Source organism: Motacilla alba, chromosome 2, assembly GCF_015832195.1.
Source record: "Motacilla alba alba isolate MOTALB_02 chromosome 2, Motacilla_alba_V1.0_pri, whole genome shotgun sequence".
Classification (NCBI taxonomy): Eukaryota; Metazoa; Chordata; class Aves; order Passeriformes; family Motacillidae; genus Motacilla; species Motacilla alba.
Genome location: NC_052017.1, coordinates 32,220,267 through 32,364,445, shown reverse-complemented (window position 1 = coordinate 32,364,445; position 144,179 = coordinate 32,220,267). Strand labels below are relative to the sequence as shown.

Sequence of the window (144,179 nt, the reverse complement as noted above, 5' to 3'; positions counted from 1 at the left end):
TCACAATTCATTAAGTTTTAGAGTCTGCTGTTCCTGTTTGTAAAAATCGTGAAGAGAAAATGAAATAAGAACCTTCCCTGCTGGTGTGTGAATCAACCTAGAGCTCCTGCAATTGGCGATGGGAAGATGGCCTTCTGCAAAGGCAGTTTTTTTCTGGTATAAGACCAAACTCTCAGCTGCTTGTCACCTCCTCTTGCCTGAGACAATTAGATTTCCAGATGTCGTGGTGTAGATGATCACGTGGAGTACTTCAACTAAGACTTCATCACACATCACTGGGTTAACTGATGCCGATACAATAGCTGATCTGGTCTAATCTTGCTGATTTTGTACCAAAAGAGTGAGTTCTGTTTGCACATCCATCAGACCAGTTTCCAAAGACAAAAGAGACATGAGCAACAGCTCACAATAAGCACCTCTCCCACCATCACAGCTGTCTTTATAGTGAGCACTCATCTGCAGCTAAGAATGCAGATCCATCTGTCATTCTGATCAATGCACACACTGTTTACAGATGTGGCAATGGAAACAATAAGAGGCAGTTCATTTTAAGGCAGTTTATAATCGTGACTACTACAAAGGAAAGCTTACATAGCTTTCCCTGCCTACCATATGTGACTACCTCGAGCCAAGTTATTTGACCCGAGTTCAGAATAAGTACCTACCTGTTGAAATTTCCACTTGAGTACCAATACTGCAGCAAATACATTTTCCCACCAGATTTTAATTTTATTAGCATTTGCTAAACAGATGACAGAGGGAGAGGAGAGTGACCACATGTTATTTCAAGTCTTTAAAATAGCCTTTTCCATACAGCACCCATATTTGTTTTATACCTTACCTGTTTCTTCTAATCCTTCAGCTTTCCAAACTTGTTGAAGAAAATGGTCAAATACGTTTTTCAAATCCACCAAAGACAGTGGCACCCAACCCCACTGTAAAAAGCTCAAGTATAACTTTTCTCCAAGAATAACCAATATGCTACAAAACACTGAAAGAGCTCTGGAGATCACAACATACGCTCAGGTCTTCACAGGTAAGAAATTTTTATTAAATTAATTTAGTTGGGATATCAGTGTGAGACCACAAATTGTTAGCCCCTAAATTACTCAAAGACAGTAATTTTTTTTGTCATTTAGTAACAAAGGACACATAAACGGTAAATTATCTGAGGTTTTTCAGGGGGGTTGTGGATTAGTCCTGATTTTCCTAACCCATAAAAATGTGTGACAATAAGACAGGTCTCTGTTTAGGAAGAGTTCCAATTTATTGCCTTACATAAAAGCAGTCTGCAGATTGACTGGAGAACAAGGTGAAGACACAGAACTAATAAATACAGGATTTACTAAGAATCTCATGCTTCCACCACAAGTAATACTGGCAAGAGCATTATCAGAATCAGCTGGCAGAATTAAGCCTTCTCTTTGACAATACTTAAGCACAGGGCAAAGCTCACTCTAAAGCAGAGGCAAAAGTTCAGAATACTAAATCAGTCCTGACACAGCAGGTTGACAGAATGGATTAATGGCTTCTTTGGGGTTTGCAGAAGGGGAAGTTGCTGTGATTATCTGCTTACTTTTTATCTTACCATTTTAAGTTGGCACCAACACACAACAGAAATTCAAAAGACCTTTGGCCTTGAGCAGTATGTGTAACAGTGTCCATAAAATGAGTTGGCAGATGTCATGTGAATGGAGACAATCAGGACAGTTGGACTGAACTCACCAATTTACTGTCCTTATTGCACTATGTGTTTGATAAGTGACTTATTACTATTGCAGACTACTGCTTCCTTACTAACCACACCAGTTTAAGTTTGGCAAAGTTTGTATGATTTATACTCCTCCATTTGCATGAGTGATTTGCCTTTCTTCCTCCAGGGTGCATCAATAACACTAGCAGATTCTATTTTAATGCCAAGATTTACCCTTAAGGATGTATAAAACTTTATTGAAAAACTCTAGTGTTTGTTGTCTTCAACACTTTTTATATTCTCTGTGACCTGTATAAAAGTGAAAAGATATTATCTGCATTAATGCTACTCATGCAAGCAGAACATAATGTGGTATGTAAGCAGAGCAAATCAACTTGAGAGTTGTGTTTTGCTAATGCATCATTACTTGTGATGGCTTTATATACACAGCTCTGATTGATTGCAACTCTAAGCAATTGTAACTGACTAAGCAATTCTGCAGGTAAAACAGAAGGAACACATTCCTGCTCTGCTGGCTTTATAACACTTTGTCCTAGGGTGACTAAATTAGAACACACTTCCAGATTCAAACTGCATGGACTTACATAAAGCAGGGCAACTAAGTAAGATGCTGTCATTTGCTTAGTTATAGTCCCAAATAGCACTGGATAAGAGCTCCCCAAATTGTCCTGCATTTCTTCTATTGGATTAAAACAAATCCAAGTAAGGAAATCTCTTCTGATTTACATTTTACATTTCCTGATATATTTACAAATTTCTAATAATTGAATCTCTGTATCTGAAATGGAAAAGCTGTCTAACTTTTTTTTTCAGTGTAATGAAGAAAAAAAATTGTTTGCTTTACGATAATGAACACTTCAAAGAACACTTTCAACAGTTTGTCTCTGGAAATGAAAATCCAGACCAGAACCTTACATAATTCAAAACTGAGCAGTTTTATTGCCCTCTGCCTTCCAAAGAGTGATTGGCCGAGGCTTATCCTGGGCCATGCTGATTTACCTGAACAACACTCATCCACTTACAGCCTACATATGTTGAATATCAAACACTGAGAATGTTCAGCACAGTAACTGCTGAAGTTCATTCTCTGGCTAAGGGACTCAAATGTACTTTATGTTTGAACATTCCTTTGGGCTCTGCACCAGCATCTGAAGCCTCAACAACGCAAAAGATTCATGAAGGTTAACAGTATGTGAGCAGTGGATCAAACTGTGGTTGAGAAAGCTAAAAAGTCACATGCAAGTGAGCATCCTAAAAACCACCTGCAACTATTCCTAAAAGAAGTTAAAAACACACTGATTCAAGTCACCATTTACATTATCACTCAGGTGAGAAAACAGATGCTTATAGAAAAAAGAAAAAAGCACAAGACATCTATACCCATTTATATCTTATGCACCAGAGTGGAACAGAATATTTAATTCTCCAAAGCATAAAGAGTGACACTGAGCTCCCTATATGACGGGGCAGTAGTGAAGGTCTGGGCTGTTTCTCTTTAACTGAGTGACCTCTACTGCACCTTTTCAGGGCAGTCAAGATCAATGGTCTGCTAAAATAAGCAGTCCCTGCTAAGAGACATAGATGGCAGTATAAATCCTGCTACAGAAACATTTCTGCTGGTCTGTCACAAGTGATACCTCCTGAAGGGTGCACTGCAAGCTTTTACTTCAAGGTGAACATCCCCATGAATCAATTCTGCAAAAACAGTACTCCTTCAGATGCCTTCACCTGTACTCAGCACTCCCATTGTTGTCACCAGCTACTAAGGCACAATGCTGAGTGAAATAAAAAGAGCAGCCAGCCGAGGTCAGCAGGGCAAAGTGACAGACCAGAAATGGGATGTGAGCCAAGAGCAGGATACTCTGTCTCAGACATGCTACCAGAAAGTTCCTTACCTTGATTCAAGCCCCACAATAAACAAATTCTGAAAATCACTGACATGTTGAAAAAAGAAGCATTGTAGAGGTGGCAGCATTCAGGAAGGCCCAAATTTGAACCCCTTCCAAAATCTGCATGTTCATTTACCTACGAAGACTTCAAGCCCCGATATTTGAATCAACATACAATACTGAAAAACCCAGTTAGCCTAAGTAAGCCAAGCTCACCACTGGCTGTAAAGCATGAAGAAAGTGGAATTTGGTTGCACAGACTTTGCCATCAAGAAACATGTCTGTCTGCATGGAGACCACAGGATGGGCCAAGAGAGAAAACACTGCCTGAATGGATCCCCAGCTGTGAAGTTCCTCAGGTCCAGACAGTGCTGATGCAGCTGCAACATTCCTCCTCTATGACAGCAACACAAAAACATTTGCATGATTCTGTAAAAGGAGAGAGAACAGATTCTCACAGATAACACTACTGAAAGAGACACAAGAACTATGGTTTCGGGGATTTTTTTATTACTTTAACTGACACATTTTTTTAAAATGGAGTAACAAATAAAAAGAACTTCAATACAAATTGTCTGGCCTTTCCCAGGGAACCATAATAAATTCAAACAGTAAAGAGAAGAGCAATTAGAGTAGCCCAGGACATTTGCAGACCATTTGAGAACACTAGAAGAGCTTGAGGCCGTGAAAACATGACTATTCTAGCTAAACACATTAGTGGGATAAACACTGGTTTGGAAAGAGTTGGTTCATTAAAGGCCAAATGGATTAATAAATGAGCATTACAGTCTGACTGGGAATAAACTTAGGGTGGGTATGACAAGATGATTTTTAATATTCACAGCAGGGAGCTTCAGGAATAGCTGAGGATCAGAAGAGGCTGAAAGAAGAAGAAGATCAGAATAGAGGCTGCTTCCATTTATGAAAGGAGCCATGACATAGTTGCCAATAACAGCTGGGGACCAGCATTACTGCCCCAAAAAGGCTCTTTGCAGGCCCTCCCAAACACCAAACTTCCATGTTAAAAGGATCTTCTGCTACTCTGCAGGGGGTCAAATGCCAATAAAGACAGCACTGTCACATACACGGGGACAAACATGATTCTTATGAGCCATGGTGTCTCTGTGCACAGCACATTCCCAAAGTCTCCATGCTCTAAGGCTGACTGGCCTCTCCAAACACACATTCCTATGTCAGACTATTATGGCTTGTGTTTCACACTCTTCTCCCTCCTTTTTCACTCATTGTCTGAGGCAGGAATGTTTCAGAGAACAGGAAAGGCCACAGAGACTGTATTTAAACTGAAGGGGAGTCTGGTAGAGGGAGAATGGGATTTAATAGTACCTCCAGGGATTTGAGGAACCTTTAGGATGAAGGAGGCAAGCTACCAAAAACCTGTAATTGTTATCAATGTCCTCTGTTATTAGGAGTCAGGCCCAAATGTCTGAAAGTGATCAATATAGTAGCCAGAGATTAATAATGAGCATTAACTTGGAGGTTATAAAAAAAATTAATGCCAAGAGACAAGAACAGCCCTGCTGCCATGTTGTGGTCACAGAGCTGTTCTAGATTCCTGAGAAGTGTGAACAAAAATCAACTAAACAAAACAGTCCCCAAATACAATATATTTAAATATCTTGAATATTCTTTGTAAAGATTTTTGAAAATAAGGAAGCAACAAAGGAAACTTTTGTGGAAAGCTATCTCATAATAGAATGCAAAGAATACACTTAAATTGCTATTTTCTGTGTGCTGACAGATTTATGATGCTGCTACACAGATTTCAGGAACATAATATTGGAACAGGTTTTTCGGGAACAGCTCATATTGGTTCAATGCATATCTTAAGAAGCTGCAGCCAAGTGGGGATCAGAGAAGCAGAAACAGCACACAGACATTCATTAGGATTTTTTTTTTTGACTCTTAAATAAAGGAGGGATTATTCAGTCGTTCCCTAGAGAGAAACTGAAGAGGGAGCAAAATACCACTGTGTTTTTCATTGAGAATTTTTTCACTGCATTCTTCTAAGCTGTCCCACCAAGGAATCAGATATATTTCCCCCTCCCTTCAAGCAAATCACCAGAGCTCAGGAGACTGGCAGGATCATACCCTGAATATAAGGCTCAAACAGAACCTTGCTTCCAGCTAGTCCTTATCCACTGAACTTTCCCTCACAAAAAAGAGATACTAGCAAAGAATCATGGCACAAATCCCCTGTAACTTTATCCATGTGTGAGGTCCTCAGGAGGTTAGCCAGGACACAGTGCCCCAGCAGTGCACTATTTTCTGAGCAAGTATTCCGAGTACAAAGGGCTCCAAGGCTACCATAAGGATACAACTAAAATGACATGACAGGAGTCACAGACCTTATTTTCTGTTAGAAGAGGATACTCACTTTCTATCCCACTTTCACATATTTTAGAAACAATGAGACTTCTAGTTGTTGAAACAGAGGTGATTTATGCATTTATTAGGACACGAGGAGAGTACAGGGGAGCATTTAGAGGACTTAGTACAAAAATAACCAAGCAACATAATAACAGTTGAAATTTAAAAGGGAAGTATGAAGAAACTTACTGCAAAGAACTGCTGAAGACAACTCAGCCATAAATGGGTTTTTAGACGGTTGTTACCTCCTGGAGCAATTATTTTAAAATAAATGCAGACCCCTGCCTTTTGCTCTGCCTCTAGTACAATTCAGAACAGCAGACAAGACAGAATATTATGTTATTTGAATATCTTGCATTTAGTTTTGTTCAGCACCCTTCCTAAGTAATAAAAAGTAAACAAGTCTGGGAATATGATGAAGGCAAAAAGATTGCCATCATTTTTAAAAGCCTTAGAGACATGTCCTAACAGCATAAGAAAAACATCTTCCACACTAGCAGTTTGGATTAAGTGTTCTCAGAGCTCTGAAACTCCATGCTTAGGATTATAAACTCATCCTGGGTAGTTTTTTGTGTCTGCAAAACATCCAGCATTCATCACTGTCAGAAACAGCACTAAACCCCTAATCTGGTCTGATAGAACACTTGACACATACCTGAAGCCTGATGTAAAAAGAAGCAGTGAAGTTGGGCTATTAAAATCTGATTCTAAAACTACCAGCTAGGTGATTCCTTGGTGACCAAACTCATGAAAACTTGACACAACAGGCAGCAAAACAAGCATAAGATCCCCAGAGGGAGGAAACCCACCTGTCCACTGACAGGAACACCCCATGTGTTCCACCACCTGCAGAAGTGACTTCCTCTCCAGGAAGAAGACAATCCATGAATGTCTTGTCTTGGGACTTGGTCAGGCTTCACATTCAACAGCTCCTCCTTCTGCTGTACACAGAGGCCTTGTAGCTCTGCAGAGTGCTGGGTTTACACTTCCAAGAAATAAGCCAGCCAAAGCACACCAGTTCCATTTCTGTCAGAGAGTGGAGAGAAATTCGCCAGCTTATGGCCTTATCTCTATTTATGTTATAAAAGGTTTCTCCTTTGAAAATTCTAAAGTGAGCAAAGGTTTTATTTTTAAGATTCTCATGTGACTCTTGGGACCACACTAGCGCTCATATTTCAAGCAAGGTTCTCCTCTCTGGCCTACATCTTAGACACAAGAACTGCCTAGGCTTTAGTAGACTACATTAAATTAACACATCATCATTACATAAGGAGACCCAACCATACAAATCTCCTTACAAAAGGACTCTTAATTTTAAACTTTTCTTGGGGCTAAGTTGATGCTTTGGAGACTAATCTCAGAATGTCTGAATTTAGGCTGTTGCAGAGGTACTTCTCACTCTACAGATTGGATTATTCAGAAGACTACATCCTAGCTGATCATGTAAGTGAGAGGACAGTTATCCTTGGCTCCCACAGATATACAAAGCAAATGTGTTATTTATGTAACTAATTGTCATCCCCTCCAAATAGGATACTACAGAAATTCTTCCAACTGTTTGATTGATTACAAAGAAAAAAAATATGGAAAATGGGGTAGTTTTGACCAACTACTTGCCATCCAAAAGTTGAAATTGAGGCCAATAGAAATTACTGTTATTGTAGCATGTTTTTTGTCAGATGCAATCATACAATGTTCAAGGACATTTATTATACCTCTATTATTTTAAGCTTTCCAGTAAACTGTGGCCGACGCCACAATAGCATGAGACTAACTCTAAAAACATAATGGACTTGATAAAAGAATATCCTTTCATTTCCCTTTCAGTTCTTGAAGCCCTAAAGTTAATTTTGAAGTTCTTTTCCAAAAGAAACAGTTATGGCTTTAAGAAAAGCTGAACTTCTGGAAAATTGCTGGGTCCTGAATCTTTCAAATGTGAATGTCCTTCTTGGTTAACTTAATTAACTTTGTCCGTGAACTAAAAAAGTTCTTTCTTAGTTTTTTTGGGAGTTTTTTCCTAAATTGCTATCTTGAATCACTTCACTTTTTAACTTACTTTCAGTATGGGAACTGGATTATAATGATTCAGAATGATTTTTCTGATAGTAAACCAGAAGTTGATGCAGTCCCATCCCAGGAAAAGTCTTGCATTCAGTCCTTTCTTGCTATTCCATGCTTCAGTGCAAATTACCCCAATTTCATGCACTTATGTTTTATACTCACTACTCCTCTGTACTGATCCGAACAAGATGTCCCTGTTGTGTCACTTGTCTCAAACCATCATCTCATTACAGAGAAGTTGCATCCCACACATCTTATTTTGAGGCCCAAGGTTATTTTTCCGTGAGCCTACAGATAAGAAGGCATCTATCAGTCTGCAGGCAGCTACTGGGGCAAATGCTTGAGCAGGGCAACGCTGTGTCTCCACACAGTGAAGGCAGGTATTGAGTCAATATTCTCAGTTTGAGGTCTGTGTTTGTTTTAAGTGACAAAGAGTGACTCTGAACCCCGGATCTCCTTGTCTACCCAGATCCCCACTGGCCAGATGAATGACAGAGACTTCTACCTACCCCAGTCCGGGGGACACTTTATCATACAATAAATGGCTGCTGAATAAATCTTCATGCCTGAGGCTTAGAACCACAGCATCACAGAATGGTCAAAGTACTTTGCTATTTTCACACCTGTTAAATTCATCAGTAAATTTATCACTCAGTAAGCAATGGCATTATAATGGTTGTGCAATTGATTCAGCTAGCAAAGCTTGGCAAGCTCCCAGCTTCCCACTCTGCTTTCTACTCTGGCTGGATTGGCTGCTGTGTCTCCCTGTGCCTCCTGTAACTTTTTTTTACAGCTCACTTCGATGCTGAGCAGCATTGCCTCACCCTGTGCCTAAGTGGAACCTACAACTGCAATCCTGGCCAGGAAATTCTCATTACTTGGCACTTAAGAGACATTCTAATGTCCCTTAGTGCCAAGTAGTTGCTTTCACAGAACTCACTCCCCAAAAACACAGGAACTGCAGAAAGAATTCCAAGTTCTGCCTTTCTCTGTCAAGATCAATTATTTCAACTGCCACTCTGTATATTGGCTGTAGATAATATTTTTTGTCCCACTCCCAAATAATTGATCTTTATAACACAGGAATGGGACAGTATATAAGCAGTTCTTTTAAATGTGGGAATAGTTTTTTCCTTTTCAATAATGGCAATTAAGGATTGAATGCAGTCCAGATATTCAAGTCAATGTAGCACTTGTCATTAAAAAAAAAAAAATCACAATATTGTCAGAGATGACTGCACAAAGAATAAATACACTGCCACAAGAAATTACTAAAAGCAGTTCTTAAAAGAATTTTTTGGTAAAATGTTACACAAAAGTGGATGTTAGGCCAATATTTAGCTTTGTCTTAAGAAGGAATACAGTCACTGTTAGGAATTGCAGCCTCTCAGAGACTGTCTTTGCAACTGTTTAAAGTAGTAGCTTTAAAATTGGCTTCTCTGTCTTAGACTGTATAAAACACAATAAGCAGTAGAGATTAGAGGCACGCCATTCATCAGACATTTTTTTTCCTTTTGATTCTCTACACTTTTCAACTTTTTTCCCTATCTGTTTGGGTGTACAGATTCCTGTCTTCCCTCAGAATAGCCTGTAAAAGACATAATAAACATAAGGCCAGCAGTATATTCCAAGTGACAGGACTCGTACAATAAAGGTGTAGAAAAGTAACCCTAAACCCCTAAGTTTGCCACTTTCTGAAGGATACTAGCATAAAAAAAACTTTTCAAGCCCACCCTAGAATAACTCTTTCATCTTTATAAACTGGGCTTTGAAAAACCCATGAAGAGATACACCTTTCTCCCAAACAATTCCAAAGGCAAAGACAAAATCAGAAGAAAGAAACAAAAAAACCTCCAGGTTTTCTGAACTGCTTCAATACAATTTAGAAATAATAACAGTGCAAATCAGTCAGTACTGCTTTGTGATGAGGTAAGATTTATGACGTAGGTCATAACTCCAAATCTTTCCTAAAACTAGCTCACACCACAACGACTCCAGCACAAATCACACACTCCCCAGTGCTGGCACAGTTTGCTGATAACCAGCAGCAGCTCAGGGTTGTCCCACTTCCACATGGTAAGGGGATGAAAACAGGCCAAGGTACTCAAGCTGCTCAGGGATGAAGTAATGATTTCCACAGGAAATGAGTTCTAAGTCATTTGTCAAAGACCAAACCAGAAGTTTAGCACAGAGTTGAGAAAAAACTCACATGTTCTCCTGAGTTCCAGTCTAGGTCCATAATGCAGGGCTACCTTTTTTCTTTCATTTGCAGTGTCCCTCTTAAAGAGATCTGGATGCCTCTTTTGACATATTTTGTTTGTTATTGGACTTGATACATTTGGTTTATTTTTCCTTCCTTTGGGACAGAATTACATAGAGTTACACACAGAATTCTGATTGCAAAGTAACAGTGGTAGTTATTGAAGTAGTTCCAGTGTGTAATGGCCTGAGCTAGGAAAAAGTATTCCAGGAGTAACCACAGCAAATAACTGAAAGACTAAAATATGAGCCTTCTAGGCAAACCACACCGAGGCAAATAGTGTAATGAATGTTAATGTGTGTGAAGTATAGAGCACTGAAATTGCACCCTGAGTCATTTTAGTTTACTCCAGCAATTCAAACCCACAAAGCCAGGAAAGTCTTGCCTCTGTCTTCAGTGCTGCCTCTGTAATTCTCACACCACACTCTGCCCTGCACAGGAAGCCAGATGCAGGGTTTCACTTATATTTCACACATATCTGCAGCGTATGTTGCAGATGCCACATTTAGCAGAGAAGGCGAAAATTTCACTGTTAGTCTGTCCTATCACAGAGCATTTCAAAAAGCAAACACTGGGCACCTTAAACTACCCTTTCCTGCACCTTCTACTTTACTTACAGGTCAGTTCCTACTACAGTGTTGCCCTAGATCCACCCTTAGTAATGCCCAAATGGGCTCAAACAGATATGAGAAATCCTCTCCAATTGAGATCCCTCTTTTTGCTGGTGAAAACACATCCCCTAACCTACTGACTTGTTATATCGGAACCTCTGCTTCCAGTAATAATACAGTATGGAAACCCACTAATACTCTGTTTGTATCATTTACACCTTCAGGAAAGAGTATTAGATCATGAGTGCATCCAGTTGTCTTGAATTAAGCTGCAGTTTTCAAGAACAGCTTCATGGAAAAAACTGAGAAAAACATTGCTATAGTGTCCCTCCACATCAGAAGGGTTAGCTATGAAACACAACGTGCAATTCTCAGAATGGAGTGTCCATATTTAAAAGGTAAAATGCAACAGAAGTTAAGAGAGCTACAGATGCCTGAAGTTTGTGTTCTGTGAAGAAAGGGAGAACCTCTAAATAGATGTCAGCAGGCATCAGTCCACAGCAAGTGCTTAAAGAGGCTTAAGAATTTACACTGGTGCAATTTCTTAGAGCAGCTTAAAAGGTGCTTTCAGCTCCCTCCTTCTTTAGAGATAGAAGAGACATGGTTTTATCACGAGTCTTGTGATATTAAGTTACATCTGGCCCTTGGAATCAACTAAGACACAGAAGCATTACTAAATGAAACTCAGTCCTCACAATCATAATAAAAAATCTAAAAACGAGAGTGAAAGGCACCATGAGGATTAAAAACCAAACAGCAAATAAAAGAAACAGAGGATGCCTTTAGTTTTTAAAATAATATTTCTCCCATAATTATGGGAGTCTGACATGATTTGAGATTTGAGTTGGGTAACAACAGCAGAATTCAAGATCCTGATTTAAAGTGGTTCCATTGCACATATTTCCTCACTCTTCATGAAGTACATGAATTTATCTGTATATTGGGAGCAAAACAGTTTTACTGTGGCCAGTGAACTGTCAATAAGATTGCAGCACAAATTGTTAAAAGTTTAAGAATGCATATTTTGTATATACATTGTGATGAAGTGTTGAAAAATGCACAAAACCTGTGTCTTGTGCTCTAGACACCATGAACTTTGGAAGGCAATGCACTGTCTGAACTGGAGAGTGATGGTTTCTGAATGGTCTTGTGAATTATCTACAAAATTCTGCTATCAGAGGAACCCCTGATGTATTTTTACAGTCCTCACTCCTTCCTGCTTCGTGTTGACACTTCACATCTGCCCTGCCCCATGGGCAATGACAAGGGCACACCCATACCAGTTCCAGGACAACATAAAAGCACACACAGAAAATAAATGTTTTTCCTATTGTTATAAATAAGAAGCTTGACTAGGCCAATATTCAAGCAGCAATCAATTTATTAATTAATGTGGTAAAGTATGAGCAAAACAGTGCTGGGTACAGTGGGGGAAGTTTTCCCTCCAGCTGCACACCGATGGTTGGGGCATACAGATATTTATAGGGGTGCACATAAGCTTTTCTCAGCAGTTTCTATTCCAAATTTTTACATCACAATTCTATACACTATTGCGAGTTAGTTTTTCTCAGGATGTACCCCAGAAAGGAGTATCCCCAGATGGTGGGGTCCGACTTCCAAAAGAAGAAAGAGGTCTTCCAGCTGGTGCGGTCCAGACTCCAGATGTAGGCCCACCTTTTAATTGAAAAGACTATAAATCTCATAACAGTGATGTCCAGCTTCCCTTGGTCGAAGTTATCAATCCTTGGGTTGATGTTCATCTTCCTTTCTAAGCTGCTTTTTACTGTTTTGCTAAGGTGTTGAGATAAGCATGTTTCCTTTACATATATTCTAAACTTATATTTTCAAAGCTCCTTACTACAAGCAATATTCTAAAATTATACTTCAAAAGGTTATTATTGCAAAGCTGTTTAATGCTTAGCTACGTGCAAAAAGTTCCTGTCCAGCAGCAACATCCTTAAAGCTTTAATTCAGATGCTATAAAAGTTAATTGCAAACAAAGGATAAGTTCAAAGGCCTTCTTCCATGCTTTACTCCCTCAGTTATTTTTTTGGAATTCATCCTTTAATTGTCCCATGATCAGTTTCCACACATATCACAATCCCAAGCACACACGCTGCCTGTATGTACCTGACACGAAACACAGCTTTGTATCTCACATTATGTCAGACAGTGGAAAATTCTGACAGTTTTAATGTCCATAGTTAAAGCAAACAGTTCAACTCCTTTGAACACTGCACATTATAACGCTGGGATTTTCCCAACAGCTCTTCCTCCTCCTTGCCAAGGAAAGTGAGATGGCAGTCATGTCTGGAATTCAAATTCTGCTTGGAAGGCCACAATGCGTGAATATCGACATGTCCTCTTTGAGCACCACCACACTGCCAGGCTGGCGTTTGGCACACTTCCATCCCTTCAAGTGGCAGTCCCTTCCACAGCTGTCTCGTCTTTGTCCGCGCAGCGTGGCTTTGGCATGCCCCACGGACGGAGGATGCAGCCGCATGCCTGCTCCCCTTCAGCCCGTCGTGGGGCCATGCTGACAAGCGGCCCAGCTGCGTTCTCCAAGGGGATTTCACCTCACTTTGCCTACTGCAACACTTCATTATTCCCTTGGCTGCCCTGGACAAGCTTTTAAAACTCATGGACGCGCTGGTGACGGGTCTGGAGCGCATACCCTGTGAGGAAAAGCTAAAGGAGCTGGGGTTGTTTAGCCCGGAGAAAAGGAGGCTCAGGGGACACCTTATCCTCTCTACAAGTGCCTAAAAGGAGGCTGTAGTCACATGAGGGTCGGCCTCTTCTCCCAGGCAACCAGCGACTGGAGGAGAGGATACAGTCTCAAACTGCACCAGGAAAGGTTCAGATAGGACACGAGGAAGGATTTCTTCCCAGAAAGGGTGATTAGACGATTGAATGGGCTGCGGTGGGAGGTGGCTGAGTCGCTAAGTGACTGGACACGGCACTTAGCGCCACGATCTAAATAACACGGCGGTGTTCATTCCATAGAATGGACTCGGCGACCGGAGGCGTTTTCGCCCTCTCCGACGCTGTAATTCCGTCACCGCGCCCTGCGCTCCCGCTCCCACGGCCGCACCGCCACAGGCCGGCCCCGCCGCCCGGGCGCGCCTCCCGCCGCCTCACCGCCCAGGCCCCGCCCGCCGCCGCGGGCGCGTGCTGAGGGCGCCGCGCGACCCTTGCTTCCACTTGTGCTCTGCGCATGCGCCCGCAAAACCCGCGCCCCGCTACTGCGCGCCTCCTCCGCAGCAGAGTGGCGTCTGACGTCACTCCGCCGCCATTGGAGGGAAGAGGGGCAGGAAGGAAGGAAGTCCGGGGGCCCGCCGGTCGCAACCTACCCCACTAGCCGCCGGCGGCGTGACGTCAGCTCATTGTAACCAATCAGCACTCCGCAGGCCGGCGTTTCATTGGTTGCCACGGCGGAGAGGCGGGCCGCGGGCAGGGGTTGGTTGCGGCGGTGCCGGGTTACATAGGGCGGGTACAGCGTGTCCTTGGGCGCAGACGGAGCGGGAGGAGCTGCAGGGCGGTCACGGTGTCTGAGGGCGCAGCGGGCCAGCCGGGCAGGCAGGTGCGGCTGGGCTTCGGCCGGGGCCCGCGGGGTGGTGACGGCTGGCAGGGACGTGGGGCGAGCGGGCGTCGCTCTCGGCCGTCCTGAGCGCCATTCCCGCCTTCCGGCGCCGCGGCCTGCGGCGGCGGCCGGGGTGCGGCGGAAGGTCACCGGGGGGCCGGGCGGCCCCGCCGCATGCGGGGGCCTGGGCAGAAGCTCAAGGCCGGGCTGGGCGCGGGTAGAGCCGGAGCCGGGCGGTGCGGGCGCCCTTGGGCCCTCCCGGCTCCTCACGCGTGGCTGCCGGCGGGGCCTTTGGGGTCATCCCGGGTCACGGTGACAGCCGGTGCCCGCCGGCCCTCCCCGGTGCGCGGCTGGTGCGCTTTTTTAGGTGCAGAAGAAAAGCTTGCCAGGAGTCCTGTGCTTTTACACGAGGTCGTTCACGACTGGGAAACTCCCGTTACAGACGTACAAGTTGTATTCGTTTTGTTCTTCAGAAATTGTCGCCGTACCCATTAAATGCTGCGGGGCAGTTAGTTTGTCCAAGGGAAGGTTTTTCCTGCCCTTCAAGCGTGTTTATCACCTTGATACCTTTTAGGCAGTCTCGTGGTTTCATACTTACCTTCAAGCCCAGGAGCTGTGGCTTGAGGATAGACAGTGTGCTGGAGAATTGCCAGACTCACGTGCTGCATATGGTGGCTTTGTAAACCTGCAGGACACTTTTCAAAGTTTCAGCTCAATTGGTGACCTTGAGATTGCAATACTGACCTCTGTGTGTGTTCTTGGTCTAGTACTGACCATGGGAGACGTCGAGAAAGGCAAGAAGATCTTTGTCCAGAAATGCTCCCAGTGCCACACGGTTGAAAAGGGAGGCAAGCATAAGACTGGACCCAACTTGAATGGCCTGTTTGGACGCAAGACTGGGCAAGCCGAAGGTTTCTCCTACACGGATGCTAATAAGAACAAAGGTAAACTTAAAGCTGCCCTTAGGGGACAAAAATACTCAGTTCTTGGTGATAATTTAAAAAATCTGCCAAAAATTGAGCCGAGGACAAGAATGTAAGAAGAATGTTTACTATTTTGAATTGATTAACTGGGTTTTTTTTTTTACCTTGTTTTAGGTATCACCTGGGGTGAGGATACTCTGATGGAGTATTTGGAAAATCCAAAGAAGTATATTCCTGGAACAAAGATGATTTTTGCGGGTATTAAGAAGAAGGGCGAGAGAGCAGACTTAATAGCATACCTCAAAGTTGCCACTGCAAAGTAAAAGTTATCTGCTGCCTTATTTATTTCACGAAGGAGATGGCTATGGAAATGTCTGTGATTGGTTTTTAAACTTTCTATTTTTACATGTACTGTGTCTAACCTTAAAATTACCCATCAGATAACTTTGCTCACGGTGGGTCACTGGAGTACACACTTGTTTGGCAGCCATTAACTTAACAAAGACTATGTAATTGGGTTCAGTCATCCTTGATCATAAAAATTAAAAAAAAATTAATAAACATTTCCTGCCTCTTCATTGTTTAAAAGAAGTATGTAAATAATCAAATGAGTAATCATCAGCAGCATAATAGCTTTGACAGCTCAGTTCTTTAACATCAAAAAGCAAGGTCCTTTTTGGCATCTTCTGCCATACATCTTCTGTTACGTTAACAACAAAACAACAAAGGCTATTTAAAAAAATCCCAATCCCAGTGTAATATTTTTCTAAATTTAATCCGTGCTAGGTGTTGCAATATGTATTAATCTATCTAAAGCCTGTAAAAAAAAACCACATTTCATCTGATTTAAGTACTATTTGTGAACTGCCAGTTGTGCCCGGCCACTTGTCTTTTATCTAGGGGAAGCATGTTAACTAATTCATCCAGACTTTGACAGCTGCATGCACCTGTAGAGTATAACTCCCCTTCAGAAACATCTCCAGTTTTGATGTGTTATTGGTGCCCTTTGCTCAGTAAATCTACTGGTAGCAGCCATTCTTAGTGTGAGAGAAAGCATTCTGTTCTGGGAATACGAGTGCTAGTGGCCAAGCTGAGAGTTACTTCATCTTCTTAATTTAGCAGAAACATTCACCTAGAATCCATTGTTACAGGAAGTTTCAGATGAAGGGATGCAGGAATGAATGTGCTGGTAGACTGAAAGACAAAATCAAGCAGTCTTCCTCTGTGCCTGGCTGTAGCCACCATCCTTACTTCTGAAGGTTCTGTTTCGCACATTGTAAAGCAGTACTTTTAATGTTTTATCTGCATTTTTTTTCATACTGAGTTGTTCAGAAGAATGTATTTACTGTGTACCAACAGTAAGGCATAATTTGGAGAAATCAATACTGTAAATTAAAAAAGAATTAAAAGTCTTACTTGCTGTATGTGTATGAAATCAAGTGAAAAACAATGGGAATGCAGAGCAAAGTTGCATGCCCAGATTTACATCATTAGGAAACAAGACAAAAAAAAAACCTCTACATGGAAAAAGGTAAATTCTAAGTGAGTTGGTGGGGGAAGTATAAAAGTGGCAAATTTAGTATTTTGGACCAGAGCCAGCAAAGATCTTTCAGGGATGTGCTGTTTAACAGCATTTTCTGCTGTGCTTCCAGAGTGAGATGGAAAAAAAGTCAAGTAACTGAAACGTTGTAGCTGTGGTGTAGGATGGGGGGCTGCATTTGATTTGTATGGAGTAGTGGAATAATAATGGAATGGCAAAGTGCTTTTCTCAGAGTAAATGAGTGAAAAGAACCACGATTACTAACAGTAGTCTCAGTGATTGCTGTCATATGTGTTGTGATTATTTTTTCTTTCCAGAGTAACCTGCAAACAGCGTTTCTTGCAGTTATGGATACACTATAAAACAACAGCAGTTTTTTTACTAAAATCTTGTTAACAGAAAACTTCAATTTGCAGTAGTTTATTACTGTTCCAATTTCTGTAAGGGATATTTGTCATAGCATTTTTATGGCTATGCAGAACTGAGGCTTTTTCCATGCGAAAATCCTGATAGAAGAGTTGTAGATACAGAATGTAACTGTACCCTGCTCTGCAGTCTTCTGGGATGATGATGGTGAAGAGAGAGAGTTGTGACACTTTGTTCTGTTAGCACCTTTATGAAAGAAGACTGTGACCTCCAAGCTGCTCTTCTTTACAACTCATTTCTTCCCTAGATCAGTTAGGGAAGAGGATTTTTCAGTAAGGTGTGGTAATTTCTGCACAGATGACCATTTGCAACAAGTAAGTTACCCATCATCAGAAAAACTTAAGGAGGAAGCAGCGTTATCCTTTGCCCAGAGTAAGCAGAGGACATGATTTGGCTTGGCTCTTCTATCTGTGTATACAAAGACAAATGTAGCTTCTACATAATGCTGAAGACTGAAAAATTTTGTTCTAGACTCAGCATGCATCCTTGATAACATGTTATGAAAAAGACCCTTCAGACCTTAAAAATTTCATCTTTCTATGTATGTAGCCCTAGACTGCAATGTCTTAAAAGTTTTGTAGGTAAGGAGCAGCCGTTTGCCACTGGAGAAACACAATACTATGGTGTTTTTACTGATGGATCAGCAAAGAATATTGGAAGGAGGTTAGATTATCGCTTGAGTAAGTGTTAATGCAAGGGCTTGCTTGGGTGGGAAGGAGGCATCATGATCAGTTGCATAACCAAGCTTTCATTTCTTAGTTTAAATTACAGAATAGAGGGGTGGAGTTTGCCTTTGTTTTATGAAGTACCAAGTTTAGTGGTTTTCATTCTGATGGTGATACCAGTCTAGACACTTGGTATTTCAGTAGTTCCTTTACCATTACCAATTATGAAATCAAAGCACCGCTGCCAAACATTGCACCATCCTGTAAAAATTCTGCTTGGCTACTAGTTCACAGCTTTGCTTGGGCATGTCTTTGAAACTGATCTTGTGATATTTTCACAAGTAGTAGTTATGCAAATGAATGAAGATAGTTAATGATTGGAAAAAAGATTAAATCCAAAAGCACACCTTTTCATAGTGCGACTTCTAAATAAGTAGGATGCTTACAAAGCTGTAAAACTTATTAGTTGTACATCCAATTGAAATTTAGTGATAGAGAAGTGGTCTTGTTTATTTAGAGTCTTAACAATTCAAGCGTAACCTCTCTACAGCCAGCTTGGGAAAGTTCCATTTGTTGCTGCCTGTACAATTGTAACTAATTGCTTCAGATGCAGATCTTCGTTTTGATAGATTTAGTCTTGTATGGGATTATGTAATGCTTTCCTTTTTTGGTATAAAATATAACATCAGTTTCTAAAAGAAATGTGGTACACTATCCTTCTGTTCACAGGGGAGAACAAAACCAGCTAATAGGTAATAATTAGATATTCTAGTCTGTCACATATATCAAAGCCCATTGAAGTGCACACATTTACCTCTGTAGTAAGCCTTGTCATTTGTCTTTATCCAAAATGCATCCTGAAATCTCATCTAGGGCTAAAGACAAGGGAAGTTTGTTTTACTACATAGAGGATGAGTTGAACCATTTCAAGCTGATGTCCTGAAAACCAGGTTGTTCTGGGAGGCGAGCAGCCCGGAGCTAGCAGTAGGACATGTTAGCAACCCTGGGAAAGAGTATGAAATCCTGCCCCTTCCCAGTGCTGCAATTGCTGAGTCAGGACTCCAGGTAGTTGTCCTTCTTCTCATGATGTAGAGCTTGCATATGAGTACTTGCATGCTTTTTTCCAGGATTGTTCTTGTGATCTGAAGTACAGAAAATGAGATGGTCACCTTTTGAATGATTGCTTTCAGCTTAGAGGTCAGTGTCACAGGAGGTAAAAGAAGCGGGTGATGTTTGCTTCTGTAACACCATTCAGATTCACATCCTCAGTTTCCAGAAGGCTGCAATAACCAACAAACTGAACCTGTGTGCTGGGAAGAAGATGCCCTGTGCCTCTGTTGAAGCTGTCATTATGCAAAAGGAAAGCCAAAAAGAAAATTAGCAAACGAGGAACTAACTATAGCACAGTGTTCAAAACACATACCTGGGAGCAGGGGAGGTGTGTTCCCTCCAGGTTATTTATGCATTTAATTTTAAACAGCCTTGGATAAAAATAAACCTGTCAGTGGAGATCAGAAGTCATTACTCTGCTGGTTTTACATCTCGTTAAAGCTATTCAATGCAGCTTGCTTATGCAATGTAAGCCACTGCTTTTTTCCTTTCAGAATCATCCACTCTCCAGACCCATCTTCCCTTTCCTTTATGTGTTAAAGCATATTTTTTGTGTGGAAGTCTATGCTGTCCCTGTCTTACCCCACTACCAGTCTTCTGGTCATAAGCACTCAAATGAAAAGCAGAAATACCAAGCTGTATTCTCACCCTTACAATAACTCACAGAAATTGACTTCTGATGGCCCCATTCAGTTGTGAGTGTCTGGTGACAATTTCTTTTTAAGATGTCTCATGGTTCTTAAGATACGGGACATTGCCTTTTATTGATGTTTTTTAATTCTAAATTTTTAAGAGCTAACTAAAGCAGGTAGTTTGATTTGGCTTTTACCTGCACTACGCCTCAGGGGTTTTTTTAGTATGAGATACAGCATGATTACATGAGTATTCCCTGATGTATAGTCCTTCCAGATAAGAAGACAGATGCACACACACTGCATTTTAAAAATAGCATGGTTGTCACTTATGTGGCACCAGTACCCTCAATAATCTGGTGCTCTTACCCACCCAGATTTTGTTGCAGGAGTGTTCCTATGTTGACTGTAACCAGCCTTTCCCTGGAAGTCTGTCTCATATTTTTACTTCCACTGTTGATTTTTTTTTTTGTTTGGAGAACAGAGAGGAAAGGAAATCAGACTTCTCCATACCTTGCCATGTTTCCTATAACACTCTGTCATTTTATTTCCAGTTATTTAATCAGTTTATTTGCTATTGATCACAGAATCACTGAATCATTTCAGTTGAAAAAGGCCTCCAATATCATCAAGTCCAACCTGTGACTGACCACCACCTTGCCAGCTGGACCATGGCACTAAGTGCAAACAATGTCCACTTGTTCTTGAACACTTCCAGGAATGGTGACCACCACCTCCCTGAGCAGTCCATCCCAATGCTTAACAACCCTTTCCATGAAGAAATTCATCCTGATGTCCAGCCTGAACCTCCCCTGGAACAGCTTGACGCTGTGTCCTCCTGTCGCTGGTTGCGTGGGAGAAGAGGCTGACCCTCACTTGGCTACAATCTCCTTTCAGGCAGTTGTGGAGAGTGATAAGATCTCCCCTGAGCCTCCTTTTCTCCTGACCCCAGCTCCCTCAGATTTCCTTGCAGGACTTGTTCTCCAGCCCCTTCACCAGCTTTGTTGCCCTTCTCTGGACTTGCTCCAGCACTTCAATGTTTTTCCTGTAGTGAGGGGCCCAGAAGTGGAAACAGGACTTGTGTTGCAGCTTCACCAGTGCCAAGTAGAGGGACAATAATTTCTCTGAATATTAGATATTAGGTCTGTATTCCTTCCAGTGGTATTTTTACAGGAAAGTTACCACATTTTTGATTCCACAGATTTTTGCCATAGCGAATAAATTTTATTCTAATTCTCATGTACAAATTGTCGCTGGTTAGCTTTCCCATCTGGTCTTACTCTTCTGTATTTCACATGTTATTGTTACAATATATACTTTTAATGTCTGAACTGCATGCAGCTTCTTGTACTTTACTACTCAAATGTAGTCTTAATTTATACATCTCTTAACTCTGCAGTGGACTCTAAAATGTACATCTCTAATATGGACTCTAAAGGTAAAGACTTCCCTTGAAGAATCCTTCTGCATTGTTTCAAATTTCTTTTGCTTTAAATTCACTGGAAAAGATTCAGTTTCAACTGGATACCTAAGAAAATATTTTCTTGTGATCCTCAGAAACATGCTTCCAAATAACAACGATGGAAGTGCTGAGAAATGTCTTTAACTGGCTGCACTTGATCAGTTTCTTGCTTGCGCTCAATGAACAGGAGAGGGAGCCAACGTACAAAAAAGCTGCAGAGGAGTTGTATCACACTCTTGAAGGTAGTTTTGGAAAAAACCTCAGTTTGAAAGACAAATTTCGTTTGTACACAAAGCAGTTTTAATGCAAGTGCTCAGCAAGAAACGCTGGAGGTGATTATGCAGCTGAATACAATGATATGTCTGCAATAAATCTGTGGTCTTCTGAAGTCTTAAACCGATTCATGTTTTATATTTCATCAGGCGCGCTCAAGTTTGAAATAGTCTCTATTATATTTCAGCCTATTCAAATGGTAAAAGATTCAGCCGGGAAGCAAAATGTTTCTTTCTAACTGCTCAAAAGAATCTTAAATCGAAGGTGGCAATCTCTAATGCGTATTCTGGCTTTGTTCCTTCTATGGAGCTCACTTTGATGCCATCAGTTGAAGTATGAAGCTTGAAATGGATATACTGGTAATATAGTTTCTCCACTAGCTGTTCGGCAGAAACATTGTGACTTTTGTTAGCAAAAATGCACTTTTAAGTCTGTTTTTAATACTGCTTCATGGATGGTGCTTGGTGATAGTCTCAAATTACCCTGATAATCATGATGTTTTACAATACATGTGTATCTAAACACTAGCATTGATAAGATCCTAGGAAAACTAAGATTTCTAACATTTAGTTAGACTTTTACTTATCAGGGATATTTCTCATGAGGATGTCAATGTTAATTTAACTATCAGTATGGATTTTCTGGCACATGCCTGATCATGAAGCCTTTGCAACTCTTCAAAAAACCATGCTGCCTTTTGTCCTGTCAGCTCCTGGTCAATGTGTATGTTACAAGTTCAGCTTGTTTTGCAGTGCCTAACTCTACCAGGAGCAGTCTGATCAGACATTAAAAATTTAGCTCATATATGCGTTTGCTCTCACTCTGAGTTCTCAGAAAGATGACATCTCTCTCTGTACCAGCATCCAGTGACACATCAGAAAAAACTCCCCGAAGAGAGATGCAATCAAAGGCAGAGCTTTGCAGATAAAAGATACTTCCACATCAGAAAATCTACCAAAAACATAGGGTATCTTCTACAAATGAACTGGATCATAGGATAGAAATCAAGATGACACAAATGAAGAAAAGAAAGGGGACACAAAGTGGAAATTAAACAAGGTTAGTGCAGGGTGACGTGTTATGTTCAACAGGGACAAAGAATACACCTGTGATTTCACCTATTGCAGAATGAAGGGAAAAGCAGTGGAAACCCAGAAGCAACAAAACCCAAACTTGTGTATCTTCAGTTGACTTTTTAGAGGGAGTGGGTGTGTGTGTTCAGTGAGTATCTCTTTGGTTGGATGCATTTAATTTTGCTTCAGCTAATTGAAGTCATCCAGTTGAGGCTACCTGACTCCAGCAGTCTGCACTTCACTTCCACTGGTTTTACTGATATATGTCCCACGTTAGCAAATCAGCCAGCTGAGAAATGGTGTGATGTTTACTCAGTGCACGTATCAAATGATGTTTTGTGTGGCTGTCAGCTCTGATCCTTCAGAAACACCAAAGTCTAATGTCCCCACTTACACAACATGCTTGAGTTACACTGCAATTGATGGCATAGCTTTAAATTTCACTCCAGCTTCAGATCTTACCTGAAGAGTACAGGTTAGTAATCTTTAGTAGAGGCAGTGAGCATGCTGTAGATAAAAAGGTAAAAATAAGGGCTCTAGCGCGGGAGAGAGTAGTCATACAGTAGAATCAGCATGAAAAGGAGCCTTTGTTCCTTAGCCAGAATATATAAAAGATGGGGAGCTTGGCTTAAATTACATTTACATTGCCGATATATTTTATTCTAAATTTAAGGATGATAGTTCTCTGAGCTGCTCTGTGCCAATCCAGAATGCAGTTGAAAGTCAAGTCATTATGAAAGTCTCCAGAAGTGAAGATAAAAAGCCCAGTGAATCCACATCTTCTGCAATGCCATCTGTCTGGCTCTTTGCCTGTCTGGCTCTTTAACAGCAGTTTTCAGTTTCTAGGTAGTGCAGGCTGATGCTCTGACTGATCAGGTTAGCCAAATTTATGTTTTTCTCTCAGAAAATGGTTTCCAATAACTGTTTTTTATCATCTCAAGATTTCAAGAAAACTATTCCTTTGCAAAAGCAGTCAGTTTTATTTTTCTCATACAATCAAGTCAGTGCTGTGTATACAACTGCTGCTATTGCCAGGAAAGCAGGAGAGGGAAAGGTTCCCCTGCTGCCTGAGTGAGCTGGGATAATTCCCTCCCAGGGCTTCACACCATGACCCAAAGACAGCACTGTCCCAGGTTGTGCACCCATGACAGTTTTGTGTCTGGCAGCTGGAGAGTTTTTGCCACAGCTCTAGAAAGCCTTTCTGGGTGCCATGCTCTCTGCTATCTATCATGGCCAAAAAGGTGGGGGATGGAGGGAGATCTAGAAACTGTTGTCAGTTTCTGCACTGTGGTTGCCATTTGGGATGGTGTGCCAAGAGATGCTTTTCCACACAGATTTATCTTAAATCTTGACCTTCCCACTGCCCATTACCAATGATGTCTGCTACCTCTCAGCTGCTCTTGGTGCAGCTTTTTTTCCTGCATGGCTGCAGCAGGAACTTCCAGTAACCAGGTCACAGACACTGGTTTGACTTCTTCAAAAAGGGGGACAATCTCCACTGGTCTTCCAGGTGTGGGGAATTTTCTTTCTCTACTGTGTTAAAATTTCCGAACATCCTTTCTTTCTCATTTTAGGGTTACAGATTTTGTTTTTTACTTTAAAGAGCAGCACAGGATCTTGGAATAACTAAGAACAGAAATCTTTACATTTCTCCAGGCCTTTGGAGCAATCCAGTCACTCACGTGCTTTAACTGAAAGTGTTGGGATCCTCACTTTCTGTAAGGTCGTCTAAGGTTTTTAATTTCTTTTTCCTGGGTGGGTTGTTTGTTTGTTTGTTGTTGTTTGTTTGTTTGTTGTTTGCTTGTTCATTTGTTTTGCAAGAGCTACTAATAGGTTTTAATTTAGAGAGTCTTTGAACTGCCCAGCCTGTACCTTCCTCATGGGAGAAGAATATAATACCACAAACATGAGGGCTTTCCTTTTATTTTCCTATTTGTCTATCTGCTTGAATTTGACCCTGAGGGACTTCAAATACAGGGTAATTATTGGGTAAGTATTTCTTACTGCTTTATCTGCAGATATTCACTTTATTGGTGCGCATCATGGGGTTAATTTTTCTTTATTTATGGACCTAATGTAATACAAGAGCTTGTAACCTCACTGAAAGTAATAGTAAATATAAAGTGTACATTTTATGACAGCACTCGACATGAAAAGGTTTCAGAGGCAGATTTCTTAACTTTCAGTAGCAGAGGTGCTTAATTCTAAGTAAAAGCTTTATAGTAGCACAATGAGAATCTTTAACTTGGATTCTCATATAAAAACAAGCAAATGTTAATGAAATTCTGAAATATTTGATCCTCTGGTGACCCATCCTGTTTTCTTTTGCTGTCTACAGCTATTAAAGACATTTTTCCAGAGAATCAAATATATGGTTGTAGTGATTGCTAAAACATTCAGCCAGCAAATGCTTGGTTTAAGCTATTTTAAGAGACATTCTGAATAAACACTATAACTTGTTCATTTTTCTTTTATTTTTATTTAATTGAAGGCCTTGTCTCTCTCACACACATGTGGAGGGTGGAAGACGAAAGAGGGGCTCATGGGCTCTGACTGCTGTATAGAGCTCTTTCCCATAGCTGTGGATGTAATCCATATGGGTGGGACTTTCCTTTTGTCCTGTGACTGGTTCATGCCTGCAGTTTCTTTCCAGTCACAGAGATGGAGACCTTCTCCCTCTTCATGAAGCTGCCTTTTAAAGCAAGACCTGTTATTTTCTTACCTAAGCCCACCTTTTTCAGTAAATGTAGGTAGAACCAGTCTGAGTTTGTACAGTCTTGTGACTTTCTCTGTTTCTGTTGCAAATTGTAAGTGGTGCAGGGGTTTTAATTTATAAATGGAAGAGTTTTCACTATTCTCGGGAGTGGTATCCACTTACAATTGTAAAGTTATATGCTTTGAACTTTCTAGCTGTGGGAAAATATAAATTTGTCTAAATTTTGCAAGTAGGTGGAATTTTTCAGTCTTGCTAAGCTTTGAAGGAATTACATAGCACTATAAGCATTTTCTAAGTATTTAATAGACTTTGGTGAGTTCAGAAATGCTGGGGCTTGTTTCTTATGCTTTAATGCATATATGAGACTGGGAGCCTGCCAACACATAACTAATTCCAGAAAATGCAAGTGCCAGGAAGTCTACACACCATGTATAAAGCATGCCAGACGTATGAACTTGGCTGTTTATTTCTTGTCAGTCTCGGGGAACCCAAGATCTTAAAACATTGCAGGTGTTCACTATAAATCAGTGTGGATGTGTGTCCCATGTCTGCCTAAAGTTTGGCTGCTACATCCAGATTTCATTAAATAGGATTTAGTCTCCATATCTGCCTTGGTTTTATTTCCCTGCCATCATAACCAAAATGAGAACCTCGTCTGGAGAAATTTCATGTGTATACACCACTTTTTAAGGCATCTCAATAGGGTCTTGCCAGACTAGTGTGCATGTGTATATATATATGCATATATGTATATGTGTATATGTATATATATATATATATATGTATGTATGTATGTATATATATATGTATATATGTATATTTGTAGGTTTGGGCTTTTGTCTTACAGCATTGATTGCTTCTGTGATTGTGTCTTTTCCTGAATTGTTTCTCTGTAGCTTCAAAGTCTGTCTCAGAAAGGCTTAGAGGCCAATAGTGGTATTTCTTGCTTAAATTCCATGTTATGGAAGACATAGAGGAGGCAGCCCAATAATTACACAGAAGTGAATATTTTGCTGCTCTTTCTTTAAATGTCATATAGCAAGAAAAGCTAATTTAATGTCTGAAGCAAAAAATCTGGTTAAAAATACTTCCTATATGTGGAATCCTGGATTTATGTCCTTTATATCCCTAGAGAGATCAACTCTTCATCCTTAATTTATCCAGCATTAAATAGTCCATTCAGGATGAGCTTGTCTACCATGAATGAATGCTGAACTTTCCACCACCCCCCAGCCCATCTCCTTCTGAAAAAATTGTGGTTTCTCCATTCTCTTTGAATGAAGTATTGTCTTTGTTTTGCTCTGCTGTTTGCTCATTGATTACTAAAACAAATATATATATATATGTGTGTGTGTGTGTGTATGTGTGTGTGTGTTCTGTAGTCTTTTGCTGCTTCACAGTTTATAGAGGATAAAGATATAGCAGATAATTTTTAGATAATAAGACATTTAAAGTCTGCAGCATATAAATTGTTTCAATAATGATCACATCAATGCATCAGATTGCATGCAGTGATGGATTTTTTTTTTTAAGTAATGATCCTTAGTAATTCAGAATTCATAAATAGGATGTGGGATAAAGATATGTAGCCCAGGACAATGTTTTCAGCAATCCTGTTTTTGCAGCTCCTTTCCTCCTATTCAGATGCATTTTCTTGATTTGTGTCTGAAGCTCAGGAGGAAAATAATCAGCTTTTGTGGGATTTAGGCATTACAGTGCTTCTCTGTTTCTAAGCACTCAAGTAATAAAGGCTTTGTGAATTATCTCCAGCATACAATATTACTATCTTTCCAAAATGGTCATTGCAGTTGTGTTTAATGGCTACTCTACAACTTTGAAGTAGCTATAAAAATCAAAAAAGATGGCACAACAGCTACAAACTGAAATGCAGGAAGCTCTAGTTCTCACTCCAAGAAAAATATCAAATGCATTAGCAGAACATGACTTCATTAGCAGCATTAAAAGTTATCATTTACGGGAAGGCAAAATCTACTTTGGCAAATATTTCAGTGAATGACAACAGCTTCTTCAATATTTCAAATCAAATGCATTGACAGCTGGTTTAGGGCAGCAGGTCTAAAAGCATTTAAAATTACAGGAGTGTTCCTTAGTATAAAGACTTGTTACTGCACTAATTTTCTTCATTCTAAAAGGACATTTTCTTGAGTGTTAGTGTGTACTAATGATCATATGTAAGTAAAGCCACAGACCTGTCTCCTAGCTAATTATGTTGCCCAGTATGTTTTTAAAATATAGGGGTTTTTGGGAGGGGGGTGGTTCTGGGGGAGTGTTTTGATTTGGGTTTTTTTGCTTGGTTGGTTGGGTTTTGGATAGGGGGGTTTGAGTTTTTTGTGTCACCATAGAAAAGGAAACATATTCTACATTTTGCTACTTTGTGACTTAAGTTTTTGTGACTTAAAAGTTTTGCTTACAGTTGACTCAATATTGGGACTAGGGAGAGTTGTATTTTTTTCCTTCTGCTTCTCCTCCATCTTCACCTCTATACATGAAACCTAAAAATGCTCATAATTCCTTCCTACAGCTCTGGCAGGATTTGTTGATGATCTCTTGTTTCTATGTTGCCTGCAGTGAGTCCTGTCCTAGGCTGCTGCCACTGCCATTGCCATGCTGAGGTTTAGCTTTTGTGACATTATCCTTCTGGGAACAGTAGGATAGATTTCTTGGACTGCTGCAAGCCACCTATCTGAATAAGAATATACCACTCTGCAGTTCAAAGACTGGTATTGTTTCCTGAGCCAGCAAACCAATATTGATAATATTTCTTAGCTGTTTTGACAGTTATTTTCTTTCTCTTCAATCTCATGATTGTTAAAAAGATAACTGCTATAATTTTGATTTAGGGCAGCATCATTCAATGTTTCAGAAAATCAAGATCCATTTTAATTGGGCTTTTAGAATTATCTTTTACTTACAAGAAAAGAAAATCAAAGTGGGTAAAAATGCTGTTGTTTCTCTGAGGATTTCTTGTTTACACATGTAAGGTTTGATTCTCTTCTGTATTATAGTGACACAAATGAGCCATAAATGTTAGGCACAATGTAAATGTATGCGGGTGTAAAGCAGGTGGGAGGAGAAAGAATTTGGGCTTAAGGTGGGCAAAACAGAGAATATTTAGATGCAGGTTAGAGTGCATGGTCTTTAAAGCAGAGAAGGCAAAAGCAGAAAGCCCATGAATCTGAAGTGGACAGGAACCTGAACTCAAATCCTGCAGGGAAGTACAAGATGTAGCTGGATTGATGCCCCTTCCCAGTCCTGCAGCAATTATTTGTTTCCAGATAGGCCTCTTCAGACAGCAAGATGTACAGGTAAGACATTTGACAGACAGAAGGGGAACATAACCGTATCATGCAAGCCTTCCCTGCAGCTCCAGGGACTGGGAAATGAGAGGAAAGGCAGACACGCTGTTCCCATGTCCTGTTTGGTTCTGCCATACTGCAGAGACCAAATGCACTTTGCCATACCTAAGAGTACCCAGGGGGTTTCTGGAAAACAGGAGAGCCTTTCAGCAGCTGCAATGGCTGAGGTGCTGCAGAGCCACCAGGACCTGCCTTTGCTGTGACCAGGCCTGGGAGCAACTGGCATAAAGGAAACTTCTCTCCCAGGAAGTTGGAGAAGTTGGGCAAGTTCTGGAGGGAAGGCATTAGGCACTATGCCAGTTAACAGTGGGAACTGGAAGTGCATGGAATATTCACTTGTTTGCTCACGTCTAAATTTCTACTAATGTTTTCAAGAAAAATGGCCATTAATCAGAAACACATATAATACACAAAAGCTGAATTGTGGAAATGGTCACTACAGACCACCCTGTGGCACTAAAGAACCGCCTGAGCAATACAAGGAGCTGCTTCCTCTGGCCACCTACTGGCACTGGATGCTGTGTCTGTCCTGGCTGCCACTTACTAACAGGAGCTTTGGTGTCCCTGACCCAGCTGCAATGTCACCAAAACAAGCAAAGGTTCCTCGAGTCACTGAAAAATCAACTGCATAACTTTCATTTGGCAAGTGTGTGGAGAGGAAAGAACAACTCATGCAAGTGTTTTTGGTGTGCTCCTTATTCAGCACCTAGATGGAGAAATGCATGGGCACTTATAAAAAAGGATGAAAAATCAGTTGCAGAAAGGAGTAAGGGGAACATGGAAGGGGCTGAGGAGATGGTGAAGAGGCTTTGTGGTAGAAAGAAGGTCCCCAAGATTCCCATTCTTTGGGAAGAAGGGAACAAAAGACTGGAGATAATCAAGGGAAAGGAAAACTGGTGAAGTACACAAAAATTAGGGAGGTAGACACGGTTACATTCATCAGAGAGACAGCACTGAAGGAAAGACAGTCATAGGAAAAGCAGGCAGCTTTAAGAAGGAGCAAAGCAAATGCAACTTAAAAGAATCAAAGAATTTCCATTAAAAGAGTGAGACATGAAGAAGACTACAGAAAGCTTATCCAGACACAAAAGAATGGTGGTGGAGAAAAAGAAGGTAAGAATCAGAGCAGGACTAGGATATTATTGACTCTGTTTTATTGAGTGTTTGGCCCATCAAGCATTCTGCCCTGTAAGTGACTAATAGCTTGCTTCCCTCCCTAGATTCTACTTTCAATACAGCCTACACCATCCTCTTTTTACTTCCTTCTGAAAAGCTGCCTGATCTTGCACTCATACAGCTGTAAGTCCATAAAAATTCCAAAAAAGTAGTCTTACAGCAAAAAGCAATATTACAATAGCGAATCACTGTGCCTCCACAGGCAGCAGCTGCAGGAATGGGGTCTAATTTTCACTCTGATCAGCTCTTCAGCTGAGCATTTTCATATGCCTATGGTCTCATTCTGTGCAATAACTGAGAGGTAACAACTGAAAAATGTGGAGAAGCTTCATATTATTAATTATGTAGTTACTTCATTAGTAAGTAGAATATACATAACAGGACTACATATACACTGAAACAATTATGAATTATTAATTTGAAACCATACTTACCAAAATGCCTAGGCAAACTATGTTCTATTTCATATGGTTTTAAACTTTGTATCTTATTTGTCCATAAAGATATGAATCCTCTAATTTCTTTAATTTGTTCTTGTACAGAAGAAAAAGAACACCCATGATTCCCTTTTCTTTGGAGGAGTTTCAGAGCATAGAATAGCACTGGTAGCACTAAATAGCTCATTTAGCTAAGACTTATTTGCAAACGGATAAAATAATAGCAATTTGTGGAAGCATCTTTCATTGCTGAAATTGATAGTCCTGATAGTGTCATCTTCTGATTAAAGTTGTTTTGGAAATATGGAGTAGGGAAAATTACTACCCAAGTTCTGTTTGTGTTCCTTTTAATAATATTTGCCTACAGTTCAGTAATAACCAAAATGTTGACTATACGTAAATACATAGAAAGTTTCTATCCTCTGATAATAAATAAAAGTCCGGGACCATCTGAAGCACAAGTTTAGTTTCAACTGGAAATGAAGTTTTAAGGAGGTCCTTGTGCCTGACAAGCCAGGAACATTACTTGGTCTTTAACTAGAGTATTTTCATTTCTGATCAGCTTCCTCTATTCTTAAATGTGTGCTTAGGAAAAGGTCTGGTTAAAAGGATGTTTAGCAGTCAAGTAAAAACTCCTTTAGGAAGCAACATTTCTGTGCTCCCAGGTGGCAGCAGAAATGGGGGCTTCTGCTATTCTCTTCCATTCTAAGCCTGCTCATCTTTTCACTCTCAGAAGTAGGTGCACCTGTGCTGTACAATGCAGCACAGTGTACAGATTTTCAGGCTAATTTTTACAGAGCTATCATTGGCAGCAAAAAGAGAAGAGCTGCATTAGCAGAGCACTGCATCAGAGCCAAGTTCTCCAGCTGAGAATCTGCCCTGGATGCCTCCACTCGTTTAGCACTTAGCATCACAGGCAGGCACTGTGTCCAGGCATGGAAACACAGGCAGTGTTTCTGAGGGGGAGAGCACTGACTGCTTCCCCCGCTGATTCACCAGCTCAGCCTGCCTCCTAACAATCTGTGCCTGCAGTCCTGTGGCCTTCCAAAGGACGTGTTCAGTCATGGGTGACGCACAGAGGCCAGGAGACCTTTGCATCTTTGGCCCCTGACCAAACTCCTCCAAGAGAGAAGAGGCAGCGGCTGTCTGGGAACATTGATCTGGGTATTGACTGGTTTCTTTCTCTATTGACTGGTTTCTTTCTCTAGCCTAAGCAGAGCAGGATCTCTCCTTTCTAAGGGAACTGGCTGTGCGAGGTCCTGAAGCAGCAGCATGTGTTAAGTGCCCTCTGTGAATGCCTGGGGAGGCTCTGTAGTCATTATAGCCAGTGTTTCATCCAGCACCAGGAGCAGTGCTATTGATTTTGCTCTGTTCTCTTGTCTTCAAGCTGAGTCAAGGTTCTGTTCTTCTAAAAGCTGTATTAGAAAGTGTCAGCAGAGGATCTGCTGCACCTCCACATGCTGTTCAGGGAGCTCATGGGTTTAGCTAGGCCTGATGTGGTAAGACAGTATATCATCTTTCTGATTGATTGCTGGAAATCTGTTGTTATGCCAGGGTCTGTCTGTCCTGAAAAGGAAGGACTATCATGCCAAGTTTCATACTGAGTGAGTGCAATTCTATAAATCAGCTTTAGTGCTTGGCCTATTAGAACCAGAGGCAAATGAGAGGCCAAATGAGCAATACTGGTATTTAACTATGCATGAGATATGATTCAAGAAGCACAAGGCCTGCTTGTTGGATGTACTGTCAGTGGACTCAGTAATGAAGCTCTTTGCTGGGGAACACTCACTTTCCTTTAGCCAAATGACAAGAAATGCTTTTTGGCATCATATGACTGTGATACTGCAAGTTTTGCAGTGCAGAAATAAACTCGAGAATCAAATTTAACACTGAGCTGATAACTTGCTGATCACAGGCTGTTAGATTTATATTTAGGTAAATCACCTTCCTCTAGACAGCAGCAATTGATGTTTAGACGTAGTGGTATAATGGGCAGTTCAAAAAAAAGAATAATGTCCTCATCCCCATGTCTCATAAACTCATTGTCCAAAACACATGTAGCTCTACTTAACCTTCACCAATGTCCTCTGCAGGACTTACTACAAGTGTTCCAGACATTTGCTGCTTAAAGAATGATCAAAACTATGAGATAAAAATGGTTGTGATTTATTCTTGAAGATGTTTGTTGCAAGATTTGGACCCAGATTCAACCCTCCTTAGGGCAGTTTTGTGCTGCACCCTGGGCAGAGTGCCCTTGAAAAGGGCAGAGCTAGCATTGTGTTTGTGGACTACACTCCAAGGTGTATTAAGCAGCAAAGGTCAAATTCTGCTTGCTCTGTGAACTTTTTTTTAAAAGTCAGAAAAAGCTAAAGGCAAAAAAAGAAAAGTACTTAGTCTGTAAAGAATATGTTGTCTAAAACCTGTGTTGAGATCATGTTTGGTAAACAGTGCATTAACAAGAAATCAATGTGATTCCTCCAGTAAATCTGAAATCAGACCTTATTGTTGAAAAAAGAAAGAAAAGAGGCAATAAGCCATTCTAGCTATGTTTGCACTTCGGTACTGATGCCAGAAGTGCCAAGCTGTCACTCAGAGTCCAGCTTTACAAACATAACTCTACCTTTTACCTTTTGCTGAAGTGCTCTGTTACATAACAGCATTCTCTCTTTTTTTTTTTTTTTTCTGAGAGATGGAATTTTGTCATCCTACATACCTGAAACTCATTTTTCTTCTGCCAGTCTGGCCTGTCTGCATTCTCCTTCCTCCCATCCCATTCTCATTTGTCTTCTTCACCCTTCTCTGTCTCCTTGAGCAGGTATGACCATACACCTCCATGAGAGCTGGATTAGAAAGCTGTTCTTTAAAGAGGCTGAGTGCTAATGCCAGCTCACCAGATTTCACAGGCTGTGGGTTTAACCTAGCTGCAAGGGTGCAAGGATTGCTGCAGCAGCACAAGCCTAAGAGATATGATTATGCTAGACCTGCTCATTCACCTGGCCTCTTTTACCACCAAAGTTTGCCCAGCACTTTCTACACAAATATCTTTTACTTAGAAATCATTATATAGTTACATAAGAGCACTGATAGGACACTTTTGCATGTCTATTAGAGGAGGCCAGCACAGTTGATCTGCAGAGCCTGGGGCCTAATTCTTCAACATGAATGAAGCTGAGATGGAAATATCTTCCCACACTTCAGCTCATGCAGAAGTCAGAATGCAGAAAATCTTTGCTGTGACTGATAGCACAAGTAGACCATAGACAACCCCAAGCTGCAGGAAAGGCATGTTGCAAGATTAGGTAAGCATGTCAAAAGAGTCAAAGACTGATGCAATCTATATGGTTTCTATCAGTGTCAGAGTTTTTGCTTTCCTCATTGGAAAATAAATGCTTTTGTATTTTCTTCAATGGAAGGTTTTAAAACAAGAGTGAAGCAGGTGTGCACGTGTCAGGAATAATCCCCATATTGTCCTTGCTACCAGTGTCCTTGGAAGCTGAGATTGGATTGAGATTTTCCTCCCTTAATTATGTCAGTTTTAATTTTCTGGCTGTTCATAAGAAGCCACTCACCTGGAAGCTGCTGGGGCTGTGTAAAATTAACCTGAGCCATGTCCAGGGTCCAGCAGATGGGTGCTGCTCTGCACAAGATGACGCATTTGGTGCTGACATCCCATCCCATCTTGAATCTGAATGCAGAAGGCTGAAAGCTGGATATGCCCTGGAGATCAGTATGTTCTGCCTTCCTCTGGGTTTATCTTCTTAGGCCTTGCAGAGATGGATTTGCAGGGAGAAATCACGAGGAATGTAATTCTCCTCATCTCTAAGTACTGCAGTGTGTCAGATGGGGAAGTGCCCATGGCAGGGACTGCTTTCTCCCTAAAAGTGTCACCATGACTCTCTTACAACTAACCCCGAGTGGTGAAATACCTTTTGGAAACCCTAACTCCCTCCTTTCCACCCTAAAGGACGTGACAAAGTTTCTTGAACTAAGGCAAATCTGTCCTGACTGGTTTACTGCAGCTAAAACACAAGGTGATTCCTGGGTGGTAAAGGTGGTTTACCCTGGGGTCAGTGTCTTGTGTGCTGTTGGCCCAGAGTGGCTACCTCTGGGCTTTTGCCTAGAAATTTTTATCTCATGGCAAGTCAGGTTAGTGGTTTTGCCCTGGTTTTACCTGTTCTCTGAATTACATTATTCAGCCTCCACTGCTCCCAATAGAGTCATTGGCTGCAATTTTCCCAAGACTAGTTCTGTCCTGTCACTCTAAATGTTCATGTTTCAAATTAAGGTTATGTTTCATGGGGAAAATCAGCAACATCATGGTGAGTCAAGGAGAAGTATGAAGTCAGTTGACATAACTTGAAAAGGGAGAAACCTGCACATTGAGACTTTTTTCTACAAAATGCCTTTGAATCAATTCAGAGCACTCTTTCATCAAGGACTAAATCCCCAAGGACTGAGGACCACTTTAGTCACATTAGGACCACTTTAATCCTAAACGAGGACAGCCATTCGGGGCTTTAATGCATGTTGATTTTCCATGGACAGATAAATTGGCTTAACTTGTTAAAGTGTGTCTCTTTGCTTACAAACTCCAAGTCTCCTTTGTTTTGCACTTCTGCGTGTCCTACAGGAAGGGACTGCTGCGTCACGGCCGCTACCCCACGTGCGCACAATCCTCTTTCCTTCTCTAAGGCACTGACTCATCCCTTCCGGCAACTCTTGACTCTCTTTGCAAAGTTTTGTATGCTGCAAGCTATATAAAGAAACAAATTTTATTCAACTGTATTAGCAAGTAGCCTGGAGGAGTTTTTATTTTGGGAGGGGTGAGAGGGGCTCTGTACAGAAACCAATTTTCCTAAGTCTCCAAACTTTCCAATACTCTTGACTCACGTTCCTGAGTTGTCAGGACTACTTCATGGTTGTGTTTTACTTCTTCATTCACTGTGTTCTTTATTCAGAGCTGATATTCTTTCCAAAATTATTTAAATGATGCTACAATTACCATATTTCACACAGAAATAACAAGTCCATCTATTCTATCACTATAATTAGAGAGTAACATAATGCATTTGAAAATAAATAGTCCAGGCATGAGGTGGTTTTATGGAACAATGCAGAACAAGTGGGTGAACAGGAATGTGGAAATAAAGCCAGGATTTGAGTGGTAAAAATTGGCTCACATCCATTAGCTTTCCAGAGCTACAATAGCTTGAACTCTTGCATTTGGCAATGAGTGGTAAAATTATAAAAATATGTAGTATCAGGAGAAACAAGTCATTTTAAGCTTTCTTTCAGTGAATTTCGGCTGGCAGCAGCACAGCTTCAGAACAAATGATCTAAAGTTAGATTTCTATAGTTGCACTCTTGGCTATAACTCGTGGAGTTACGGCAGAGATGCTGTGTAGAATGGAGGGGGTGTCTCTGCTATAGTTGGAATGACTGATGATATAAGATTAATCCATATTGTAGTGAACTAAATGACCAGGAAATACAACAGCACAGACCAACACTTTATGATTTGTAATTTTATCTCACTGAACAATGGAGAGTAAGGAACATTGAAAAATTTCTTTGATTTTTCTCCCCTTCTTGCTAGCATAGCAGCTTCTTTTCCTGGAGGGATTTTTTTGAACAACAAAAAAAGGCTATATACCTTTAATAAAAATCAGAATACTGGTTTCAAATTCAAGGTGCTGCTAGATGTTGTATTCCCACCCTGCCAGTCATCCCTAACTTCATATCACGAGTCTCCTACACCACAGCTTCTGTTTATAGTTTCTTACAGGCAGATTTCTGGTTTGTGTAGATTGGTTGGTCTCTCTTGGCATCTTTCAGGAGATCATAGCCAGTGCTCAAAAAAGAATGAAGCACCTAAAATCTGCTTCAGCCATCATTTTGTTAGCATTAGGAGGAGAAAATCAGATCTTTGTGGCCCAGCTTTCTGGTGCAGAATCTATGGATAGAAATGTGCATTGAAACAAGACCTTACCTACTTGTTTGTAGCTGCTTAAGGAAGTCAGGTCATTAAATCCAGTTATTCATATCAATCTTTACTTGAGAATTTTGTTTGTCTATTCTATTTTTTCTGTAAGTCAAAATATGACAGCTTAGAAACATCTGATCATAGCTGTGCTATATTTATTAGTCAGGAGTCTTGATAAGATGTGGCTTTACAACTCTCCAAATATATTCTTCCACTCTTTTCAAATGCCTTAACACAGCACATAAATATCATGAATTTGCAAAATATGGAGCATCAAAGTGAAGAATTACATCACACTCTGTCCTACCTTATTTCTCAGGCTAATATAAAATGTCATATGCTTGTGTTATTGAACGGGAAACAAGTTGTTGCTTTTCTTAAAATTTAGGTTGTGGTAAAAGGCTAAACTCCTACTCACTTCCATGGGAAATATCATATATATGAATAAACATCACTGCATTTTCCTCTTCCCTGATGCTAGCTGCAGGGTTTCTGATCTTTCCCACCAATGAGATTGTGTTTGCTGTCCCATGCCTGGTCTGATGGCTGGGGCTGTGACCAGTATGTGGCTTTCAGAGTTGTTGGCTGAGTTTCACACTTATACTACTCCTATCCTGAAATTAGCAAAATTATTTGTGCAGAGCTCTAGTGAGCTGTTACATTGTTTTGCGTGGCTATCTCAGGTTCCCTACAGTGACTGATCCAACACTCCTCTGTATTGCCATCCATCATGCTGAGGCAGACCGCAGGAGTATTGGAGGACCACAATTTGCTCAGAATTGTTAATCCTGATAACAGTTGAGATATCTGTGACCTTTTAGATGACATCTGCAGCTCTGGGAAGGCTGGGTAGGGAGAAGTCAGAATTGAGACTCTGAGAACTTGCACGATGCCTCCCCCTTCAGATGATAGCTGCCAGGACCTGCCATCATCACTTATCTGCAGACAGAAGGACATGAGTAATGCTTTGGATGTCACCCCACACCTCCCCCGCTGCAGAGTGGTGCTGCTGCTGCAGCAGAGCCACAATCCCCCCCTGGAATCCAGGATGGCAGCAGGAATGCAGTCCCACTCACATTTTACATCACTGGGCATAAATGACACTTTGGCCTTGGCCAGAAAGAAATACAGAGCTGAATCTGAGTTTTCTTCCCTAGATTTTTGGTAGTTCTTCTCTTACTTGGAGCAGCACACACCTCCTATTCTTCACCAGGTTCTCACTTCTGTAGGTTCTCACTGCCCGTTGTATAAGGATGCTAAGTGTGCACATTCTTTGTGGGTTTTTTTTTCTTAGAGAGAAAAGTTGGTTTGTATTTTTCACTGGCACATCCTAAGGAAATAAAGTGTGTGTCAAAGAGGGATGGCTGAGCAGTGATCTCTGAGATGTGAAGGTCTGACAGATGACTGGATGGAGCGGGAAAGAGGGAGCAGCAGGGGGAACTCAGGTGAGGTTTCTCTCTGACAGCAGCTTGTTAACCAGTGACTGTGCCCACAGTTCTTCATACCACGTGTTCATTTGTGCTCATTTGTGCTCAGCAGACAGCCCAAAGACTACAAATAAGGGACATAAGTAGATCTTTGGATGCTGTATGAACGGGACAAGGGACTGTAAGAGGAGTTTGAGGTGAGGAGAGTTTAGGAGATACAAAGGCTGGGGACATGCTGATAGCAATACTGCATGAAACGTGGGTGAGAGATGGATTACTAATACATGTTAGGGCTCAGGACACATAACACACATTTGTAGCTTGTTAGACTTAGTTTGCTTTCCTGCTAGTGGAATAAGTTATTTCCCTCTTTAGTCCCAATTGCCGTAGCTTTGTCATTGTATCAGCTCTCCCATCAGCAATGACTAGGAAGGCAGAGAAAAACTTTCACATCAGCTTGAAATTTTTTCATGGCAAAAAAGAGTGTTTCCTAGCCAGGGAACATCTCCTGAATAACCACAGTTAACAGATGGACGAGCCACAGCTCTGAAGTGTGTGTGTGTGCTTGTGTCAGCACTGGTTCTCTCTTTTGGTGCAGCAATCTCTACAAATTAGAGGCAGAAGTCACTACAGAGCCAGCTCATGAAAGTAGAGCTTACCCAAAGTGTAGTGTTCAGCACCTTTTCCTACTCTTGGATTTCTGATGTGTTTAGTGTGGGTGTTCTGCAAACATGGATAGGACTTATCAAGCTGTGACCTTGAAAGAGCTGCTGCTATGCAAGAAACCAGATTCTGCTGTGCAATGCTTGTGAAAAAGTCACTAGCAGTCTACAACAGAGTAATCTGCCACTTCCTTGGTGACTGGAGTTTTTTCACTTGGCAGCATGCCTAGTTCAGAGTTAGTACCAAATAGAGACTAAGTCTTGATCCGTTACCTACTACCAAGAATACCACTTGCAATAGATCTTATCACTGTTCCCTCTGTCAAGGTAATGGTATCACCCTTTTGCAGTTTACTATTATGTTCTTATATGACTTGAACTTTATTGATATCCTAAGGCAAAACACAACAGCGATAATATTTTTGTGAGCCTCCAAGGAAGTAGTGGGATACAAAAAACTGAAAAGACTTGGGGTAATTACTCCCAGATTTCCAGGATCTGTGTTACTCCTCACGTATTTGATTTGATGTAAAGCATTATGGAATTTTGCATAGTGTTGTGCCTTGTCAGGAAACCAATGGCCACTGGAAAACCTGGTGTCAGAGAGCAAACCAGAGGCTTTGCATGGTATTTTTTTCACCAGGATGAAAGATGCTGCAACAGTATTCTTTGTAGGCAGACAATGGGTCCAGTCTGCCAAAAGAAATGGGCCAAAACATAAAAAGATCACAAGTTTACTCTGCAAAAAATAAGACAGCCAGCATGTTTTTATTTTCCTAATCTAGGACTGTGAAGATCTAGCAGTAAAAGTGAAATGGAAATTGCATGCTGAACTGATGACACCATTTTTTTCCTTCCAAGAGTTCTATCACAGTCAGAGCTCTCACTACTTTGTCTTGCTGCCCTCACTAGTAAGTTTCAGAAACTCTCTTAGAAGATAATTGTTTGCAGCTTTTATGATTGCATGACTGGAATGCTGTCAGAAGAAAATGCCTGCCCTGAGCAAGGTATTGAGCAGCCAAAGAAGGTGGCTCTTTGGAATCAAGGAACTAGAGATCTCTGACTTTTCTCAGCTCTGTTTACAAGACTTTGTTCAAAACAGTGGAAAAAAAAAATGCTACATCCACATGGACAGCTTAACATGCCCTGAAAGCAAATATCTGACCTTCAGAAAGAGTTGTCAAGAATTTGTCATGGAGACAGAGGAGACAAGAGAAGCAGATTGCTAATACAAGGCTGGTGCTTATAATCTAGATGAGCTTTAAACACAGGAAGACATAGGATGTCATTGCAAATCTCCAGTGCTTCACTTCACACCACAAAAAGGACTTGGGCTTAGTCACTCAAGAATATTCACTGTTAGATGTGGGCAATTTCTTTGAAAAATAAATGTTGCTATGACTCAGCCATACACCAGTCAATTTTATTGCATTGTAAATCAATTATTGTTATTTTGATTTTTGAAATTGTTCTAAGCTTTCTAATTTTTGTAAAAATCTTTCTTTACACACTTTATGTAAATAAATTATTGTTTTACATTCTTCTAAAAAGAAGGAGAAATTTAATAAACTGTTAGTTTGTCCAGTGTCATTGGGGAGGTGGCACTTTCACCCTCCAATCCACTGTCACTTTTAGTAATCTATAAATATTGAAGTAAAAAATTAAAAATACCCTTTTTACCTTGAAAAAGCTGCATGTCCGTGTCTTGTTATTTTGTGTCCTATAGCAACAAATTATATTCCTGATAATTTAATTTTACTTGCACACATTTTAACAGTTTACAGACTCCTTAATATTGATGAGTTTCTGTTGTGATGCACTAGAAACCCACGGACCCTTCAAGTTTCCAAATTAGGTTTTTAAATTGCATCCAAAAAGGGCCCTTCCCATGCACACATACTTAAAATACCAGCTTTTTTTTTAACCAGACCATTGTCTACTTTTCATGCTGCATTACTTTGGTTCAGGTGCCTACTTTCAAGGTGAAAAGTGTCAGTGTTCCTTTCCTACTGAGAGGTGTGCTTTGGAGTGCTTTTGTACCAGCTGAGAAATCTTTGGAGGAAAACAGTAATTATATGACAATGTTCTTTTTTTGTCTTTTGTATTACAATAGCAAAGAAATGCACAGAAGTCACAAGATCTGACATCATCACTAGCCCTGGAAATTCAGACTGCTTTAAATAAGACAATGTCATGGATGAGACAGAACAAATGACAACCCACCGTTGATCCAGGGACTGAGCATTACTTAAAAACCAACAAGATTATAATTTTTACCCTTTTTAATTATTTCATATACTCAGTCCTACTGTCACCTCGGTGTTATGACCTCTAAGTCTCAACTTCTCCCAGCAGGATCATCACTTTTCAACCAGCAAGGCCATCCCCTGGCATTCACCTACACACAGCCCCCAGGTCTCTAGGATCTTCCTCCACGTTCAGGAACTTCCCTCTAGCCAAGATCTCCACCTTTCTTTTTGCATATCACCTTATTTTTTATTGAGACCACTTCTTATTGGGAATGTGTCATTTTATCACCAGCTCTTCTTTACATAATTCAAGGACCCCATTTTCCCTGGTCTCAGTGGTCTGAAGCACAATGCATATGATCAGCCTTGTCACTGGTGGCTCTGTCTCTTGGCTCTTCATTAACTGTATTAATTGATTCAGAATGTACCACTTCTGTTTACTCCAGGTGTTACCAAAATTTGCTATTAGCCCCGGCCAGTTGCAGTTAGTAGCTGGCTTCTAGGCTGAGCTTGATGGTGGAGAAGTTCAGCTTTAGACATTCTCCCCCATACACATACACCCAAATATCTCTCCCCTGTAGCTTTCACAATTTAAGTCATATTTTTGCCTAATTCAGACAGGACAGAGACTTTCCACCTTGCTCACCCAGTGTTAGCTCGGACTAGGATTAAAGTTCTTGGGACAAATGCTTGAGGGCAAACAGATACTGAAGTGTATTCTGCTGAGGAAACACTGCTGAATCCTAACTGGGTTCTACTGGAAGAAAGAGATTATTAGGAATAACTTGTACATTTCTATCTTCCCTGGCAGTCTGTGAAGGTCAACCTTAGGTTGCCAAACCAGATTCAGCAGCACAATCCTGCAAAGTTAGTCAGCATAATCCTGCAAATTTAGTCATGAGGGAGGCGTTAGGATGAGTTAGACTAGACAATACCAGAGTTAATAAAAACACTGGTAAAAATTGACATCAGCACACACAAAGAGTAGGCAACTGCATTACAAGGCTTTTCAAACTAGCATAAGCTCAGTGCAGTAAGTCCTGGAGTGCATCCTCATCCGTGGAGCTCCTGGGGACATCTCCACACTGTAGGCAGAGTTACCATGCCACCTAGTTAATTCTCCACCAGCTGACTAGGAGGAGACTGTCATTATTTTGGGTTTGGATGGGGTAATATAAACTAAAGCCCACTTGCCTGTATTTCATGCAAGCTAAAAGAGACAAGAATGAATCTGGTGGCTAGGATGATATTATTTTACTGCAAATGTGCTCCATATTTGCAGTACTTCAAGACAGATTTTATTAGAGACACTTCTGCCTTTTTCTTCTTCCGTGTTTCCAGGAACTAATTTCCATTTGCGAAGTTATTTCAGCTGGATCGGATAGCTAAGCTTCACTTCATTTAAAATGGCTGAAAATTATTTAAGTCTCTTCATTGGGAAAAGAGGCCCCAGAGTGTTGGGCATTCACAACAGAAAACTATTTTTAGACTGTTTTCTTAAGGAAGCAATGCCTGCTCAGCCAAGTTGTTTGTTCACCCATCTATCAATTCAGCTCTAATAACTATGAACATCAGACTGATTTCAGGAAGATTCAGCAAATTTGCAACCTTCCTGCAAAATGTATTAAAACCCTGTAGTTAGGCAGGAAAAGCCTATTATTTCCTTCATGATGCAGGAAAAGGAGGCACTCGGGCACTGTTCTTTTGGGTGAGAGCAGACTGACCTGTTCATCTTGTTACTGATTGATTAGGTGCTGAGCTTGAATTCAGCTGCAGCACATCTGGCCTCTTCCCTGCCTGGTAATGAGAGGACCTGGAGTGAGGTGAAACTGTTCTAGGAGAGCTGAGGGACACATAGGTGAACATTGCAAGATGAAAGGAAATCCATGGTTATTGAATCGAGCTTCGTGAGAAACATGTAGAGAAACAAATCTGTAAGACAGGAAAATCCTTTCATTCTGCTGCCCATTTCATACTGTCTTCTCTTTCCCTCTGAAGTTTCTTACTCTGAATTTTTTTTCCTTCCATTTATATTGAGAAATTTCACTGGAGTGATTCAGCTCTTTTCAGCTGCCAGTTTGAAGATGTCTGTCATTGCCATTGAGCCTACATTTGCTGAATAAAAAGACAGTCACCTTTCTGAGCACCTCCTCCCTGAGCTGCTCAGGCTCACAGAAGCTCAAGCAGCACATCCATTCTTTGCCAAACATTTTGTGTCACTTTCCTTTCTTTCATTTTTTGGAGAGCAGATACTGAATATACAAGTCACATTGACACTGGGGAATTTTTATGATGAGAGTTATGATTTGTCATGCTGGTTGTGTCTGTATAATTTTCTTTTAGGTGGGAGAATTCAAGAATTGAAAGCATCAAGATTTTTTGCAAAAAGTGCTTTTCAAATTCAGCCTCAGATATGGAAGTGATAGGGTGGCCACCTGAGGAGGTAAGAGAGGGGAAAAAAGGAAAAAAAAGCAGAAGAATTGTTTGGGTGTGCACTTAAGGTGTGAGTCTGGTGAAGAAACAAAAGAGAAAAGAGTGATGAAATGAGGGAGTGGAAATGCAAAAAGCCACACAAAAAAGCAATGTGGGATGTCTTTGAAAAACACCTTTAAGTTTCAAGGGCTCTGATGCAGCCTGTTGTTAACTGGCAAAGTGAAGACCAAAAGAAGGCTGCATGGTATCATATTGTTTTGTCTATTACCTTTCATTTTCTTCTTAAAAATGTTAATACTTCACTCACTAGTTGACAATTGCTGAACACTCAGCAGATGTCTTGCATGAACTGACAGCATGCATTTGCATCCTGAGCACCACAAATTGATTTGACAGCTAAACTGGACAATTTAAACAAAAAGTGGTTACAATCAAGAGTACAGTCTATCTTCTTGTCAAAAGAAACCCTGGAAAACACTGGTTCATTTGATGCAAATATTCCATTCAGCCTCCGAGAAATACTTTACTTAGAAGAAAAATAGAAGAAAATTTAGTCTAACCCTCCAATTTTATTGTTCCTGCTTCTTCAGTGAGTAAGCATGTAGTGGGAACCCTAACCTCCTGTCTAAAGCATTTTCTGAGAATCAAGCATTTCCTGACAGGAATCAACGTTTTTGTTTTTTGGGGTTTTTTTTTTTTTGTTTTTTTTTTTTTTGTTTTTTTTTTGTTTTTTTTTTTGTGTGTGTGTGTGGGGGAGTACCACTAATTAAACACACTGGATTGGTAGAGACATTAAAGCACTGCATCTTCTTAGGAATAGCTTAATCACTGCCAAGGTCAGGGATTCATTCTTTTCCTTTTTATTCTGCAAGGAAATGAAACAATTCAATCTGCACCCTTTGGCACAACTTATGCTGTGGTAGCCCTGTGGCATTCCCCCATGACATGTGGGCTTCCCTAACAGGAAGGAAAGGGAACTGCTTCTCATGCATCTTTTCCAAGTGCTCCAGTTACTGCTTCACTTTTTTGAATCTGGCCCTTGACATTTTTTGGGTCTTTTCTTGCTGAAACTATTTGGTTAGTCAGCTCATATTTGCAAACAGTCTCGAGATGACAGCAACCACACTGGCAGTTCTACTGGTGCTTTTTTAATGGTCTTCTTGCCAGCTGTGCTCAGGGCTGTCCTTGGAGATTGCAATTCAACCAGAGCCCACTGCACACAAGTATGCCACAATTCACATTTCTTCCAACAAGCCTTATCTTGCACTTTCTGTGTTGGTGTCCTGATTTTGGCTGAGTCAGGGTTAATTTTCTTCCTAGTAGCTGGTGCAATGCTGTGTTTTGGATTAAGGGTGAGCTTAATGTTGACAACACACTGGTGTTTAGTTGTTGCTAAGTAGTGCTTTCTCTAAACCAAGGACTTTTCTGTTTTCCATGCTTTGCCAGTGAGGAGGCACTGGCAAACAAGCTGCGAGGGAGCAGCACAGCCAGGGCAGCTGATCCAAACTGACCAAAGGGATATTCCACACCACAGAACATCATGCTCAGTATATAGACTGGGGGGAGTTGGCTGGGAGGGGTAATCTCTGCTCAGGGATGGGTTGGGCATCATTCAGTGGATGGTGAGTGACTGTAGTGTGCATCACTGGGGTTTTTTCCCCTGAGTTTAATTTTCTCTCTCTCTCTCTCTCTTTGTTACTTCTCTTTTCATGACTATTATCATTAGTACTATTAGTATTATACTTGACTTTATTTCAATTATGAAATCGTTACTATTTTAAACCACAAGTTTTACCCCTTCCCAATTCTCCTCCCTGTCCCACTGGGGTTGGGGAGAGTGTGAGAGGCAGTGTGGTACTTAGTTGCTGCTAGGGTTAAACCATGACAGTTGGTATTTCATTTACAATTATATTGCTTCCAAACGTTTACAGTAGCTTTATTAGATCCATCTGGTATTCTTCATAATCCTCCCAAACTCTGCCAAACCCAAATAATCTGTATCAGAAGCAAATTTTACTACCAGACCATTCATCCTTTCAGGCTCTGAATACTGCACAGAACAGCGGCTCCAGCCAGGGTCCTTGGGGCCTCCTGCTATTAACCTTTTTCCATTTTAAGAGGCAGTAATTTACTCTGTCTCAGATAGTTTTTAACTCATGATATGACTTTACCTTTCACAACTGATTCTCAAGTTCCTTTACAGTCTCTTGGAAAAAAACTGTACTGACAGTGTTTCAAAGCTCTCAATTAATTACATCTCCTCATCCTTCACTAGCCAGTATTTTAATACTGTAATAATGTTTGCATCTTAGGAAATAAATGCTCTTCCTGCCATTAGTCAGTGACTTAATTTTGGCCTATCAAAACCAGTGCATGGGAGGCATATTTGCTCGTTTTTCTCCTCCTATTGTTATGACTATTTGCTTCCAGTCTGTAATAGTCCCCCAGCTGCCTCAGAAATACACCTTTAGTTCTTTGCCTCAAGACTGATTAAAACTCTATAACCTGTGTGATTCCTGAAATCAACACGAGTTCCACTTCAGAGAGTGAATATTGTGTTTTTTCATTTTCTCCTTGCAAAGTAAATGTTTGCCATAACGCATTGTCTTAGCTTTTTGAGATCAGTTTAACAGCCCATTTAATTCAAAGGCCATTTTTCATTTTGTGGAATGGATTTTTTGAATTCAAATGCTTCTTATTTTAGTTCTTTCTAGACATTCTTATGTCACCTGCTCCCAGTTATGTAATGTGATTTATTTCACCTTTCCAAAGATGTTTCCAGGAGCCTTTTGCCTTTATTACTTGAAAAACCAAGAAAACCCTGAATTCCCCACAGGCAGTTATTTCCTGACATTTGATTTTACTAATTACTGTGATATTCATAGAATCTTTAGGCTGGATAAGGCCTTTAAAATCAACCATTAACCCAGCACTGCCAGGTTCACCTCTAAACCATGTCCCAAAGTGGCATATCTACATGTTTTTGAAATCCCTCCAGGAGTGGTGATTCCACCACCTCCCTGGGCAGCCTGTTCCAATGCCTCACTACCCTTCTGGTGAAGAAATTTTTTCTAATGTCCTATCTAAACCTCCCCTGGTTTACACCTTGAGGGTGTTTTCTCTCATTCTATAGTTTGTTACTTAAGAAAAGGGGCTGACCCCCACCTGGCTACACCCCCCTTTCAGGCAGTTGTAGAGAGTGATAAGGTCCCCCTGAAACCTCCTTTTCTCTAGATTAAACTCCCCCAGCTCCCTCAGACCCTCCTCACAGGATTTTGCTCTATGCCCTACCCCAGCTCTGTTGCTCTTCTCTGGACACTCTCCAGCACCTTGGTGTCTTTCTTGTAGAAAGGAGTCCAAAACTGAACACAGGATTTGAAGTGTGATCTCACCAGTGCTGGGTACAGGGGGAAAATAAAATCCCTGCCCTGGTCCTGCTGGCCACACTATTGCTGATCCAGGCCAGGATGCCACTGGTCTTGACCACCTGATGTCAAGGTACACTTGACACTTCCAGCTCTTTTTCTTCTGGGCATTTTCCAGCCACTCTGCCCCCAGCCTGTAGCACTGTCTGTGGTTGCTGTGACCCAAGTGCAGGACTCAGCACTTCACCCTGTTATGTCACACCCTTGGCCTTGGCCCATGGATCCAGCCTATCCTGGTCCCCCTGCAGAGCTTTCCCACCCTCCTGCAGATCAACACTCCTGCCCAGCTTGGTGTTGTCTGCAAACTGACTGAGGGTGCAGTCCATGTCCTCACCCAGGTCATTGATAAACATATTGAACAGGACTGGCCCCAGTACTGAGCCCTGGGGGATGATGAGTGTGCATAAACAGATCTGCGTCTCTGCCAAAAGTTTTCCTTCTTCAGTTATGAATGGAGGACTTGGTCTTTTTAAAGATTGTAGTATACTACTGTTCAGCCTCAGTTCCTTCAAATGTGTACAGACCAATCACCTCAACATTTTTGGTGTAATATTTGCTGAACTTTTCAACAAATTTGTTTTTATTTGACTTTGTTGTTTTGGGGTTTTTACAATTCTATTTAAAATAAGAGTTTATTAAAATAAAAATCTTAACAGCTGGTGAATCTCTATCTATTTGTATTCAAAAATAGATTTTAGAGGTGGCTGACTTAAAAACCTTATACAGATATCTCTTTCCAACACCTCTTATGGAGGCAGAAAAGTGGAAAGTCAACTGCAATCTCTGTCATGGCTGAGACTGGACTTGTGCTAAGTGACTGAGCAGCAACTGAGTGGACTGAAGAACTGGCTATACCTGGGCTGCAGGTGAGTAAACTTTCTTTCATACCTTTTGCTCATGACCTCTGTATTTGTATTTGCCCAAGGTGGAGTGTGTGGGAGGTTTGCTTTTCCTCTATTTTACTTTGTCAGCCAGTTGTGTCAAAGTGTGGCACTAGTGCCATAAATGTTCTTGTTCTTCTATTTCTCAGCAATCACCTTTGAGTTCAATTAAAGGCTCTCATTGCTTTATCCTTGTCAAAACTTTCTTAACCACAGAGGCCCATTCTTAGCACTAAACCCTTAGAAGAACAGCATGGATGAAAGGATGCATTGAGCAATAGCCTGTGTGGCCCATCTTGTCTCAATTATCATGAGGCAATGGGGGGGGGAATACTTGTCTTCCCACGGCTGCCTGGATTCTCATCAATATCTTGAGATGCAAAGGAAAATCACACCACTCAACATTTTGATCCACTAGGTGAGGCATCTGACACAAAACTCATTGAACTTAAAGGATGATTTTTCCATTAATTTCAACAGCTCCAGATATTGTCTGATTCTGCTGCCTGGAACAATAATGTTACTTCAAATAAAGCAGAAAATTTAATTTCTTGGATGTTCTTTCTGCCTGGAACCATTGCTGACTTCTAGCAAATAAAAAAATTAAGTCTGCCTGGACTTATTGACTTGTTTTGTGTGGAGCCAGGGTTATGGTGTCTGGGAAGACGTATTTTTTGTCAAATAAGGTCTATTAGCAGCAGTAAAAGTGGGAAGTAAGCTTACTAGTATGCATCTGAACTGTTTTAAAACTCAGGCCATGACACCAATGGCTGCAGTACAGAAAGAAGAGAGGCTGCTACTGTACCCCAGCAGAGCTCAACCCACCTAGCTCAGTTTTTCCCTCAGCTAACAGTAGCTTGGCAGTCAGACTGAACAGTTTTCCTGATGGAAATCTCCAGATGCAAATGAGCAGTTCATTCACAGCAGAAACAGGCATTCTTTCTACAGTCATCTGGTGAAATTCTGACCCATGGACATGTGTCTAACAGCTGTGACAGTGGATAGTTTTGCTCCATTAAATGTTAATGAGGTGCAGGTCTGGAGGGTTGCGCTTGTTTTAGCTGGGGTACTGCTAATTTTCTTCATAGTAGCCAGACTTGGGCTGTGTTTTGAATTTGTGCTGAACACAGTGATGATAGAGGAGATACGTTTTTGTTATTGCTGAGCAGGGCTTGCACACAGCCAAGGCCCTTTCTGCTTTTTATACTGTAATGCTGGTGAGGGGACTGGGGGTGCATGAGAGGCTGGGAAGAAACACAGACAGGTGACTCTTAACTGTCCAAAGGGATATTCCAGACCATGTGACATTATGTTCAGTATGTAAAATGGGTGGAAGAAGGAAGAAGAGGGGGACATTTGGAGTTTGTCTTCCCAAGTACGTGTTGGGCATGATGGGGCCCCGCTCTCCTGAAGATGGCTGTGAAAGGCACCTGTCTGCCTTGTAAAACAGTGAATTCCTTATTCTGCTTTACTTGTGTGTGCAGCTTTTTCCTTGCCTATTAAACTGTCTCTATCTCACCCCATGAGTCTTCTCATGGCTTTTATCCTTCTGATCTCTGATTCCTGATCTTACTGGTGGGGCAGTGACTGTGTGGGGCTTGGCTGCTGGCTGGGGTTAAACCACAACAGGGTGAGAAGTATCAATAGGCACAAACTGGGTGTAACTATGCCCACTCTGAGAACCAGGAGACTGTGTGATCACTGGAGCAGGAAGGCTCTGGAACAGCTCTTTGGTTGGAGGCCAGAAGCCTAACTTTCAAGTGAGTATGAGGAGAGTTGGTTCTCTGTTCTTCTGTTCTGATGGCAGTCAGGAATAATTGTTTGCTACATAATGTCTGTAAAGCTGGACTTGCACACATTGTCAAGGTCGTGCTTATTACTGCCATTATTGACACTTGCTGAGTATCACATGCACTCAAATGAAGTACTAGCAATTTCAGGGAGTCCACACAATGGAAAACTTTGTTCATGCTGGCAGGAAATGTACCTTGTAGGTCCAATTTACAGGGTTTGAGCAATATAATTTATTTTCCTTTGAAGCTTAATGCAAAGGTATCTATCCCCTGGTCTTCAAGCTAATAACTCAGTGTCTTATCTGTGTTCATGGTCCCAAAAGAATGGAATAACTTGGCATCAGCAGTTTTTGTGCACTAGTGTTTCTGCATTTTTTCCTCTTGTGTGTATTCAAAGGAAAGGAACAGCAAAGCTAATACTAATAAGAGAAACTGGGATCCTACTCTCAGAGCAGAAAGCATGTCAGTCATCAAAGATTAAAGAATCTGTGTGCAGATCCTCTGAGAAAAGAACAGGGACCTAACCTCTGGATTTGAAGTGCTTCATGCTGGGTGCAATACTTGAAGGAGAAAGAAGAACACAAGAGGCATGCCTGGGCCTCACCCAGAGCCCAGAAAGTAAGTAGAAACCTTGGTTGCATAGACAATATATTAAATCTTCCATATGCATCTAGGTGAGACTCTAAAAAGCCAAAGGACCCATGGGTGTGGAGTATCTCTGCTAATCCTTTGTGCCCCACAGGAGGTTTCTGTCTCTGCTGCTCCAGGCAGAATCCCTCAGCAGCAATCTGAATAACCAGACTGCATCAGCAGGGAGGGATAATCCGGCCTGCAGTGCACTGAATTCCAGTGTTGCCCAATGGCTGCATTGCCCTCTGCCAGCTGAACGGCGTCTGGCTGCCAGATTCTGCAGAGACCTGTATCACATGTCTGTAAACATGCTTTCTAAATATGGTAAACCTCCATGTACTCTGATGTTTTTTGCCTTAAGTAATACAAAAAAAATTAGGACTAATATTTTTTTCCATCTGACTGCCTTTCAGATAAATACTAAAATCCCAGAACGCTGGGACAAATGAGTAATAGTCACCAGTGAGGGGGAGGAGGATAAATGTTATAAAACAGCATCTGGTATGTATGAAACCAGCACAAGACTGAGAAATCCAGAATCTCCAATTGTCAGTCTGTTTAACTTCTCTTCTTAAGGGAAAATGCTACTATAAAAAAAATCAGAATAACTTTCTCTTGAAAACCTTGAAGTTTCCTCTCATTTCTGAGGCAGTATTAAGTTACTACTTGAAAAATGTCCTCGTCTGTGTGAAGAAGAAACTCAGTGATTCTTTATTCCCTGTTTCTCTGGAGGTGTCAATGTTAATTTTACTCATCCACCACACAGTGACCACTTGACATTCGAAATTGGCTCTCAAATGCAGTAAGCCCGGAAGCCAGACCAAATGTGAGTGAGCCCGCACAGTTTCCCTGGAGCTAAGTAAAATAGACAAATAAAACTCAAATCAACAGTAATAAAAGTACTTTTAATACTCATGATGAACATTTGGAATTCAGTGATTGCCAAGTACACAGATCCTACTGTAGTAGGTAATGCACAAAACTGCTCACACTCACAAAAGACAGGGTACCTGAGAGTCTGCATTTTTGGCTTTTGGATCTTTTTTGAGCAACACATGTTGCATGCCTTCTCTATTTCTTTGGTGTGCATGGGTGCCTTCTGGGACAGATCAGCAGTGTTGCGGAAAGAGGCTGTGAAGCCATGTCATATTATGTCATGTTATGTATGTCATGTCGTGTTGTGTATATCATGTCATGTTACACAGGTATACACTATACACGGTCATGGCAGACACAGTAAATCTGTGCATCTTTGTAATGTTTGCTGCCTGGTTCATCTATCCAGCTTTCTACATTTTAGACCAGGTCAAACTTCTTTTGACCATTTGGCACAGGAACTCTCTTCCTCAGTGCCCAGCTGGTGGATATTAATTCCTTTTCAGTTTTTCATCTTCCCATTTTGACTTCCTTCTGCCCATCCTGCTTTGCCAACATGGAAAGACTACAAGCCTTCCTGCTGTCTCTCTGCCCTCATCTGAATAAGTAAACAAAAATCAATATAGCAGTTTGTAAGAAGAAAAAAGTAAAGGGTGCTGTGACAGCAGCTCTGCTTTCCCCCACAGCTGTAGAGCTCTTATCACCACACAAATGGTAAGGCACAGTCAAGATTGCTAAAAGTATTGCAAAAATTAATGAATTTTGCAACACATATGATATGCTTTTACCTCAGAGGTATCCAGAAGGGCTCCAAAGGGAATCTAACAAGGCTAATTCTAGCTGGGAAGCCAGACAAGTCATGGAAGACCCAATAACCATGGTCATGTGAAAAGAGGCCTGGGCAGCCCAGGGAGATAAGCATTTAGAAGTACCAGCAAGAAAGATACATGAAAGGTGGTGCCAAGAGCTTCCATAATACCAGCCAGTAAGTGCAACAGGACAACAGCAACGTTTGCCAAAGCACTGTCAGTGGGATAGAGGCTCCTCAGTGGTGACCAAGAATAACAGAGAAGGTACTGGCATAAGGACAGAAATTACATCATGGGGAGTGCTGGTGGAAAGAAGAAAACTCCCAAGGACAGATTTATTTTTGTGCATGAAGAAAGATGTTTCTGAATTTCAAGACAGATAACTCCTGCCCAGGACTGAAGATGTATGTGCATAGTCATCAGAAGAGTTAGACAGATGAATCCAATAACTTTGCAATGTGCACAACTTGTGCTGCTCACACCTCAGACACACAAATACTGATAAATATATCCATCTGCTGTAAATGTAGAAGCTCTTTGCAAAACTTATTTGTCAGTTGTTCAGCTCAAACCACAGGACAAAACTTGTGTTTCATAACGAGCCTTTCTCTTTGTGGTCCATATACATGGAATGGCTCACCCTCTAGACTAAGATTTCTTAAACATGAAACATCATCACTTGTCTTTGAGTTCAATAGGGATGCAATAATAATTTTTACCTAATAATTAAAGGAAAAAAAATCAAGCTGGAAATCAAAAGACAATCCCTTTCATTGCACCACTGGAAACATTATTATGAACTGTCTTTACAAAACCACAGGAAACAGCAAGCTGAAAGAACAGACATTTTGGTAGAGTTTTAATTCAGACCACGTAATTTAATTCTGAATTACAATAGATCAAAGGGAAACTGAATTAAAAAAAATACCTGTTGGATTATGCAGAATGGAGTTCCTCTTCTTAATAGCTCTGAAAAGATTACTGTGTCATGAGGCTCCATCAATCAGAAAACCCAAAGAGCAAGGATAAATTGAAGGTTAAGTGCATGTTGCTGAGGAACACCCTAACCACCTTCCTTTTATGATTATAAACCGGATGAGTTTGTGTTGATGGATCTATTAAGAACAAAAAACCCAGCAATCTATATTCACACAGAGGCTTTCTGCCCATACATTTCCCCCAATGTGTACGACCACAATGTATCTTGCCATCTCAGATAATGAGCTACACTGTTTCTCTCTGTGTTGCTTTTCTAACAGAAAGAATGATCTTGTTCTCAAAAGGCTGGTTATTACTTTATTTCTAAACTTTTCTTCAGCACAAGAAAACAGAACACTCTGATATTTTTTCATTGTTTCTGTGTGACAGAAGGGAAGAACAAAAGGAAAGGCAATGAAGCCCTAAATTCATAAGAAGATCAAACTCCTACCTGATGTAACTCCAGTGAAATAATGTACTACAGCTCATGGATGCACCCAGTCCATGTTTTTTACACAGGAGCAATAGAAGTCCTAAATATTTCAGGAATCTCAAATAGGGCAACATCTATATAGCAGGACTCAAGATGGAGATTTTGGTCTGGAAGAGAATTTTATTTTTGCAGTTTGTGTGTTTTTTATTGCAGGGTCTGGAGATTGTACATCTTCAGGTAGACACATGGTTACTTTCTAAATAGAGAAGTGGTCTGAGTTTGATTTCAATGGAAGTTGGAACGGGCCACACATGCATAGGAAACATGCTGTTGCCTAACAATGTGCTATTACATCATGGGAATGCTAGAAAGGTATACCATCAATATATTCCAGGTGTCTAATTTTTCCTTAACTGAATTGATGCTGCAGGCTGTTTGATGCCTTTAGTTCAAAAATTGTGCTCTTTAGAATGACAGGCGCTGCTAATTTTGTCCTAAAACTGGGATTTATAAAATCAAACTTTAATAAAATCTGAAACCCAAGAAATTGCTAACTTTTATTGTAAAACTCTACTTGCTTGCAAACTGATATATATCCTCTGGCAATGCCTGAACTCCCTTACAGCAGTGACTTGGAGCTACATTAAACAATACCACGAAAACTAAAATCACTTCTGTTGCTTTTCATTGACTTTGATGCTTGAGGCTGACTAAAAAGTCGTTGCTTGAGCTTTCATTTTGTAGGCAGCATCTCCTTAAGCCATCATCAGTCTGTACAGCTGCAGAGGCATCAGGAGCCCTCCCTGCTGTAGCATCACACAGGCCAGCCCTGAAAGCAGCTTTCAGAGTGTTTGGGTCACGCTGCTGCTGATGGTTTGGGAAGCCCACACTGGATACTGTCCTTACTAAAAGTGATATTCTGCAGTCTCTCTCATGCCCTTACAAGACTTTGTTTGAGGTGCTATGTACTACTCTGCTCGGTTATGCTGCCTCAAGTTCCAATCTGTGAATACCATTCCTAACTTTCAGGATGTCACTTAAGCTTGCTCTTCCAAATGCTTTTGCTGTTTTTTAATGCTGTATGAATGGTACAGAAACAGAAAAAGGTTTCTGTTTCCCTCCAGTCGAGAAAAGCACCGAATTCTGAATGGAATTGAGAAGCAGCTGATCAGTTTTGGGCATGTGAGTCTGAGTAAAGAAACCGGGTGGTTCTTCCCGCCCTCCTCCGTTTCCCCTAACTGTGGGTTAAATCACACTTTGTAAGTAAAGACGGTGTGAATGGTGTGCCAGGTCACATCCCGTCTACCTCCTCGCAAGCAGGAACAATTTCTGAAAGATTTAGTACACACATTAAGGGTTCATGGAAGCCGTCCAGCGCGCTTCCAACGGCTTGGATCTAATTAGTCATTCAAGATGTTTATTTTTAAACAAGGTACAGAGAAACACGATAATTTTAGGATGCCGGTTCAGGGAAGGGGTAGCGGGTGAAGGCGGGGAGGGGTGCTTCTCCCACGGAGGAGCTCTTCCCCAGGCGGATGGCGAGGTGGGGAGCGGGAAGCCCTCGCCGTGAGCGGGAAGCGATGCCCGCAGGCTGCTGTGGATGCGGCGATCCCCCGGCAAACCCTCTCCGCCGGCGCTCGCTCGCACTTCGCCCCTGCGGCGCGGGGAGCCGCGCCCTCGGGACCAGGCGGCTCCGGGAGCCATCGCTCCCGAGGCTCCCTCCGGGTGGCTGCAGGATCAGCTCCGCGCCTGCCCTGCCCTGCCGTGCCCGCTGCCCGCCCAGCCCCAGCTGCTTCAGGCGGGCTCGGGGGCTCAGCTGCGGCTTAGCCCAGGGTTCCTGTCCCCGTGTCCCCTCGGGGATCGCTCCCCACCTGTCCGCGGGCGCCGCCCGTGACGTCATGGAAACACCCCTTCTCCTCCTCCTCCTCCTCCTCCCCCTCGCCGGCCGGGCGGCGGCGGGGCGGGGCAGCGCGGGCTCCTCCCGCTGGCCGGCGCGGCCGTCAGTCGAGCGCGGCGGTCCCGCCGCCGGTCCCGCTCGTGGGTGTTCCCTGCCAGCCGGGGCGAGCGCTCACCCGGACCGGCCCTTTATGCTGGCTATCGCTCCTGCCAGCCTCCTTCCTTCCTCGCTCCTGCCTGCGGGGCGCCGCTGCCCGGGGGCTATGGCGGGAGCGCCCGGCCGGCCGTAGGTGTGGAGCTCAGGTGGGTGTCCGCCTTAAGGATGGGATGGGATGGGATGGGATGGGACGGGACGGGACGGGCTGGTGGGGGCGCAGCCCGGCGGGGCTGGCGGCGGGGGCCGCTCCCCTCGCTGGAGCGCTGCGGTGCGAGCCGGGGCTCCGCGGGACGGGGCGGGCCGGGGGCGGCAGCCGGCGAACTCGGCACGCGAGAAAAGTGTCGCTTTGGCGCCCGGCAAGCGCCTTTCACGCCCGACGGGCAGCGAGGGCGCCCGCGGCTGCTGCCGGTGCAGCGCCTTATCCCGCCGAGCTCCTCCAGCCTCCTCCTGCGGCATTCGGGGTCTCCGGTCGCGCTGTCACAGCCCCCGACGCTGTTCAGGAGCGACAGCCAACTTAAGACACCTTCTCTGCTCCGGGAGGGTGCTGCTGAGGGGTTTATTTTCCTGCCGGTGCGCTCCGTGTGGCACCGAGCCGGAGCGAATTCCAGGTGAGCCGGGACGCGCCGGGCAGCCGCTGCCCCGGGGATGGGCTGGAGCAGCTCTCCCCGCGGCTGCAGGCTCTGGGGGATCGCCCGGCAGCCGGCTGGCTGTGAAATCTGTGGAACTTCAGAAATCTTGGGCGTGTTTGCAAAGCCATCGATCTCTGCTCAGTCTGTGGTTCTCTGTGCTCATGTAAAATAAGGAAGAAAAAAATGCCACCATTATTATTATTATTATTATTTCTTGCCTCTATCTTAAATAGGTTAATTAAGTCCATCTTGTTTCTAGGTTGATTTAATTTCCATTTGAGGACCAATTAGGCAATATGAGCTTTTAAATACTCCATTATTTGAAAACTGTTTGGTGTAAAGTACTTCACAGTTCAGTGACAGTCAAGTACTCTTCATTGAGACTGTTTAGTTTTTACTAGGAGGATATCTAGAACAGCTGGAGAAGAGGACATTTAGTAAATGTAAGGTAATTTTCTGCCGTATGTTTTTGTCCTAGGCCTCTAATGATGGTAACTGTGTTTTTCTTTCTCTGTTTTCTTGAGAAGGGACAAAGGGAACAGTTGCTTCATCCCTTGACTTTCATCGATTAATCATAGAGTTCAGAGTGTTTCACTCATAAGAGTTCAGAGTGTTTCACTCTACTTAATTTCAACAGAGCTTGTAAGTCCGGTTTGGGTATTTAAAGCGTGTGTTTTCATGCACATTTTCTGTAAAGCCCTGGGTAGCGACAGTTTTAATTTTCGCGAGCTTTGTTTCTTTATTGTTTAAAATGCTTTTTAAAAGAAATCTTTAAATAATGCTCCCCAGTCTGCACTCCCAATAGATTTAAACTAGTTAATAGAATAATAGATTAACTAGTTTTCCATTGTGGCTCCTATCCATTTTCAAAGCAACAGCATTCACAAGCCTTGATTCTCTTTCTCTTTACTCTTATATTGCCTTCCCCGCACATTGCATTAGGCCCACTTATGTCATGTCTTTTATAATTTTGTATAGGATCTGGGTTTGCCTGCAGGAAAGGTGGGAGGGGGCTTTTAGGTGTTGGAGATGTTCTCTGTGTGTGCACTGAACAGTTGTGGTTGTGCTGAAATTATTAGTGTGTACACCAAGGACAGGAAATGATGGTAAGGCTCTGCTGGAGTCTGCCTGTTGCAACACTCTGTGTGTGGCTAGCTCATTCACTGTTGCAAATGTAAGTATGCTGTATTTTATACAAACCCTTATTTGGGTTTTTTAAGTAGATGTGTGTACATTGTTGTAAAGAATTGGCTTTTGTTCAGACCGCATCTATTATAAACAGATCCGTGTCAGCTTAATTCCCGTGTTTGTTGCATTCTCTAGATCTTGTTACATACTGAGGAGAAAATAGAGTCAAACGTGGCATTTCCCGGACCTAATGGTTTCTAATTGTAAAGCTGAGTCTTTGGTTCCTGCAAATGGTGCTCTTAGCTACCAAATGAGAAAAGCCTGTGTATAGAAAAGTTAATTCATATCTAAAGCACTAATATGTTTTAGATTTAAATTGGATTTGCTGCAAAGTGCATTTCAAAACTGTGCAGTGATGAACGAGGCAGCAGAATGAGTATCTTATTGTGCATGGGGTATTTTAGATGTCAGGAGCAGTGTACTATCTGTATCAGCATATTTTGATCTTGTTAAGTTTAATCTACTTCAGTACAGGTAAGATTTGACCTACCGAATTAGCAGAGTTTTGCTGGTAAAAGGCTATGGTATAGATACTGTGATGCACTGCTACTGAGGTAGCAAAGAAACTTCTAGGAGAATCTAATTGCTTTTTTCTGTATCAAGTTTCAGATAATAGGATGCAGATACACTGAGATCTGACAAACAACTCTCTGGACCGGGACTAATATGTTTCCAAATTTACCCTGCTCTGCTCTTTGAGATGCTGGATTTGCATGTCTGTCTTCTGCATTAGTGGTTATGTTCAAACATTATACTTTGGGGGGCAGACACTGTTTTTAGGCTCCTGCAGCTGTCACTTGTGCAACGTCCTTGAATACTGTGCCTTGAAATACATATTTCATTGCTTAAGTTTGTCATTTTTCTGAAGGACAAGGAGGCTTTGGTTATTGTAACATTCTGTCCTGTTGTGGGTGGGTACTTGTCTTTATTCTACTAACATAAATTGTATCTCTTCCATGTTAATTTCTAATTACCTTAGAGGGAGGTTTTCTGTCTGCCTTCAAGGTTGAGTGATGTGGGTGTTGATGCAAATGACTATAATAGCCTAGGTAAAGTTGTAGTCATGATAGCTAAGAAAAGCACAGCTCTGGGTCTGACCCTGGGTGGCAGGATATCTGTAACTCCTTCTTTCAATCTGTTTTAGCATGTTACTCGTGCAGAGTTCTTGAAGATGTTTGTGGCTTTCACATAGGGTATATGCTCAGAAATAGACTCTACTATATATGAAGTTAGGACATGAATGAACAGCACTGGGGTTTTGGAACTCTGTCAGCATGAAGCTCATGCGCATTGTTGCAAGTCACTTGAAACATTTAAAAATAAAGTTGAGGACAGCCTGAGCTGGGGAAGAAAATGAAAACTTGAACAGATTCTTTCTGATTTTCTGTGTTCAGCTGTTGCAACTGAGATAATTTTTAAATGATCAGAGCTGTTGTGGCTGCTGGGTTTGTTTGTTTGTTTGTTCGGGGGGGTTTTGTTTTGTTTTATTTTTTTCTAAAATACAAATTCAATGGCAAGTCTGGTACCTGCCTTGCTACTAAAAGCAGCGAGGACTCTAGGAATGCTAGCTGAAACTGGGAAATGTACTTGGCCATTGCGGCTCAGCTTCTACTGTCCTGCCTGTCTGGTGTGCCTGACTCAGTGCAAGCTCCTTAGGGTAGAAGTCACGTGTTGGTGTGAGGCACTGAGCGCAGCAGGGCCTAATCCTATTTCAGTGTCTGGGCACTCCATGATGTTAACCATGAAAGTAAAGAAATAGAGTTGAGCTGCTTTCAATCTGGCAGGTGCTGAGCAGTTTTTGCAATGTCTGTTTGCTATTTGCTAATGATTCTCAGTCTTTGAATGCAGGCTATTCTAGACATGCCCCTTGAATTGTGGAAAGTACGTACTGATAAGCAAGACTTGACAGGAATCCCTGTCATGTGCAACAGGAGGAACAAAGAGAGAGAACTGACTTTCACTGTTGTCTAAGCCCTAAGCTTAGGGAGTACATAGAGAGTTGCTATGTGCATCTAGCTCTTAGAGAAATCTCTAAACTAAATAATTGTACATCTGGCTGTGAGACAGACATCCTGACATAAAGATAGTGGCTGTCTAATAGCATCTGGTAAGTCACAGGAGAAAGGCTGCAGATAGGATGTTTTATGTGTCTCTGTTATTTGTCAATATTATAACTGCTTAGACTGAATGTGAAAACTTGTCCTTTGAAGTCATTGAAAAGTATACTAGGCAAGCTCTGCATTCCTTGTGCAGCCATGACGTGTGTGTGGTTTTAGACATCTGTGGTTTTAGATTTGTCATTTTCAAGTCCAGCTGTTAAACTACGAGTACCTGAACCAAACATTTCCTCTCTAGTCTTTAAATCATGGGGTTTGATACCTGAATCATATTTAGTTTGGCAAACACAGCTGCTGCCATGTCAACACTTAAATATTTCCTTCTGAACATTTTCTTTGGCAATTATATTAACAGGAGTGTGCAAACAAATCTCCCTTTCCTCTGCTTTCCAATGTAATGCATAGGCTGAGAATTAATGACATTTTTCTTTTGATTCATATTTACATATTAGCAATTTTTAAATTGAATCTTCAATTCAGAATCTTCAGATTCTGCCTCCATGCTAGTTGAACTTAATCCTGAAAAAAAATCATAGCAAAACCATGGTAGTACCTGGTGCTACAGTTGTCATGCAGCAGATGTGTGTAATTGTTGTACTTAGAACAAAGGCAATAACAATACAAAGCAGTAAAGGTGAGAAATTCATCCTTATTTGTGTTTCTGCATTTACTGTAGTGGTATCTATTGAATTTCAGTAGTGACTTTTTTATTATCATTAGGAAAAAAAAAAGTATTGGACCTTCTGGCCATTCTATGTATCCTTTGATTAATGTTTTCAGGGTAAAAATCTGAAATATTTCCCTCACTGAATGTAGTCATACTCTTCTCCTATACTTTTCTTAGTTGCAGCTAATTCTTTAATTATTGCTAATGATGATACTGCTGAATCTGTTATCACAACTGTAATCTCCTATCTCTTGTGCCAGTCAGGTCACTTTTAGGTCACTTCTCTCTTATCTGATGCCACTTACTCTCGCGATTCTGGAGGCTTTTCCTAGTCATAGTGAACACTTTTTTTACTGTTCCAATTTTAGTCTGTTCCACTTTCATATAGTTGTTGGTGAAAATGAATGAAGCTCCTGGTGTTCATGGTTCTGATAGGGAGCAGCTGCGTGGATATACTCCATTTGCCTCCCATGTACTCTCTGCCCAGAGAGTAGCTGAAACCCCTGGAGAGACAATTTCTGAACAGCCTGGCAATCAGGGAGAGAACCATGTGTGCTGGAGACTTTATCCTTCTCAGTGCACAAGCCCATCTGTGTCACTGTTAATTCTGCTTGGTACAGAAGGTCAAGCCCTGCCCTTCAAGTTTTCATGTGAGCAGGACAGGATATAGGTCTCTGGTACTACTTTCTTCCATCTTGCCAGTCACGTATGTTAAAAACATTTTGTTGCAATATCTCCCTCTTCTCCAAGATAATTGCTTTGTCAGCGTGCCTAGAAAAATAGCCTTGAGGAGGGATAGTTAGTTTATGCTCGTAGTTGCTAAAGTGAAATATGCAATTCTTATTTTTACAGGACTTTTTCTATCCTGTTTGCAGTGACAACGTGAGACTTTGAGACCAGTCTTGCTAAGTGTTTCTGTCAAAAAGGTTCTGGTGCTACTTCAGGCTGTGAGGCATAACCATGGCATCTGCCCTGAATATGATGTGGAATGCATCTTGCTCACACTGGCAGCTGAGACTACATTGGCTGTAACTGTGCTGCCAGAGAAGAAGTTTGTTTAACAGCCTGATAAAATACTGTGTTCTGAAGGAGGGTGAATGATTCTATCATTTTTCAATATCTCTTGCTTGTGGCAAATACGAGCGCTGAGATGCCCTACAAAGCTTTGACAGCATAAAATCTGAATTCAAGTGCAATTTGTGATGGGAGGAAGGGAGGAAGTTTCACTATGAACGTGATTCAGTCACTGACAGTCTCGTATACCTTAAAAAAGGAAACAGCAAGTGTCTGTTAATCTTCTGTGGTAGTGCTTGACTGATTTAAAATAACAATGTGTAAATCATCAGTAGCAGCAGCGATCCTGAAGACAGGCAAGCGATTATGTTCTGTGTGTTTGGGAGCAGATGAAGTGAGCTCCAAAGGAAGTGGGCTACTGAGTCTCTGCTAGTTCAAGATGACTGTGGTTAGGAGTTTGTGGTGGCTCTCTCACGTTCACTCCCTGATACCTTGCTGCTTGCCAAAGGAAGGCAGGCTGGTACTTGCTGAGAGATGCCTTTCCACAGTTTGGTAGCTGTGTGGGGTTTTCCCCTTTAATTGCATGTCTCTGTGTCTGTGCTGCATAGAGGCACGTGAGCTCTTAGTTCATGGGAACTCTGCAGCCATTTAGGTAGCAGGTCCATCTTTTTAGCAACGATTCACCACCTTCAGAGAAGGTAGGCCATCTAGAATGCATCAGGCTGTTTGGAGCTGACATTTTTTGCTGAAAGATTGAAGGCATTTGCTTGTTAAATAAGCAATATTGGAATAAAGGAACAAAAAAAAAATGAAAAGGCGTTAAGACTATGCCTGAAGAGAAGGCTTCTCCCTAACTTTTTTTTTTTTTTTTTTTTTTTTTCTAATAAGAGTAATTCATAGGGCTCTGTGGTCTACCTGGGAACTTGTCGGAACTCCATCTCACTTGCTGTTACTGTTAAATAGAGTTAGCTGAATTATTCAGAACAGCCATGTTCAGTTTCCTTATTTCCTTAAAAAAAAAAAGCATTCTGATAATGGCTTTGTCACTTATTAAGATGTGGGAGAGGACCAGAGACAATGGGCATAGAAGCAGGGGAGGTTCCATCTGAACATCAGGACGTTTTTCCTTCACTGAAAAGGAGGGTGGCTGAGCACTGGCACAGGTTGCCCAAAGAAGATGCAGTCTCCCTCCTTGGAGGTACTCAATAGCTTTCTGGATGTGATCCTGGATAACATGTTTCAGGTGATTCTGCTTGAGTTGGGGGTTGGATCAGATGCCCTCCAACTGGGAGGGGTCCCTTCCAACTTGAACCATTCTGTGATAATTTTAGAGGGTATTTTGAAGCTCCGTGTGGTGCAATTCTGCTCTTCAAAATCTTAGACGAACAAATTAATTTTTAAAAGCCAGCCAGAGTCTTGGTGTTTTTCCTGGTCTTGGCTGTGCCTTAAAGTCAATAAGCACCCTTGTGGTTGGGGTAGAGGTCATCCCTCATACAGCAGGGTGTATCCATTGTTGGAGTAGGCTTCCTGTGGAGGGTTGGTGATGTCTGAGACAATTTGAGTTTTGAAAAGAGCTAGAGCTACTGGGGTTTTCTAATTTGCTTGATACTGAAGTCAAGTAACAGCACTATGTGTATGAAGAGAGGACAATCTCTGCTAGATCTCGTCCTGTTACTGAACTCTAACAACCGTGTTAGGAAAAAGGAGTTAATATTTCTTGTTTGCTTTCTGATTAAGGTCAAACAATGGAAGGAAAACAGTTTAGGTGTTGGTCTGCAGGATTTTGTCATGTCTTGGCAAGAAAGATACTGATTTTTAATATGTGAATTCAGTAGGTGTGCTCTTACTAGTGTCAACAAGTACTATTTAGTGAATAGAATGATGGACAACAAAGATATATCATGGACCCTCATTTGCCTGCAACTGTGGTATCTGTACCACTTCTAGGCTGAGAAAGCAGCCAGCTGGGCTTAGATTCCAGGAAAATTTCTATGCCAAAAATATTGAGCCAAAGTATTATGATTGATTCTTGTCTTCCTTAACTGAATGGCACTGATATTGTTTTACTGAGTGACCTAACTAGGAAGTTAACAATTCATAGTTCTTACACTACTGCCACAGCTGCTGAAATTCAGGAAGTATAAAACACATTCATTCTTTCCTGTTGTTTAAAAAGGAAAATAAAAAGGTATATCAGTGAGTTCACTCGCAGATTTCTTGCTGTCTTTCAAATCCACCAGTTTGAACTGTGAGACATTGAACCAGAAGCACTCATAATTATAACTTTATAAACCTTATGAAACTAAGGCTCACTTATTAAATATCTCCCAGTGCTTAGAGAGTATCAAGTTGTTGAGGAAGGAGAACTTGCTGAGGGAGGGAAGTGCTACTGTGGATAAAGTAAGTTCTTGCCTTTTAGCTGATAGCCAGTTTGTTTTGTTGAAACAAGCTTTTCTAACATTCTATTTCTTAGAACAAGAATACAATTGCTTTGCTGAAATCATGTTTTTTTACTCACTGAATAAATATGGAACCTCAGATTCAGAGATAAGACATTAGAATTTTCCACAGGATGGCTGAATCATAGTCTTCTTTCGACACATGGACACAATTGTACAGCTTATTTTCCTGTGTGTAATACTGTGTTGTACTTTACTACTTGAAGTTCAGCGGGATCAACGCTTGCACTTGAAAATCAACAGCAGAGCCATTGCCAGGATAACACTTTCACTGATGACACTGGCTGTTTGTTTGCTTGTTTTTGAAAGAAAAAAAAGGAAGTAATGTTGGCCTTTGACAAAATGGCATATTTGATAAGTGTGGTTTATAAATTCTTCTTTTTTTCCTTTATTGCCAGAACACTTAAGTATACAATATCACTTCCTCCTGCCATGTCATGTGTGTGCAATTGTTGGTGTACTGAATATCCCTTGCAGATAAAATTACATTTTAAAAGATCAGGTTTCAAGTAATGGGACACCATTGAGCATTTTTAAATGCATGCAAGTAATTGTTTCCATGAGAAAAGTTTAATAATCTGCTTTTAGTCCTAGTTGATTACTTTGATAAGCTGAGTAGGGAAAATGCAACTTCCCATTTATTTCTGGCTGTAGTGTCAGCCACCTCTGTTTTTAAAGAAGTGGATTTCTTCATCTCGTAGTAATTTGGTGCTAGAACAGTGGCTGTATCTCAGTGACACCAAGTGACTGTTCTCACTTTGGGAGATAACAGCTTCCTATTTGAAGAGGCTTGGGAAATCTTGGTTTCTGGGGCACAGCTCAGCGTTTGAAAACATTGGTGTTTTCCTAACCGTGGATGCCATTTCAGTCCTGGCATTCCAGACATGACAGGTCACATCGAACTACCAAACACTCCTTGTCAAGTGAGTTTGTATTATTTACTTTAATATGACTAGAATGCATGGTTAGCATAAACACACCCTTCTGTTCAGTGCAGGATGAGAGTTGTTTGCTCAAATTTAAATAGTGGTTCAGTCTCCAGAGGCCTTCTACAAAAGGATCATCTTTCCTTGCTGTTTAGTGAATTTTATGTTCTGAGCTAAAAAGAAAATAAGTTTGTCTCTTGACCGTTAGAAAGATGTGATGCCTTTCTCACTGTGGCCTGTCTCCCAGCACTCACATCTTGCAGAACTAGAATTCTTGAGGGATTTTCTTTCTTAATATCATTACTCAACACTCTGCAAGTGCATTGCTTCTTGATCTACCTTGTGATGTCTTAAGAAGAGAAATGGTATAGGCTGTGCATTTGTTGTACATAAATTTATTGATAAAATCATGTCTTACATTAGCCCAGCATAATGCACTTAAAGCTGAGAGGAATGGTGGTATTCAGTAATGAAACTAGGAATGAAGGGCAGGGAAACAGGATTTTCTGTTTTTTCTTAAATATTAATGTACAAAACTTAAATCTTCTCTTTTGATTCTGGTTTGCCAACTGCTTTTTTATTTCCTTGTGGGTTTTTTTGGCCCTTGAAAATCATGAGGGTGTTTTCAGTAAATACAGCCAAGTCATCTTAAGAAGCTGTTTTGCCCAGTCTTTGAATGCCACTGACACATTTGCATGCAAAAATGCTTTGTGAAATGGAGGAGGAGTGCAAAAAAAATTGCAAGGCATAGATGGGTTAGATTTGTGCTTGGATTGACTTTGAAGAAGGGAATTGTTCTATAATCTCCTACTTCCTCCTTGCATTGAGATTCTGAAGTGCTTGCTTCTCTGTGTCTGGGGAGTGCAGTTGTCTTTGGAAAGGCAAGGACAGGCAAACCATTGACATCAAATCAAGAAGAAAATATGCATAACTTTCATTGTCAGAATTGATGTAATTGAAGCCACCTATTACTGGTAGCCTAAACATAGGTTCTAAAACATACCGTTTCCTTGATCTGCCACTTAAAAAAATTATATTCCTTAAAAAAACCCCATAAAGACGCACAAAAACTTTGCACAGAAGAAATACATGTAGGTGAGTAAAGATGGAGTAATTTCTTTTTATTAATGGAAACCTAAGACAATAAGTCAAGGTCAGTTTTCATCCCAGATTAAATCAGTGATAATAACATTGGCAAGTGATGTATAAAGACTTCCTTGCTGAAGGTGGCTGTACTGGCACATAATACAACTGGAAGAGAGTTCCTGGATTCTCATGTTCAGTATTTGTTGCAGTCAATGCATTTGTATATTCCCTTTTGTGAAGTTCCTAAGCATCCTAAAATAGTCAAAGCTTGTCTCATTAATAAATTATTTCAAAGCTTACGTGTTTCGACTAAAACTTTATTCCAGGATTCTGGCTAAAACCAGCTTGTATGTCCAGTTGGATAAAATTGGTATTTTCTCTTGGTATTCATGAGAGCATTTGCACCCTTTGTAAAGCAGTTTTCTCTCTGTTTGTGTAGGGGAGACTCTTTCCCCCAGTCAGTTTAGGAGACTTGCATTTAGACTTGAAGAGATGCAGAGAATCTTGTGATATGGCTGATTAGATATGCTCATGGTACTCATTTCAGAACAATATTATGCTGTCAATCGTCCTTGCATAAACTTACATATATCTCACCTGTGTCTTAGGTGCTATTTTTAAATTTTCTGACCGGATTAGATATTGGCAGTGCCTTTTTTTGATGTTTACCTACACGGTTCTGTAGGAAATGCCTTGATTTATGTAATGGGTAGCTCTTTTCTCTTTTCGTACCTTCATTAATTTGGTAATGAGTTGGTCAGACAAGGATTCCATGCAAGTGAGTGCCTTCCTCTCCTTGGTCACTTCCCACTGTCTCAGCAGAACTTGTGCTTGGCTTAGTCCTTGGACCCTGACCTTGCCTCCAGGGCTGACAAACTGCATTCCCTGTCACTGCTTCTGTTCATGTGGCTCCTCTCACCTGGTGTCCTAGTTGTTCAGTGCATCAGATGTGCCTCTATACCTTTTGTCAGCAGGAACTTTTAGTAGACACCCCAATTCCCCTGCCAGTAGTAGGACTAATAAATAAAACTACCTCCAAGATAATTCTTGGCAACTTCTTCTGGTGATCCATGTCGAGCCTGATAATTTTTTATTGTCTGTGGCCAGTCAGTCACTTTGCAATTCTTCTACCAAATAAGATCCTTGCCAACTTTTTTTAAAAACTGTTGTCAGCTGTTGCAGCTTTTGCAGCTGTTGTCGAGTCCAGATGTGATCTAAGATTTCTCCTGCCTGTTTTTAACTTTCTGTAAAAAGTTCCTCTGTTACTATTGACTGCAAGGTACTGATTGTAGTAGAGCTGATGTCTTTTTACTTTTCTCCCATCAGGTTCAACTCTAAAGCCACGTATTCTGTTTGTTGTCCTGGCATCAGAGGATATCTCCAACTGGGCTTTTTTGTCTGCTTTAGAAATATAGATTGTAGGTTTTAAATTATTTCATTGGCTCAAGGTGAAGTAGACACAAAAGCTTGAGAATACATCAAAGTTTTATTTGCAACTCTATGCACAATTTATCTGCCTTTTTTCAGAAATCTGTAGGGTTTCATCTGTTTTTTTTTAAAACGTGCTCAAGATGTTACTTTTAATTTCATGCTGGTTTTGGTAGTTTCCAGGTCTGTTTCATAGTCAATATCCTATATTTTTCTTTACTAAGAAATCTTCTCTTCCAGGTTACTACTTCATATAGTTTCTATGAGGTGTTGAAGAATTTAGTTTCTAATACCTTTTAAATAATTTTTTGAAGTTATTCCTTTATTCCTGTATTTTAACATCTGAGGTGCAACTTCTTTAATCAACTTGTTCTCTACCTTTTGGGAGCTGTGGTGAAGTGCTTATCTCGTTGGGGCTGTTTCATCTTTCAGGTTGTCGGCTGCATGCTGCATCCCATGAGGTGTTTCCAGATTTGTTTATGCACATTTAATGAAGCAGCAACTCAGCATTTTCAGTTTAGAGAGTCTGAACTCCTCAATCTACATGACTACTTTAAACTTCATGTGAGTCATAAGTTAATCTCTTGTAATGCTCAAATCACTGGGATATTTTTCATTCTAATAAAATAAAGTCTGTAGCAATGCTGGTTTCTTTGAATCTACTGCAGACTCTGAGCAAGGCTGTCCTTTTTAAGGGTGGTTGGTTTTGGTTTGGTGTTTTTTATTTTTGTTTTCACTCAGTCAGTTTCTGTAAGTTCTTTTGCAATGGTGCATTTGGGGTGTTTTGTTTTTTTTTAAATCTGTCACAATATTAAGTGGTGTATATTTGAACACCCCCTACCTGTATGGGCTTTTTTTGGAATAGTATATGCATTTCGTTGTGTTCTAGCCACTAAGATGCTGTTGTCCCTATGATATTTAATCTTGCATTTAATTCAGGTGCATTAGTTTTGTACAGGAGGCCTCTTTTTTTGTAAGTACACAAATGCTTTAGAGTGTTTTATCTCGTCATGCCTGTTTACCCAGGCAGACTGCTTGTCTGCCTGAACCCTGTTCTAATCTGTGCTAGGACTTTCAGCCCTTTATCAAACAATCAGAGATAAGAGTCCTTCTTGGTCACATTCTCATTTTCCTTCACTTGTGCATCGAGGTTGGATGTGGAGGTTGTGTGGGTGCCCAACAACTCTCACTTCTCATTTTCATCTGTAACTCCTCCCTGGGTGTGTCACCTCACCCTTCATGGTCAGTGTCCTTGTCTCATAACTGAGAGTCCTTGAGCAGGAGAGCCCTGCTGAGTGACTCTGAAATGCTGAAATGTTTCACCCATCTTTCTCTCTGCTCATTATTTTAATGCCTCTTTATCAAGTCTCTTGAGATATGGCTGGATCAATTGTTTGAAGTCCTGCCATAAAGATAATCTCTAGAGTCTGTCCCCCCTCCTTAAGTAACCTTGTACACCCAGATAGAATATAGCTTTGAATCAGCAGGGAAATACATAAAGAGCAAGGGAGAAGGGGAAAGCCAATATATGTGAAACTGTTCACTTAAATACTTAAATGTGATTTTTTATAATTTATGAACATAGAAAACACCTCATGTTGCGTTTAGGTGAGTATAAGTAATTAACTGAAAATTATTATATGTCATTTTCTTTCAGTCACAAATACAGTAGTAGCTGTTGCCAAGGTTTATTGCTATTGCTACAGCTAAGGCAAATTTGCAGGTCATCAGATGCAGAGGAAAACATCTGGTCATCTGGTAAATAAATAGATTCTGAAATTTGTCAACATCTTGACTGGTCACATATGTTAGGTTTTTTTTTTCTTTCTTTTTTGTTCAAGAAAATGTCTCTGGATAAACTTACTGTGATTAGTTTGAAGCTTCTGCAGGATGGTATTTATTTATTCTGGCGGATGTTATATATTTACTCTGATGGATCTTGTTGTTTCAACATAATTGCTTTTGAATTAATGCTTTCATGACAGTTTTGTGAATATTTAGGCCACAATTGTCCTGACCTGAGGCTGATAATACCTTTTTTTTTTTTGGTGGCTTTTTTTTATGTGCACGTGACTCTTAAGAGGGGAAGGAGTTACACTGTAGATGTTCCAGTTTCGGATAGGAGAGCAAAATCTCTTCAATATTACAGATGATGAGAAAAGAAATTACCTTTTTGCAGTATCTTTTCTGTCCTGCTAATCCCCAGATCCAGATTTAGAAGCATTGTGTGTCTGTCCACCGTAGCTGCATGCTTTCTTTCCGGTCTGATGCTGCAGTTGCGTTGGCTGATCTCCTCTGTTCCTCCCTCCTTTCGCTTGCGTGGCTTTGTCGCCTTTTTTTTCTTAAAAGGCAGCGTGTGGTGTGTCCCTGCTCACCGCACCTCACATGGTGGTTTCAGGTGTGGGGAGAGGCTGTTTGGTGCTCAGGACTTGCGCAGCCCTGGCTGCCAGGCTGCCTGCCCTGCCTCTGTCTGGTTGCTGCTGCCTGAGAGCGGAACAGCTCAGCTCGGACGAGCCCCATGGAGTTCTGGGGCACTGAACTCTGATTCATGGCAGCTAACACAGAGCTGCTCTAAGACTATATTTATCCACAGCACATGTGTGATGTTTTGTACACTTTGGGATTTTTTTAACCTTCATTTGTTCCAAATAGTCTGTTGTGATAGGCAGAGTTCTAAAATAAAAACGTGTTCTCTAAAAGTAGCCAGATCTAGTATACAAAGTGCCTTCAGTACTTCCCCCCCCCCCCCCCCCCCCCCCCGTTTTTGATGCTATTTATCCACACTTTGATTTGTTACTTCAGGAGGAAGAATCTTAGTGCCATGATTCTGTGCTTTTCCAGAGGTTGGTAAATGAAGTCTGTGCCTGCATTGACAGTAGGGAGCCTTTCTGCTCTGGGGCAGCTCAGCTTGCAGTAGAGCACAGATTTCCCAGTGCAGAACAGCGTCGTGGAGGCAACATGTCAGGAGGCTCACTTTAAAACCTCTCCTAAACAGCAAACAGACATAGTTCCTTTAACCTGTTCTATTCAGCCTGGTCTGTACCTCAGAAATGGTAGGTCAGAGGGCAGAAAATCAGTGGCATGCTACCTTTGGTCTTGTTCAGTGTAGTAGGTACTTCTTGGCAGCCCTCCAGGCAGTGTTTCTAAAGTGCTTGCACAGCTCTAACACAGCCAGTCCTGGAGTTTTACAGCTCAAGTGAAGGGCCAGGTAATGTGACGTTTGGTGATTCATATGGTCTGGTAAATACTTTATTTTCCATAATGCTACTTATGGAAAATACTTACGGCTTCTTTTCCTCACTCAGTAAAGGAGAAGGGGATGGATGAAGCCAGAAAGAAAATAGGAAGATGGTCAGACGATGGTTTGGAGGGGAGAGAACAAAGTTTGGAGTTCTGGCCTGAGGGGAAGTGGGATGACTTGTCATTGCAGCAGTGGTTACTTTTAATTTAACTCCATGGATTGTAGAAAAACTGTGAGCACTTTAATTACATAATGACCTCTAAAATGAAGGTGAGCAGAAATGCTGAATTCATAGAACACATTTCTAGCTGTCAGCCAAATTTTCTGAGTGAAACCCGTTATCAGCTTGGAGAGGGGAAAATGAAGCTTGCTATATGGAACTTTTCATTACATTTTTTGAGATCTTTACTGGGTATTAGAAGGCAGAAGAGAGAATTTGTTTCATGCCTTTATCAGAGTGCTGCAGTCTCAGCTGTTCCAGCAGATTTTGGACCCTCTCATGTAAGCTGTGCCAATCCAGTGGCTGCAGGGAAGGGGCAGGCTGTGTATGAGTGTGCAGCCTTGCTCCTCTTCCTGCCCTGTGGTGCCCAGTGAGGTGGCACAGGAAGAAGTGTGTGGGCACCACGGCAGCTTGCTGGCAAAGGCATCATCTTTGACTGGAAGCAGAGGGCGAGCAAGATTTACAGTCTGCTAATAAAGCAGCAAAATGGTTTAGTTTGGAAAGGTATCTGTGCTTCCATCACCTGCTGTAACTGGAAGCAGAGTGGTGGAACAGGGAAACATTTGGTCTCACGAAAAACAGGAGTTCTGAATGAGTGTTGGAGCCTAATGTAATCATGTTAATGGCTTGCTTCCTGCTTTGCTGTGCTAACATGCCACTGTGTATGCCTGGGTGCTTTTTCTAACAAGAAGATTCTTTCCTCCTTGAAAGACAGAAAAGCTGTCCCCAGAAAAGCTGGGGGAGCTGTTAAATTCTGAAAGCTATATTTAGCTGGGAGCAATTAAAGCTAGCACTGTATAATGAATGACACTTGAGATTAGCTTATCCATCAGGCAAACAGTAAGATTTTAATGTTTGGTTTCAGTCAGACTTGGCATTACTGTTAACTTTTGCTTACATTCATTAAACTATGCATTTTAGAAGGTGTCTCTGGTGCAGGTTGTTCTGGAGAAGTTATTTGCTTGCTTACTGTTCCCACTTTGTTTCTACTTCCATTTTCAGTGTAAACCCTGTAGTCTCATGTTTCTTTTGAAAGAGGTAGCTCTGCTCCACCCTCCAGTCAGCAGATGCCTGGTTTGCTCTTTTCATCATCTTTATGCTTGCAGCATGTTGGTGCAGGGAAACGACTCTGCAAACACTGTGGTTAAAAATTTGGCTTTGCCCTTCTTCAGTTATTAATGGAATTAAATTTCCACTCTAATTTCTCTCTGTAGTCATGTTGCTACCGGCTTTAGGAGAACTTGCTGCAGGGATAAATGGCTAACTTTGAGAAGGGAGAGAATTGGCTGGTTCCTCCCCAAGGGCCCAGTTCTTCTTGATGCAGACTTACACCAAATTGCAGTCTATTGCCAGACTGAGTCTTTGTTACACTCCTGGTAGGCTCTCCTGGAAACAGTTAGAAGTATTAGTCCTTCCTTAGGACTAATACAGTACAAACCATCTTAATTAATTGCTGTAGATTTGTTAAAAGGTCACTTATTGCATGTTCATTCTCTTTTCCCCTTGGGTACCAAATAATTAATTTTCTCCATTCTGCATTAAATGAACATCCCTCTGTGATGCTCACATGGTCTAGAGTCATCCTCTGCGAGACATGTTTGTTGCTCAGTTTGTCCTTCTATTCCAGTGCATCAGGCTCTAGAGTTTTTCTGGTCTGATGTTCTTGAGCATGTCTGTACAACTGTGAGCTACTTTTTTATTACACGGACACAGAAAAAGTTAACAATCAATCAACAATGCATTAAGCTGATCTGGATTTCCCAGATGGTTTTAGAATTTGTGTACCCGTGTTGCAAATTATTCAGAAACAAAATCATAGGAGTGCTTCTATATGCTCACTGGTCAGAAGAGATCTCTTGAGTACAGTAGTTTGGGGACCAAGGGGGAACAAGGAGCCTTTTTTCAACCAGCAAACTGTTGGGGAAATTTCATTTTGGGAGAAGGAAAACTTGATGTCTATGCAAAAATGTGGAAAGATTGTGGAACAGCAAAGGCATCCCTCGGCTTTATGGGGTGAATAAGTTGTTGGTACCTTGGCTTCCTGAGCTGCTGATGGCCTAAGGTGCCCAGTGAAGGATACTTAGGCTGTGTCTCCTTATATCTGTCACTTTCCTTTAGGGTCCTTCTAGGGACCCTGTTACTTCAATATGATATGTAATATACTCCTAGTAACTAACATAGTACTTTGTAACGTGTATCAGATAATTTTTTTTTTTCTGTTTTTCTTACAGTGTTCATGAAAATATCACAGAGAATTAAAGGCACAAATTTTTCAGATCTAGCTTGTTGGGGTTTTTTTTTGAAGGCTTTTTATAAGGTTATTCTGTTGCCTTAACTGTGAGAAGTTTTTAATATATGATTAGTTGGAAGTTTCAAATGTAGAACAGCTTAAATTTTGAGTTACTGGGAAAAATGCCAGCAATAGATTTAGGAAAGTCTGAGTAATAAAATCATAAAGCTGGTTCATCGCTCAAATATGTTGTTATTTCAGCTGCCTCTGCCCACTGCATGTTCCTACAGGCTAAAAATGTCAATAGGCTTTTATATTAATAGCTATTTTAGGACTCTAATCTTAAAAGGCAGTACAATGAAAGCACCTTAGATTAATCAAAAATATCAAATTTAACACATCAAGTGTTCTTTCTTACTCTAATTTTAAAAACTTCCACCCTTAATACTTAGATGATTAAAAATATGCAAGTTCATGTGTTGAAATATCCTAAAATTAAATCACAGATATTTAAACTGCAAACCAGATGGGGACAGTGGCATTATTAGGAATTGATATAGAAGAAGCAAGAAATTGAGCGTAAAATGTGAAATTAGGAGATCTTGAATATAGACAGCTGATAGGAGAAGGCAAAACGATAGCTCAAAACTGTGAGTGGAAAACAGTGAAAAGAATTTCCTTTTTCCTTGGAAAATATGCTAAGACTGTAAGACCAATATTAAATAAGGGCAGTAATGTCAATTCAAGAAATGCAGAGGAATTTAATTTCATTACTGAATTAAAGCTGTAGTCTGACAGCATGTAGAAGTAATAGCTAAGAAAAAATTAAATTGTAACAGTAATCCAAATTCAAAACTGTTGTCACAAGTAATTTGAAGGATTCTCTGCTTCTCGTTCTGATTTTGAAGAAATATCAGGAAAGCCTCAGAGAAAGCTTAACAATGTGCTAGTTATTATAAACAGTCTGTGGTAGTCAGACACTGGTTTGTCTGGGGCTGATTGATTGCAGACTTTTGGAAAATTTATCATCAAGCTGATATGGGAACTTCCTCGGGGCAATAGAAATTCAAATCTAATAATTGGAATGAAGGACCATGCAGTCCATGAATATAAAGGCATACTAAACCATTGTTCCTTTTTAGCTCAAATGGAGCATGTTAAACTTTGTCATAATTTCTTTTTGGTAGTGTTCATGTTGTACAGAGGAGTCTTGCAGGCTGCTAAAACTGTAAAATTGGATGGTCTTCAGGAAAGGTGCATTTGACTAAACATCAAAGCCCTGTGTTAGTTGCTTCAAAGCAATGGCTGAATAATGTTACAAGTTTGTAAAGAGCAGTGCCCCGGCATCTATTTCTGTTCAGGATTCTTCTTTCTTGTTTTTGTGCTGACAAGATGTTTGGGTGGGTTCCCCACAGCCTCAGTAGTGTTACACACTTGTGCAGAGTTCTGCATCTTTGGAGCAAGAAGGGTTTCTGTTACAAAATACATTGCTCTCACACTGTATTAGTAGACTAAAACTCAACTTGCTCAATTATGTGGGAGAATGTGGGTAACCTGAATTTTTAATGCATATCTTTCAGAAAAATGTCAGCTGTAGGTACTGCATTTTAGGGAAATATTTTGGGAGGGGACAATACACAAAAATCAAGGCAGAAAAATTTTTAGCTATTCATATATCCTACTTGTTACTTCCCTTGTTCTTCTCAAGTATGAAAGGACAATGCAGCAGGAAGTTTTATTTCTCATCTGATTTTTTGGTTTGTTTTTCAGATCCAACACAAGACTCATGTGAGCTTGCCACATCTGGCCTAATGGAATAGCTCATCCTTTCACTTCTGCAACAGAAGAGATTTGGATTCTTCCTGGTGGCAGTGATCCTACCCACTCACTGTAAGTCAGCCATTCTTCTCTCTCAGCTGTGCTGCCCTCCTTCTGGGAAAGCAGAGGTTAAATTGGTGTGGAGCCTGTTTTAGCCTAGAGAGAGCATGATCAAAAAAGCTGTGTAAGAAGCTTCCTGGTATGAAGAATCACTCAGTCAATGGAGGGTGGGAGAGGTCTGCAGTACAGCTGAGAAGGGGCAGCAGTTCTGTCCCCTTTTGGGATAAGTGGTGCCTAATTAGATGTCTAGAAGAATAGAAGAAAGTAACAAAGAAATAGAATAGGTAAACCTGAAGTTGTGCCAATGTAACCTTTTATTCTGCTTAGACATGGGTTCAGAAATACCTCAAAGCTGTGTTACTTTTGAGGGAAATGGGGAAAAAATAGCATTTGTTGGGTTGTACTGTGTTTGGTTTCCCTTCAGTCAAAGGCTTTGGGGTTTCCACCGAGTCAGGAAGGGGGACTCTCACCCATTGCACCGTTGGACTGTGTGGTTTGTGTCTCATTCTAGACATTTGTGTTCTCTAGTCATTTGTGTTCTCTCTAGACTGCAGATAAATAGAGGACTTGGGCAAGGTTGAGATTATGCTATCGGTGACATTGAAAAACTTTTTGTCCTGCTGGTGGGTTTTTTTTCCTGAGTCTTAACTAATTGTGAGATTTAGCATTGGGAGAAAATTCTGTCCTGAGTCATAATTCCAGTCATGGCACTTGTGGCATTTTATCTTCTCTAATAGTATGTAAATGTAGTCACAATGCATTCTGAATACTTAACAATTTCTCTTTTGGTGTAGCAATGTTGATAATGTATTTGAACTTTCTGGCTAGCTGCTTTTGCTGCATTTCAACTTTTAACATTTGTATTTGTGCATGTGTTTATAAACATATCTATTCTTGTCGTTTTAAACCTGTAGGGACTAGATTAGTATTTTAGAGCACATAAGCTGGTTAGGATGTTTTAGGCCTTATGTGCATGTAATCTACATATTTGATTGCAGTTTTGGAAGGCTAGGTGTTCTGAACTTTGCAATTCTTATAGTCCTGTGTATAAATTGATGTTTTTTAAGTCAGTCTTGATAGACTTAACGTGCATCTCATACTTGTAAACCAGAATAGAGCACTGCTCTTTGCACTAATTTCTTCCTGTATTTGCACCTGTGTTTGTGTAGGTTTAATCACTGTTTAAACTTGGTGAATTTTCAGACTGAATCTCTGTTTCTCTTGTGAGCATCTAGAAGGTATCACCAGCTCTGTGATGCCCAGTAGGAACTTGCTTTCCCCTGGGAAGCTGGAGATGAGTCATGAGAACTGAGGTATGGAGCAGGCACAAAGACTGAATCTTTGCTAGATGTGACTGCTGTAAAGCACGTTAAAAACCACATATGTTTCCAGCTTCTCTAAATTAGAAGCTGTAAAGGTGTGAGTGGAGAAGAGCAAGGAGTGGAAAATACTTTCACTTGGTTATTTCTGTTGGTAGGTACTGCCATACTGCTCCAATGGGAGGTGCCCAGTTGCTGTAGGATCCTTTTACCTGTGAAGATAGAGGAGTTTATCAACACTGTTACAAAACAGCTCACTGATAAAGCTGGGAAGTTTTATGTTTAAGTGGCAAACCAAAGTTTTTTTATTGCCTAATGGCTTTCAAAACATTTCTGTACGAGGCAGGAATGAACACAGACCTGCCCCACCCCAGTGTGCAACATGTGGTAATTTTATTTACTGAGGGGGTTCCTGTGAAACAGATAGGTTTGTGACTTCACATGGAGTCATGCAGGAAACCTGTGAAAAACGCTGGTCAAGACCTTATCTGCTTGTCCTAATCTTTCTAGTGTTCACCATGGAAAGGCAGCTTTGATAGCAAGGGTGGTAGATTTACAGGGACACAAAACTGACAGCGTTTGAACGGTTACCAAGAGGGAATTTTTCATTGCTCCTCTAACAGGGGCAGCAGAAGACTGAAATGAGAATTAGGATTTACTTTTAACAGTGGTGCTTCCAGTTCCATGCTGATGCAGTGCAATCCTGTTGGTGTATGCTCTCAGAATGCATTAATACTTTGTAACACCCTATTTGTGAGATACATTAAATCTCCCATTAACACATGGCATAATTTCACTGAATAGCTCTGTATCTGTTGAAAAAGGAAAGAAACAGTAGCTGGTGCTCAAAGTGAATTCACCTTTAAGTGGCTATCTTAAATTAATTTTTACAAGCTTGAAAATTGAATCTATGGCTGTTACAGGAGCAATTTCCATATGCCACCGAGCCCTTAGAGGAATTCTTTCCTGCTCTCCTGAATATAGGAAAATATAGTGAAAGAAGTGATCCTCAGTCCACATAATTTTTTGTAAAAGAAACTTCATGGAAACCTTGTGTATTCTGGTCTTTGTTGGTATTTTCTGTTAGTTTTGCCAACCTAAAATTCCAAGCTGGGTTTTTTGGTACAAATATTATGTACATTGACTATTTGGTTTTATCTCACTTGTGAAAGGTATTTAATTTTACTTTTTAAGCTGAATATCAGCAGCTCAGTGCTGTCTGCTGCTCTTTACTAATAGTGTTATATGAAAAATTCTTCATATAGAACAAAATTCTGTGTTAAAATATGTCATTATATGTCATTTAGTACTTCCTCTGAAGGAAAAAGGGGCCAAATCTTAGCATGCATATGCTTGTAAACGCAAAAATAAGGAATGTACCAACCCTAGTTTTTGTGTACAAGCTCAGGACTATAAATTTAAGCCACTTCTGTCAGATATATTTCTTTTGGAATTAGCTGTGAATATTTGTACTAACTTGTCCAGTGAATAGTAGCAGAGGGAAACCTCGGGAAAACTCCTGAAAAAAAAAGAAAAAAGTGAAGAAGTGAAGAAAAAAGCTGTTTGTTAACTTCTTGTCTTATTAGTTGCTATTGGAACAAATTAGTTTTGTTATTTTTTAAGACCAAAACAAACTGTTACATCTGAGTATCATGGATGGCATCTGTGGTTGGGGGGGTGGATAAGCAGGTTACCTACCTCATGGAAGCATAATTTATATCTTTTAGTTTTAGCCATAGATATTTTGATCTAAACCAGAAAACAACTGCTTAGACAGAGGAACTGTTTGAAACAAGCAGACTGCTGTTTCATATGATCTCAGAATAAAGTCATTTTTAGGACTTGTTTCACTAGAAAATAAGTGAAATTGCTAAAAGGTGGATGAAATATACAGACACAGTTTCATTAATACACCATGATATTATTTATCATTTATATGCATCTTTTAGGGCAAATTGTTGCTTGTGCCAAATGTGTCAAGCTGATGTTTGGCTTGAGGTCGTGTGACGAGGTAGTGAACTCCTCAACCAAGGTGACAGACCATTCTCCCTGGATTAAGGGCAGAGTATGCCACACACATGAAAAGTCAGGTCTTTTTAATAGTTACTGCTTCCTACTTTGGCAGAGGCTATGAACTTTAAGTGCTTGAAATAGCTAATTGGCATAGCCAAAAGTAACTTGGGAGATCGTGAGTCTTGTCTCCTGTTATGGAAACTTTAGATTCCTTAAGCTTAAATGCAGAGAAAAGTACCAACTACTGTGTGTCTGGTTGCTCCAGAGACAATCAGCTGGGTCACCCCTCCCATTTTAGCAATAGGAACAAGTTGCCTTCTTACTGACATTACAGTGAGGATTTATGAAGTGAGAGTCTGCATTTTGCTTACAGAAAGTGATACAGATAGTCCATATTCCTACACCAGTGAAAATGTTTTCATCACACCCTCACTGAGCAGAAGCATGCACTTTTCACGAACTCAATCCTCTGATGTACATAATTTTTTGCTTGGAAAAGCCAAAAGAACTTGCATCTTCTTTTAAGAGTAGCTCTAAGAGACCATCTCTGTCTTTTAGTATATGCTTGAACATGAACTTCTGCCAGCCTTATCTTATTGAAAGAAAACGGGGCAAATTTTTCCTGTCTTTGCTTATGTAGACTGATAATTTATTTGTCCATCAGCTGAAGGATAGAAGTAAAGCCACAGATACATCAGAAGGCAAGATTTGTCATGTTTCAAAGGTGGCCTTAGAAATAAATTATGACCAACAGCTGTATAGCTTCAGGGCCCCTCTTTTCCAGTTGTGCCACAGCAAAGGTTTTGTGTGCAAGAGAAATGCAGGAGGGTGGAAGAGAAGGTTGCAGTTGTTGGTGGGCTCCTGTAGCATGGTAATGGGGATGTGAGACTTAATCCCCAATGCTGCCAAGTGTAATAGTGAATGAGAGGGATGGCTTTGGCCTCTAGTCACTGGTGCTTATTCTCTGATTCCTAGTTTACATGCCTTATACTCATGAAAAGGTCATATTCTTGTTTTGATTCATAAGGCATGTTCTCATAGCACCAGGTACTTGAAGACAAAATGCAAGTGAAATTGTTTCTTTAGGCTGGAAAAAGCTTCCTACTAAGAAGAAAAATGTTATGATTATTGGAGTAGTTACTTCTCAAGAAGAAATAAAGATTAAAGACTGAGTAAAATGTTAACAGTATAATTTTTCTGAGCTACATGTATAAAGCTGAGTGGCTTCTTCAGTTTCAATTAGTGGGCTTCTCTTAAATTAATGTGTTTTAATCTTATTTTATCCTCGTGTGCTTGCCCAAGAATGTAATGTTGTAGATTTCTGTTGTACTTCCTACCAAACCACATATGAGGGAGAAAAAATGGTCAAACCTGATGAAGTATAATTATCAATAGTGATGAATAAACAGAGATGAAAGTGTAAAATTTGCAGTATTTGTTTAATGAGTTTCTTTAACTTACTCAACTTCATGCATCTCACAAAACGTCTGTTGTGGAGACATGTGCTTTTTAGTGATCAAAGCATAGCAAGAACTTTTCAGAATAGAAGTACATTCTCACATCAACTTATGTTTCAAGAACATTAACATTCTGAGAGAAAACCAGGAAAGGTGTTACCTGACAGGAAGTAAAACATGCTGTCTGGTAACTTGGAGAAACAATAATGAGCATCAGAGTGAGGATGAAAATAAATTGATGATAAAATGATGGTGATAAAATAAAATTATGAAAAAGCTTCAAGAAGCCTTCAGTGCAGCAGCATGTTTTACTGTGACTTTCCCTGCTTTTCCTTTCAGAGAAGTCCAGGTGACTTCTCAGTCTTCAGATCTGGAGGAGACCTGGACTCTGCTGCTGTATTTTTGGAGGATGGCAAGTTATTAAAGAAAAGGAAAAGTTTTTGATCTAAGACTAGATTTCATATGATGCTTTACCTTCAAATGTAGCAAAAGTTATCTTTATTTTTTTCCCCTTAAGTTCTGCCCATGATGTGTTTGTCCCCTGGACTTTTTTACTTCCAGTGCTTAAATACCTGAACAATTTGCTGACTGTCCACAGGTGTGCTTGAATGTACTTCAAGCTGTACATTATATTAAACAGCAGGAATTATGCTTTCAGAGAAATCAAAGAAACTCAAGTTATTATTCTACTTTAGAAGTCTAATAGTAAAGGATTAATCAAAATGTTGACACTGGTCTTTCTGAAGCATGACATTTGTTTGGAACTTCTAACAAGCTGTCAACTGCTCTAAAAAGGAAAAAATTTAATTCATGGGGGCACTTACATTAGCTAAAAGGCAGAAACTCTCAGCTGCTTTAATGGTCCACAGGCAGCAGTACTCACTGTGGTGACAGTGAAAAAGCAGTATGTTTGGTTGAGGGGCATCAATAGAATTTGGTGTTGGTGATGACAAGGAGGACTGCAGAATGGCCCTGTCCCTTTGTGTGTAATTTTTTTTAATGCCAATTTTTATTGGGCAACAACTCTTTGCTTCTAAAGATTTCAACTGTTAATGTTTTTAACACATTGTGATGAGTCACGTGCCACCTCCTGCCTGCTTTTGTTTTTGCCACCCCTGGACAAGATCATAGTAACAGGTGGTTGGCAAAGTAAAATGCACCCTAAGAAAACTGGTTTGTAGTTTTACCCTTAATACCATTCAGCTTCTGGCCAGCAGCTTTTGAGGGAAAACCTTTGTTTCAGGAGAAATATGAAAAGCATTCATTGTTTAGTTCAAGCTTTGGGACTCTGAAGGAAACTGGATTTTCCACTCTATGGAGTGAGACAGGCTGCAAAATCTAGAACTTAAAAGTTCAATGGATTTTTATTTGTCCTGAGGGTAGTGTAAAATAAATACTTTCTATGCCTGTAGTTGGCTGTTTGTTCTATCTTACACAAATTGTAGTGTGTACTTCGCCTTTAACATTTTTACATGTGGTTTATGTTTTGGGCTAGAATTGTCTGGTTTTTGTTTGCTGGGTTGCCTTTTTTTCCTCTTTTTGTTGTTTTGTGGGTTTTTTTCGTACCATATAGCTATTGAGGAAATCTAAAAGAAGCCACTAATTAAGAGGTGGTGCTAGCTAAGTAACAGCTGTTAAAAGCGTGATTCAGCATCTCCTGCTGCAACTAGCTTCCCCTGCAAGTTGTGAAATCTCAATCTATCCTGTCTTTGCAAAATCCTTGGTAAAGTGCAGGTAACCAGGGTGCAGGGACTGCCACAGTGGCTGTGTGGTAGGTTGACACCAGGTGCCACCTAATCCACCCTGTCATTCCACTCAGCTGGATGGGACAGAGAAAATATAGTGGAAGGTTCATGGGTCAAGATAAGGACACAGAGAGATCACTCAGCAATTGCTGTCATGGGCAAAACAGTCTTGGCTGAGGGAAATTAACATAATTTAATGCCTGTCAAATATGGGATCATGAGAAATAAACCCAAATCTTAAAACACCTTCCCTTCACTCCTCCCTTCTTTCTGGGCTCAACCTCCAAATCTACTTCCTTCCTCCCAGTGAACAGGGAGTGGGGAATGAGGGCTGGAGTCACATCATCACACATTGTCTCTGCTACTCTTTTCTCCTCAGGGGAAGGATTCTTCACTCTCCTGCCCTGCTCCAGTGTGGGGTCCCTCTGGTGGGAGACACTCCTCCAGGAATTCCTCCTTTCCACGTGCTGTAGTTCATCCTCAACTGCTCCAACATGTGTCCCCTGTGGGGTCACAGAACTTGTGGAACACTCCTGAAATGGGGTCGTGGCTTTGAGCTGGAGGCCCTTTCAACAGTATCTTGTAAGAAATAAGGAACCACTAATCCCATCTTTTTCCTGGATGGCTGGCTCTGTGTGGGATGCTCCAGCTGTGCTGCACAGGCTATTCACTGCAGACTTGGACTCAATGATCCTTGTGGGTCCCTTCCAACTCAGAGTATTCTGTGATTCAGTCGTCACTTGTGGGAAGATAAATTCATGGTTGTTTTCACTTACATAACCATGCATCACATTTCATTTCACTTATAGCCCAGAAATCTGACTGTAATGCACTCGATATGATGTATGCATTTAAAACAAAGGCACTGTCCTAGAGAAAATAAATGTGCATCTTAAGACTTGATTAAAAAGGGATCATTAACACTTGAACAAGGGGCTAGTATCATTTCAGATGCGTATATAGAAAACATGATTATTAATATGCCTATACTTTGCATAGGTATTGGAAATGAAACAGTTTTATGATCACCAAGAATTAAGGGGTTTGCCATGGAAAGTACAGCAGAAGTTCTGCGCCTGATGGATGGAACAGAGCTGGTGAAGGTGTATTTGGTAGAGAGGAAGGCTGCAGTCCCCCTGAGTGCCTGCCTGAGGCAGATGGCAGGCTGATGGATCTGAGTACGGGGGCCAGCTCAGAAGGCCCAGCCATGCAGGTGCTCAGTGAAATGTCCAGATCTGTCTCTGCAGTGAGTCAGAGCTCAGGGGCTTCTGCCTCTGCTTCCAAATGTGCTGCCATCAGTCTGGTGTAATCTAATAGGCAGTGACCTTTAATTGCCTTTTGGCCTTGTGGCATCAAGCTGCTACTGCCACAAATGACAATTAGTAAAATTCCTCTCATTAGACAGCAGTGAACAAGGGTTAACATGATGAAAGTGCAGGGTAAGGAAGATGTATTTTCCTTTATAAAGAATATCTTATTTCTATCACAAAAGCATCCATATGACTGCATGTGTTTGAATTTCAGAGCATTTTGAAATGATTGTGAAAGATAGCATTGTTGCTACTTACTTATTTAAGTTAGCAGTTGCAAAGAAGTTCTGGTTCAGTATGTTAAAAGGAAGATCAAATGGAAGACTGTTTAGTGGTTTTGGATAAATTATGGCAACTCAGTTTGGACTGTTTGCTTTCACCTGATTTATTTAATTTGCTACCTGTGAAATACCCTGTTTCTGTCCATGGGCACATGAAGGTTCATTAATGTTGTTGAAATAATGTCTCTCTGCTTGCTCAGCTGAAGAAAAATCAGGCCTGCAGCATCCCTGAAAGTGGTTCTGAATCGAAAAAACAGTGGTTGTTTATGTACAAAATGTTAATTGTCACACTGCTCTCTTCAGACATAACTAATGTGTGACTTAATTTCGATATGTTAACTGAGAATCGTTATGTTCACAGGGGAAGTAACACATTTGTCACGTGTATTTACTTTCTCATGCTTAATGCATAACATCCAACTTGACAATTCCTGCACTTGTTGGTGAGTTTAAGCTCCTTAGATTTACTGTGTAAGGTGGTTAAGCTGCTGGTTTTAACTTCCAAATGCCTAATGCTTTTTCCATGTCCTCACCTAGCTCCAGAAAACTATCCCTGGCATGGGTAATGGGGCAGGGAGGAAGACAGAGAGAAATTGAGCTGTTAGATGGTAAAAGGACATGTGAACTCTGAGCAATCAGTCCCCAGGCAAAATTAATATAAAGTCAGATTCCTGTGCAAAAAGCAGCAGCATTTATTGGAAACTTTAATGATTTTAAAGCACTGTATGCTGGATTTGTATGGACAATTTGTAAGAACAAATAACAGACTTTCCAAAATTAGTTGCTGAATGCCATGGGGAGTAGAAGCTAATTTTGGGAATAATACTGAAATTTTGACTAGATTGGCAGTTGGTAATAGGTCAAAATTTGTATTTCTGGGAATGCTATCATTTATGTGATAGAAAAATGTGAGGTGTGAAAGCTTTTACTGCAGGTTTGGGTCTAAATGAACTTCACCTTAGGGTGGCTGTTTTAGGAAGCACAAAGATGCAATCAGCTTTCACTGAATGCTGATCAGAACCTGGCATGTGGCTATCATTTGTCCCATTTTCAAAATCCTTTTCCAAAACCCTAATGTGCTAAAAGGAGGAAAACATAAGGAGAGGCATCCGAGTATTCTTCTCTGAGTAATTCAGTAACTTTTTTGTACTTGACACAAATATAAGTTATTTACCTTTTTATGGATGCACTTCAAAAATGAACTGCTGCGTGGCTCTAGTAGTATTTTAGTTCAATGACAAGCTGGAATACAACATCAGGTCCCCAAGAAATGCTTTGTGTTGCACTGTATTTTCTTTCACCTTTTAGAAGTGTGATGCCCATTCAACATAGTAAGCAATCTATTCCCAAAATCATCTTTTGTGATGCTGGAGGGTGGCAGGAGATCCTGCTTGTTTTGTCACGGTGTTTTATAGTTTATTAGTGACTTGAAGCAGTGATCATCTTCACTGTGATCTGCCTAACTGGTATTGTAAAATCACTCTAATGAACAATTTTTTGCTCTCTCACCCTGGGAACCATATGGGAAGAGTTTCAGCAACACTCTTTTATTATTCTCACTGTTAGTGTGAGTGTCCTCCTCTGGAAGGTGATTATAGTGAGGGATATCATGAGGCTGGTGAGCGGTCAGGTGAGTCAACAGGTCAGAGAAGAGTCTGAAATAGGAGCTGGGGCACTGGCAGCCCCCGTGGCCACCTTGTTTGTTTGCAGCTAGAACAGCCAGTGCATTGATTTTCTTATTTTTTGGGTACAAAAGAGAAGACTGTCAGACTTCAAATACTGATAATGTAACTTCTCCAAATGCCATACTTGCAGCTGCCGTTGGCAATTCCCAGATTTATTTTTAATGGGATGTTGCATGTAAATCCTTGTTATTTTGGTGTAACAACCCTAAAGATTTTTGTGGTTTTGGACATATTTTATGATGTAATCTCAAAAACAGTGTAACATGTTAGGAGAAATAATTGGGTGCCTTTTTGTAAGGAAGTCTTAGGGGGTTTTTTACTTAAATTTCCATTCACTGTAAATTTTTTTTCACATTTCTCCTCCAGCTCCTCCTTTTCTACATACATTTAGTTTTTCTACCTTTTCACAATTAGACGTGTAGAACAAAAGAATGAAAATCAGTTCAATGGGTCTGGTTTAACTGCCTGTATTGCACAGGTGTATTTTTTTCCACAAGACAGTGTGAGTTAAGACAATGCTTTAATGTCTGCAAATGTCATGTTTTCCAGTCAAGGCTGGATGAAAACTCTGTGCATAGAGTTTTAATTTATGTTCTGAGCTTTGTAAAGATATTTTCATGCTTTATGTATTCTATATTTTATATTGTTAGAAATATGTTCTTGAATAAGTATCTCAAACCTTTAATGCTAAAAGTATTGCTTGGTGGCAAAATTGTAAAAAAAATGCATTCAATGAAAGATTAATATTAGTAAAAGTTAGGGAAAAAATGTAGGTCAGCATGGGTGAAGTAGGCGTGAGTGCCATCTGTCAGGAAAATAGCTTGCAGTATTATGTTTCCTGCAACTTCATATGTTGATGTTTTAGTCATTTTAGACATTTTTATTAAAAAACCCTGAACCTTTCTGTGCCTTCCTCTAAGAAATTGCTTTGTTCTACTTTCCTTTTCATCAATTCATCCAGAGAGTTATATGAAATAAGACTTGTTAAGTATTGTCAGAACTCACTTTTTGCTCTATCCATAATTAACCACAGCTTTGTTTTTCCGTTGCAAGTCCTGATGGTCTAGCAAAGCCAGTGCCATATGTCAGCAGTTTAAAAACTAAAACTGATGAAGGATTGGAAGGAGACTAGAGAGAGAGAAGGCAAAGACTGGTGGAACTCTTTTAATATTTAGCTGTTTAAGGGGAATCTACATCACTTGTGAAAACTTCTGTTTATTGCTGGTTTTATAGTTTATAATTAAAATCCAGCTTGTTAGTTGCTGTTCAAGTATAACCAACCTCAAGAATGCTATGAAGCAACCAAAATGTTGGACTGTACACATCACAAAATTTTTCATGTTGTTGTCTGCTATCTCTAAGGCCTGCTGGCAGTGACTGGAGCTGAACTAAAAAATTATATACTACTTAGAAATAAAAAATGTGGATAGTTTAGTTGTACCACTCTTTCACTGAGCTCAAATAAATTTGTGTAAATTATTCATTCTCTCATATTGCTGAGGCATCCTAATTAAAACCTTCCATCTTTTAAGCCTCTAAAAATACTTGAGAATGAGAGCGTAACTAAAGCTTTTTTTTTAATCACGGGGTATTTCATTTCTATTTAATTAAATTCAAATAGATAGCTGCTAGCTTGCACTAACCTGAATCTAAATGTAAAATTGGGGACAGAACTGTCTGGATCAATTGAAAATAACAAATAACACTGCTTCCACTTTCTTGGCCACCAGCTGGTGATGACCATGCCAAAGCAAAGTGTGTGAACTACTTACTGTGACAAAAATCTTACTCTACTGAAGTGGATCAGGGAGGGGTCCTGTGATTTTTTATTTTTGTATTTTTTTATTTATTTTTTGTCAGGGAAACTACTGATCTCCTGGAAAGGACAGTAAAAAATTGCTTGGGAGCAAGAATTTCTTTAATTACTTGGGCAGATTTGAAAGTTAATATGATTTTGAGCTCTAACCTATCAATGGAGGCACTCTGAGCTGCTACTGAGACCCACAAAAGTTCTCAGCAGCTTTGTATTAACTCTGAGCTCTATTGCTGGAGGCAGGCCATATTTTTACATTGGGATGTCATATTGTAGTGGGCTTGTATAAACAAACTTACTGCATTAAAACTCTTTGGGTCTTCCTTGTTCTGGACTGTCTGTAATAGTTACATTATATTCACAGTTTTCTTTTTTTTGGCTAATCTCTGAACTTGCTTTTTGATTTTGTACCCTTGTAGCTAGGCAGAGGCAGGGCAAGATCTGACATTAAGTCACTCACTCTGAGATGGACGTTCTGATCTTCCCAAACATAGGTTTGCAACTTCTGCGGCTTCATGTTTGGTTTCTTCCCCTTTTAGAGGGCAGAAGTTCCTTTCAGCTCAGTCCAAGTTGAGCCTTTGTGGTAACCCTAGTTGGATTTGTCTTCCCCTCCAGCATTTCGGAACTTGAGGACATGGTGGTGGGATTGTATCATTTGAGGTGGGGAGAGGATCCCTTTTGTGGTTCTTTCCTGTTTAAGAGCTGCCCTGTTAACCAGTCAGAGACCCTCACTTCTGGCCTGCATCTTTTTTTGTCTGACCCAGCTGTTGTGATTGACACTTTCCCATTTCTTATTAATGAGGCAAAACATTGCATGCAGTCATTCAGATTTATAATCTGGATTCCCACATCTTGCATCTCTCTGCTTCTCGGTCTCTTTCAGTTCATCTTTTCCTTATGCCACGAAGATAATGTTGCAGAAAACTTGATCCATGGAACCACTTTCCTGGTTCCCATTGTCAAGGTGTTCATTACAAGCATAAATATGAATGGATTTAAGACCAGATGGGGTGCAGAATCCTCCAAGAGTGTGGTTCTGGCATCTGTGACTCATAGTTCCTGTTGCCTGCATACATGTACGTGGGTGACGTGTGTTTCCAGGCAAAAGGACAGCTGCAGGCATCCTCCTGCCTGTCCTGAAGGAGTTCCTGCTAAAGCCTTAACAGTTATAATTTGTATTTAAAATGAACACATTTCTGTGAAAGATGTAGATTAGATATTCAGAAGAAATTCTGTGAGGGTGGTGAGGCACCGGCACAGGTTGCCCTGAGAAACTGCGCTTGTTCCTACCCTGGCAGTGTTCAGTGGCAGGCTGAAGCTCTGAGGAACCTGGTCTAGTGGAAAATGTCCCTGCCCATGGCAGGGGGGGTGGGACTGGGTGATCTTTAAGGTCTCTTTGAGCCTAAGCCATTTGATGATTCTGTGGTTCTCTGTATACTTTTTTCCTTCATGCCTTTTATTTTTTTAATTGAAAGCTTGGAATCAGCAGACTCCTACCTTTTGGCATTAATAATAAAATTCTTAGCACTTGTAGTACTAATTGTTCTCAGGATACTTTATATGATTTTATTTCCTACAATGCATTTCTGAAGTGTTGATGTTTGTTTGCACATTGTGTGTTTAGAAACACGGTATTAAGAAATCAGTGGCCTCTCACCCAAGGTAGTGTTAGAAAGAGTTAACACTGATCTGCTAACAACTACCTGCCCTTGATCAGAGCACCACACACCTCTTTTGTGGTTTCAAGCTGTCTTAATATGAAAGACCTTCTGTAAAAAAAAAAAAAATCTACATAATATTTAAAAGAAAGCAGTAGTGCTACATATATAAATGCTGATGTTGTGAAGTACACTGCAAAAGGTGTCCTGGAGTGGACTTAGAGACAGAAGCTTCTAAAGATACGTTAAGTTGATCAAGAAGAAATACGAGATTTTTAGAGCTTGTTATCATTGCACTTTATAAAATGTGTCAACAAATTTCTATGCATCCTAGGAAGAACTGAATCTTGTTACCACAGTTATTAAAGTTAATAAGATTTAAATTTTGAGGTAATAGGCCTGCTTACAAAGGAAAAATACAGAACATTCGCAAAGGGAAGTGCTGGTTCCTTTGTACCTTTTTTCTTTTAGCAATTAGTGATATACAGGACAAATGACAATTCCCATGTATAATAGAAAAACAGGTTTCTCTGTGGGGGATCAAAATTTTTGTTTGGTTCATTTGGTGGTTTTTTGTTTGATGTTTTTCATGGTTTGGTTTGGTTTTTTTGTTTAGAAAGTAGATGATGCCAAAGTGTGAAAGGTAAAAAAGCACATCAAAGAGGACAAAGCAGGTTTGTTGGATCCTGCCACTATTTAATGAACGTGTCTAGCTCTCCTGCATGAGATAAAGGATATGTATTGTGTTTGCTGATCATAGCACCCTCATGATATTTTCCTTCAGACTTTGGTGAGGATCATGCCTGGGCCACCAAAACTCTTCCAGTATTTCTATTTGCTGTTCTACTTGAAACCGGAGGTGTCTGGGTTTGTGTTTCTTTCTCCATAGTTAAACCAATTAATATCAGCTGGTTTAATAAAATATATTGGTTTATGTTGGCCTTGATGGATTTATGCATCTCACTGCATTATGCAGTTCATCAGGTCACAAAGAGCTAGTCTGATTCAAAGCTACACTGATGCCTTCAATGATTTGACAGAAAAGTGGTGTCTTTTGCTTGATGTGCAGACAGTTCTGTCTTAAGATCTTGATCTACTACATGCTGGCAGACTGACAGATATTTCCAGAGCTAACATTGTGCCTATCAAAACTGAATCCAGGACAACAAACACTGTGTATTTCAGTAACACTTTAGCAATAATGACTGCAGTTTTGAAAAGAAATAAGCCTCAGGGCACAGTGAAATATCTTTGTTTCAGTGAACAAAGCAAAGCTTTAAGTAGTAAGAGCAGAAAAATGAAAGACAACCAAGCTCCTGCCAAATGTTTCCCACTCAAGGGATGTTATCACTAAGAGATGGGCCTTTCCAAGGTTCTTAGTACAGGCTGTAAAGTGATACCATGTGCCTGTTCTTTTCCTTACTGAAGATGATAATAAGCTTCTCTCTCTCTCTCTTCTATTGCCTGATCATCTTTTGGAAGGTTTCTGTAGCTGAGCAGCAGTTCAGTGCAAACAGACCTGCTCCTGGTTTGTTGGTTGAGCAGAGGGAGGACTCTTAGTCCTGCTGTGTGCAGTGCACCTGCTCCCAGCCTAGGGTGCTCCACCCTCTTGTCAGGGAGACTGTGGACCCTTCCTTTAGTGGGTCACAAATTTTTTCTGGTGGTTCCCCAGCTTTTGGCTGATTGGTGAAGTGTCTGAGCCATGCCAAGAGCTGGAAGGGGTGCGTGCGGCTCCCTCAGTCACGCTGGTGAGCCCTGAGCTGCCAGGCAAGCCCTAGGCAAGATTCCTTCTGAAAGGGGCAGGGAGAGAAGAAGAATATTAATCATTTAGGACCTGACTGTGGGCTAGGTTAGACCTGTTAGTTATGATTCTCAACTGTGATTGAAAGTTGGGTGGAAAAGGTAGTAAGACAGCTGACTAATTACTGTAAAAATACTGCTATTACCACATGTATTTTCTGTATCACTTGTCATCAAGACTTTAAACAAGTCTATCTAGTTTATATACTCAGTAAGTTTGGGTTTTTGGTACAAGTGAAATCTATCATAGATCTCCTGGGGGGATGGAAACAGTGTCAAGAGTATGCATTTAAAATGAATCATGTCATGTGCCTATTATAGTCAGTTTCTGTGGCGGATGTGAGGAAAAGGTGGTATTTTTATATGTACTCATATTTCAGGATGCTGAATGACCTGTTTCTAAATTTAAATAAGATTTTTATAATGTAAGGATTGAACTATCTTGGATATCTGTAATGTAAGGATTGAATTATTAGTGAAACAGCAAATACTTGCTTTGCTTCCTGAAAGTCTAATTGGACTTGACATCGAAGCATGCTCTTTGATGTCTTTCTTTGGATGTATTCTACTGGATTGTTTCTTGGGTTTTGTTTTGTGGTTTTTTTCTGTTTCTGTGGTTTTGGAGTTACTTTGCTTTCTTTGCACTGGAATATACTGGATTTTCTTTCATCAATTGATGAACATTTTACATGATAAGCAATCTCTTGTTCAATCTCTTGTTAAATGCTGTATGGTTGTTGTTTGTCTAGCTTTTTCCCCTTTCCCTCTCTGTCTGTCTCTCTTGATTAGACAATTAGGAGAGTTTTCTTTGAACTAAACTTTCCTCTTTTAGGTCAGCGACACAGCATGATTGAATTGCTACAAAAGCCTCCTTAAGGAGACAGGTTAGATGGAACGTTTCTTTGCATCAAAGACTGCTTCCAAGTAGCATTTTTTCATAGCTGATGAAAACATCTGCTCAAAAGAAGTTGTGATTTGGGTGAGCACTTATCTGAGGGAAGGCAGTTCTGAAATGCTCCCTGTTATTGTTAGTCTCCCTAAGCTGTTTGAACCTTTGCTTTCAAAGATAGGTTTTTAATAACCTATCAGTGAGAGTTGTTTTAAACTGCTTTGTGTTTGGCTCTGCAGTAAAGAGAATAGCTAGTAACAGAACAGGATTCATATGCTTTGACCTTCAGTAGTTTGAATCTTAGAGTAATTGAGGAACAGCAAATACCTGCCTTGGAAAGACATCTCCCATAGTTGTACATGGTGTATCTGTAGCCTATAAATAATTCTTTCCTATTTTGAGCCAGATAAGACACTGGGATAGATTAAAGCTGGCAAATTGAACTATAACAGAGAGAGACATGAAAGCAATACTAGGAAAAGATTATTGCTTTGTTTATCCAGTCAGATGTGAACGAATGTAATTTAGTAATAGCTGCAGAGAAAAGGTTTCAGCACAAAGTCTTTGTTAATTCTGTGAAAGTCACTCAACATTGCTTGCAACTCTGATTTGGATTGTTCAGTTCCATGTTTGCTGTATCCACCTGACTCTCATCAGGCTTTATGTTGTTACTATTCTTCTATCCAAAAAACCTTAATTGACTACAGAATGAAATGTACACTTCCAGTTTTGCTTCTCAGTGTCTCTAGTGTTCCTTCACTGCTGAATCAGCTTTGAAGCAGCTGTTAAGTCTTTACTTTTCCTCCAGAATCATGGCAAAAATAATTGCATAATGTTGGGGATTTTTTACTGCTGTAATACATATTTTTTTCTGAATTTCCCTTCTCTTCTTTTGTGAGATGTGAAAAATCTTTGATTTTGCTGTAAGCTTATTGTTTTCAGAGTTGTGAGAGATGAAATGATACTGCAAGGCTGCTTTGAACCTGTGCAATTTTAAAGGTTTGAAGACAACCTGGGATGGTCCTTTTTTCAAAAAAATAATTGTATTCCTATTTTGCATATTATCATATGTTTACATTATCTTTAATTGATGTAGAATGATAAGGCTGTGAGTTGCAGATCATAAGTAGAGATAAGTACTGTTTACCGTCTTATTAGTAGCTCTAACTAATATTTGATACTCATGTATTCTTAATTCTTCAAAATGCACCTGGTGAGGTCATCTGCAGAGGTACTCTTGGCCTACTTTTGCAGCTGTTGGCTTTATAGAAAAGAATTAGGGCAATACTTAGCACTTGTGAAAATTACTGTCCTAAATTTATTTGGATTTGCCTCAGCCTCACACCTTTGAGTTGTCTTTTTGGAGTAGACCAAAGTAAGTGGCCCTGTGTGCTCCAGAGAAATGTGAGAACAAATACAGTTCTGAGGCCATCCTGTGGCATGGAAAGGAGCAAATTTTAATGAATCTGAAGCAATTGTATTATGATGACCTTAAAAATCAATTTTAGTTGCAGTCTTCGCTTCGTTAGCATAACACAGCTTTTTATGTCTGCTTTAAAGGTTGTAATTGCTCTTATACCTAGTGGCCTTCATTTTCACAGGTATTGCAAAATGTCATTTGCCCTAGAGAGGCCCAGTCAGTGCTGCTAAAAGCCAGTCAAGTTGGGATGGAGGATCAGTGTTTTCTCACCTTCTCAAAAGAATTAAGTGAGTTATTGTTGAAGGGCAGCCACAGTTTTCTTTTCTCTCTTCTAAACTTGAAGAGAATTTTTAAAAAGGAGCACAGAATTGTTGCTGGAATACACAGCAGTTTTTACAGAGGAGTTGGGGCCATGATCATTATTCACATACACTTTTTCATGCTCAAAACTGGAAGTCTCAAGGTAATAAGTTAAATTACTGGGAAACACCAATGGAATAAAGTATTTTGGAGAGAGGGCACATTTTTCACTCCTGAATTCTTCAGGGCTGGTAAGAAAAGCCTTTTGTCAGCCTGTGCAGTAACTCATTTGAAGAAATAAAGGAAAATTCAAAAGCCCAACTTTAGAAGCAGACTGACAAAATACTTCAGGTGTGCTCTGCCAGATTTACCTCACCTGTCACCTGCTCCTTGTTCAAGCACCTCTTGTTAGGTAGTGAGTCATCTTCAGCTCATTTGAATTTTGGAAATGTGCCCATCTCACTCTTTTTGATTCCAAAAGGACAAATGACATTGCCTTAGGAGATCTGAAGTACTTTCTCAAGTGGTGTAAGTCTGTGTCTCTCTGATGTCAATGTTAGCAAGTGGAGCAGTAAAACTGGATCCTTGTAGTCAATCACTTAGAAAGAAGACATAACATCAGCCTATGCACAAGATTTTTCAGGACTAGCTCTAGTCTGGTGTTGTGGACTCAATGCTTTGAGCACTGGATGCAATCCTAGAGCACGTTTAAACCAAAAAGGATTCAGCTTCCATGTTCCAAGACTGCCCCGCAGTGCAATCCTTGTTATTACAGGAGATTTGCAGAGGGAAGTACCCCTCTGCTCTGTCCTAAAACATTAGTCTAGCCAAACCTTGAGTTCATTTAGACTCCACACCAGAAACATGATGATAGAGAGATTCCTATGATTATATGGCTTCTCTCTGTGTTGAAGTCCAAGAGACCTCTAGGGGTTTTTTTGGGTTACTTGATACTCGTAGGACATCACAACTATTGTGCTGTGTGTTCGAACAAGCAAAGGACAATGTATATTTTAAATTTAGTGTGTCCTGGAGATATACCCAGTGCTTTTTGCTGCAAAAGTTTCCAGTGCTTTTTGCTGCAAATTAGAGCCTGTTTCCTGCCATGAACTCTGCCAATCGCTGCCAAAATGCCAGATAGTCACCAGTGAAAGCTGAAGGTACTCATTCTGAACAAGATCAGCGAAGAGGACCGGGATTTATCTGAGCAAAGTGTGTTCCAGAAGCAAAACACTTGCTGCTTGGTTTCAAGGGGGTATCTGAACAATGAGTTTGCAGGAAAAGTGTTTCTGTTCCTGTTGAGAGCATTTGACCTCTTCCTGTAAATACAGACATTACCATTAAATTGTTTTGCTGAATGGAGCTTGCAAGTATGGAAGAAAGTTATCCTTTATATTTACTCCATAGTAAAAACCTGAGATGCTTCTAACCTGCTTTAAAAAGAAAATGGAAATGAATCTAAACCTGTTAAAAGGACTTATTCTTAATGAAATGCCACACAGATTTATCTTCCATATAGAAAGTGAGCATACCTTCTCCAAAAATGCACTTCTCCTAATTTCAGTCATAACTTCAGTCTCAAGTCCATGTGTTGGGCCCAAATCGCATAGACCTTGATTCTCATGTTGCTGCTCTGGGGGTTTTTTAGCCTTCATTGTGCTCACTGTCTCTGTAGCTCTCTGATGGTTCCTGGAATATTTACCAAGCTGACTCATCTTCACTCCTGGAAGAACCCCAGGAGAGTTCATTTCTCACCTCACTTGTGGAGGTTGGGGCTGTATAACAGATTTGTTCTGGAGGTAACAGAGTATTTCTAACTAGGTAAAGTAAATGCCATAAGGAGAAATTGTTTCAGGTGAAAAGAGGGCATGTTGATTGAAATGTTACAGCAAACTATGTTGCCAGAAAGCACTGTAGGTTGGAAAAGGTTTCTGTTCAGAAGATGGATGCTTCAGACTACAGCTGCAGGGAGAGAGGTTTTCTGTGCAGAGTGCTGTCTTCATCTAAATATAGCACCTGGTTTTAATTTTGTGTTCTGGTTGGTTTTCCTTGTCTGTGGCTTTTGATGTATTGGTTTGGTTTTTTTAAGGAAACTGAATTCTTTAAATGCTCAAAATGTTTTATTAGGGATCTGAAATTACTGCTTCTCTCAGAATAGAATTTAAGGCTCTTCAAGGAAAAAATGAATGGCAAACTTCAATAATCAGTGATCCCAGCTCAGGACTGTTGTGACAGTGCAAGTGGGAGAATTGTGAAGTAGTGCCTCCCTGTTCCAGCAATGAAATCTCTCTTCTCTCTGTGGGAACTTCCTTACCTTTATCACTGGTTGTTCTTGGCCTCTTCCTAATTGTGAATTCTTTGCCTGAGGCAATAAAATTTGAAGTGATACACAATTTATATAGACACCGCAAGTTCTGGAAAACATCACTCTTTTATAATGCCCTCTGTTTGTTTGTATTTTGGTTTTTTGGTTGTTTTTTTTTTAAAGTATTCAGTTTCCATGACAGCTTTTACCCACGCTGGAACTCCGTTACTGGGAGTTCCTGGCATGGCTTGTATTTGCATGTGCTGCAGGGAGCACTGTTATTAAACACACTGTTAATTATTCTTCCAGTCACTTGCTGAGACAACTGATGTGACAGTAGATAGAGCTTTCTGATTCCAGGTGCTCATGCACAGCTCTAGGCAGCTAAGTTTTCATGCTCACTAATTTCAGGTATTACTCTTTCATGTAGAGGGTTTGTTGGGTTTTTTTTTCCTTATAACATGAAGCCATGCTTAGTTGTTTAAATTATCAAGGAGCAGAGAAAAAGAGACATTTATTTAATTACACCGTAATTTTTTCAGTGGCATTTTATTGGATGTTTGCCTCTCACTTTGGATCTATTTTGGGCCATTTCATATAGATATTTATTATTTTCTTTGTGAGTTTTTATTAATTTCAAAAATTAATTTAAATGTGTAAAAAGATGCTTGCTACTATACTTTGTCCTCTGAATTAAATACCAGCAATTAAAATGCTTTTAGGATTCAAAATTTATGTCATTCCTTTTTGAGACTTGCAAATTTATCCTAAAGTGATTGTTCAATTTATTTCATATAAAATACAGTAATGTGCTCAGCTTGTGTTAACCAAAGGCTTTATTATGACTCATGCTAGAATATGGCTGCAAGAGACAGCATCTGATAACTTGGCTTTTTTTTTTTCTTTTTCCTTTCAGGAGTTTCCATGGGGTACAGATCATGCCACTGGACAGCATTTGGGTAAAGAATGAGTTCAGTGTTTCTCTGAGGAGTCTTCCAACATATTTTCCAAATTACCTTTTAATGGTGTTCTAAGTGAGCTGATGTGAAACAGATAGTATTGGACCATGAGTGAAGAAAAAAACTTCGGTGCATCCCAGAAGATGTTGTCCCCTTCAAGAAGTACTAGCAGCTGCTCCTCCAAGCAGGGAAGTCGACAGGTACTTTTTTCACCAAGCTGAAAGCATTGCTAAGATTGGCTGTTACTTTTTTTCTTGATATCTGCAAATCTCTTAAACCTTGTTTTCCTGTTGCTTGCTTGTTTTATTTCACCGCTTCTTTGCTTTCCTCTCTCTCTCTTTTCTCTTTTTTTTTTTTTTTTTTTTGTTGGTAGCAGCACTCTCGTTTGAGTCAAATGTATTAAACACATATTACTGAATAGCAGGCATGTGAAAACTGGAATGGTTACAGTGAATTTTGATTTCTTTCTTGTTGTGTGTATGGTGTCTTTGTAGTGAAATAGAGCTGCTGAAGCATCTTGGTCTCAGTGGTTTGATCCTGAAATACCAAATCTTTTCTGTTAGGCACTACTTTTGTGGTAGAATATTGTGTAACTGCTCTGTTTATTTCAAGTTTCTGAGGAAAGGTGTGCATGGATGTGTGAAATATAATTCATTTTTCATGAACCTGACACAGGTCTTCTTTGAATGCCCACTTGTGCTGGTTGTTGCTGTAGAACTGTAGATAGCAAAATGAGCATTTGTGTAACACGATGCTTCTGCACGCCAAATGTGAAGGTTGCTTTGTTTTCTGCTAATCTTTAAACCTCTCCGTTTCAAAAGACCTGTCTACAAGTGCACCTGACAGGTGAGGCTGGTGAAGACAGCTTTGTTTGTGGGCAAGAAATGCTGACCTGCAGCTGCACTGAGAATTAAACTTAAATTGTGCTCAATCCATGTCTGCAAAGTCATGAGCAAAGTGCTCAGCATAAACTTTTATCGGTACAAGTGCTGGCTTAGTGGAGCTCTTGAAAGCTGCCTCAGGCAGAAATTTTAATTGGAATGAGCATCCCAATCCCCCAAAAGCTTTGGAGCTCTCAGCTGTGCTTTGAAACAGCACCTGCTCTTCTAGGACTTCTGGCCCTGCTCCTACAGTTGGCAAGGCAGACAAATGTCTGAACAATTTATGACTTTTAAAGTGCTGCACTTGTGAGAAATGCTGTGCATTTCTAGTATACTGAACAATAAAATCCTTGCTCTCAGGATGTCTTTTTTCTTTTTTCCTTCAATATTATTTTTTATATCCTCCATATGAGATTACCTTTGAAAAGTGTAATTTAAAAGATGTGGTATTGTGTGTTCAACAGTTCGTTTCTATCAAGTATTATCATGTATTATTTAAATAATAAGATTTACATGAGTATGACTAAATCCAGTGGTGTGTAATACAGGCAATATAAGGCACCATAATAATGCCATTTATTTGCCCTTTCCATCTGTATATTAGTTTAAATGACAATAATTTGGGTGTTCTATTAATACAACAGCAACCATCTAAAATTGTATGAAGCTGTTAAGAATCCCCTAATCAAAAAAGATCCACATGTACAATAACCTTCAAGAGCTTTTGTTAATTTGTTTGGAATTTTTTTGTGTTTATTTCAAAATCCTGGTAGAATAGTGGGATGTAACACTGTTACTGATACTTTTTCATTAATAGTATCCTGAAAGTTTAAATGATGTTGCCAGGTGCTCTTATTCCTCCTTCAAACATTTGCATCTCTTGTGCTCGTGGCTTGTGGGTTAGTGACACATCTTCCTGACCGGTGCTTTTCTCTGTGCTGCTGCTCTGATGCAGTATTTCTTTGAATCTGATTAAGTAGAAAGAAGATCGGGAAATTGTGGGGGGAAGAAGAGTTGGAGCAGGGTGAAATTTGCCCCAAAAATAGCAGGATCTGAATTCTGAGCCTCTCTTGATTTCCTACATGCAGACTTTATTGCTGGTGTATGCCAGCACCAAGTGACCTGAGGCTGGGATACGGAAGCACAGTAGTGCAGGCTGCTCTGTCTGCTAAAGTTTAGTTCCATGTTGGAGGGCTGTTTGTGGGGAGATGACTCCTGTGATGCAGAAAATGAGCCACTGTGCTAGAAACGAGTTGACTTAAGCAGGGCTGCAGGACTTTGAGGGATCAACTCCTTCCTTTGCTACGTTTGGTGCTCGTTTCCAGTACATTGCTGTATGAACTGAACAGGTGAACACTTAATCCTCTTCCTCTAAATTCACCTTCACTTTGAAGCCCCGTGGAAAGTTGGAGGTTACTGCCACTTCCCACCTCTTTGCTTTTCTGTTCCCCTCTCCTTCAGTTATGGAAAGGGATCTCTTCCACAGAGACACAACTCAAATTCAGTTTTGTGAGGAAAGAAAACTGGTGTTGACCGTCCTTAAATTTAAATTGACCTGTGATCAAAAGAAGGCATGTTGCGCTAGTTATTTTTAAATCTAATATGTTAACCAACTTTTAAAATAGGTCCACCAGGGAAAAGCTTTGTGACAGGAGAATGGTTTTAAAAAAACCTCATGTTCCACAAAAGAAAATTAAATAATTTCTGCCAATTTTATGAACCGTAACAAACGCCTTAGTTGCAGCTGATGTCAACCCTTATCCTCCACAAAGTAGGTTTCTATTTTTGGCAGTTTAAAATATTTGGTACAACTGACTGCATTTTGCACTGAAAGAGAGTGCGACACTGTCATCTGTTTTGTTCAGGGAGCTGCAACTGCAAGCATCAGTCTGAGAGCCTTTCAGAATCATTACTTCATACTTTCCCCTGAAATAATTTGCCTTAAGGAGCTGTGTTGTGCAGAATGTTGCAGAAAATGAGAAGGCTTTTATTATATTAAACAAAGAAAATGAATACATTTACCTAAGAATGGACTTATCTCTGAAGACCAAAGTCTATGGATTTTTGCCTCAGCCATAGACCAAGTATGTACCAAGGAGCGTGTACAGGGGAATGTGCCTATCTCTACAGTGCCTGTCTGAAATGAGCACTTCTAGACCTGAGAAAAGTAAAGATTTCACTCCTCCCTTAGCCTCAAGTGAAATTTCTTCCTGGGCAGCAAATACAGTGTTGATAATTTTGTGTAGATTTTGGCCCATAATGATGCAAAAATCTTTTGTAGCATCAAAATCTTAAAACACAACCAATCTAGACAGGAGACTTATACTAGAATGCCATTCATCTGGGAGTTTTGGGGTCTTTTTTTGGTGGGGTGCCATTGTTTTTTTTCAAGTTAGTGCCATGTTTTGGGCTATCTCTTTAAGTTCCCTATTGTAGTATAAGAATAAGCAAAAGGGAGTATAGTCTGAATGCTTTCAGGAAATCCTTTGTCTCCAATTTGCTCCTCTTCTATTTCAGAGGGATGAGTAGAGATGATAATCGACCAGCCTGATTCATTTGCCTTCATTTTAGAGAGTAAGCAGTTTTCTTTCACTTCTGCAGCTGCTCCCAGGAATAGCCAGCTGATGCTTTTTCCTCATTCAGTGAGGTGTCAAAACTCTTGCAAAACAAAAAACCTGGTCAAGATCTCTAGGGTCTGGTGGAAAACCAAAACCAGTCACACCAGCAGTGTTTTTGAAAAATATGAGAGTTTGTTCAGGTGGGAAAGGTTTAATTCATCTGGAAGGATGTATATGGAAGAGGACCAGATTCTGTTAATGCATCATGCCACCTTGCATGTATCCAGCAGGTCCCCAAACTGTTAATTCTGTGAGCTTTTAAGAGGATCCTTTTCTAATTCAACTCAGCCACCTTTATGTACTGCTGACAATTGAAGTGTGAGGTTTCCAGGGTAGAGAGATGAGAGGCAGACTTGCCTTCTACCTGAGATTTGACAGGCTCTCAAGCCTGCTTGAGGGGAAGCAGTGCTTCCACTTCAGATTTTCTTCCCATTTTCACACTTTTTATTTGAGAAGGCACACTCTACGACACACTGCTCCCCTGAAGAACTGTGATAAATATGACTTTGCTACAGGAATGTGAGAGACACCTTGTGTCTGGACTGCAGGAGAGGTCCAGGACAAAATTTGAATTCTAATCCAGGGAACATTGTATTCTGTACTGGAAAGAATTAAAGAACATTGTATTCCGATCAAAACTATTAACACTGTGTTTATTCCAGATGAGTGTAATTGGTTGAACTATTTCTCAGCTGATTCTTTTCACCTCACTCATCCAGTATCATGGCTCTGTCTCATTTCAGGAGTCCCTTTCTTTCTAAGCTTATCCTCACAGAAAGATGAGGCTCCGTGGTGCCTCATTGCAGCCTTTTTGAGTTCTTAATGGAGCATTTAAAAAAGACAATGAAGGATTTTTAGCATAGTGCTAGGACAGGGGGGAATGGTCTTAAACCTAAAGAAGGGAGATTTAGATGAGCTGTTAGGAGATGTTTTACTGTGGAAATTGTGAGACCACTGAAGCAGGCTGCTCAGAGACTTGTGGATGCTCCAGCCCTGGAAGTGTTCAATGCCAGGTTGAATGGGGCTCTGAGCAACCTGGACTAGAGGAAGGTGTCCCCTGCCCATGGCAGGGGGGTTGAAACTAGATGATCTTGTAAGGTCCCTTCCAACCTGAGATGATCTATGATACTGTAAATCTTCCTCGACTGAAATCAAATTTCTGCTTGTCTCCTGCAATCAATGATATACTGTGTTTATGCTTAACCAAACTCTGTGAAAACTTGATCCCAAAACTGGACAAAGCTCTTTCATTAGGTACAACACTAGAATATTAAAAAAGATCCACTGTTCACTACTACCAGATTAATTCTCAGTGGAAAAATTACATACTTGGGTACTGCCATTTAATGTATTTTGGCATGAAAAGGGATATAGCTTGCTTGGTATTTGGGCAAAGCAGCTTCTCAGTTCTTCTGGCTACTTTCAAGTAGAAAGAAACAAAACCATGATCTCAACATTTTTCTTAATCTCTGTTAGTTCTTAATTAGAATTATATGACAAAATATATGCCCTCATAAAAAGTTTGGTTAGGACAACTGTACTTCTGACTTGTGTTGAGGTAGTACAACATCATTGGATGTTCCGTAGGGTGTTGGTTGACAGGAGCTGCTCAGCCCCACATTTTCACTGCTTGTGGCTCGTTGTGTGGTGAGTCTTGGCAGACTAAACTCAAAGCAGGAAAGCAGAGCAGCTTACCGGTTTGTTCTAATAAATGAGGCACAAGGAAAATAACACAAGGAGAAATAACTGAGTGCCATCAATAGTGTGGTGATTTATTAGATGCCTTTCCATAGATGGCTTGCTTGTAATGCCTTATTACACAAGTAATGAGCATATTACCTGATGTAATTTTTTCTGGGTCTATAAAGGTGAATTATAAGGATTCTGAAGATGGATAAATGAGGACAGCTAGCACACTTGCTGATTTTTCTTTATTTTGTTTCATTTTTCTTTTTAAAGTTTTTTTGAGGAGTTTTTTGGGGGGGGGTTTGTTTATTTGCTTGTTGGGTTTTTTTGGTTTTTTTGAGGCAGCCAAGTTCTTTTTGGGAATACTTCCCTATGTATCTTGCAGGGAGCACCATGAATACTTACCTACCTAGAATAGTTATCTTCTGCCTAATGTGCTTCATACTAGTCCTTTTCTGTTATTATACTCAATTTATTAAAGTATTCTTTATCTTTTTCAAATATAGGGGGATGGTACTAGCACATACCATTTCCTGTCAGTTATTTATAATGCTACATCTGCCAAATCCTGGCAATAAATAATTCATGAGATCTCTCATCAGAAACCTTGAAACTCATGTTACATTGTCATTTGTAGTTGTTCCATAAATAAAAGCTATAAAAATACTATGAGATTTAGACTCTTTTCTGGTTTGTTGCTGCAGGGTCTTTCATTTAAGGGTTCCTGGTGGCAAAAAAGAGAGATTCACTTTTAATTAGTTTTATCTGATGAAGGGTGGCTTCTGTTTTTCTCGTAGTTTCCATTTATGTCATATTCCTCACAGTACTTCCCTGGTTTCTTATATTGTTTTTAGTTTAGTTTGATTTATTTTATTATTTTTACTTCAGGGAGGCTGCAATTTACAGCAATTTGCAAACACAAAACCTTGAGTTACTGAGTATGGACAAAAGAGTTTTATAGAGAAAAGATCTTCATTTTTAGTGTCTTATTTTTTGCCTCATAACCTACAAAACCTATCCTTTTAACATAGGACATTTTCTATCTCTCATGACAGAAGGTTTTTTGCTAAATTGTGACGATGCTATGGTTATACACTGTGTGTGTGTATGTGCAGGAAAAGATACATAAAAATTCAGTGAAGGATGGTGTCATAAAAATAGTGTTTTGTTCAGTAGTATTGTTTCTATCAAAATTAAAAAAGACCTTATCTCTCTGATGATGCATAACAAAGTGTCGAGATGGAACCTGGGTTATATTTCAACATCATTTGGGTTTTGTCATTTTTTCTTACAGCCTTCTTCTTCTTGAATCTCTCTTAACAATTCAGTGTTTTGGAAGAAATAAAATCTACATTTGGATTTTCTGTTTAAGCAGGACAGCTGGGAAATTGTAGAAGGACTCCGGGGAGCGATGAATTGTACCCAGGAGCCACAGAAGCAGGAGGGCTGCTTGCTGAAAAAGAGGAAATGGCCTCTGAAAGGCTGGCACAAGGTAGGAAAGGAATGTGCATCTGAAAGCTTGAGTGGGACTTATTTGATGAGGTTTTGTGACAAAAAGGTTACATAACAGCTGAGAAAGTGTTCTCCAGAGACATGGAAGGCAGGAGGATGTGTTTGTGCTATTTTTCTGATTGTGGCTTTTTTGTGTGTGTGTGTGTTTGGTTTGGTTTTCATTCCCTTCATTTCTGTTACAGAGATACTTCTTTTTGGACAGAGGGATTTTGAAGTATTCTAAATGCCGAGCTGATGTAAGTGATCTGAAACCCTTTAAGGCCATTGTAAAGTAACAAGTATCCAAAATAACAAAAATTCCCTACTGTTGGCTATGAGAAATTGAGTTTTCAGTAGTTGCAAACAGTAGGTGGAGAGGGGAAGAAATGCTGATTTCAGAAGGTAATATTCATCCTTTTGCTTTCATCTGGAGTGATTGTGGTTTTACTTTTTACTTTTTTGCAGATAGAGAGAGGGAAACTTCATGGCTGTATTGATGTTGGACTTTCTGTCATGTCTGTAAAGAAATCAACAAAATGTATAGATTTGGATACAGAGGAGCAGATCTACCACCTGAAGGTAGGTCTTCAAGATTGTTATAACCTTGCTCCCAAACTACTGCCATTAGCTGTGTAGGTTGGAGCACTTGTTTGGGTTTTTTTACAGTAAGAGGTTTTTCAGTTGCACTAATAACTTCTTAGTCTCACCAGATTAGTTTGCATTTAATAAGAGGAGAGGTCTTATTGTATTGTTTTAGGGCCCAGAATCAGTAACCCTGTTCTGAACCCTTATATTTAGCAGTACTTTTTAAATTTCTTGCACAAGTGCTTTTATTTTCAGTATCTTCATCCTTGTCTTATCTATGTTATGTGGTCAAGTATCAGGATTTATACTTGCAGAATAAATTGTTTTGAAATACACCAACAAAACCAAATTTCTCTTTGTAATTGGTTAAGCACTGACCTAGCTTTAACTGTGGCAATTAAGAAATGATAAATGTGAGGGACTTTATTCAAATTTTAATGGCTTTTTTTTAATCTGTACGTTGCTCTAGTATTGTGTTCTGCATTGGAAGGTGTAATTATTAACTGTAGTTTCTTTTTACCCTGCTTTATCTTGTGATTGGTTTTCTGTCATGCTTAAACTCATACAGTGTGCATTTTGGTCCGAGCATCCTTAGAAAAACTTTCCTGATACTTTGCCAGTAAAGGTCAGCCAGGCTAGCTGTCTAATGAGCACAAAATTCCATCATTTCTTTGTTAGTTGTTTTGAATGTGAATGTCATCCACCCTGAAATTTTGTGCAGGTGAAGTCTCAGGAGCTGTTTGATGAATGGGTAGCCAAACTTCGCCATCACCGAATGTACCGTCAGAATGAAATCTCCATGTTTCCTCACGACGCCAATAACATTTTCTTCCCCGTGTCTACTACTACGGACTCTGCCCCAGGTTTCTGTGATTCTACACCAGGTAGAAAGGTAATAGTTTTTATTTATAAATAACGAGCTTCCATAAGGAATTAAATTAGTCCAATTTGTGTTCATTAAATAAAGAGCGTAATGGAAGTTTGTGGTAGCACTTATGTTCTAAAATGTCAAGAGGAAAATTTATTATTTATTGATTTACACCCGAGCAGTTTCCTTTATGATGTTGTTAAATTTTTAGTAGTTTTTCACTATTTTAATCTAGTAAATTGTACTTTCACAGTGAATTTCAAAACTGTAATTGAGTTAGAATCCTCATAATTTTTGGGACATATATCAATATATGTGTATCATATATCATATATCTGATATGTGCTGGTGAATATTAGTCACAGAAGAGTACTCAGGTAGGTATTTTTTTCCCTTCAGCATTTTGCTGTGTATCCTTTAGCTTATAAACCCTCTCCCCTTTTACCTGAATGAAGCTGACTACTTAACTAAGGAGTATGTAGGAATTATACAAGAAGTGACTATTATACAAGAAATTATAAATACAAGGAATATATATTATACTTATGTTATATTATTTATATATTTATATTATATATATATATATATATATATGTATATATATAATACATACATGATATCTACAAGGAATTATACAAGAAGTCCACTATTTATATTTTAACTGAGGCAGAAGCATTATTCAGATCAATCCAAGGGATGTGCTGTGGGTGGATATGGGGTCCGAATCAGCAGTGCACTTCTCTTCTGGTAAAGTCTGTGAATTAGTTTCACAAATGGCCTGACAAATGCTCAGTCCAGCCCCATAAATGGCCTCTTTGCAGTTTCATGGAAGATGGTGTGTGTTCTGTGCCTGAACACAGCCTCTGTGTCTTCAGCTCTCTGCACATTGACTGGCTGACCTTCACCCAAAGCAGCTCTTCTGCTCCAGTGTAGAATCACTGGTTGCTTTTGAGAATCAAAAAAAAAAAAAAAAAAAAAAAAAAAAAAAAAACCAAAAAAAAACCTGCTCTGTGTTACTACAACTGAGATGTAGTAACTGTTTCTGTCAGCTCCAGAATGACTCCTAAGCAGCAATGCCCTTCTTGTTCTCCTTCTACCCAAGGCTTGCTTTTCCCTGGTGTAATTACTTTATGATCTGACTAGGCTTGTCCCCCAATACCAGCAGTTCCTCACTTTATCCTGCAGCTGAGAATGAGTTTTAGCAAACACAGACGTGTGTCTGAACAGCTTTTTGCTCGTGGTGGAGCAGGAGGGGGTCTGTGTGAGTGGGCAGCTGAAGGAACAATAACTCACCCCGTGGTAACAAGGCCGTTCTGCAGAGTCGTCTGCACGCATCTCGTGTGCCAGCAGCACTCCGTGGCTCTGACAGCCTGCTCTCCCGAGGCACTGTCTGCAAGGGAATGGCAAATCTCCCATGGCCATTCAGTTATTTTCTCCTGAAAGACAGCAGGGATAGAAGTGGGGGAGAATATCGAGGGCAGAAGTGGAACATTGCAAAGTCCATGGTATGCTGGTGCTCTCAAAAAAACCCCAGAAACCCAAACCAAAGAAACCTATGTGATCAGCATATCTAAAATCTATTGCTTACTGTCAGGAAACTAACTATTTCTTCTTTGGCATGAAAGACTTTAATTCAGACTATTAATCCAGATTTGCACTGCAAAGAAGCCCTACTTATTTTCATGTGAAAAATAGAAGGGGATAGTTCTTAAGCTGCAGTTAATCACCTTAGCTGTGCTCAAGCTAAATGGAAGTCTGCCAATTTACACCAGCCTTAGCTTGGTGTTAGTTGATATCACTCCAGCACTTAGGTTATTTTGAGAAATATATATCAAGTGAAATTTGAGCTGCATTTTATTTGCTTTTAGCAGCACCTGCTTGGTTTTCACATCCTTTTTTTTTTTTTATTGTTGTTGAGAGACAGGTATAGGTATCTACACATGTTTATGTGGAATTCCTGGATTCTATGCTTAACTGTGCTGATCCAAAGCAAAACTATGAAAACTGGAGCTACACAAGCTCTCTCTTGTCTGCTTCTTGGCAATCCTTCCTTCTTTCCTCATGTTCATCTCACTTATGTATATGAATTCTGGAAAAGCTGGTTAGGTGAGGCCAATTAACGAAGAGATAAATGTGGAATTGGTTCACAAAATGCCAATATAATTGCCCATCATTAAATTCAGTTTACTTGTGCTTTTAAAGGTGCTGAGATTATTATTTGGACATATATATGTGTATGTGGATATATATGTCTAAATATATGACTAAAGCTCGGACAGCTTTATGTAGGAATAAGCCAGCTAAGCTGCATTGATTAATTTAAAAACAAGTGTGCTCACTGATGCTTAGTGCTATTGCATACTGACAAAATAACAAATGACATCACATGGATGGTGCATTTTATTTTATTCTGAAACTCAGGTTGGTGGTTATGCTGTAAAATTAAACAGACCAACTAAGAAAGCTGCAGCTGACTGAGATGTAGATGAAATTTCTTACTAATAGATTTAAAATTAGTACTGCTGGAGTTCTGATATAAGGTGAGCTGTAGGTTGTAACAAAGTTTGTAAATTGTATGCTTCAGAAAATAGCCAAACTATTTAGCTATTCAGCTTTTCTCATTACTATAAGTAAAATGGCTGTGTAAAGGCTCTAGGATGAAAGAGTTTAAAGCTGATTATTAACAAGATGTTGAAAAAGCATGTGATTTGTGCATCTTCATGACCTGGGTTTTATTGAAAATGAAAGGTTTAGTAAGGTGTACAAATAATTAGGCATTTGAATGGCTATTATTTGTAGTTACATCAGAGAAGAAAACAGCATTATAGGCCACAATCAACTGGTAATAATACTGGGTAAAAATTTCTTTCCACTGGAAGCTATTCAACTATACTGCTCAGTTAGGTCTTATGCAGAATTTCCATCACCTCTTGGAGCATCTGATGATGGGCACAGCTGAAATTGAACAAAGTGTGAAAATTTTACTGAGGTGTTGTCAAAGTCTTTACCCAGATAAGGTATATGGCCATCCCTGTATTAAGGACTCTTGAGCCTAATCCATGCTGAAGTCATTCAACCTTGTGTAAAATTTTAATGACATCTAGTGTCAAATTTTAAATGATAACTTGCTTTTACACTGAAAAAATAGCATTAACAAATGTGTGTCTTACATCTAAGTTACTTTTGGGGCTTCTCTGGGAAGCGTGGAGGAGGAGCAGAGTGCCTGAATTTGGTCCTCTTCAGACCTGGTACTTTAATTATTTTACACAATCACTAGGTTAGAAGAGACCTTCAAGATCAAGTCCAAACCAGGCTTACCACCTCAAATAAACCATGGCACTGAGTGCCATATCCAGTCTTTTTTTAAACACATCCAGGGATGGTGACCCCTCATTTCCCTTGGCAGGCCATTCCAGTACTTCATCACTCTTTCTGTAAAAACTTTTTCCTAATATCCAGCCTGTATTTCCCTCGGCGCAGCTTAAGACTGTGTCGACTTAATTTATGCAGAACTTTGCCCTTCCTCAAAATTTAGTTTTCAGCAAATTTTCATGGTTCCTTGAGTTTTTCTGCTGTTTGTTGACAGCAATTACATTAGTTTTCATGCCATTGTGCTCAATGACTATATACCTAGTCTAGATCATACACTTTCTCCCCCTCCAGGTAATTGATGCCTTCAGTCGTTGTCCATGATCATGGTCCTCAGCTGCTGGTTGTTAGAATTTGTGCATAAACCATTAAAATATTGCATGTTAATAATTCACTTGTTCTTCTTTGAAACAGGCAGGCAGCTTGACCAAACAGAATTCAACGTCAACTGGAGGTAATTTGTCATTTTCTTTTTCAAGTAATGAGTCAAGGATTTCATCTTGGCTACAGTCTTCTGAAGACATGGAAAAATGCTCAAGAGGTAATTATATTTGAATAAAATTGAAAGTAGCCTAATATTTCCCCTAGTTTTTCCTTAACAATGAGAGTATTATACACTAAGTAGTCATTACTGTTAGAATTTTCTCTGAAACTGGAGGAAGAAAAGATGTGGTTGTCGATTAAGTGGTTACTCACTTTTTTTGCAAAAGAACTGGTAATTTTGGATGTGGGGGTATCAATTGTGGGCAGCTCTTCAAGAAGCCAATGCATTTCTGTATATTTTCTTTTATATGGGAACATCATGTTCAGTAGTAAGATTTGAACATCCTTAGGCTGGAAAAAGGGAAGCATCCAAAACCTAGTAACTTAAAAAGCACTAAGTCTTTGTACTTCAAAGTCACCTTTTGCTTTCATGCTTTCCTAAGAGCAGGAAGATCTTTCTCATGTTGGCAATGTCTATGCGATATTTATTTTTTCAATTTCTACCTAGCAGTGAGCTTCGTCTCCAATGCAGAGGAGCCTCACCTCTAGGTCTGAATGTACAATCCAGTGTTGATGCCTGTGGCATTGTTACCCACACCATGAGGAGCTCTGACAAATCTCAAACTGCAGAAATTATCACATTATTCTCATTTTTCTGCATCCAGCTAGGAAAAGATAACCATGATCATTATACGCACCACATAGATGCATTTCAATATTTTGAATTTAAACTTGACTATAGGATACAATCATTTTATCCAGCAGTCTAATGCTTTTAGTCAATGAATAACTTAAGCTCGCTGCAATCAAAATAGGACTAACCTTCAAAGAAAGAAAACTGTCAGTGTGTCTGTTACTTTAGGGCAACTGAAAATATTCTCTTGTTCCAAACAGACCTCTCCAATTGTCACACATATTTACTGGAAATGAACCAGCTGTTACAGAGCATGGATGTTCTTCACAGGACATACTCAGCACCTGCTATAAATGCTATGCAGGTTTGTTGTTTAAAAACAAAAACAAAAACTATTTTCCCTTACAATTCCAAAAAATCACCCTAAATCCTAAAGAATCGAGGTGTTTCTTAGCACCTGTTTCTTAGTTGCTAGACTTATGGCAGTCTCTTATTGGTTTTGTCCTGTGTGTTGTTAAAAGGTTGGACCTTTTGAAAGCCCAAAGAAGGAAAAGAGAACACACAGGAGGTGGCGATCCAGAGTTGTGGGGAAAGAGGCTAAAGGAATGTTACAGGTAACTTTAGTCCTTTCAGAGCCCACCTTAGTTATTGATCACTTCTTGGCATGACCAGTTCAGGAAATACGTATCCTTTTTAACAGAGTTGTGTGTTAGCTCATTTTAGATGGTAATAGATCAGACAAGACACAAATGTGGTGTCATTGATATTGGCAGTAGAATCTGTCCTGTTACCTTCAGGACGCTGGCCTTGTTTTTTACCCATTTTCAGTCTTCTCTAATTTGTTGGGGGGTTTTTTGGGGGTCTTTAAAAATTTTTTTAATGAGTACCAATTTTTGCAAATTCCCTAGATAGATTTGTGCACATTTGCATCCAGAAGCCATGTGATTAGATACTTATAAGTAGGGGGAAATAACATAGCATATGTAACAGTTCTCAATGGGCTTGTTTTTTCTGAGTTTGGCAATCTCCCATTATGGCACCTTGGGCAAAGTTATATCTCTGGTTTCATTTGCCAGGTGTCATCCATTCAAAAGCTTATTGATAATTGACAGTAACTTTTTCCATTTTTGGTGCCTCCAACATGGAATCCAGGTGGGTACAATAAAACAAAATTTTCTTTTGTTTATGAAAGCATTACAAATTTCTATCCTACTTACAGGTGCCTTCAGTATTTTCTGCCCCTATGAGACTGCATGCTTCCAATCCAAACTTATCTACAATAGATTTTGTAGAGGAGAAAAATTACTCTGATGGCTCTGAAACATCATCAGAATTTACTAAAATGCAAGAGGACTTATTTCACGTTGCACATAAAGGTAAATGAAATTGTCCTTTAAAAATGGTTTTATATCATCCCAGTTTAGATAATGATATGACTTCTGAGAATGCATCCTTTTTATTGTTTAGAAAACACCCTTCCTTTAATTTCCTTGAGGAATTGCAAGTGTTGAGATCTTGAGTCATTTGAAAAAGGTGGCTTAATCACTGCTTGTTACAGTTTTTATTTAATAGAAAACTATCCCTTGTTTTATGTGCTAAAAGCCTAGATTGTTTTATCTGTTGCCAAAAGGTAAAATACCTAAAATCAGTTGCTAGAAATACAGCAGACTTTACTCTCTTGTGTTTGCACGCGTATTTGTGCATATGGGCGCATTTATGTTTCCATATTCTGTGTGCTTCACTGTAGTTCAGAGTCAACATTTGTTGGTGATGCAAGGGTTGCTATGGTAGTAACCTATTTTTAGTGAATACAGAAGAGTAAATCATGCAAAGCAGCCAGAGGGGGAGCTTGACTAGAAATATTTCTTCCCTCAAAATCATTTTTCATTAGCAGTGCCTTATTCCATCACCCTCGCACCAGAAACATATTTATTGTTTAAGTGATCTTGGTGAGGGAGGCTCTTGAGCATTTATAGCTGAAAGGCTTTTGGAGGTATTGGCTTTGTCCCCTTTGGCTGATGGTATCAATAAGCATCCTTTGCTTGCTGTTCCCCTTTGGTGCTGATGGATCTTGATTCTGTTATGTAAGGAATGTATGTAAGTAGTAAACTTCATAAAGCCAATTATAGTCAAAACTGACGTATGTTTTCCAGAAGAAGAGAGGAAGTGAGGGTGGGATGCAGTGGGAAAAGCTGCTGTTAAGCAGAGCAGAGAAATTCACTACTCAAGATCATCTTACTGGAATTGTCCATGACAGAAATTTTGGTCAGATTGATCCACACATTTGAAGGGAAAATTAACTTTGTTGTAATGACTGCAGAATCATTTTACTAAGAGGATAAAGAATTTTTCTCTGAAGTTACTTCATAGCACCCCCCCCTTCCAAAAAAGAGTAGTGGAGAAACCTCTTGTGTTGCCTTTTTGATACAAATTGAATAAAATGTAACATTAGTCATTTAGTAGGCAGTAATTCTTGAAAATTAAAGTTAGTATACAAAATATTAAATGTCATTGAAGGTCACTGAAGATTCTGGTCATGTTACCTACATATAAAAGAAAGCCTAACAGAATAGATCACAGTGGATATATTTCCCTCCCAACCCTGTGACACTGTTAAAGCTTTCTTAGAATAGTTTAAGAATTAGCTTTGGTAATGGTTTGCAGTGTTGAAATATACCTTAAGAATAATTTTTCAGAAGACTAAATTGAGTTACGTAACTACTCAGTGAAATGATGAAGATTCAGGTTAACTCAGAGTGGATGATTGGGAGAGAGAAGTATTGGGAATTTCTTGTTGTTTGCCCTTCTCATGCATCCATGCTCAGATTTGCTATCTTCATTTCCCTGTATATGGATTCATTTTTGCATTGGCAAGTCTCATGGCTGTATTACAGGGTTTGATTAGGTCCTCAGAAGTACTCTAATACTCCAGTCAGATGAATGTTGAAAACCTACACAGACAAGCACTGCTCAAATAAATTTTTATTCCTTGTGGTTAAAGAGAAGATGCAATGTCGTAGTGGTGAAAAAAATTCTAAAAGTGCATTTCCCCTATAAAAACCCCCTGTAGTGATGTTAAAATTGCATGATTTGTTGTCTGATTTAAATGTATTGGGCTGGTGATAGTGCCTCAGGAGGGAGTATAAGTAGCAGCACAGCATGCACATCATTCAGGATCTGACCCTTTGAGTCACCAAATCATCTAACAAGCTGAAATTTCTCTATCACAGAAAGAGGTAACAAAACACAACACCACAGCTGACTTGCTTGTGGGGGAACTACTAACCCTATAGCTGTGGCACAATACGTGTTATAGCTGCCTTCTTTTGGATTTTTTTTTTTCCTATTTGATTTTTTTTCCTTTCGTCTCTTCTTCTCCCCCCCCACTGGAATTTATAGGGGAATATGGAATAAAGTCATGGCCATCTGAAGAGTCAAGCTAATTGGGAAACAAAAGCAAGTGAAGACCAGATGTGGTTAGTTAGCTTTGTTGCCATCTGTCACAAATAATCAGAGTAATTTTGACTGTGGCTAATACAGTCAACACAGTAGCCTTCACCATAAACATATCTCCTACAAAAAATCTACCCTATAACCTTGGTTAATATTACTTGGTTTTAGTAGCCCACCCTGGATCTCTCAACCTAAATTCTTGTTTCTGTCACCATAAATGATGTTTTATTGGAGTTTTATGTAATTGGTGTGTATACAATTGATTGCTGCTGTTTTTAACTGTCACTTTTTATGAAATGCTTCTAGTTTACTTCACCTTGAGGTCAGCTTTCAGCACCATATCTACAGAGAGAGAAAAGCTGAAGCAGATGCTGGAGTATGATGCATCCTCATCTCCATCTGCACAAATAGTGGGTTTGAAGAATGCCTTAACATCTGTAAGTGACATGCTGAAACTCACCAAGCTTCATTGTCATCAGATACTACTTTTAAATTTTAGAGTAGTTAATTTCTGTTTCTTTAGTGTCAGCTGTGTGCTAAAATTTGCAGAATTTAATCATAGTAAGTTATTATAGATCGTGTTTTTCAGAGACTTTGCTAAATGTTAAAGGTATTGTCAAATCATTGGAGTTTGATAGATGGATTGATTTAGGTATGTAGTCTAATCTGTATCCTTTGGGATGAAGAATCAGAGGGCTGCTCTGTGACTATGAGTCTGCTTTCTTTCTGAGCATGCTACTACTCACTTCTGATGGGTTGCAGGTTTCCTTTTCTTTACCTAAGCAGCACTCAAATATTCCCTGTATGACTTGGCATAAAACAAAGGTGAGGGAGGCTGAATGCACTCAGCTGTCCCTTCTAATGCACTGGACCTTCACCATGCTGCACCAAGACATTGCAAAGCAAATTCAAGTACAACTTGTTTATATTGTCTTTCAGCCTCAATTATCTCCCAGTCCTGTAAAAGCAGTAATGGAGCTATTAGGGCAGAGTTCTAAATGACAAAAGACTGTGCTCTTTAAGAAGGTGGGGGTTTGGTTGGTGTGCTTTATATAATTGGTAGAGATCAGAACTTTTCAACTTGGTCAAGTTTAAAAATGTCAACCATTATGATCTGATTCCAGGGCAATGAGGGCAATCATTACCATGGCCTTAAAATTTCAGTGTTTATTGCAAACACCACATCAGGGGCAGGGGACACTCTCTGGCACTGAGCAGTGTGATGTAGATTGTCTTAGAATTATTTCAGTGTGAAAACTTCCCTTTGCTTTACAAAAGCTGCATGTGATCACAGTTTTTAAGAGTATGACATGCCACTTTGCCTAGACCTGTAGAGGCTGTGATGTCTCCACAGTGTTTAGAGAAAGTTGAAGTTGTGTAATAACTGTACTTGTTCACTTGCACTTCTTTAGTTTTTGGGTTTCAGATGTTCCACTTCTGATATTTGAATAGGTGACTTTTATTTTTTCAGTGTTATTTGTCTACCATTTTATATCAGAAAATCACTTTTAAGATTGCTGAACTTAGGGAACACTCAGCTTAGCATTAATTATTTTGTTTTCTGGGCAGTGAAATGTGGTTGTCCATCTCATCCTGTACATGTCTAAAAAATAATTCTGTTAGGTTTTATCTGATGCTTAATCAGTCTTGTAGCCCATCCAGAGGTCATCTGGGAGCCTTGGCTGTTTCAGCAAGGTAATCACCTATGAGGGCTCTTTTTCATCAGCAGATCTGTAATGTCATGCCAGCAGAAATTTTCTCACCCTGTGCAGCAGAGTTCCTGTAGGAGAATGGAATGAACTTCCTTTGAAGACATTTGGAAGCATGGATATGATAAACTTGTCATATTTTTTAGACTCCTTTTGCAAGAAAGAGTCTTGTGTTAATGACTTTGGTGTAGTGTTTGTTGTTGTTCATTTTAGTTTGTTTTCTGTGCAGGAGGAATGAAAAAAAATCACTCACAGGTTGAAAGCTATCAAACATAAGTCTGTTTTGCTCCCATCAGCCTGGCAGTGGAAGAAAAATGAGCAGATTTAAAGTGGATAAACCACCACAAAACTAGCATATCTGCCTCTGCTTCTCCCACATTAAGATAGTATCCTTGACCTATGCACATGTTAAGAAAAGGAAATATAGAATGGGAAAAGATGCAATATTTCTGGTTTGGGGGAAGGAAGAAGACAGCAGGAATAAGAAAACATTTTGTAGCAAATAATGAAAATGGGAAGTTGTCATTACAGGAGAGCTATTTTGCACTTGCCTGATGAGGATTTAACACAGTGCTGAGCATTTGACACAGTAGGGATATATATATACCTTTATGGAAAATTCAGACCACATATAGGTAAAGCCAGAAATAAATTTTCTCCCCTCCATCATCACATTGAGCTTTCTGGCTTTCTTGCATCCAAGAGAACTTTGAACACAAATTGCTGCCAAAAGCAGAAGCATTTCTGGGATAAAGCGGATGTGTAAACAGCAGGGTTCTCCACATCCTGGTATTGATTCTTTCACTAAAATGGCATGTAAGTCTTCAATACTGTTCCAAAATTAATAATACAATCTTTTATTTTAGAGACATTTTCACTGCAGGGTTACGCTCTCTTCCTACAAGTCTACTCTAATTGACATCTGTCTATCAGATGCACCCAGAATAAGTAAATAACATGTAACAAACATGAGTTTGCAGTTGAGGCTTTTTATTCTGACCATTGCCATTATAATCTGATAGGACACAAGTTGTACCTGTTACCTGTGTGAATTTATGTCTTGTTTCTCTGTCATTGAAAGGCAAAGGAAACTGCCAGTATGGGAAAATCAAATGGTTTTGGATGTGGCAAGAGCTAATGTTGAGAGAGGCTGTGTTGGTTGGATGGGGGTGAAGGAAGGGAGCTTGAAAAGAAAAATATCCCTGCCACCTTTTATTTTTTTCTTCCACTGATGTCTCTGTTTCCTCACACTGGAAAAAAACAGTTTTAATTTGACAGATAAGGAGTAAGGTTTGAAGCGTTTGTAATAAAGGATTCGCTGAACCAGTAAAAAAAGGATGTGGTGGTGTTTTATATTACACTTTAAACAGTCTTTGCCCCTTCTTATACAATAAAGCCACGTTCGAGTTAGTTAAGAGAACTTTATATCCCCAATATTTTTGTTAAATGTTCCAGGCAATAGCACAAAACACAGATCTTAAAGACCGGTTACGCAGAATACATGCCGAATCTAAGATCATTGATTCAGCATCTAATGCAAAAGCAAGCCCAGATTTGGTAAAGGTGGGTATGGATTTCCTCTTTCAGTGATGTCCTGTTCCTCCAGCCCCTACGTCTAGACAGTGCTGCATAGCTGCCTCCTGTCTGTTCTCAGTGTCTCCCCGTGGTGTGGTGTGTTAGCTAAGCCAGTCTGCTTTCCTGTTTGTGAGTCATGGCTGGTGATGCATTGTGTGGTGTTTGATTTCAGAGACTTGCCTTGTGAGGAGGTTTCCTGAGCACATCTTCCGTTGCTTTCTGCTACTGGTTCCTGGTGTTCTCCCTCGCCTGCTTCTCATTCAGCATGTACAGAGCTGCCACCTGTCACCCTCGTGCCACTGTTTCTCTTGCCCTTTTGGTCCCTTGTTTAGTCATGTAGATCTTTTGTCACCCATCTATGTGCTGTTAGCCCAGAATGTTGGCTACCAGTGGGGATCGTGTAAGGTTTAGAACGATAATAAGACATTTCTATGAAAGGATCAAAGTTAATGGGACATACAAGAGCCCTTTCAGCCATTTAGTCTTCTTTGTGTGAAGACTCTTCTACATCCAGTTAGCCAGTTTAAAATTCCACTCATGTTCAGACAGTTTTTTTGGCTCACTGCAGAATGCATGTGAATATGGTGTAATTATAGGTCATAAGATGTAGGTGTTAATGGTGTTAGTGAGGGAAGCCAGAACTGTGTTATTTCTGATGGATTTTCCTCTACTGTGCTTGTAGTATAAATCTTTCATTAGAACTTGAGTGCATGTAATTCTGGGGCTTTTATGTAACTAATTATTTCCTTTTATTTTTAAAGACAGTTTAGTCATTCCAGAACAGATTCCATCTGTTCGCTTCTGGTTCAGTTCTGGTGTAGTGAAGCTGTGTTTTGGTCATATTTAGCTGTTCAGTTTTGGGCTTTTTTTTCTGTAGTTGATCATTCTAATGCCTTTTGCTTTAAAACCCACGAGAATTTGAATAGCGTTTAAACTGCTATCCAGAAAAACATTAATGCATTGTTACTTCGTTTCAGGAGTTATTTTCTTTTTTAGTGGAGGTCCTTGCAATGACAATGGGTTATTTCTGAAACTTGTGCTATGTGCTATACACACACAAAGAGACACGCATGACAAAAATAGCTTTCAGAAGGTCCTTTGGAGGTTGCATTCACAAATTCCCTGTGGCATGGCTTGGGATGGAACTTAAGGATGAAATCACTTACACTGGAGAAGTTCATTTTAAGACTGTGTGAGGACTGTGATACAGTAGTGCTGCTTTGAGTAAGACAGGGCCACTGCACAGGACTTGTCACTAAATGATACATTGGGTGCTGTGATCCACCTGTGAAAATTGAAGCAGTATAAAATAGTATCTCAAGCCTTTGAATAAGGGAAAGGTTTCGTTTGTCTATTGGGTAATTTAATTGTAGTTCGTCATGCCAAAGTGGGAATATGGAACAAGAAAAATGAAGCGTATGTGTTAGGTATAAAAACCTGATGCTCTTTTAGGAGTCTTTCCCGCTTGCTTTCCTTCTCAGATTCAAAATAGTATTGGAAATAATCCCAGTAGCAATGCTTATGTGTGTAAGGTTTTGGTTTTTTTTACTTGTAGGCTAGTATAACTGCCTTCATCCAGGAGGAACAATGTTGAGGTTCTCTTTTATCCCTGCTGTAAAGGGAAGGTTTTTTCAAGTCTTTTTTTATAGCAGTTTGTTTTGTTTCTGTGTCACCATTATCAGCGTGTACCGAATACATTCCATACGATTGCAAAACCTACCAACAGAAAAGCTTTGAAAGGTTTGTCAGCTTGATTCTGGGCTTGCCAGGTTGTTCATTATGTTGTTCTGAAAATAAAATACTACAATTCCTGCAAAATTCTGATGTGGAAGTCATGGTTATAAGCTAGTAAAGCACCTCATGCAGAAAATCTTAAGAGCATCTAATACACTCGTTTGGGCCAGCACAGCTCATTTCCTTTGTGTTGGTGGAGTTATCAGAGAAAGAGTAGCACACAAGCTTCTCCAACTTCTTTACTGCCACCACAGAATAAGAAGTCTCACTGGTCACCCCACCTTTGCATGGCCACCTATTGGAGCTCTGCTTCCACCAATGATCTGTAGTGCTTCCATGGGAGGGGCTGTCAGGATCTCTGTGGCAGTCAAATGTGCCTCCAGCAGCTAAAGCAATTCTGGTTACGTGGCTTTAATAATATGTTGGTTTTGGGTAACATGGAGATATCTCAGGTGTGGATATGAAGGAATGATTTCCAAAGCACAGCATAGAAAATTAGGGAATAAAAAGAGCTAGGAGAACATACTGTTATAAACAAAGCAACTTTACCCCTCTGAATTTTGTAGACTATTCTATGGCAGGACTTGCCTTAAGCAAGTTTTGAGCAGGAAAATATTAATTTGCTAAGATAAGGAAGGAATGGGAATCTAGGGTGTAATATAAAGAGATGAGAGTTTGTTCTTTTGAGGGCTTTTTGATGATACACTTGGATATACCTGGTTAAATCATTCAAATAGCAAAGCAGTTTTATATGCAGCACCTTAGGTGATTTACTCAATATGTATTGCTTTATTTCCCTTCTTTTTGCTTCTCTTTGGTCTGTTTTACTTTGGTTTTAAATCTCACTTTGAAACACATGCTATCTTTCACATAAATTGAAGAGAAGCATGTGCAATCTTCTCCCAGTGTTTTACAGCCCTTCAAGTTAGGAGACTGTGGAATTGCATGCATGAATGTTGTTTGTGCTACTTCCTTGCTCAAAACTTCTTTTTCTTTTAAACAGGAAAATTCAAGAGAGGAAGGCAGAGGTCTGGTTCACCAGGTCTCCAATGAAAGCAGACTGTCTATCGCTGACTCTCTCACAGAATTTTTTGATGCACAGGAAGTCCTGCTGTCTGCTAGTTCTTCAGAAAATGAGGTCTGAGCAAGAAGATTGACATCATTCAGATGTATTTTCTTATCTGCTTATTGACAGGCAGTCTTTCTGAGCGCTAACTGCACATCAGAAGACTGCCAGAAAATTTAAATTTTCAAAGCATTTAGAAATTAATGTGCCATTTATATTTATTTGTTGTCATTGTCATTGTCTCTTCACTGTAAAGGGTAGCAAGTATTATGAAGAAGTCTTACATACACAGTGAGGGAGATGGCAATTAAGTAGCTTATATGCAGATACTGCAGACATTGGAGGCTGCCTTGAGTCATTACACAGGTGCCCAGGGAATTGCACCACAAAAATACTTATTCATACCTGTCCTTGTGGTACCTGTAGGTACCTTGAGGCTGATGTCAAGTGCACTGAAATTTATTAGATCTTTGTTTCCTCTCTTGGGTTCCATAAAAACCTTGGCTTTTGATATGAAGAAAGCCTTCGTAGTTGCGAAGCCAAGGAGAGGAAGCATGTCTCCACTCAAGTTAAAATTTCAATTATAGCCATCTCTCCCAAACTCAATGTGTCTTCTTAGGACTATGTAGTGCTTTTCTGTAGTACTGAAAGACAGCTTTAACAGTTCCATTATATTGAAACAATAATTGCAGCTGAAAGTAATAATGTCCACATGCATTTGAGATTATTTTAATGAGTGATGTATCCTGCTTTTTTCCCCACTGCACACTCAGGTATCAGATGATGACTCATATGTAAGTGATATCAGTGATAATGTCTCGGAAGATAACCTAAGCAATGACATGGAAAATGAAAGACAAACTTTAGGTAAGTTAGTGAGGTTTTTTCCCATGTTTTGAGAATTTTGTTACTGCTTGTTTTGGATATTTTTTTTTCTTCTCTCAATAGATAATTTGATATTATGGGTTTTGAGATGTAAAAAGCCTGTCTTTTTTCTCATATAGGCTGAGATGGGTTTGGAACAGCAGATTCTAGCTAATCTGCTTATCTGGGCACTGTTGATTAAGCAGGCTGGTGGTTCTGTATCAGCAGGGAAACACCTCTTTTCTTGGCTTCTTTGATGCAACTCCCACTCTCAGTTTCTCATGGCCACAGGATTTTTTCAAAGTAGTAAGGCCCAGCTGCTTTCATTTTTTAAAAAAAAGGGTTTTTTTCTTGTCACACTGTTTTTTCAGTCTGCAATTCAGCAACTGCATTCAGAAGTCCTATTGTTTTAGAAGAGTTCAGTGTTTAAAGGGACATGAGTATAATTACTCACTGGCAGCTCTGGTGCATGACCATAAGAATTTCTTTCTTGCATGTATTACTCATAGTGTTGTTAGTACCTATGCTAATTTGTCCTCCTAATGGAAAGAGACTCAAAAAAAGGAGAAGAATTGGTCATTACTGTGGTTGTGATATTTTATGAAAATCCCTTTGCTAGGATTTTCTTCTCCTGAGAAGCTGAAGGGCCTCAGCTTCAAGTGTAAACAATTTGTTACCTGCTACTGTGGAATGCAGCAGGTGCTTTCTCGATTGGTCAGTGTGGGATGTTTCTACTTGGTGGCCAATCGAGGAGGCAGCAGCTCTCAGACTCTCTGGGAGTCACAGAACTTTGTTATTCATTCCTTTCTATTCCTGACTTGCCTTCTGATGAATCTTTCTCTCTGTTCTTTGTAGTATAGTTATAGTGTGGTCTTTTTAATGTAATATATATCATAATATAATAAACCAGCCTTCTGAAATGGAGTCAAGATTTCTCCTTCCCTTCACCAAGTCCTGATTGCCCAGAAGACCCATGGCAATATCATTACAACCTGACTGGCTTTGTGCCTTAAACTCATTTCAGCTAACCACAATGTTCTTCCCAGTCTAACAATATATTTTTATTTTCAAAAATGCTGAACAGTGACTTCTCACTAGCAGCTGTTTCCTGATGATCTCCAAGAACCAGCAGATTCCTATGAACTTGGGTAGTTTGATATGTATTCTGTAACTGCTCAAAATGAAGAAATTTCAATTTTTTCCTTTAAGATAGGAAAGAATACAAATGAATTCATGATCTGGACCTTAGAAAGCTGTATTAATGGGGCAGTTCATCTTTTTTTAACCAAGATTGTCACTGAAGCTCTTCAGTATAAGAAGCACCTCTGCATGCTTCTGGTACCTGCTATTTCTGTGCTTTGGGCAGCCTGCCACTGCCATTAATAGAAAACTGGATGTCGTTTTCCTACAGGGCTTTAGCTGCACCATAAATTGTGGGATTATGACAAAATCCTCTGGCCACTGTAATGTAGAAGGTCAGATCAGATGCTGATAATGGTCCAGTTTGGCCTCAGAAGTCATTGACTCCAGTTGGAGGTCAGATGTCTAAACCTCCTTTGGCATTCATCCTGTCTGTCACAGCTCTTACAAACCAGAACTGCCTGGGCCTTTCTGTAATGGAGACTAGGCTAATTGCACTGCTTAGAAAATTTGGCGTCTGAGTACTGAAGTTCTTGCTCCACTCTGTTTTTTCAGCAGCTTACCTCAATTAATGGACTGGTCCAGAATATGTAAATGACCCAATTTGCATTCTGTTCTTAATCAGAAGCTGTCAAAAGACAGAGCCAAATCCCATTTCTGGGAGCTCTTTTAAACAAGGATAAGTTTTTAGCATTTACCTCATTCCTGAGGTATCAGAGAACATCCTTCTTTTTGTCCTCCTCTGATATTAAATAAATTCTTCCAATAGGGAAGTATGGAAGTGAGCTCCTTAACTCTCAACAGTATAATTGTTTCAGGTAGGTTTTTGGACCCATAGTGCCCATGCCATTTTTAAGCAAAAAAAGATACAGGCAAGGGGCTGCAAATGGTTCACCTGACCTTGTTAGAGTAACTGAATCATATGAGGTTTTAGGACTTGGAGTTTGCCAGTGGCATGAAAGATGGAAACTCCTTCCTCAAAACTTTAAAGCTACCGATTACCCTTTAAATGTTCCTCGTGAGGCATGGCTGGGAGGCATGGCAGGCATGGAGAAGTTTGTCCTTGTGGTCACCTGTCACTGCTGTAAGCACTGCTGATACCCTGCTTATGTCAGTGGCAGAGAAGAGGAAGTACTGGTTAAGTGCATTTAAGGGCAGGGATTCTTCAGGCACGTGTAGCACAGAAAGAGATGCGGAGCCCAGTGTGGGTTTAATTCCTTCGAGACAGAGCTCCGTGAGGAAAGCCAGGAAAGGACAGGGCTTGACAGACTGAGGCTATGCCTGAGTGTCTCCACATAGTAACCGATCCTAAGGCAGGAGCTTCCTAGATGCTCCTGAGGATGTGGAAAGATAAAATATGTCCTTGTAGTGGCAAACACATTCTTCTCTGAAACAAAAGTGATGTACAGCTAAGCAATATAATCACTTCAGACTAGTGCCTATTGTGGAAGCTTGTAGCTCTGTTTGGATTTTGCGACAAATCCTATCGTGGCACACTTAGAGCTATTTATCCTGTTCTGATTGCTTTGGTATAGGAACACAGACTTTTGACTTGAGTCTTTTTTTTTTTTTTTTTTTTTTTTTTAAATCTTCAGTAAACCCATAGCTCTACAGTTGCTTCAGCTTTTGCATCCTTAAAACAAATCAGTTCTCCATCAATATATGGGGGGTATATCTCAAAGTAACATCACTAAGTTTAAATGCTATGGGGAGCAATGTGGAAAAGCCTGAATGTAAATTCATGGTACAGTAAATTTCCCTGGTAGGAGTATGCAAAGAAGTAGGAAAAGATCAGTAGGAGTAGTTATTATCCTTGCATCTGTAAGTTACATCTTGCCTTCTGAGAAGTGTCAACTTAATTGAAGCTCTGTCAAGGAGGGAGGTTTTATATCCCCTAAACAGATAGGAATCCATCTCTGTTACAAATAAATTAGTTATAATATTTACTCTTTCAAATTCAGTGGAAAGTCTGAGCCTTTTCTTGCAGACTTTAAGGGAAAAGAAGCTCATTTTTATGCATCTCTTGTACTTGGCATTTTACTTCCGTTAATGTACATAGAATGTGATTCTTAATTTTGTCATTTTTATAACAGGCTATCTTCAAACCACAAGTGAAATACTTAAATGATTCGTGGGTGGAAGGAAGTTTTGACAGAAGGAAAGATGGTTGCATTTTAATGTATGCTTGCAAAGGGGGATGAAACTAAGAAAATGTGAATTTAATTGTTCTGCCACTTCCTTCCTTTTCAGATTGTATTTCTGAAAGCGGAATCGGATGCAACTCTAAACGGAGAACGTGTTTACCAGCTCCATGTCCTAACACAAGTAACATCAGCCTGTGGAATATCCTGAGGAATAACATAGGAAAGGATCTCTCCAAAGTGGCCATGCCCGTTGAGTTAAACGAGCCCCTGAACACCCTGCAGCGCCTCTGCGAGGAGCTGGAGTACAGCGAGCTCCTGGATACAGCAGCGCACACACCAAACCCCTTCGAGCGGATGGTAAATACCTGATTCCAAATACTCAGGAACATTCAATTAAAATAAACATAAAAGCAGTGCTGAAGAAGTGAAGGTGTTCTATTCCATTGTTTTGTTTCTCTCAGCTGAGAGGCAAACTCTCCAAATGTCTGTACATACTCACATAGCCACTATTTTTGACTCTTCTGTTTCATTTCTGTTGCTTTTTCAGAAAGTCTCTCCTCAAGTATCTTGCTGTTCTGCAAGTTTAAACAAAAAACAAAAAGGAGCTTAGTTCTGTTTTGCAGCTCTTGCTCTTTAATATTAAAAATTTACAGCAAAAAAAAGGAGGAGGGGATTGAACTTAGTTCCCTCTCAAAGATAGAAGCTACAATAGATCTTTTTCAAGGGTGTCTGATGAAGTAACACATTTCTTCATAGAGATGCTGGATCTTTCAGCCCTACAGGACTGTGATATCTTTATATTAACTAAATGAGCTCCATGGTTTTTATTAACTGGTTTTCTGAAGTTTTTTGTGTTTATCCAAACTGTTCAGTATCTCAAAACCAGGCTGTATACTGTATGTTGGGTACAATAACGATGTCATCCTCTTCCAGTGCAGAACCCTGAATTCTGCATTTGGCAAAAGAACAAGAGAGAAATGCATTTGTTGTTCAGCTTCCAGGTGTACAAGAGCTACTTAATATGCAAGCCCATAAATAAAGGATTAGAAGCTCCCTAAATTCTCTTAAATGGAAGACATAGATTTTCCCATAAACTGAATTTAAGCCTTTTCAACTCAATATATCTTATCTCAAAATTAGGTTATTAATGAGAGTATATAGTCATGTTAAAAATACTGCTTGAAAAGTCTCTATCCTCATTCTGACGCTTTCAAGGGTTACAATTTAGGGCCTATTCCCAGGGTGTGGTCATTCACTGGGGGTTTCAGTCCATGGCTTTTTTTGTTCTCTTGAGAACCTATGCTAAAAGGAAAAGGAAATGAGCAGTAGTTGTTCAAAAGGGAGGGAAAAGAAGGCTTTTCTCTCCTCCCCACACCCAAGCATCTGGAAATTACCTCAGACTGGTGTATTCTTTGCCTTTGAGAAATTCCTGAAGCAAAATTTAATGCTAGCTGTTGCATAGTAATTGCAATAGTTCAGAAAAGAGCATATCCTCAGTGGATTTGTTTTCTGAAACTGTGAAAAGAGAGTATCTACCCTTTCACAAGATGAGGAAAAGGGTATGAAAAGAGGAAAAAACATGTTACAAAAAGCACTTGAATCAAACAACCCTGAATTCTAATTTCTCATGTTATGCTTGAGTTGACAGCAAAAATTTGGAAGGGCTACCTGTGTGTCAGTCATGATCAACAGTTTCATAAATAGGTAGTAACATCCTGTAGAAATTTAGGTCAAACAGCATTAGAAATAGCAAAGCTGGGGAAAAATCATTCAATACTTCCTGTGCCATGTATATGAAAAGGATAGTTGGTACATTTATGGAGTCACAGATGTAACTATAAAAACCAGTTATTATATGAAATTTAAGAGTGACTTTTAAGGTTATTTCTTTGAACTGTGTCGCAGAATGCTAAACTGTTTCAAACACTTTTCAGAAATGCTGTTTTCAGTTGATGAAATTTGCAGTATCCGACCCTAGCAATTCTATCCCTGACCTATTGAATGACTCTGAAAATTGAATAACCCTCTAATGTGTGAACTAGGGCTTGCAGGAGGCGTGCATGTTTGTAGCCTGCAAATGAAGGGAAAAATACAGAATCAGGATAAATCTTGCTTTTATTTTTTTTTTGTGTCTGTTGTAAATTAATTAATCTGAGTCCCAAATATGTACTTCCCAGGTGTACATAGCTGCCTTTGCAGTCTCTGCCTATGCATCCAGTTACTACCGAGCTGGAAGTAAGCCATTTAATCCTGTGCTTGGAGAAACCTATGAATGTATTCGTGAAGATAAGGGTTTCCAGTTCTTTGCAGAACAGGTATTGTATGCTGCAACCCTTAGAATTGCTACTTGATACACTGCTGAATTCTAAATGTGTGGCTGGAATTCTCTAGAATTACTGGCAAAATACAAGATTACTCTACATTACCTGAGCCCAGCAAGACCCAAGGGACTTTGCTGAATTATAAACAAATTTTTGAGGAAAGTCTGCTAAGTCTGGCACAGAACATCACAACCAGCAGCTGACACTGGAGGTACAAAGGCTGGCAGGCTGCCTGCTCCAGTAACAAGATAACTTGGTTAAGTAGAGTGCAATTCCCCATGCTGAAATCTGATCACAGCTGCGACAGTTTACATTCTTGTCATTTTCTTTTGTGTGTGATCATTAAAAATACTGTATCTGCAGCTGTTTAATGTCTTCTTTTATAAAAAATGTATCCCTTGTGTAAGTCAATCAACCACAAGTATTTCCAATGGCACCATGACTCCTTCTGCTTCCTTTCCAAATACTTAGTAGGCTAAGCCTTTCAAATTTTCAACTACAGCTGAGTAGGTGAAGGATGTATACAGCACACCATGGTCTGAGTGTTTATGAAGATAATTCCCCAGTAGGAGAATAATTATTAAGTATGGGTGAAAAATACTAAATTTAAACCAGTCAAGCTACCAAAATTGCTAAACTTGAAGCATATGTGAAAAAGAGATAAAACTCAAATACCTGTTGCCTGGTAGCAAAGTAAGAATGACTGAAAGCTGTCTCATTCTGTCTAGACATAACAAAAAAATACAAAAAGTGCAAGTGGGCAAAGGTGTGCAACCTAGAAATTTGATCAGAGAAAGACTTCTAAGAGGCTTCCTTTAGGAAATGAAAAGTGCTTTTGACTGCCTGTGACTGTACAACATTTTGCACATTATGTTTTAGAATTGACCAAAAGGAATGTTTTGTGATCTTTCCTTAGTCTCAGGAAATGTCACAGGCAAGAGTAAAAATAAGGAGGGGGAAAAAAAAAAAAAAAAAACAATAGAAAGTGATACTGTCAAAGCAAGAATCAAATTTAAAGTTCATGTATCTGGTTCATCACTGTGCTACTTCAGTACTAAAAGTATGTGTATGGAGCACTGCAAGTACCAGCACAGTATCAAATTTGAGTAATAAAGTGGTGAATAAAAGCTAGTACTGAGTTTAATGTTACACTGAATTAAAGGAAGATATTTTCACTTGAATATTGGGCAAACCAGTACAAAAGGCTAGTTTTTATAAAGAAGAATTTTACCACATGAGCGGGCTTGTGCTATGAACAACTGTTGCTCTAATACAAGAAATAAGTGAGGTGAGTTTAGAGTAGTAAAGTTACTGTACGAATATGGGGTGGGGAAATATTAGGAACAGAGGGCAGTATGGGAAGAAAGAAATTCAATGCAGCTTGCAAGCATTAAATATTTCTAAATATTTCTCTTTACATCAGGAGCAGTGGCTTATTGCTAGCACTAGCATTTTGATGCTTGCTCCAGATACCTTGTTAGTGCTGGCAGCATGCAATTAATGTCATAGACTCACAGAAGATACAAAAGTAACAAAGATTCTGTTTTATCATTAGAGGGAGTTTAGAATTACTCCTGTTAGCACCATGACCTTTCTCTGGAATTATAACAGTTTAAATGAGAGCTAAGTTTAACCCATGTATTATAGTGACATCTGGGGTTAATCTGGGTACAGTATGTAAGAGAGAAAGAGTGTTGCTCTTGCTGAATTAGGCCATAGCTGAAAGTAATTAGTGCTTCTATTTTTTTTTTTTTTTTAACCAAGTAGAGGATGTTCAATAAATAACTGGATGCCCGCGGGAAAAAAATGCTTAGTAAGAGATTTGTGAAATGAGTAATAAAAAAAAAAAGTAGAAGCTGATTAACTTTTTTGAGTTGATTTTTCATAGTGAGAAATAGCAATCTGACTTGAAAATAAAGTTGCCCAAGGAAGAGCAGGCATTACACATCTTAAGAGCTGGTCCTGGTCAGTTGTTAGTTGTGTTCACAGAAGGGAGAATTTAGGTTGAGGAGGAGCGTCTGCTTTCACTTTGTGCTTTTTTTTATTTACTGTTGCATTTTAATAGTCTGAATTGTTTATTTGCTCACAGTCCTTGCTTTGCTAGTTTGGTGGTTGCCCTAATTTCTGCACGTGCTGTTGCCCAAAGCTGATGAAATGCAGTGCATGGGATTAGAGTTTCACACCAGAAACACCTGGGGTGTCACTGCTGCAGTAGTGGGGATTGCTGGATGGAATTTCCTGGCTTGATTTCTTCACCCCTGGCCGACTTAGAGATGCTGATTGCTATCTCCTCCCTCATACTCAGGGTTTTGTGGTTATTCACTGCACAGGAGCTTTTGGCCCTTTGTTGTGTTTTTGGTTTTATGAAAATTTTCGTCTGTGCACTCAAAGTGTGGTTTTTGTTAATCTGTTAAGTGGTCCTAAGGGTAAAATTTAATTATCACCTTAGAGACAATGTACAAAGTGTATAGCTAGATTTTCACTCAACCAAAATCTCAGGCCTTTTAAAATAATTGTTTCCCATTTCTTTCAAGGTTTCTTAGGTCTGAGAACCTTTATTAATCTCACTGCCTCCCCCTTCAGGACACAACTGCAAAGTGAAAACTAATGTTCAAATTGTAAATGCCATATGGGAATAAAGGAGAAAGCAAAGCAAAAGAAGCCAAACCAAAATGACTGTTCAATATGTTAATCTTTTTCCCCCCCTCTCTTTTCATGTCTTGCTATTAGGTCAGTCACCACCCACCTATTTCTGCATGCCATGCTGAATCTGTGAATTTTGCTTTTTGGCAAGGTAACTCTTCAGTCTATCATTTACTTTTACAGTGTTCATAATGTTTTCATTGTATGTCTATACAAAATAACCAGAAATTAGGAAAAGTTGAAATTCCTTGCTTAAATCTTCATTAGAATGGTTTTATGAAATGTTAGGCTATCCTTACTTGCATGCTTCTTACTTGGATCTTCTGCGATTATAAAAATTCTCAAGAGATTTTTCTTTGTTTGGATTTTTTTCATGTAACAATAATTGATTATTATTTCCATGTACAAATATCTGCTCTTCCTTAAAATCAGGTTGGGGGGGGGGGGAATGTTGTTCTTTAGTAAAAAAGAATTGTATGTAAAGCTATTTATAAAACAAACAAGTTCCAAGACAGCATGAAAACACTCAAAGTTAAATCCTGAACCTTGGCAGATCTTGTAAACCTGTTCTGTAAGCAATTTTCAAAAATGAGTGTAACAGCAAGGGTAAATACATTTACCTTCTCTTTCTCTGCTGGCATTATTACAGTATGTAAGATTTTGTGCTATTTGACTACTGTTTTTTTCAAAAGATGTGTGTTGGAGTGGGTACTGCTAGTGAAGGTGTCAGCCAGTAACAGTACCTGTGTGATTAGATAATTTCAGAGTGTACACCAAACATAACCATGCCTTTTAACTCACTTAAAATCCTTCACCCAGGGGTTTGTCAAATCACAATGGGGCTATATTGTAATCTTTTTTTTTCCTGATTGGCTCTGCTGACTTGATTATAGTTATTACAGATGGAGCCATACTGAACAGATATTGGATCCCATTAGTCTGAGTTATATTATTCTGTGTAATTCTTTGCTTTGTAAACAAATACGGGGACACAAGAATCCTTTTGTTCATAGCCCAAAAGCTAAGATGACCAAAAATTTATTCAGTAACTTGAGCACTGTATAAATAAGATCAGATAGCAGCCTGTCTTAATAAAAATAGGTGAGACTGACTTGTTTAACAGATTTTGACAACTGTTATCATTCAAATATTTTAACATTTCTGTTTAGAGAATGAAGTTCTTCTAATGAGAGCTGAGAAGCTGATTAATGTGAGAGTCTGAGATTTGGTTTTGATGGGCACAGGACATTCAATCAGGGTGCAGCAGGGCTTGGGGATTTTTGTTTGCTTTATTTTTAAATATGGCTGGCTGAGCTTATGGGAGGGCTAGACAGTGATTTTTTTCCATTGTAAAGGCAATTTTTAAATGCTCTGACCTCTTGTAATGAGGCTATATTAACTTACATGGAAAGATTAACACCAATTTAATCATAAAGGCAGCTTGTCAGTCAGTTCAGTTCTTTCTGTGTGCAAAGACCTTTTCACTTACTGTGTCACCTGCTCAGCTCAAAAGGAGACAGCAACATTGCCAGGGTAGTGCTGTCATGCAACCAGGCACTGACCTTAGTTCATGTGTTCCATCACCAAGAAATCTCCTGATCACATCTTGTGAACTGAAGACTGGGCTCTGACAGGGACCAAAGTTTGGAAATAGCTTTCCATGACTTAGGAAGCTGCCTCTGCTTTTGCAGAGGAGTGTAGACACATGAGCAGTGGAAATTAAGGAAGTTTCAGCTATTCCAGCATCTGTGCATGAATTAGTGTGAGCATAGCTTTGAAATAACACTTGGCTTTTTCTCTTCTGTCCTAAAATTATTGCATGATCAAGTTGCATCCTGGCTCCCAAGATGTTTCCCACATGCTGATCTCTGTGGGACAGCTTTGCCATTTATGAGAGCATAGAATTTGGCACGATCTGGTGATGCATTTTAACTGTTAAACTTGGTAGGGTGTACCTTTGCCCTTTCTCTTCCATCCCACTGCAGAAGACAGAAAACCAGGACAGAATTTGCCTTAACAACACCATACTGGAAGTAGCTTTGGAGCACTTGTGCAGTGTAGGAATCACAAGAGAATTGCTGTCACTGAAGATGCTGACCCAGCACCAGACTTCAAAACCAAAAACCCAAAAGGTCCTTTTCTCACATGATAAGAAAAGTAACTTCTTTGAGTGCAGAATTCTGCCCTATATCCCATTCTAGTCTTTGCAATGGTAGGCAGCTCAGTGTGGCTCTCTCCTCACTTGCACATATATACTCAGGAGATACCGGAGTAATTTTTTAGTTGTGGTTTGAGCATCCATCTCACAATCAGTGTAAGAGTTTCCCCCCAGAATTGCACAGGAAGTAGTGTTTTGTTTTCCTTCTGCTAGAACTAGCATCTTTTTGAGACTAGAGTTGAAGTTTCCCCTCTTTTTTAGGTTGGGCAGGGAATGGAGTTCCTAGAGTCTAAAAATAGGAAGGGGTACTATTCCCCTGAGCTCTGAAGTTACTATGGAAGTTACTGCCTGATTATCTAGCCCAATTTAACTGTACACACATTTTGCCATGTCTTTCCAGGTGCTTTTGCTCAATAAATTTGGCTAAATTTGCATTGAGTTTTCTTATCTTTTTTATATTTTTGAAGAAAAGCTATGAGACTTGGACATGTCTTTCTGTGATTCAAACAAGATTTCAAAAGATCATTTAAACTTACAGAGGGAGTTGGACTAAAACCCTCTGCCATTTTGTGCCCTTTGAAACCTTCTTTAGCCTCTTGACTGTGGATGTTCTTGATGTATTTTTGTATTTGAAATTCTGCTTTTGTTTTTAAAAATGTCTGCATTCATTCACTAGCAACTGGATTGCAGACAAGTATATGCTGCCTATAGCTTATTCAAATTTCTTTATTTTGAAAAAGTTTTAGAGAGCACTGTTAAACATCTGTTACTTTGCCATTTAAATAACAGATATTATGATGAAAATCAAACAAAGCAAACAGCAACAACACTAAATCGACCAACAAGTATTTGAAGGTCCCACAACATTCTTTGAACACTTCTGTTGCACTTTGTTATTTTGAACTTCTTGAAAATAAAGGAGAGCCCAGATACAGCCTGATTCACCTACCTGTGACTAAACCTGTCTATTTTTACTTCTTGTTCCAGATGTCAGATGGAAAAACAAATTCTGGGGGAAGTCCATGGAGATTGTTCCAGTTGGCACAACACACGTAACTCTTCCAGCGTAAGTGCTGCCGTTGGGCACTGCTGTTCATGCACAGGCACAGATGTTTGCACACCCTGGAGCCACGTTCATTCAGAGGACAGCGACCTCTGCTCTGCCCTTTGGAAGAACTGATGGCTTTGAATTCATTTAAAGAGAAAAAGGGAGGAAGAAAGACCCCACCAAACCAAAACCAGAAGCCTAAATCAGAAGCACTGACTCTTTCAAAAGTTATGAAAAACAAACAATGAAAAAAAACCCTTTACTTCTGTGTACTTTGAAAAAAGAAAAGTATTTTTCTTTTTGAAAGTATGAAAAGGTATTTTCATATTTAGTTGAGTTTCAACCTTAATACATTTTAAACTCTCAGGGAAAAACTGTAGGGTAAAGAAAGCTATGAATTCTTTTGTTTGAGTATGGGTTTGGGGGAAGAGGTGGTGGTGTTCCTGTCTTTTTTAACTATATTTGTAGGGACCCTGACACTATGGGGTGTTCTGGGCTGTAGACATGGCCAATAACCATCATCACTGCAGAAATAATGACTGTAAGTGATAAGTAGAAACAGTTACATATCTGGTGTTCATTATCCAAGGAAGCAGCCACTGTAGTGAAGTGTTGACTCTATTTGGTTTGTTTCCTTTTGTTTTTTTAAATAAAAATCTGCAGTGCTTCAATGCTGGCTTGTCAGAGTGCCCATTATTGATGAGCAATTAAAATCCCTTAAAATTTGGCCTATCTCCATCATGTTTGCAGAACCAGAGGTCTAAAGGTTGAGTATAGTTCCAATTAAATCTGTTTTCCAGTGAGAGAGTACAAAATTAATTAATCTGACATCTTGCCATCTAAAAAAGAAAAAAAACCAAAGAATTCAAGAACCAAGGACTCATCAAGTCAAGCATGCCTTTTTATTTTTTAAGTGGATAAAATTGTAGTCTAGTAGGATAGTATCCAAAAGGTAATGTATAAAACCATGTTATGTTCATAGCACCTGCCCTAAGCTTTGAAATGAAAGGATGTGAATGAGTGCTCAGAGCCAAAATAATTAATATATTAGGGCCTATGATGGGCTGATGAACTGGGAAGCAATGTGATTCATATGTGATCTCCATTTGTTGGTTTGTATCCCTGTGTATTTGATACAGAATTGGGTACAAAAAAAAGGTGCCAAGGCTATAGGGAAAAAATAAGCATTAGTGTTAAGGTTCATTTTGAAACAAATATATTTTTTAGCATTTATGAGAACATGTGACATGCATAGGTAAGGGCAGAAAAACAAGTTACTGTGGGATAAATTGGCTGCATATCTGCAAGTCTGTACAAACTGTCCTTGTGTGTGCCCTTAGAAAGCAGGAAGTGAAAGCAAGTAAATAAGGGGAGGTAGGGAAAGATTCTAATAACTTCACAGGATGTGTGTGAGTCACTTGCTGTGGAGAAACTGGTGCTTTGTAAGTTTATATTTTACCTTACCAGTAGTGAGGTGGCCATCCATACCCAGAACAAATTTATGTCTTCATGAAACTTTCCTTTCCTTGATGCTTTATAAAACTGTTTTATGAGAGCATCTACTTCTTTCATAAAAGGTGAAATGTTGTATTCCCTATTGGTATTTATTTATCTCTCCCTGTCTGCTGTTTCCCAGTGTGCAACTGCATCTTGAACTGCCTGGTGAGAACTTTGGCTCTTGCCTAAAGCACACATATTAGGCTCAGCCTTGAGAGCTTGAGCCAAGCTTATTCCTCTCAGTACATGTTCAGATCACTGTGGTTGCCCATGTCCTTGTGTTCTCCATTGTCACTGTGTTACAAGCTTGGAATGGGCATCTCAGACTGTAGACGATACCAGAATGATTACTTCTGGAAACTTAAAACTGGTTAGAAGGACAAGTAAATTGAGAGAAAAAAGTAATTCAAGACCAAAGTATAGAGCAGAAGTGAAAAGGATTTTCTTGGAGGTGGGATTGTTGTCTTAGGGCTTGTTTTTAAGGTTTGGAACAAGAAGATGAAGCATCCTAGTAAAAAAAAAAAAAAAAAAAAAAAAAGGTTAATTTGGTTTCTCTAATCAAGTTCTCTGCAAATGTTTTTCCTCAAGTTTGAGCTTATTTGAACATGGCATGAGAATTTTCTTGTGTGTATTTTTCCTTACAGTTTTAAAGACCATTTTGCATGGAACAAGGTGACATCCTGCATCCATAACATCTTAAGTGGGCAAAGATGGATTGAACACTATGGAGAGATCATCATTAAAAACCTTAATGATGACACGTGCCACTGCAAGCTGACTTTCATAAAGGTAACCACAGCAATGTTGGCACTGCCCTTTCTAACAGGCACAGCAGTGGGAGGATGCTCTCTGCTGAAGCTCAGTACTTCTGCTCACAAGCTGTAATTACCTGTGATTCCTTGAAAACTGTAACTTTGAAGGAACTGCCACTCACTAGACAAAAAAAGAGAAGCAACAGCTTTCTTGAGTGATTCCACTGGAAATGGACGAATTATGGGGAAAGGAATATCATGGCAAACCTATTCTGCATTGGTGAGAGACATATGCACAAGGTGGCTACTGACAGTGGTTTACCACATGCCTCCTGCTGGCCCACTGGCACATGCTGTGGTTGCAGTCATTCAGCAGCTGTAGGACCAGTGCTTATGCAGGATGTTTCTCCTGATGCTCTTTTCTAGCCTCCTGCAGGTAGTCAGAGTAGTTTAAGTAAGAGGTTGGGGTGTTACTCAAAGCTTTTGCTTCAGTACAAGTACAATATATATGACTTCTTCAGGAATTTTCCTTATAGCTGAAATTAAATTCAGTTTTTGGCAATAGATGACTTTGTAGTAAATGAAAATCAATGAAAATGTAAAGCAATGCCAAAATTTCTAACCGGAGAAATAGTTTTACAAATCATCCTAAGAGACTTACCTTAACCTGCATTTTCTGTATCTGATTGATGGAGAAAGGCTCTGCTTGACCTAGCACAGGCCATACAGATACAAGGGAAGTACTTCAGTGTACCTCTGCAGCATGGCAATGGCATGCTCCCCAGAAAGTTTGCGGTTTTTAAATTTGTTTTCCTGAATACTTTGTGTTTTCTAAGAAGCATTAGGGTGATTTTTTCTTTCCAAATACTTAATTGAAAGTACTTTAATGTATTTTCAGAGTTGCACTGGATGTTTAAAGTTCAAATATTTAACTGAGTGCCTGCAAATCTTACACCTTTGATATTGTAAAGTGTTTAAAATGGAGATTAATGTATGAATTCCTTGTCCTCCTCTTCTGCAAATTCAGAAGAGATGCAGATAACCAAGTGAGGATTCAGGGTCAACTGTCCTTGGGCAAAATTCAGGGTCAGCTGCACTGAACTCATACTGCCCCCAAAAATAGGCAAACAAAAGAAATCAATTCTCAGCATTAGTATTTTAAGAAGCTAACATACTAATAAGTTTGTATTTTAATGGTACTCACAGCAGTTGTTTGCATTTGATATTATAATGCACACCTACATGAACAGTTCTCATTGCTCCACAGCCTGATGCTACTGGCAGGGCAAAACGGCCTGCACTTGAGCTCTTATGCACCTTCTTTCCCCTTGTTCCTTTTAATTCTAGGCAAAGTATTGGAGTCCAAATGCACATGAGATTGAAGGCAGTGTCATGGATAAATCTGGGAAAGTTGTGCATCGACTCTTTGGGAAGTGGCATGAAAGCTTATACTGTGGGACAACTTCATCTTCAAACTGCATATGGAGAGCAAGTTAGTGATCAGAATGGCTCATGTACACAAACTGAGATCTTCAGTATAAGCTTACTGTTTTCATATCTTTATTAGGCCCCAATTTCTTGTTATTTTTCTGTAGAATATTAGATTTTTGTCAAGCGTTTAAAAGCTAGATCAGAAGAATATATCATTTAAATAATATGAGAACTTAATCCCATGGCTTCCTGAATTTTCTCCGTTCTCCCTCATTTTCATATTTGGGCATGAAGTGAGTATTGAGGACTCTAGCAGGAAGGGGAAAAAAGGAACAAACTCCTACTGCTCGTGCAGAGAAGTGTTGTTTGTTTCATGTGTTGAACACTGGATTATAGCCCACAAAGCTCAATTCTTTAATGACAGTGATAGCTGAATTTCTCCCAAGCTTGTGGGGTTTTGTCTACTGTGTTCTGAAAAAACATTATGATAATAGCATGGCCTTCATCACAGTTGTGCTGTGATTCAGCTGAGAGAACAGAAATCTGTCTTGTTGCAGTGCAATTATCAAGGGGCATGTTCTCTTTTGTCACATTATTAAAAACCTCTTGTTCCCCCAGAATTGACACTGTGGATCAGGCATAAACAAATGACTACAGGGAGCTTGAAATTTTCTTTCTCAATATAATAGCATTTAATTGAAATTCTGAATGTACTCTTTTCTTCTGTAGATCCAATGCCTAAAGATTATGAACAGTGGTATGGATTTACACAATTTGCACTGGAGTTAAATGAACTGGACCCACAAACTAGATCATTACTCCCATCCACTGATACACGTTTTAGGCCAGACCAAAGGTAAGAAGCTTTAACTCTGAAATATTTTCCTTAAATAGTCCTAATCTTCTGTACACTCACTTTACCCCGAACTCAGACTGTTTTCTGTGGAGAACTGCAGTGTGTTTCTATTTTTACATTAATGTGCATCTGAAACAGACATTGTAATCACTTATTGAGAGATGTTCTAGTCATTATGGAAGTGTGTCCTAAAATTGTGTCTTGGATGCTTCTAGATAACTGCCTTTCCAAGGATGTTAACTTCAGTACTTCAGGTTCTGGATGTTGAGCATACAGTATTTGAGTAACCTACAAAACTGAGACACTTGAAACTTCTTTCTGCAGTGAAATTTTTACTTCTGCAAATTTCCAAGTAGAAGAATCTAATTTAACTGTGACTCTGAACTTGTTACAAGAGTTAACTTTCCTTAAGTGCTTTTTCATAGTGCAGTTTTCTGCAGAGGTAGCTGTTTACCTTTCAAACACTGTGAAATACCTGCTGCAAAGATTAGATTCTTCTGGGGGCAAGGAGACCAATTGTCTCATATCACTGCTGCTGCAGGTTTCTAGAAGAAGGGAATATTGAAGGAGCTGAAATGCAAAAGCAGAGGATCGAGCAGCTACAGAGAGAACGACGGAAGGTGTTAGAAGAAAACAACCTAGAGCATCAGCCTAGATTTTTCAGGTACTAGATAATAATTAGCTTATACTATCATTTATTGAAATTCTTATTATAAATCTGATTCTAAATTGCCATGTAACAGGTTCCAGCTTTTTCCAGGTTCCCCTGTATACTTTGGGTTTGTACTTTGGTGATGTGGAATACTCCCGACTTGGTTAAAACTCTCAGCTCTGTATTAGTTTTTTATTAGTGCATCCCTGAATTTTTTCTTTTTTTTGCCTTGATGGCAGTTCATATTTGGTCTACATTTGAATTTGCCTGAGTGAATGTAGCACCTTTGATTCTTTGAAGCAAGCTGAAGTAGCTGGATTTAGCTCAATTACCTCTGCTGAAGTTCTGCTGAATTCAGTGGGATTGTCTGGTGTGGAAATGTGCAGAGTTGGAGCCTTTCGCTTCCAGGGCTGATTTTGAACATGTTTCCTCTATTTTATGGGGAGAGAATTATCTTTCTGAGGGCACTTTATCTCTTCCTGTTGTAAATCAGTTAAACAGGAGACTTGGGGCATCAAAAGACAAAAAGGAATGCTAGTGATGATGTGGTCTTTTGCCCTCCAGCTTCTCTGTCCTCCTGCAGTGAAAGAGTTGGAACCAAAATGAATGTTGTATGGGCCTATTAGCAGATTTGGGATCCTATTTTTTCTGGATATATCTATATTGTACTTCTGAGGAACCCTGGAATGTTTTAAATAGGTGCAAAAGGGAACAGCTTAGACTACTACATATCTGACAAGCTGCTGAGCTAACTCATCACATGCCAATCACACCTACTAAAGGGAAGGTGGATAGAGGCAAAGTCTAATACTTTGTGATTGTATATTCACAACAAGAATTGTGAATAAGAATGGGGATTTGAATCCTTACAATGAGGATTTGAAAGCTGAGGTTTATCCTGTAGATTTAAGTAGTGGAATAAAGAATTTTATTATTGTATAGCAAAAGTATTAGAGCAGATAGGAGTTAATGCATTTGCCTCTTCAATAGTGATGTTCTCTGGTGAACATGAGATTGAGATGCCTCTCCATGGCCCAGTGCAGACATTCCAAGCTGTACTGCCTTGTTTGCAGGCTGCAGTGAGCTGCACTGCTCCTGGGTTGTGGGCTGGATTTGGTATCTGGGCATGGTGCTACACTGCATTACACAGCATACGGATGAAAATATAAGCTTACATTTGTTTAATCTTTGATAGGAAATCCAGCGATGACTCCTGGGTGAGCAATGGAACCTACATGGACCTTAGAAAAGAACCTGGTTTTTCCAAACTGGACAATCCTGTCCTCTGGTGAAAGAGGAGCTAAGTGAAGATATTCTGTGCTGTATTCTTGGATCTGATTTAAAAGACGTATATATAAAATACAACTATATATCTATATATCACACATATATATATACATACACACACACACACACAGAATGTGTGTGGTGTGTGCAAATGTGCATATCTCCAGAATCATGCTTAATTTAGAATCTGATAATTCATTTGTTTCCTTTACTCAACTATTGCAGTGATTGTTTGAATGTATAAATATCCTAACTTCATTTTATAAAATATTTAATAAATAGTACTGAATGTTAACAGATGGAAAAGAGAGGAGCTTTTACACTACTTTTTCAACATGTAATAACATCAGTTCTGAGTTAAATTATGCCTTACTGAATTGCATTGGAGACAGTAGCATCAGCCTCTCCTAGCTGTGCTGAGGAAGAGTGCAAGCCTTAGTAACTCAAACTGGAGGTAGGCTTCCACAGTGCAATGAGTAGTTCAGCTGTCTCTAGGCTGGTATAAATTGCTAAAACAGATCATCAGCTGGTGCTGGAATTTGACTGTGATCTTTTGCTGTCTGCAGGAAAGATTTAAGTAAGCTTTTGTTTCTATGAACTTTCTTATTAGCTTTATGGAGGAGGTAGTTCTGAGCTTACGTCGGTGGTTCTACTGCCTTACACATAAATTGTACCAGGTTAAATGTAGTGCTAGAAAGTCAGGAATCGCCAAAATTTTCCACTGGGAAAAATTTTCACTTCAAATTTATAGCCCCCAACAGGGCAAGAAGAGGAGATAATTTGTATATACTGCTTGAGCACTGACTAGATGAAGAAGCTCTCTCTTTTTCCAGTAAGTGAAATCTTATACAGAGCACGAAATCCTGTGCTTCCATAGCTTCATTTGTTTTTATTCACTTAAAAATTGCAACAGTAAGACTTTTTAAAAAGTAAGCAAACTGATTATTTTAAGCTAGAAATTTTTTCCTAGTATTTTGATATTTTCTACCTCTTAAGAAACAACGTATTTAAAATCTTATATTTAAAAAATTACCATCTGCCTTATGGAGAAGTGTATGGAGTCTTTGATCTTCCTCTGTTTGTTTGTTAAGTTCAGATAAATATTTAAACGTCTTGCACTAAGTCAATTACATCCCTTTCCTGTAATTTTATACGTATGGTTCAATTTGTGAAGCTACTAAACCATAGGTCAGAAATTTAACAGGAAGAAAATGTAGCAGAAGCCTCACTTTTGAATGAAGACTATAGAGATGGGCAGTATTGTTGGTTTTTTCCATCAAATCCCAATGCCATAGTCATTAACAGGCTAATTTGCATTCCCACATATCTGCAACCCAAGCCTGATCCATGGTTCTTCATGGTCCGTGTGTCTGCAACTCTCTGGCAGCAATGCAGTTTTCTATGTGATAGACCTGCATCCTGTCACCATAACCTTTTCTTTTCTTTACATGCCACTGTAAAGACACAAAACAAACCCAAATGCTGGCATGGTAAATTGGCTTATGACTGGAACAACTGGACATGGCAAGGATACAGTAGACTCCTAGGAGGACAGACTAATAGCTTAGAAAAGCTTGCACTTTACTGCAATTGTGCAGCATTGTTCTAGAGAAAATCTATTAAAAATGGATCTATGTATTATATGTAACATGAAGGAAATACTATGAAGGTTTTAAATTTTAAACAAAATCTGTGGTGTCAGATTAGATGTATATTTGAAATTTGCTTTCTATTACCTTGAAGCCTCATTGTCTCAGAGGCAGATTAATGCTTTTTCACCATTTTCCATTTTGCCTGGGATCTCTGCCTCACCATCATTTCTGTAATTTATTACCAAAGAAGTCAGCATGATTATATCTAATTAATATGTCTTCAAAAAACTTGACTACCACGCCAGCAGCTTTAAACAAGGCAAGGTTCACACTTATATGAAGACAAAATCTGGGCTTTGATTCCAAAGGAAGTCTTAAACTTTGGGGGCTGTTTAGCTTTTCAAGAAAAATGAGGTTCTCTTCATACCTTGTTCCCTTCCTGTCTTTTATCCTTGTATTGACTGTCAAAACCTGGCACAGAAATGAGTTGATAATTGCAATTATCCTTGCTGTTGGTAATTACAATTGATACTAAAATTAAGGTTCATTTAAAAACAAAAGAGGGTAGAGGAAATAAAAGCTTTTAAGAAAAGGAGCAAAATTTGTGGAGGCTGCATTAAGCTTGCTCACTGTCATATTTGGCAGCTACTGTGATACTGGCTGATCTGATTGCTGGTTTTGTGTATTCTGTGTGTGGAGGGGATTCCCCCATATAGGTATTAAACAAAACAAGTCTCATATGGGGTATCTGAGTCATGATTTTTGAGAAATCAGACTGGCAGTGCCAAGTCTGATTTCTCTAACACTCCAAACTTTCCAAAATGTATGGGATGAATGACAAGAAGCATTGGGCTGAGCAGTGCCTTATATAAAAATTTCTTCATCAAAATTTCTGTAACAAGAAAGTAAACTCCAGAGTTTTAGCACTGTCTCCATAAAAATGCCTGAGAATAATCCAGGGTGTTTCTTAAATGCATGAAGAAAAATCATTGAACAAGTAATTTCTCCTTTTGTAAATCTGTAATACACACCTCCAAACACAATGTAACCAGTTGTGAATGATCCTCTGACCCCACATTTCCAACTGCAGTATAGTTTCCCCTGCTTACTTTTGTATAAAACAATTGGGTTTAGTTGTTAAACTTCTGTTAACTGTATATTAAGAAGTGGAAGAAATTTGTCTTGATGTTAGTTCTGTGTATTTCTGCATGTAAATATATTCAACATTCACAAAGTTAATATATTCTATAAAGTTATTCTTGGTAAAATATGAAATTTTGGTAATTTTCTTCCCTGAAACTTCAGCTGTGTCAATGGGTACAAAATTTATATTAGCTGTCTGCAGTATAACTAAGACAACTGTTATTCTTAATAACTGACACTGAGGGACTTTTTACCCACTGTTTCTACCCTGAATGGTAAAAAAGAATGCATCAGGCAACTTAACTGCTTCCTTTCATACACAGCTGAGATCCCCAAGGTATGTAGCTCAATGGATCAGTCTTAAAATTTCCTGCTGACCCTTGCCTGCTGTTATGGCTCTCTTATTTCATAAGACTTTATAAACACTGCTTAATATGATTTTGGAGGCCAGTTTGAGAAGCACTCGTACAGCTCTGCCTTTCTTTGTGTGTCTCTTCATAAAGTAAAACCCTCACTATAAACTTCCATCAAGGTGATGGAGCAGCTCAGGCCTTTGGGTGCGGAAACTGTGCTTCGTTTTTCCAGTTGTAAAGCATAGAAAAAAAAAAATCCAGGGAAATATTTACATAGGAACAGAAACCCACAGCTCTGCTTTCAGATTTGCAGGCTTGATGCTTAGTTTCTGATTTTGTGTAAATTTAGGATTACAATACAGCATCACTTGTTCAGGAGGCAACTCTGTGTAGCATGAAGTGCCCTTTAGACCAAGTGGAACTAGAAGGCACCATTAATCACTGCATTCCTTTCTGGATCTCTGAGGTATGCTTGATGTGACAGTTTGCCAGCACTGAACTACTTCTTTTAGACACTTTTTGAAATACAGATCCAGCAGTCTGTACTTAGGTTCTTTATGCAGAGCTTGGAAATTTAGATGCCTGGAAGAAGAACCAAAACCAGCCCAAATTTTGATAAGGAAACATCCTGGAGATCAGTTCTTACACCAACCAGTTTTCTTTGAAGGACTGGAAACAGGATTGCTGCTTTCTTTTAAAATCTGGCCTCTGAAGGACATGATTGCTGCAAACACATTCACCTGTATCACCTGGCAGCTTAGTGCTGAGTCCAGATCATGGTACAGAAAGAACACCAATTCACGGGACCAGAAATTAGGGCCCAACCAGGGACAGCTTTCACATTGCACAACAATCCAGTGCTGGTCTCAAAACAAACAACTTCCCCCAAAAACCCAAATTAACAAAGACCTCACCTGCTTCCATGCTCCCCACTTTCCCTCAGCTGTTTACAGTCCTGCTCAGGTTTTCTTTGTGGTCCTTTATTCAGTGTCCCATTTTTCTCTTTATTAAAAAAAAAACCTGATGAATAGGAAAACAGTCCATATCAACAAATGATAAATCATACCTAGAGGCTGTAGTTAAATTCTTTTCCCCATAAATTCCTTCTGTATCTTTTCTTTGACTGTGAATAAGACTTTCTTACTCTCTGGAGTCAGACCTGGTAACGGTAGTGTACTATGGAAATATGCATCTGTATCAGCTCAGCAGATCCTAATTACAAATGTCCTTGCATCTGCTTTCGTGTAAATCTCTTGTGTTGTCTCTCCAAATGACCAGCTTGGCAGAGCAGAAAACTTGCAGCATATCTTGCTTTGTTCAGTATGGCTTCTTTTTTGTGTGCAACTCATGAAGAGGGGGCAAGCTGAAGAGGAGTGCAAAACTTGGCCCATGGTGCATTTGAACAGAGAGAAGGATGAAATTCAACTCATCCACATATCTGAATACATCTTGCAAGGGCTAGAATGAGATGGTGCTGTTCAAAGGAGTGACATTAAAATGACAGGGTTTTTTGGTTGAGTGTGTTTTCATTCATGAATTATTCCTACAATAAATAAAATTCACAGTGTTCAATAACTCAACCTTTTTATTTTCTAGCTACTGGTGGGTGCAACTTACTCCAGCAGCCGTGGGCTCATAAGAAACTGCACATTATCTGGCTTACCTTTTGAAACTTAGTAAATGCTGTAACCTACCACCAAATGTATTACTGTACTGCTCAGTTCTTAGATACTGCTCTTGCTGCAGCTTTTTGAAAGCAATAAGAGAAATTTTCCACCTAAGTAGTTGCCATATGTTAAAGAATTATTTTAAATAGTTCATTTTTTAATATAAATTGTGGATTTGGTGTTTTAATGTGTAAAACAAAACTGTATTAAAGCTTTTGAGAATGTTTGGGATGCTGATCCACAAGAGGTGATGATGTTCATCAGCTCCACACATTGAGATGGTGGTTGGCATCCCTGAGAATCTGAAAGACTTTGTGTTAACAGTATTTTCCTAGTTCCAGTTTTGGAAAACCATCTCACATGTATGAGGTATTACATAAACAAAGCTGCTAAATGCTGAATTTGTTGCTTGTTTTGATAGGGCATTAGTGATTCCAGAATGAGGAAAGGTATCTGATGTATTAGAATTATTGCTGACTTTCAGAAATTTGAGAAGTCTGTCTGTAGTCAGGACCCATCCCTGTTTTCTGCTTCACTCCAAATATTTGTAATAACATTGGAGTACCTTGATGCACAACTTCATTTATTATTTTTGTCTCTGTAACCAATTTACTTGGATGTTAATAAATCATACTTGCAAAAGGTCACAGAGCACCCTGACTTTTTCCCAGGGGTTGTAAGCATCTTTCTTCAAAGGTTGTTAGTGGCAGCTGAAACAAATCTCACTGCTGTAGTGATCTGTGCTTTTTACACTTTGCAAAATGGCAAGTAGGAAAGAGCTTCCATCTGCTAGAACCCTTATTTATCACTCTAACAATCTGTCTGGAAGTTGTGCAATGTTCCAGTTGTACTGCTCTGCTGCACAGCTAACGTGCCAGACACTAGGGCAGGAAAAGGGGTAAGCTGATGGAATCCATCTACAGCTGGAAGTTTATTCTTAAAAGCAGTTTTTAGCATACAGATGTGCTGCATATGCTTTATTATGAGTGTTATTTTTTATGGAAAACTATATGTTTTCCATAAAACAACTTTTAAAAACAAGGAAACATGGTATTTACGGGGTAAAATAAATAACTGGAAAGAAAGGATAGAAATTTGGTGGTTTTTCCCTTAGAGATGGTGATTCAGGACAGCTGTGCCAATCAGACCTCAATGATGTCTCAGAGTCCCCCCATATGTGTATAAGATGCAATATGGATGGACTAGGATCTTGAAGAATGTGGGAGTACAGTGAGTGTAACTCCTGACCAACAAGAAATTCCTGACTGCAGTTCTACAGCACTTTGCAGCCTCAGTGTCCACAAAGATTTGGTGGGAGGGAGCATGGGGCATTCAGAAAGAGCTGGGAAAACTGGATCTATATATTTGTTACCATGCAAAATATTCTCAGCTGTGGTACATGGCAGAATCAGGATAGAGGCCAAAAGAAAAACAGTCTTTGCAGTGGCCAGAATCAGCTCCGGGTTTTTTGAAATCCAGCCATTTTGGTTCTATTGGATTAAGAACCTTGGAACTTTCTCATCGTGTCAGGGGGAATTACTTCATTGCTGATTTATTTCATAGAGATCTGTTTAATTGGTATCTGAAAAAGCAAGCATTTAGTTCAAGTTGCTGGGAAAGTTCTGGTTTATAGAAGCAGTAGTATTTTTTTTCATAATTATAAAAGGGAGAGGAAGGTTGCAAGGGATGCTGATAATTGGTGCCCACTCATGAGCACCCAGGGCAGCAGGAATTTCTCTTGCAGAGAAATGGATATGGAGTGAATTTCTCATGACTGCCCCTCAAGCTAATACCATGCCAAGTGTCCACAGTGTGGCCAGTGCTATCCAGACAAAACAGGCTGTTCTCCTCTACAGAAGTGCAAAGATAAACTTGGCTTGTGTAGAACTTGCATCCAATTTGTGTTTAAGATCAGTTGTCTTTTAATTTACAGTAACCTCTATTTTAAAGTCATTTTGCTTACTGCAAAATGATTCAAACCTTCATAGAGGGAAGAAAAACACTGACAGCTGAGCAAAGCTTGCTCTACATAGTAGCCAAAACATCTTGACTTTTTTGTTGGTTTTTTTAATGCCTCTATAATATTATATATATAATATATAATTATATGTTCCTTATATTGCTTTCATGTTGCAAATGTTGCTCTCTGTGCTTGGTTTATTGATTTTTAATTTAGACTTCTCTATTTTATGCATAAGAATTTGTAGGGTTACTGTCTGGTTTCAAATGGGGTTAAAAGCTGGCCAGAATCCAAATTCTGATGTATACTTATGAACTTGTATCTTTGCTTACTCTGCACCAAGGGAAATATTTGAAATCACTTTGTGCAAACTCTCATTTGAGGTAAATCAACATTGCTCTACTGAGCTGAATGTAACCAAGGCTTGAGTTGACTGAGAATTTGTCTCTGTGGGCTTGCTGATGTAAGTTTTCACAGGCTCTTGAAACAGTAATAAATTCCTGGAACACAAGATGTGTATGAACATCCACTGATGTTTCTGACTGTAATTTCAGACTCCAGGAATTATTGTCTTCCTCTAAATATTAGGGTATTACTTATCCTTGAGGATTTTGTGTGCTGATGCTTCACATGCTATTCTAGTAAAACCAGCTGTTAAAATTCAAAAGTACTTTTTTTTTTCTTGCTTAACATTGTTTGTCTTTATTAAAACTTCTTGATAAAAATTGTTTTCCAAAATTACAAATTCCTTACTTTTCAGCTTGTGTTAAAAAAAAAGAAATAAAGGTTGCAGTAAGGCAACTTTGAATTACTGCAGTACATGCCTTGAAAAATCCTCTCCTCCTTAGGTTTTTATGAGGATACGTCTGCAATGCCTAGATTGCTGCCTAAGGCAAGGAAGATCATGTAGATTTATCAATAGATGAGAACCTGTCTAATAGCTGAAAGAGATTTACAGTTTTGTTTACTGCAAGGTTTGTTACAATTTTGGCAATTGACAGATTGAAGATGGAGTGAAGTCAAGAGGTCATCCTGCTTGTATTCATTGTTTGCTACTTGCACTTCAGTCAATGAAGCAAACCCTGTAAAGGCAACAAGAGCTATATAGGTTTTTTGGATGCAAAAATCAATTTTTCTTACAAGGTTTAAAAATAGTGCACCAAATTACGAAGTTCTTTGGTGGGGAAAATCTTTTACTAAGGATTTTGCCAAAGAGAGGCACTGCAAATAGGTCAGTTAGGGCAAGCTTGACTTTTTCTGAGTTTTCAAGTTACTAAAGAATGGTGAGCCTAGTCCTTCCTTAACATGTCTTCTTTCATTTTGGAGACAGAGTAGCTTCAGTAAGCTTCAGTTAAAGGTGATGCAGGGTAGAGAACTCCAGGAAATTATAATCTCACCATTTGCGAATATCAGGAACTGAAAAGGGGCATGTGCCACATCACTGGGGAAAAAAAAAAGGCTCTAGTAGGAGCTGCATTGTACTTCATGTTGGTGCAAAGCTTCCTAAAGCTGATCCTCATGTGAATGCTTTGGTCTT

The 144,179-nt window shown here is 39.7% G+C and overlaps 3 protein-coding genes and 1 long non-coding RNA gene across 8 annotated transcripts in view; 3 read left to right on the top strand and 1 right to left on the bottom strand.

The window, feature by feature from the left end:
• C2H7orf31 (chromosome 2 C7orf31 homolog) overlaps positions 1-4,067 on the top strand; it is a 16,689-nt gene extending 12,622 nt beyond the window's left edge. Inside the window, 7 exon segments of the mRNA XM_038126892.1 lie at positions 863-938; positions 941-1,036; positions 1,782-1,824; positions 3,320-3,374; positions 3,377-3,481; positions 3,678-3,727; positions 3,881-4,067. Of these exon segments, the coding sequence (XP_037982820.1) occupies positions 863-938; positions 941-1,036; positions 1,782-1,824; positions 3,320-3,374; positions 3,377-3,481; positions 3,678-3,727; positions 3,881-4,067 (612 nt within the window).
• Positions 4,068-14,347: 10,280 nt separating this feature from the next.
• LOC119697863 (cytochrome c) lies at positions 14,348-16,838 on the top strand. The gene is made up of 3 exons (XM_038129207.1): positions 14,348-14,503; positions 15,271-15,447; positions 15,601-16,838. Exons 2-3 carry the CDS (start codon positions 15,279-15,281, stop codon positions 15,747-15,749), a joined length of 318 nt encoding a protein of 105 aa, XP_037985135.1. The 5' UTR covers positions 14,348-14,503; positions 15,271-15,278; the 3' UTR covers positions 15,750-16,838.
• Positions 15,786-34,068, bottom strand: LOC119697864. Its single transcript, XR_005255961.1, has 2 exons — positions 33,883-34,068; positions 15,786-19,400 (listed from the first exon to the last, which is right to left on the bottom strand). It is a non-coding gene; the product is annotated as an uncharacterized LOC119697864 (long non-coding RNA).
• A 20,787-nt stretch (positions 34,069-54,855) lies between these two features.
• OSBPL3 (oxysterol binding protein like 3) lies at positions 54,856-140,054 on the top strand. 5 transcript variants are annotated; one of them, XM_038126782.1, is made up of 25 exons: positions 54,856-55,091; positions 66,892-67,023; positions 73,921-74,040; positions 94,940-95,182; positions 101,540-101,659; positions 101,862-101,915; positions 102,124-102,237; positions 102,965-103,135; positions 106,895-107,021; positions 107,858-107,961; positions 108,119-108,211; positions 108,817-108,973; positions 111,357-111,487; positions 114,215-114,322; positions 117,072-117,206; positions 117,908-118,001; positions 121,389-121,639; positions 123,460-123,597; positions 126,334-126,397; positions 129,392-129,470; positions 131,594-131,738; positions 133,049-133,193; positions 133,862-133,988; positions 134,530-134,652; positions 135,836-140,054. In XM_038126782.1, the coding sequence occupies exons 4-25, from the start codon at positions 95,090-95,092 to the stop codon at positions 135,930-135,932; spliced, it is 2,670 nt and encodes an 889-aa protein (XP_037982710.1). In that variant the 5' UTR covers positions 54,856-55,091; positions 66,892-67,023; positions 73,921-74,040; positions 94,940-95,089; the 3' UTR covers positions 135,933-140,054. The 5 variants fall into 5 exon arrangements, with proteins under 5 accessions (XP_037982710.1, XP_037982711.1, XP_037982709.1 ...); XM_038126783.1 differs by lacking the exon at positions 66,892-67,023 and having other exon boundaries at positions 101,543-101,659; XM_038126781.1 differs by lacking the exon at positions 66,892-67,023.
• The last annotated feature ends 4,125 nt before the right edge of the window (positions 140,055-144,179 follow it).

What these genes read in the sequence shown, in the direction of transcription:
- OSBPL3 (XM_038126781.1), top strand. Translation starts at nt 95,090, where the DNA reads ATGAGTGAAGAAAAAAACTTCGGTGCATCCCAGAAGATGTTGTCCCCT. An exon ending in CAAACCCCTTCGAGCGGATG is followed by an intron (nt 121,640 to 123,459) that starts GTAAATACCTGA and finishes TGTACTTCCCAG; the next exon opens with GTGTACATAGCTGCCTTTGC. An exon ending in GAATTTTGCTTTTTGGCAAG is followed by an intron (nt 126,398 to 129,391) that starts GTAACTCTTCAG and finishes TTCTTGTTCCAG; the next exon opens with ATGTCAGATGGAAAAACAAA.
- LOC119697863 (XM_038129207.1), top strand. Translation starts at nt 15,279, where the DNA reads ATGGGAGACGTCGAGAAAGGCAAGAAGATCTTTGTCCAGAAATGCTCC. An exon ending in GGATGCTAATAAGAACAAAG is followed by an intron (nt 15,448 to 15,600) that starts GTAAACTTAAAG and finishes ACCTTGTTTTAG; the next exon opens with GTATCACCTGGGGTGAGGAT.